Here is a 144,179-nt window from a genome sequence, read left to right on the forward strand (position 1 = left end):
ACATCCCATGAATGAATAAAAAAAATAAAATAAAATCGTGGCTGATCTGATTGTAGCCTTAACTCCACTTTCCTGCCTGCCCCCCCATAACCCTTGACTCCCTTGTAGATCAGAAATCCATCTAACTCAGCCTTGAATATATTCAATGACTCAGCCACCACTGCTCTCTGGGGAAAAGAATTCCAAAGATTAACGACCCTCTGAGAGAAGAAGTTCCTCCTCATCTCCATCTTAAATGGGAGACCCCTTTTTCTGAAACTGTGTCCCCAGTACTAGATTCCCTCACAAAGGGAATCATCCTCTCATCATCTACCCTGTCAAGCTCCCTCAAAATATTATATGTTTCAATAAGATCACCTCATTCTTCGAAACTCCAATGGGTATAGGTCCAACCTGCTCAACCTTTCCTCATAAGACAAACCCTTTATCCCAGGAATCAACCTAGGGAACCTTCGCTGAACTGCCTCCAATGCACTGTTGATCTTCTTGAACGAAGGCCTCAAGATAAGGACTGAAATGAGGAGAAATTTCTTCACACAAAGGGTTGTGAATCTTTGGAATTCTCTCAGAGAGCTGTGGATGCTCAGTCATTGAATATATTCAAGACTGAAATTGAAAGATTTTGGGGAACTAAAGGAAGGAAGAGATATGGAGATAGAGTGGGAGTTGATGTAAAGGATCAGCCATGATCTTATTGAGTGGTGGAGGAGGCTCGAGGGACCGAATGGCCTACTCCTTCTCCTATTGCTTATGTTCTTATCTTCAGAACACCCTCGTGGAATTGAAATTAAGATTCATTGCACTGTTACCACCCCTTATTGTGTTCCAGGGCTTAGAAATTGGGGAATTCCTTCCTCTCCTAAATCTGCCAATTTTAAAACCCAACCATAGCACCAACCTAAATGTTAAAGAAGATAACCCTCATATTCTGTAGTACAGAGTTCCCCTGATTGGTTTCCAGTGGGCATCTTGTGTTTGCATGTAGGATGAAGAAGGAATGGAGCTTTTCTCTGATTCTCTCCACTCATTAAATGTAGAATTAAACAGAAACAGGCCATTCGGCCCAGCAGGTCTGTGCTGGTGTTTATGCATCACACAAATCCCCTCCTGCCCTACTTCATCTAACCCTATCTGCATATCCTTCTAGGATAATTATCATTCTAAGCTCAGAGTTGGTTGTAGTTTTGTGGGTAGCATTCTCGCCTTTGCTTCTAGTAGTTCTGGGTTCACGCTCTCACTTCAGGGCGTCAGCACAAAAATCAAGGCTGACAACTCCAGTGCAGTATGGAGGGAGTGCTGCACTGCCGGAGGTGTTGTCTTTTGGACAAGAACTCCTCTGTCCCCCTCAGGTGGGTGTAAAAGTTCCCATGGGCTATTTTGAAGAGCAGCAGGGGAGTTAACCCCCTAATATTCCTATTTTCGAGTTGGGACCACTCCTTGAAAGTACTTTATTGGCTGTAAAGCACTTTGAGATGTTCAGTGGTCATGAAAGGAGCTATATAAATGCAAATCTTTCTTTTTCTTTTCAGGGATGTCTTTGAGACTTTCAGACTCAAGTATTCCAACACTTTCCCGAACTCATGGCACTCTGACACAGAGGCAGGAGTTCTACCCAATAAGCCACAGCTCCCATTGTCTTTTCTACACTCCCGAGTTTGTCTCAGTGAACGTTGAGGTCACTTCATGGTCTTGACTGTGAGAAATTTCAGCTCAGGACTCGGTTGCTTGTAATGGTTGTGCAAGAGGCACCGTATTTCCCCTTCAGCTGATTATTTCCACTTTGTCTCCCTGGCTGTTTTATCTGCAAGGCGTAGCTTCAGAGGGCAACTCCGAGTGAGCAAAAACAGAGCCTGCTGCCATCTACAGAGATTGCACCTATCTCGCTCATTGTTAAATTGTTTATGTCATCAAAACTCCACTGATAGCAGTTAAAGGGGAAATGCTGTCTTTGGCCCAAAAGTCTCATGTACACGTACTAACTTTTCGCAATCTCTGTGTCCTATTTGAATCTGAGCTGAGTCTCCAACTTTATATTCCCTCCGTCACCAAGACTGCTGACTTCCACCTGTCTAATAATGCCGGGCTCCACCACTGCCTCACCCCATTTGTTGAAACCTCAACCATGCTTTTGTCACTTGTAGACTTGACTATTCCAAAGCTCTCCTGGCCAGCCTCCCTCCAAAACTATTGAACTCACACCAAGACCTGTTCACCCATCACCCCTGTGCTCGCTGGCCTATATTGACCCCGTTCCAGTAACATCTCAAATTTAAAATTGTCATCCTTGTTTTCAAATCCCTTTATGGCCTCACCCATCCCCAAACCTGCAACTTCCTCTCACCCTACTAACTCCAAGACCTCCACATTCCTCCAAATCCGACCTCTTGAGCATCCCCTGATCTCCATCGCTCCAGCATTGGCGGCCATGCTTCCAGCTGCCTAGGTCCTAAGCTCTGGAATTCCCTCCCTAAACATCTCCACCTTTTCTTCTTTCAGACGCAAATTAAACCTAGCTCTTTGATCAAGCTTTTGGTCACCTGTCCTAATATTCCCTTTGACTCGGTGTCAGGTTCTGCCTGGAAATGCTCCTGTGAAGCACCTTGAGATGTCTTAATACTTAAAAATTCTATATAAATGCAGGTTGTTGTTACTGTAATGCACATTCGGCAAAAAGGTGCAGCTCATATGTACTTCAGTGTCAGCTCCAGTACATGCAATTAACTCAGGTTGGATGGGAACCATTTGCACATATCCGGTACTGTCCAGCTTATGTGTGTCTCAGAGTCACCCGCAGTATGTGCTGAGTACACAATCCCTCCAATCCTCTCCCACTTCCATCCCATCGCTAATCTCTCACAGGTCTTTCAAGCCCATTATCATCATCCAGGTTTATTCTCTCCTCTCCCGCAGTTTCCTGCTCAGATTTATTCAGTGTGGATTCCACTCTCCATCCATCCTCCTGATGGGACAGAACCCCTGATCAAAGTCACCAACAACAGACCCTGTGATTGTGGCCAGGCTGCTTTAACCCTCGACCAGAGAGGATGAGAGAAATCAAGTGGCATTTGAAGAGAAAACAGAAAACAGCATTTCACAGCCAACAAGTTAATTATGATTTGTCTTCATTATTCTGTAGTCAAATACTGACATCAATTCACACAGAGGAAGATCCCACACACAAGAGTGATTAGTTAATTGGATTTTGGTGGCACTGGTTAAGTGAGGAATGTTGGCCAAGACACCAGGCAAATTCTTCTGCTCCCTTTTGAATAGCACCATGGGATCTTTTACTCATATGTGAACAGGCAAACTTGGCTCAGTGTCTCATGTGAAAGACAGCTCCTGCAACAGTGCAGCACTCTCTTGCTACTGCCCCAATGACAGTGCAGCACTCCCTCAGTATTGCCCCTCCGCCAGGGCAGTGCTCTTTCACTACTGACCCTCTAACAGTGCAGCCCTCCCTCTGTACTGCCCCAAAGACAGTGCAGCACTCCCTCAGTACTGACCCTGTGACAGTGCAGCACCCCCTCAGTACTGACCCTCTGACAATGCAGCGCTCCCTCAATACTGACCCTTTTGACAGTGCAGCATACCCTCAGTACTGACCCTCCAACAGTGCAGCACTCCCTCACTACTGACCCTCCAACAGTGCAGCACTCCCTCAGTACTGACCCTCCAACAGTGCAGCACTCCCTCAGTACTGACCCTCCAACAGTGCAGCGCTCCCTCACTACTGACCCTTTGACAGTGCAGCATTCCCTCAGTACTGACCCACCGACAGTGCAGAGCTCCCTCAGTACTAATCCAGAACTGCCAGCCTAGTATATGTTCTGAAGCCCCTGGAGTGGAACTTGAATCCATGCCCTGCAGTCTCAGAGGTGAGAGTTATACAGACGGAGCCACACTGACAAACAATGACCAAAGCTGCAAACATATCGTAGCCCCAACACTGGCATTGCTCTTACAGACGTCAGGTTCTGTTTAGCAATAAGTATTTTTTGGCCGGGTAGGGGTCCTTTAAGAAGTAGTCAATGGTGTTTTGAGTCTCTGAACAACCTATCACGTTGCAGTGTGATAGGGGAAAAGGATCGCTGATGTCAAACCCCTGCTTTGGTTTCTTAAAGGCACACAGGCAACAGGAAGAGAGATAATGGAGCAGACTCATTGCTGACCTCGGCTCAGCTCTTTTGTAAAATTAAAGAACGATTCTGCTTTTTGTGTACTTTTGCGGAAAATTTTTTGTCATTCTCTTCTGCAGCAAGTTCCTCCTTCCATCATCTGTCTCTCCTCTCCCGAAGACGTTGAAACCTCATTGGGTGTGGGTTCCTCAAGCGCAGCTCATCCTCCTGTATCTTGGCCCTATCGGCTGTATTTCATGTGTGTGCATGGGTACTATTCTACCCGTGTGACATCACATACCTACGCTGGTCCAACACCCTGGAATATGTGTTTCCCAGTGGGAGTTACTGGGTAGGACTCGGGAGACTGAACTCCGGCTGATATTTTGATCAAAAGGCTAATGAAACAAAGGGTGAAATTTCTGCTTCAGTTACACAAAGCTTTAATCAGACCTCACTGTGAGTTCTGGGCACCACACCTCAGGAGGGAGATATTGGCCTTGGAGGGGGTGCAGTGCAGAGTCACCAGGGCTGAAAGGGTTAAATTATGAAGGCTAGCTCTTCCTAGCTTTTGACCAATTTCAGATTGGGGTCCGCAGCAGTCAGTACGCCCCTGGTTTAGTGCCTGCAAGGAGCCCAATGCTGGTTTCAGGTGGGCATACCAGATGCCTTAATGCCGATCCAATTTTGCATTTGGCACATTTCTGGGGAAAATACAACACGGAACATTGCACCTGAAATTGGTAGGTTTTGTTCATGTTTCACATGCGGAAAACCGGAGCAATGTAGACCAAATCCCACCACTTGGAGCCGTATAGAGATTTAAAGGCAGAAATTGAGACCATTCAGCTCCTCGAGCTTGTTCCCCCATTCAGTCAGATTGTGGTTGATCTGTACCTGAGCCTTTTAGACTCAGAACACAGAAACTGGGCTGCATCATGTAGCCCAATCTCTGACCTGCATTCACACCTACTGGGCACCATCAATGGAGCCTTGCAATTTGTTTGGGTTTGTTAATGCTGGTTTGCAGCAGTTCTGTGCTGTGAACTGAAAGAATGAAAAGTTTTGCATTGCGTTCTTACAATCAATAAAGTACTTTTGAAGTATAGTCACTGTTGTATTGTAGGAATGGTGTGAGTTGTGGAATCGATATTGGCCAGGACATCAGGGAAAATTCCTCTGCTCTTCTTCAAAATAGTGCGTGGGATCTTTTACGTCGACCTGAGAGGACATATTGGGCCTCGGTGTAAAGTCTCATCTGAAAGACAATACCTCCAACAGTGCAGAACTTCCTCAGTACTGCACGGGGTTGTCAACCTGGATTATGTGGTCAAGTCTCCAGAGTGGTACATGCAACCACAATTAGCTGAGTCAACAACAACTTGCATTTATATAGCACTTTTAATGCAGTAAAACATCCCAAGGTGCTTTACTGGTGCATCACCAGACAAACTTTGACCCTGAGCCACATAAGGAGATATTAGGGCAGGTGACCAAAAGCTTGGTCAAAGAGGTAGGTATAAAGGAGTGTCTTAAAGAAGGAGAGAGATGGAGATGCAGAGAGATTTAGGGAGGGATGTCTTAGCAGGTTGTCTTATGAGGAAAGGTTGGACAGTCTGGGCTTGTTTTCACTGGAGTTTAGAAGAGTGAGGGGAGACTTGATTGATGTTTATAAGATCCTGTACAGTCTTGACAAGGTGGATGTGGAAAGGATGTTTCCTCTTGTGGATGAGTCCAGAACTAGGGGGCACTGTTTTAAAATTAGGGATCGCCCTTTTAGGACAGAGACGAGGAAAACATTTTTCTCTCAGAGGGTTGTGCGACTTTGGAACTTTCTGCCTCAGAAGGTGGTGGAGGCGGGGTCATTGAATATTCTTAAGGCAGGAGTAGATAGACTCTTGTTAGGCAAAGGAATCAAAGGTTATCGGGGAGTCGATGGGAGTGTGGAATTCGAGAGTCAACAGATCAGCCATGATCTTATTGAATGGCGGAGCAGGCTCGAGGGGCCAAATGGCCTACTTCTGCTCCTAATTCGTACGTACACATGAGCTTAGTGTCTCAGCAACTGAAGGTACGGCCACAAATGGTGGAGCGATTAAAATCGGGAATGCGCAAAAGGCCAGAATTGGAGGAGCTCAGATATATTAGAGATGGAAGAGGTTACACAGATAGGGAAGGGTGAGACCATGGAGAAATTTGAAAACAAAAGATGAGAATTTTTAAATCAAGGCACTGCTTAATGAGCGAGCACAGGGGTGACCGGGACTTGGTGTGAGTTAGGACATGGACAGCAGAAATTTGGATGAGCTGAAGATTATGGAGTGTTCCTAGGCAAGAGTATTACCCACTGAGACACAGCTGAAACAACTGAGTATATATTATATATTCTTTGGAGATTAATGCCTGTAATGGAATATGAGAGAAAAATAACCTTTCTTTTTGATAGATAACAAATCTACCTAGCTCGTTGGAAACATGTTCAACAGACCCCAGTCTAATCTGGGAATGGGTGTGACATAATGGGACAAAAGAGTGGCGAGTCGAAGAGACATGGCTGTTGGCAGGAAAAAAGACAGAAGTGCCAGGAGAGAGCCAACTGTGTAACAGCCCCGACAACCAATTTTATCTGCAGTGCCTGTGGAAGAGTCTGTCACTCTAGAATTGGCCTTTATAGCCACTCCAGGCGCTGCTCCACAAACCACTGAACACCTCTAGGCGCTTACCCATTGTCTCTCGAGACAAGGAGGCCAAAGAAAAAAAAAGAAAATGGGACTCAAGACAGGGAAATGGAATCAGCTGTGCAATGGGGAGAAATGCTGCCATCTGTTGGTGACCTCTCAAGCTGTATCACTGCATAGTTCCAACTTTTCTTGAAAGGCATTTTAGTAATGGCACCTTCTCATTGCAGCTGCACCTGAGAATTGAAGAAACAAAAAGGCAAGTTGCGGCAAAGGGAGGGAATCATCAATACTTTAGATGGGGACTGTGATTTATTCCAATTGTTAAACCATCTGCTCGATAAACCTCACAGGTTAGAAGGTCCCAATTCAACAAATATGATACCTTACATTTCTATTGTATTTGTAACATAGTTAAACATTCCCAGGTGCTATATAGAAGATGTTATCAGATTAAAATTTGACAACAAGACACATAAGGAGTTACTTAGGCAGATGATCACCAGTTTGGTTAAAGAGGCAGGTTTTAAGGAGTGTCTGACAGAAGAAGAGAGAGTTAGAGAGGGAGAAGTTTACAAAGGAAATTCTAGAGCTTAGGGTGCAGGCAGCTAAAGGCATGGCTACCAATCGTGGAGCGATTAAAATCAGGGATGTGCTAGAGATCAGAATTAGAGGGGCGCAGAGATGTCGGAGGGATGTAGGTCTGGAGGAGGTTACAGAGATACAGAGGGCCTAAGTTATGGAGTCTTTTGAAAATAAGGATGAGAAGTTTAAAATCCAGGCGTTGCCAGACTGGGAGACAACTTAGGTCAGCAAGCACGGTGGTGATGGGTGAACTGGTCTTTGATGATGTTACAGAGGTAGAAATAGGCAGTGATGATGATGCTACCTTGCAGCCAATGGAGTAAGCTTTTGGAATTACAGTCACTATTGTAATGTAGGAAATATGGTAGTCAAGCTGCACACAGCAAGATTCCACAAAAGATAATGTGATAATGACCAGATAGTCTGTTTTTAGATTTTATTTGCGAGATAAATATTGGCCTCCAGGACACTATTAAGAACAAACTGCTCTTCTTCACAATAGTGTCATCGAATCTCTTTCACCCACCTAAGAGAGGAGCCAGGTTCTTGGTTCAATATTTCATGTGTTATGACAGACCTGTACCCAACAGTACTATACCAAAGCATTATAGAGTGACAGATTGCACTGTACTCCAGTGTTATACAGTGACAGATGCCACCTCAGACAGTGCAGCACTCCTCCCGCATGCAGGAATGTGTCACGAATTTCAGGAGATCCCCAGGAGTGTGTCAGTATTTTTAGGGGATCATTGGAAGTGTGCCAGTATCTATAGGAGATCATTGGGAGCGTGCCAGTACAGTCCCCCATGTTATACAGTGACAGACATGTACTCACCTGTACTGTATCCCTGTGTTATCCAGGAACAGTCCTATTCTCACCTGTACTGTATTGATTGCCACTATGTCTTCACTTAATAGACTGAGGGGAAAATTGAACAATTAAGCAATCAGGAACAGGCTAAAACAACGAATCACATTTATTAATATACATAAAAAGAAGTGCCTGGTATACATTATTAGAACAGTACAAATACAGTCAGATTGGGAATTTCATGTGAAATACACACAGAGTTGTTTAGTTTGAACATCCTATCAGAAATCCAGCAAAAGCTGATGAAAATAAGCATTTTTCTCATGCCCTCAAATCTTTTTAAGCAATAAAATGTTGATGCAGATAAGATAAGGATGTAGAGCGGCCAAGGAAAAGTGGTATGAAGACCATTGCAAGGAAATAGCAGAACTGGAGAAAAGGTACAATATGAGAGCATTGCATGAGACAGTTAAAGCACTGGCAGACAAGAAGAAGGATGAGAGGTGACTTGATAGAGGGGTACAAGATGATGAGAGGCATAGATAGAGTGGATAGTCAGAGACTTTTTCCCAGGGTGGAAAGGGCTATCACCAGGGGGCATAATTTTAAGGTGATTGGAGGAAGGTTTTGGGGAGATGTCAGAGGTAGGTTCTTTACACAGAGAGTGGTGGGTGCGTGGAATGCACTGCCAGCGGTGGTAGTAGAAGCAGATACATTAGGGGCATTTAAGCGACTCTTGGATAGGTACATGGATGATAGTAGAATGAAGGGTAGGTAGGTAGTTTGATCTTAGAGTAGGTTAAAGGTTCGGCACAACATCGTGGGCTGAAGGGCCTGTACTGTGCTGTACTGTTCTATGTTATATGTTCTATGTTCTAAGAAAAGAATAACCACAAATAATGACTGTATAAGGAGCAAGGAAGGTGAATGTCTCCTCGAAAAAGAAAGAGTAGAGAAATGATGGGTGGAGTACATCAGTGAGCTGTATGGCAATGAAGACAGAGGTGAATTGGTCCCAGAGAGAAGGACCAGAGATAATAGAGGCAGAGTGAGTGCAGCGATCAAACAGATGAAAGCAAAGAAAGGACCTGGAATCGATGAGATACCAACAGAATGCCTGAAAGCCCTGATTGATGTTAGCATTGGGAAACTGACTGACCTCTGCAACAAAATTTACAGAACAGAATTCATCCTGTGGATCTTATGCAGTCAGTGTTCATTAAGCTCCCAAAGAAACCAAACGCCTGAGAGTGTTCAGAGCACAGGACACTAAGCCTCATGAGACATGTGGTGAAAATGACTGTAAGAACCATTTTGGAAAGAAATGACCAATCTATAGAAGCAGAGATAGATGATAATGAATCAGGATTCAGGCCAAAGAAAGGAACAAGAGCAAGCATCTTTAACTTGAGAGTAATCATTGAAAGATACGGAGAAGTGCAAAAACCTGTGTCTGTATGCTTTGTAGAGTATGAGAAGGCATTTCATAGAGTCTATAGTCTACCATCAAAAAATAATGGAGTGCTTAAACAAACTAGAAATTGACAGAAATGATAAAAGAATAATTCAGATTCTATATTGAAAACAATCAGCGGTGATAGCGGCTTGTCAGACAGATTCCCAATCAAAAGGGGAATGCGCCAGGGATGTGTTATGTTCCCAAAACTGTTCAACCTGTACACTGAAGCTATCTTCAGAGACAATGAACATCTACCGGGTTGCAGTATTGGTGGGTTGAACATTAACAACTTGAGATACACTGGTGACACTGCACTGATTGCAGAGTCAGAAGAGGCACTACAGGAAATTATAAACAAAGTGAATGTAAGAAATGTGAACCATGGATTAAGAATGAATGTGAAGAAAACAAGGACAATGGTGATGAGCAGGGACTTAACCCCAGAAGTGAAAATTGAAGTAAATGGACAAGTCCTAGAACATGTGAAAAGGATTTCATACTTTGGGCAGCTTGTCACAGACGATGGGAGATGTGATTCTGAGATCTGAAGGAGAATTGGGATAGCCAAGATCAGCTTTGTCAGAATGAAGGACTTGTTAACATCAAAGAAACTGAACCTGTATCTTCGGAAATGAATGCTGAGGTATTACATTTTGCCATCTATGTTATATGCCTCAGAACGAATGGACAAACGTGTTAACAGCACAAATTCTCATATCATTTCCCTGAGCGTAGATTACAAAATTGGGAATTCCCCATGGAATTCCCATGAACATCTTCACTGGTTTAGTACCTCAGCAGATACAGCTGGCAAACAACAGTTCAGAAATATTCCCCCCCCCCCGCAAACTCAAAATGATCTAAAATGCACAAAATAATTCAAAATGCAAAAAGGTGTCTAAGCAGCTATTTTAGACTAAACCGAATCCATCCCTCTCCCTGGTAACAGTCTGAGATTAAGCCAGTCTGTTTACAACCTCAGTGTCACATTTGACTCAGAGTTGAGCTTCGTACCTCATATTCGTGCCATCACCAAGACCACCTATTTCCACCTCCGTAACATTGCCCAACTTCACCCATCTCAGCTCATCTGCTGCTGAAACCCTCATTCATGCCTTTGTTACCTCTAGACTTGACTATTCCAATGCACTCCTGGCTGGTCTTCCACATTCTACTCTCCATAAACTTGAAGTCGCCCAAACCCCTGCTGCACTTGTCTTAACTTGCACCAAGTCCTGTTCCCCTATCATCCCTGTGCTCGCTGACCTACATTGGCTCCCAGTCAAGCAATATCTTGATGTTAAAATTCAAACGCTTCCATGCATGGCCTCACCTCTCTTTATCTTTGTAATCTCCTCCAGCCCCACAACCCCCCAAGATATCTGCGCTCCTCAAATTCTGGCCTCTTGTGGATCCCCAATTTTAATCGCTCCACCATTGGTGGCTGCACCATCAGTTGCCTGGACCCTAAGCTCTGGAATTCCCTCGCTAAACCTCTCCACCTCTCTTTCCTCCTTTAAGACACTCCTTAAAACCTACCTCTTTGACCAAGCTTTTGGTCATCTGGCTTAATATCTCCTTTTGTGGCTCTCTGTCATACTTTATTTTATAATGCTCCTGTGAAGCACCTTGTGACATTTCATTATATTAAGGGCACTATATAAATATAAGTTATTCTGTTTGTTGTTGAGGCAGCAGCATTCATCTTAGATTTGAGTTATGACATTTCCACAACAGGGGAAAATTAATAACTGGGATATTAATGGCGACACTACCCTGTAAGCTAGCCTCGGAGTATTGGATTTCTCAAGGATGTGAAGTTGCATGTGTCCCATTTCTCTTATCTTTGCCTTCCTCCAGGTGGAGAAGGTAAAGGCTATGCTTTTGGTCTCCAGTGTTCCTGTTATTCTTGAGCCAGTGATTATGACCTTCTCTGAAAGGTCAGCTATGGCTCAGTTGGTAGCACTCAGAGATCATGGGTTCAAGTCCCAACCCAGAGTCTTGAGCCAAAATATTCAGGTGGACACTGCTGGTGCAGAGCTGAGAGAGTGCTGCACTGTTGGAGGTGCCATCTTTCAGATGCAACGTTAAACTGATGCCCCATCTGCCCTCTTAGGTGGGTGTAAAAGATCCCATGATGCGTGTAAAAAATTGCCCCTAGTGTAGGTAGGTGGTAGGAGAATTGAGGGAAGGTGGGGATGTGAGGGGGAAAATGGGATTAATGTAGGATTAGTATAAATGGGTGGTTGATGGTCGGCACGGACTCGGTGGGCCGAAGGAACTGTTTCGGTGCTGTATCTCTTGATGACTCTATGACTGTTTTGAAGAAGAGCAGGTGAGTTCTCCCCAATGTCCTGACTGATATTTATCCCTCAGCTAACATCACGAAAGCACACATGATCAGGTCATTTACATCATTGCTGTTTATGGGAGCTTGCTGTGCTTAAATTGGCTGCTACGTTTCTTACATGCTAACAGTAACTACACTTGAAAAGTTCTTCATGGGCTGTAAAGTGCTTTGGAACATCCTGAAGTTGTGAAAGGTGCTATATAAATGCAAGGCTTTGTTTCTTTGTATGGCTTATCTGATATTGAGAGCTAATTTTGGGGTTAACTGCAGGTCAGAATGAGAAATCCCCTTCATGGCACAATAGTGCAGAGACCAGTTAATACTGCTCCTCGGGTAGACCTCAATAAGGATATATTGGCCTTGGAGTGGGTGCAACACATTCACCAGAATGATACTGGAACTGAAAGAGTTAAATGATGACAGATTGTATAGACGAGGCTTGTTTTCCCCTGAAGATAGAAAATTAATGGATTTGATTGGGTATATAGAGAGAAACTATTTCCTCCGGTGGGGGACTCCTACAAATTTTTTCTCTTCAGATAATTATCGAATTCTCTTTTGAAGGCCTCGATTGAATCTGCCGTCACCACACTCTCAGACAGTGCATTCCAGATCCTAAACACTCACTGAACCTGCCTCCACCACACTCTCAGACAGTGCATTCCAGATCCTAAACACTCACTGAACCTGCCTCCACCACACTCTCAGACAGTCCATTCCAGATGCTAAACACTCACTGAACCTGCCGTCACCACACTCTCAGGCAGTGCATTCCAGATCCTAAACACTCACTGAACCTGCCTCCACCACACTCTCAGGCAGTGCATTCCAGATCCTAAACACTCACTGAACCTGCCTCCACCGCACTCTCAGACAGTCCATTCCAGATGCTAAACACTCACTGAACCTGCCTCCACCACACTCTCAGACAGTGCATTCCAGATCCTAAACACTCACTGAACCTGCCTCCACCGCACTCTCAGACAGTCCATTCCAGATGCTAAACACTCACTGAACCTGCCTCCACCACACTCTCAGACAGTGCATTCCAGATCCTAAACACTCACTGAACCTGCCTCCACCACACTCTCAGACAGTGCATTCCAGATCCTAAACACTCACTGAACCTGCCTCCACCACACTCTCAGACAGTCCATTCCAGATGCTAACCACTCACTGAACCTGCCTCCACCGCACTCTCAGGCAGTGCATTCCAGATCCTAAACACTCACTGAACCTGCCTCCACCACACTCTCAGACAGTGCATTCCAGATCCTAAACACTCACTGAACCTGCCTCCACCACACTCTCAGACAGTGCATTCCAGATCCTAAACACTCACTGAACCTGCCTCCACCGCACTCTCAGACAGTGCATTCCAGATCCTAAACACTCACTGAACCTGCCTCCACCACACTCTCAGACAGTGCATTCCAGATCCTAAACACTCACTGAACCTGCCTCCACCACACTCTCAGACAGTGCATTCCAGATCCTAAACACTCACTGAACCTGCCTCCACCACACTCTCAGACAGTCCATTCCAGATGCTAACCACTCACTGAACCTGCCTCCACCGCACTCTCAGGCAGTGCATTCCAGATCCTAAACACTCACTGAACCTGCCTCCACCACACTCTCAGACAGTGCATTCCAGATCCTAAACACTCACTGAACCTGCCTCCACCACACTCTCAGACAGTCCATTCCAGATGCTAAACACTCACTGAACCTGCCTCCACCACACTCTCAGGCAGTGCATTCCAGATCCTAAACACTCACTGAACCTGCCTCCACCGCACTCTCAGGCAGTGCATTCCAGATCCTAAACACTCACTGAACCTGCCTCCACCACACTCTCAGACAGTGCATTCCAGATCCTAAACACTCACTGAACCTGCCTCCACCACACTCTCAGACAGTCCATTCCAGATGCTAAACACTCACTGAACCTGCCTCCACCACACTCTCAGGCAGTGCATTCCAGATCCTAAACACTCACTGAACCTGCCTCCACCGCACTCTCAGGCAGTGCATTCCAGATCCTAAACACTCACTGAACCTGCCTCCACCACACTCTCAGGCAGTGCATTCCAGATCCTAAACACTCACTGAACCTGCCTCCACCACACTCTCAGACAGTGCGTTCCAGATCCTAAACACTCACTGAACCTGCCTCCACCACACTCTCAGACAGTGCATTCCAGATCCTAAACACTCACTGAACCTGCCTCCACCACACTCTCAGGCAGTGCATTCCAGATCCTAAACACTCACTGAACCTGCCTCCACCACACTCTCAGACAGTGCATTCCAGATCCTAAACACTCACTGAACCTGCCTCCACCGCACTCTCAGGCAGTGCATTCCAGATCCTAAACACTCACTGAACCTGCCTCCACCACACTCTCAGGCAGTGCATTCCAGATCCTAAACACTCACTGAACCTGCCTCCACCACACTCTCAGGCAGTGCATTCCAGATCCTAAACACTCACTGAACCTGCCTCCACCACACTCTCAGGCAGTGCATTCCAGATCCTAAACACTCACTGAACCTGCCTCCACCACACTCTCAGGCAGTGCATTCCAGATCCTAAACACTCACTGAACCTGCCTCCACCACACTCTCAGACAGTGCGTTCCAGATCCTAAACACTCACTGAACCTGCCTCCACCACACTCTCAGGCAGCGCATTCCAGATCCCAACCACTTGCAGCATGAAAAAAGCTTGTCGTCGTGTCGCTGTTGCTTCTTTTGGTGTCTTCTGGTTCTCAATCCTTCCGCCAACAGGAACAGATTCTCCCTCTCTACTCTGTCCAGGCCCCTCATGACTTGCATCGTAGGTGTCAGAGATGGTTCATTGCAAGACCCGACCAGTCTAAACTAAATTTAGGGGTCTGAAATGAGAGGAGGAGCCTCATTACAGTATTGGAAAAAAGACAAATTGATTCAGCAGTGGCCTCAGCAGATGGGTCTCTGCCCTACTAGATTAGTTATTATGACACCCATTTTATCTCATAAAGTAGGTGCAACATTCTCGAATTTGGACCACAGTATTTTCACAAACATAGGAATAAGGTTGCCAACGGTTGAGGATAGGTCTAGAGTCTTAAGGAATTAAAGATTAATCTCCAGCACACTGCTACAGGCAAAACCCCAGGAGAAAAATCATAGAGAGCAATAAAAAAGATGTAATTTGCACATTCTTTGAACACTTTCATTTTTTTAGTTATAAAAATATTGGCGGTAAGGCAATAAAGGCTGTTTAGCTGACAATCCAGAATCATCCAATCGGGTAATGAGGAGTTTGTTCGCCTTCCAATTGGATGTGGGAAGGCGGGGTGCTGCGAGAATGGACGTGTTGGCCAACCAATGGCGTGAGTGCAGGGGCGGGTCATGAGATGAAACCTCCAGAACTACATCCAATCAGAGTTGGCAACCCTATCGTCGGAAAGACACAAATCTTTTTTGCCCTAGCTCAGAGTCACTGATTAAATTTGATTTGCTTTAGGAACGATGCTGGCATATTCGACTGCCAGTGCTGGTGGCTGGATAGAAGTACGTCCATTCATGGCCTTGAACTCCACTGTGCTGTAAACCACATCGGTAGGTTTTTCTTCATTTGTAATGGGACTTTCCAGACTGGAGCATGTGGGCACCAGTCCAGAAGGTTTTGCGATGTTAGCGTAGACAAAACTATTGTCTGATTTTGCAGAGTCCTGTAGCAGGATCAGAGAGGAGTAGTTTTATCAAACTGGAAGGGTAAAGAACAAAAGTAGCAACATCTATGTGGAGATAAATCTCGAGCAATTACCACCCTCATCTGGAGTTTCAGCCACGGGCATTTCTACATTACCGTTAACATGATAAAACATTCCAAGGAGGGACAGGAAGATAGAAATGGGCACTGAGCTGAAGGAGGAGATATGAGGAGGAATCAGCAAAAGCTTGGTCAAAGATCTGGACTTTAAGGAGAGCCTTAAGGAAGAGATACATTAGGAAACAAATAACAGGGGATTTCTCCCCGGTGTCCTGGCCAATCATTATCCCTCAACCAACATCACTAAAAACAGATTACCCGGTCAGTATCACATTGCTATTTGTGGGAGCTTGTGTGCTAATTGGCTGCTGCATTTCCTACATTACAACAGTAACTACACTTCAATAGCACTTTAGGATGACCTGTGGTCGCAAAAGGTGCTATATAAATGAAAGTTCTTCAAGTATGAACAACATTTTGCTTAAATGGAGGGTGTCCAACCTGCAAATCAAATGCCTCCCATTTCTCAATTTTCTCTGGCTTCAGGATGCTTGGCTTCTAACCGATACCACACCCCTACGATGCCAGCAATGCTGCTCTCCCTCTTCGAGAGAGGAGCAGCCTTAAGAACCCCCACTACTCCCTTGCAGCTTGACTCTGCTAAGGGAGAGGGGAGGTACTGGGAGTGAGAGGGATAACTCTGGGCGAAAGTTGAATACTTCTGGTTAATAACACTTCAAATCACCTCTGCTCAGTTAACTCGTCGGACTGAAAGACAAATAGGGTAACGAAGGTGACAGTCTCGGTAAGAACATAAGAAATAGGAGCAGGAGTAGGCCATTCGGCCCCTCAAGCCTGCTCCACCATTTAATAAGATCATGACTGCTCTGTTTGGGCCCGCAATTCCACTTTCCTGCCTGCCACCATAACTCTTGACTCAAAAATCTGTCCAACACAGCCTTGAATATATTCAATGCTCCAGTCTCCACTGCTGTCTGGGGTACAGAATTCCAAAGATTAACAACCCTCTGAGAAAACAAATTCCTCCGTCTTAAATGGGAGACCCGGTATTCTCAAACTGTGCCCCTAGTTCGATTCCCCCACGAGGGGAAACTTCCTCTCAGCATCTACCCTGTCAAGCCCCTTCAGAATCTTATATGTTTCAATAAGATCACCTCTCATTCTTCTAAAATCCAATGAGTAAAGGCCCAACCTGCTGAACCTTTCCTCATAAGACAAACCCCTCAACCCAGGGATAAACCAGGTAATTACAAGCCAGTGAGTCTAACAGCAGTCGTAGGTAAAATATTGGAAAAGGTTCTGAGGGACAGGATTAATCTCCACTTGGAGAGGCAGGGATTAATCAGGGATAGTCAGCATGGCTTTGTCAGGGGGCGATCATGTCTAACAAATTTGATTGAATTTTGAGGAGGTGACTAGGTGCGCAGATAAGGGTAAAGCAGTTGATGTAGTCTAGATGGACTTCAGTAAGGCTTTTGATAAGGTCCCGCATGGGAGATTGGTCAAGAAGGTAAGAGCCCGTGGGATACAGGGCAATTTGGCAAATTGGATCCAAAATTGGCTTAGTGCCAGGAGGCAGAGGGGGATGGTCAAGGGTTGTTTTTGCGATTGGAAGCCTGTGACCAGTGGTGTACTGCGGGGATCGGTGCTGGGACCCTTGCTGATTGTAGTATACATTAATGATTTAGATGTGAATATAGGAGGTATGATCAGTATGTTCGCAGATGACAAAAAAATTGGTGGTATTGTAAATAGTGAGGAGGAAAGCCTTAGATTACAGGACAATATAGATGGGCTGGTAAGATGGGCAGAGCAGTGGCAAATGGAATTTAATCCTGAGAAGTGTGAGGTGATGCATTTTGGGAGGACTAACAAGGCAAGGGAATATACAATGGGTGGTAGGACTCTAGGAAGTACAGATGGTCAGAGGGATCTTGGTGTACTTGTCCATAGATCACTGAAGGCAGCAGCACAGGTAGATAAGGTGATTAGGAAGGCATATGGGATACTTGCCTTTATCAGCCAAGGCATAGAATATAAGAGCAGGGAGGTTATGATGGAGCTGTATAAAATGCTAGTTAGGCCACAGCTGGAGTACTATGTACAGTTCTGGTCGCCACACTATAGGAAGGATGTGATTGTACTGGAGAGGGTGCAGAGGAGATTCACCAGGATGTTGCCTGGGCTGGAGCATTTCAGCTATGAAGAGAGACTTTATAGGCTAGGGTTGTTTTCCTTAGAGCAGAGAAGGCTGAAGGGGGACCTGATTGAGGTATACAAAATTATGAGGGGCAGAGATAGGGTAGATAGGAAAAAACTTTTTCCCTTAGTGGAGATATCAGGGGGCATAGATTTAAGGAAAGGGGCAGGAGGTGTAGAGGGGATTTGAGGAAACATTTTTTCACCCAAAGGGTAGTTGGAATCTGGAACACACTGCTTGAAAGGGTGGTAGAGGCAGGAACCCTCACAACATTTGAGAAGTATTTAGATGAGCACTTGAAATACCATAGCATACAACGCTACGGGCAAAGTGCTGGAAAATGGGATTAGAATAGATAGGTGCCTGATGGCCGGCACGGACACGATGGGCCGAAGGGCTTGCTTCTGTGCTGTATAACTCTATGACTCTACGAATGAGCCTAGTGAACCTTCTCTGAACTGCTTCGAATGCAAGTATATCCCTCCTTAAAAAAGTAGACCAAAACTATACACAGCATTCTAGATGTGGTCTCACCAATGCCCTGTAGAGTTGTAACAAGACTTCCCAACTTTTATACTCCATTCCCCCTTGCAATAAAGGCCAACATTCCATTTGCTTTCCTAATTACCTGCTGTACCTGCATGCTAACATTTAGTGATTCATGTACAAGGACAAGGACACCCAGATCCCTCTGTACCGCAGCATTCTGCAGTCTCTCTCCATGTAAATAATATTCTGAGTAAGTGCAAACCTGGAGAGCAAAACTGCAAAATATTCGCTATCTTCGCATCTCCTACCCTCCGCAGGCCATTTCCCACCCCTACAATAATCATCATTTCTGATGGGTTTTAATCATTGCAGTCTATACCTATCCTTTCGTCTCCAATTGTGGGCATCGCTGGCAAGGCCAGGATTTGTTGCCCATCTCTATTTTGGAAGGATAGGCAGGAAGGAAAAGGAGGAGATGTAGCTTTGTTAGTAAAGGAAGAGATCAGTGCTGTAGTGAGAAATGATACAGGCACTGGAGATCAAGACGTAGAATCAGTCTGGGTAGAAATAAGAAACAGCAAGGGAAAGAAGTCCCTGTGGGAGCAATCTATAGGTCCGCAAACAGTAATTCCACAGTGGAGCACAGTATAAACCAGGAAATACTGGGGGCTTGTAAGAAAGGTACGGCAATAATCATGGGTGCTTTTAATATGCATATAGACTGGATTAATCAAATTGGCAAAGGTAGCCTCGAGGGAGAGTTCATTGAATGTATTAGAGATTGTTTTTTGGAGCAATATATTATGGAACCAACAAGGGAGCAGGCTATTCTAGATTTGGTATTGTAATGAGGTGGGATTAATTAATGATCTCATAGTTAAGGATCCTCTAGGGAAGAGTGATCATAGCATGCTAGAATTTCAAATTCAGTTTGAGGGCAAGAAACTAGAGTCCCACACTGGCATTCTCGAGTTAAACAAAGGTAATTACATAGGCATGAGGACAGATTTGGCCTTAGTGGACTGGGCAGGAAGACTAAAAGGTAGGACAGTTGATGAGCAGTGGCAGATGTTTAAGGAGATATTCAGTTCCTCCCAACTAAAATATATTCCAGAGAGGAAGAAAGATTCTAAGAGGGTGAAAAACATCCATGGCTAAGCAAGGAAGTTAAGGATAACATAAAGCCAAAAACTAAGGCATACCATATTGTAAAGACCAGTGGCAGGCTGGAAGATTGAGAAACTTTTAAAGATCAACAAAGGGTTACTAAAAAAGTAATAAAAAGAGCAAGGGTAAATTATGAAAGAAAACTAGTGCAAAATATAAAAACCGATAGCAAAAGCTTCTATAAGTATATAAAAGGTAATAGTGTAGCTAAAGTGAATGTTAGTCCCTTGGAGAATGAGACTGGTGAGTTAATAGAGGGCAACACAGAAATGGTGGAGACACTAAATCAGTATTTTACCTCAGTTTTCATGGTGGAGGACACTTGTACCATCCCAATAGTAACAGGTAATGCAGAGGTTATAGAAAGAGAGGAACTTAGAAAAATCATCATCACTAGGGAAAAAGTACTGAGCAAACTATTGGGATTGAAGGCAGACAAGTCCCCAGGGCCTGATGGCCTACATCCTAGGGTCTTAAAGGAAGTGGCAGCGGGGATAGTGGATCCATTGGTTATAATATTCCAAAATTCCCTGGATATGGGAAAGGTGCCAGTGGATTGGAAAAATGCTAATATAACGCCCTTATTCAAAAAGGGAGGGAGGCAGAAAGTAGGAAACTCTAGACTAGTTAGTTTAACATCTGTCGTTGGGAAATTGTTAGAATCCATTATAAAGGAAGTAATAACAGGACATTTAGAAAGTCAAAACGCAATCCATCAGAGTCAGCATGGTTTTATGAAGGGTAAATTGTGTTTGACTAATTTGCTAGAGTTCTTCGAAGATGTAACAAGCAAAGTGGATAATGGGAATCCTGTAGATGTAGTATATCTGGACTTCCAGAAGGCATTTGATAAGGTGCCGCACAAAAGGTAAGATCACATGGGGTTAGGGGCAGTTTATTAGCTTGGATGGAGGATTGGCTAACCAACAGAAAACAGAGAATCGGGATAAATGAGTCTTTTTCTGGTTGGCAAGATGTAACTAGTGGGGTGCCACAGGGTTCGGTCCTCGGGCCCCAACTATTTACAATATATATTAATGATTTGGATGCAGGGATAGAAGTTACTATAGCCAAATTTGTAGATGACACTAAAATAGGTGGGATAGTCAGTTGCAATAAAGAAATAAGAAATTTACAAATGGATATAGATAGGTTAGGTGAATGGGCCAAAATTTGGCAGATGGAGTTTAATGTGGATAAGTGTGAGGTTATCCATTTTATTTGAAGAATAGAAAGGCAAATTATTATCTAAATGGAGAGTGCTTCAGTGCAGAGGGATCTGGGTATCCTCGTGCATGAATCGCAGAAAACTAGTGTGCAGGTACAGCAGGTAATAAGGAAGGCAAATGGAATCATGGCATTTCTTGCTAAAGGAATAGAATATAAAAGTAGGGAAGTGTTGCAGCAACTGTACAAGGCATTAGTGAGACCACACCTGGAGTATTGCGTACAGTTTTGGTCCCCTTACTTGAAGGGAGATGTAGTTGCATTGGAGGTAGTTCAGAGGAGGTTCACTAGATTGATTCCAGGGATGAGGGGTTTGTCTTATGAAGAGAGATTGAGCAGTTTAGGCCTTTACTCTCTAGAGTTTGGAAGAATGAGGGGAGATCTAATTGAGGTAGATAAGATGATTAAGGGGATTGACAAAGTAGACGTAGAGAGGATGTTTCCTCTTGTGGGGCAATCTTATGTTCTCTAGTTGCCCTGAGAAGGTGATGATATTGGGCTGTTTGACACACTGAGTGGCTCGCTAGGCCTCTTCAGAGGACAATTATGAGTCAACCATGTTGGTACAGGACTGGAGTCACATAAAGGCCCAGACTGGGTAAGGACAGCAGGTTTCCTTTCCTAAAGGACATTGGTGAACCAGGTGGGATTTTTTGACAATCCAACGGCTTCATGTCACTTTTACTGATACCAGTAATATTTTTGCTGAGTTCAAATTCTCAAACAGCCAATGATGGGATTCAAACTCTTGTTTTCTGAATTATTAGTCCAGTAACATAACCACTACCCATGCTGAGGTGGGCAATTATTTACCCAGTTTCTCTTTTGAAGGAGTTAATCCTTTCCTTCTCAACTTTTTAATTGCTGGTCTCACGTTAGATTTGTCCATTTTAACCTCAAGTTCTCCAAATCTGTGCTCACAGAACAACTCAAACAACTTATTTACATTAACCAGGTCTCTCAGCGGGTTAAGTTCCTGGATCAGGTTTTGGATTTGGAGGGGAGAATACAATTAAGGGGAAATCTTTTAACCTTTTCATTACTTGATGCCGTCTCCTTTAAACAATCAAACAGAAAGAAATTATATAATAGGTCATTCTCGTTTACCTCTTCCCCCTCCATTGTTCTCACTCCCTGGGAACCAGACGTGACCTTACCTGTGAAAGAAGCAAGCAGAGTTTGACACTGTTGCTGCAGCATTGAGGAAGGGACCAGCATTACATCCCTTAATGTATGGGGATGTTTTCCCATCACTTACGTATCACAGCTTGCACTGCTGGTCATATCCTGTAGCTAAGCAGTCTCAGATTATTAATACAGTTTTAATGTTAAAGTCTGGGATAATTCTGCCTTCCTGATAGGGACTATGCTCCAAGGGAGATCAGGTTGCAGATAGAGATCCAAGGACTGAAATTCCCAGGAGAGAGACTCCTGTACACTGCTTTGGCCACTCACTGCTGCAGCCCACACCCATTTCCCTGGGTGAGAAAAATTGAATGGGATAGAAAACGAGCTTCCTATTCAAATCTGCCCCATTCCCGAGCAAGTTAGGTTAAAAGTAACCGTGTTAACATTCCACATTGCGTCAGCCGTGGCTCAGTGGGTAGCAATCTCGCCTCTGGGACAGAGCATCATGGGGATTCAAGTCCCCACTTCACAGAGGATTAAGCACAACATTTGGACCGACTCTTCAGTGCAGTACTGAGGGAGTGCTACACTGTCAGAGGTGCTGTCTTTCAGAAGAGATGCTAAAGTGAGGCCCTGTCTGCCCTCTCAGGTGGATGCAAAAGATCCCACAGGACTATTTCAAAGAAGAGCAGGGGAGTTCTCCTCTGTGGCCTGGCCAATATTTATCCCTCAACCAACATCACTAAAAACAATCAGATTATCTGGTCATTATCACAGTGCTGTTTGTGGGAGCTTGCTGTGTGCAAATTGGCTCCAACTTTTCCTACATCACAACAGACTTCTATGGCAGTAAGATGCTTTGGGACACCCCGACATGGTGAATGTGCTATCAAGGTGAAAGTATTCCTTGAATCTCAGCCGACAGTCAGTGCAGTGCTGAGGGAGTGCTGCATTATCAGGGGTGTTATATTTTCATGAGATGTTAGGCTGAGGACCTGGTCTGCCTGCTGGGGTGGATCCCAAAGCTCTCGTGGCACTATCCCGGGAAAAGTAAGGATCTTATTTGGTATCCTAGCAAATGCCGCCCCCCCACCCAGTCAAAAACAGATGAACTGGTCAGTTGTTCATTTGCTGTTTGTGGGATTTTGCTGTGTGCAAAACACCTTATGCAATTCCCAGATAATCAGCGGTGACTTCAGTGGCTGCAATACATTTTCAGATGTCCTGAGAATGTGAAGAGCATTTTATAAATACAAGTCATTTCTTTTGTTAACTCTTCAAAGGATAATGTTACACTTACCCAGAACCTTTTGCTTCTTTTTGATAAAATATATTGCAATAGCAATCAGCAGCAAACCCAACACCGCAAATATCACCACTCCCACCAACACATGGCTCATATTGGCTGATGACAGAAAGAAAACATTTCATCAAACACTTTGTTTAAGAACGTAAGAAATAGGAACAGGAATGGGCCAAGCCTTCTCGAGCTTGCTCCATCATTCACTAAGACCATGCCTGGTCTTTGGCCTCAACTCCACTTTCCCGCCTGATCCCCATATCCCTTGATTCCCTTAGTGTCCAAAAAGCTATCGATCTCAGTCTTGAATATACTCAATGACTGAGCATTCACAGCTCTCTCGGGTAGTGAATTTCAAAGATTCACAACCCTCTAAGTGAAGAAATTTCTCTTCATCTCAGTCCAAAATGGCCGATCCCTTATTCTGAGACTATGATTCCCTTGTTCTAGACTCTCCAGTCAGGGGTTAACAGCCTCTCATCATCTACCCTGTCAGTCTTCTAAGAATTTTATTTGTTTCAGAGACGACCTCACATTCTTCTAAACTCCAGGAATATAGGCCCATTCTACCCAATCTCTTCTCAACAAACAACCCTCCCATCCCAGGACTGAATGTGTCCTGAACTTATTTAGAGACCCAGTTAGCTTCCTGTCACAGGGTGCAATCTTACACCACTCTGCTCTGATTCTAAAGTTGAGTGGGAACATAAGTGATTTCACTCCTGATTGCATTTGGAGATGGAAAGTGGGAATTACACTATAAACTTAGTTTCCAGTCTGCTGTTACATATTGCAGGCACGTGGCATCGGGTGTCACAGGACTGGAGAATTGGATTAGGAAAGAGAACACGAGGACATGTTTGATGGCTGTCTGTGTTAACCAGCTATCGAGTTCAAGAGCAAGTCATTCCCAGTCGCTTTACACAATGTAAGCAGACCCGCAGATGAACTCCTAAAGCAAATATGGTGTATCCATTTACTCCACCACACAAATACTTTCACTTCCTTTAAAAGAAACAGGGCAGTTAGAATATCGTGATCCAATTTAGCGGGACCTACTTAAGGAAGTTTGTTTAAGGCACGGGAGAGTTTCACTTCGATGTTATGTAGTTTGATGAGAGAGAGGAGACACTGAAGAGAGGAGGTTAAGAGATGTGATAGAGGTGTTCCAAATTTTGATGAGGTAAATTTGGTAAAACTGTTTCCACTGGTCAGCAGGTCAGTAATTAGCGGGGTATACACTTAAGATTGTGACCAAAAGAATAAGGGAGATCTTAGGAGAAACTTTTCTTACGCAGATGTTAGGACATGGAATGTACAAGCAGTAACACTGTTGGGAGCGTAATCTAGAATAGCTTTTAAAAGGGGATATTTTATGATAGGAGAAAGTGTGATTTGTGAGGTAAAGAAGAGGGGAGTGGGGCTAAGTGGATAGCTCTTTCAGAGAGGGGGTACAGGTGCAATGGGTAGAATGGTCTCCTTCTGCACTGTACAATTGCATTTTTGTAACAACAGACCATCTACATACAATGAACCAATTCATTGAGAAGGCAAACGAATATTGGTTGAACCTGTGCATTGGATATATTGGCTAGGAGAAGGCATTCAGTTCAGTGGAACACCGAGATTCATTTATAGCTTTAAGGAAAACAGGAATAAATGAGGGATATGTGAAGATCATAGAACACATTTACACATTTGCAATGGCCAGAATAAACATCGACAAAGATGTAACACAGCTGATAAATATTGAAAGAGGAATGAGACAAGGGAATACAATCTCATCAAAGATATTCACCACACAGCATATTCAAGAAGATACCCCGAGAGGAGAGAGGATTAAATATTGATAGAAAAAACTAACAGGTTTACACTTTGCAGATGATGTTGCATTAATTACTTCATCTATTAACGACTTGTAAGTACAATTAAATAACTTAAGTATTGCTGAAAATAGAGACATTTTGTCGAAGCTTTTCGTCTTGCACTCATTTTGGGAGACATTACCCTTGCAGGGTAATTTGAGGTAGACTGGGCACTTTTCAAGGCCAAAAATGACGGTCTTAAGCCCGTTCATAAGTTTGCGTAATATACAGCGAGAAATGATCTGATCAGGGTAGGCATTGTCACGCAGGATGCTTTTAATTTACCCTATTTCAGCCTCAAGCTTGCATGGTGAGAAAATGGCTCGGGCCCTATTTACGAGGTTGCCAATAAGGTCAATCTTATAGCACATGGAACTGTAACAATCCCAACGTGGGTATTGACCAAGGTTTGGGTAGACCGTGGTAGAGAACCCCTTAATAGATTTCTCAACCAGTACATCAAGGAAAGAGAGCTCATTTGTCTGCCCCATTTCAAAGGTGAATTTGAGCGCAGGATGGAGCCCATTAAGACGTATAAGGAAATTATTGCCTACAGCTGCGGATTCAAATATAGCAAACGTATCATCTACATATTGGAAATATGTAAGAGGTAGGAGGTTAGGTGTCACTCCCTCGAAGACACATTTCTCATGGAACCCAAAAAAGATGTTTACAAGACCTGGGCCTAGAGGAGATCTCATAGCAACACCATCTATTTGGGCATACATGGTGTTAAAACTGAACTCAGCTGCGCAAGTTGCCGAGTTCATAAGGTCAATGAATACCGATTCACGCAATGGTGGCGAGTCTAGATTGCCATGATATAGTGCTGTTGCGCAAACTTATGACCGGGCCTAAGACCGTAATTTTCAGCCCTGAAATGAGCCCAGTCTATTTCAGATTACCCTGGAAGGGTAATGCATCCTAAACATTTAAGCAACAGGAGAAGCTAGCTGTTTCTCGCTGCTACTATGCAGTAGCAACATGTGTGGTGTTCGCCACTAACAGGATGCTGCCGTCGAGCCAAAAAAAACGTCCTGCCTATCACACAAATGAGTAATGTGATATATGAATTTCAATGCCAGTGTGATGCTAGGTATATAGGCCTTACGTCCCGAAGTCTGGTGGACCGTATCAAACAACATGACCCTTCTGCTGTTCGCCGTATCCAACCAGCCCGTGCTTGCAAAACTCAAAACACACAGTGTCCAACATTAGATATGATTCTGCGATTGGACAACATTTGCTAAATAATCCTCAGTGTGCTAATAATTACGCTGAAAACCAATTAAAAATTGTCAGTAGGGCTCACAGTGTGGCGCATTTGCGCGTACTGGAAACTACATATATTAATACACAGGGCCCTGTGCTTTGCAGACAGAAAGAACATGTACACACATTGTGCCTGTTGCAGCGAAACAAAATAAGTGACAGCCATTCGCTGGTTTATTCCTCAGGGCAATGCCTTGACCAATCAGAATCAAGCTGTCTGGTTTAGATTTCAAACAAAGCTTGGCAGTTAACTGTCAGTCACCATAAATTGATGCATTCTCCAAGGCAATGCCTCTACCAATCAGAGTCCACTTGCCAACCAATCAGCACTCTCTTCTCATACAGTATAAATTTGCTGTTTCCCTGACATTGGTATTCTTGCGAGTTGTCCTGATGAGTGCAAGATGATAAGCTTTGACAAAATGTCTCTCTTTTCAGCAATACTCAAGTTCTGTACTACCAAATGAATACTTAACTAACTTAAATAAAGTGTTACGACCAGGTTAGAAAGGTGTCTCGGGGTCCCTTTCAGCCATCACCTGGTTTTACCGTAACAGGGTTTAAATTTTAAACAGATTGTGTTTTTAGCTCCCCCTTGGTGAATCCTTGTTCACCGCTTTCCAATTATAAGGCAAAGAAACCAGCACAAACAGGCTTTCTTAGGTTTAAAGCAGAAATGTTGAAATTTCTTAAACTTAAACTCTAATTCAGTTAACACCTACGGATACACGACGCGCCCACGCTAGCATGCATACGCGATACACACATGCAAATAGAGACAGAAAAGAGCAAAAGAAAAATAAAGTGGAAAGGTTTGAGATAATATCTGAAGAGCTGTTGTTACGGTTTTTCGAACTCACTGCAGAGTCCTTGATTGTAAGTAGATCTTGCTTTTTGTTGGGGCCCAGTATTCTTCTTAAACCTTGTTTGCTGTAGAAGACTTTTTCCTCTTGGGGTTCTTGTGTCTTCAGTGGATTCAGAGGCTTGTGAGAAAGAGATGGGAGCAGACAGGAGAGAGATCTTCTCAATCCAGGAGGAAACAGGCATTCTGCCCAAACTGTTTGTACAAATTGAAAAAACTCAGGATGCCCAGCAGGTTAGTCATGTGACTAGCTGGTTTGACCATGTCCATTTGTGTATTCGGTCATCTTAGCAGTCAACCTGGAATGCGAACTCCCCCACCTTCAACGTCTGGTGATCAAAAGTCCATTGTAGGTTGAATGTGTCAGGGAATGGCTGCTTTGTCCTTCCAAACACTGTCTGTTAATATGCAAATATATTTCCAGCCACAGCTGATCTGTTTAACAATTCCTTTCTTCACTCCAGTAACAGTTTAAAATCAATATTCATGAAAAATTAATGTGCCTCATTCTTGGCAGGTGGGGGAGAGTAAAAATATTGGACTGAAAATGCACAAAGGAAAAACAAAGTATATGATAAACTTTAAGACATAAGATACCGCAAAAATTGAAGACCAAGAAATTGAAAAAGTGACTGAATACAAATATCTGGGCCCAGCATTAAAGATGGAGAATTGTACAAATGAAGAGATACTGAGTAGGACTAGGGCAGGATGGAGTTGTTTCAGGAATGATGGGAATTTTATGGGGCCTGCAAGAGTGACTTTTGTGACAGGCGGGGTGATTTAATTAGGTGTGAGCTGATGTTTCAATTTCCCGACGGCGGGTTTTTTGGTCTGTATTTAAGTGAGTATTTACAGTAGTCACCTTGTACTGTGGTGGGTCGTAACTGCGGGTCACAGCTTTCCATACATTGGCTTAGCATGAATACTTATTACCCTACAAGCTTTTCACTTTAAGTCCTCCCTGCCAGATTAAGTCAGCAGTGAACGGGAATCTCAGAGCAGCCGGTTCATGTTTGCTTAAAGGTGGCGTGCACCAGTCGGCTTTGTGCAGCTGTGTCTGAGGTCAGTGGTTTTCCGTCTTGAACTCTTTGGCACAAGGAAGGGTAAGATTGGAATGGATGTTTGGCTCCAGTCTCGGGCCCAGCAAGGTTGGGGCTGGTTGGGAAGGCACTGGGGGGGGGGAGGAGACAGGGTGGGCTCTCGGGTACCTGGAGGTGCAGAGGAGGGAAAGTTGTTGTATCTCTGGTGTGTACTAGGTGTTGTTGATACTGTAGTTGGCTGGGGATGGGGTTGTTGTTTTTCAGAGAACAGTACAGTGACAGCCATGACTGGCCTAAAGGGAGGAGTTAGTGCTGTCCACGTCAGGGTACTTGGAATGAACTCAGGTACTGACTGATGGAGGATACGGTCACAGTCACAGGAGGCAATTGGACTCTGTTGTGGGGAAGGGCAAGACTAAGGGTTGAGTATTTGATATCATCATAGAGAGCGGAACGGGACTCGGCAATGATTTCTAGTTCGATTTTTGGAGGATCAAGGGTTAGAGTCGGCTTTTCGATGGTCATGGTGTAGGAACAGGAGGGAGGGATGGCATGTATAAGTTTATAGTTATGCGGTCCAAGGTAGTGGGGGGAGGTTGAAGGGTCACAGAGAGAAGGTGTAAGGTAACGTTGGGTGGGTCAAGGACGCAGGCTGGAAGGTGGCAGGAGGAGGTTGGAAGGTGTGGAAACTCACCTCAATTATCACATTATCACATTTTTCCAAATGATACCGGAAACTATGTGGCCATTCAAGGATTTCAAATCGATCGGGAGGAGATCAATGCTGGTTGGGTGGATTTCAGGTTGGGTAACCTGCAAATAATCTGCTCATTATTTCAATGTTAGGGCTCTTTGGAAAAACGCGGGTGAATTTTAACGCTGGTCTCTTTTCAACAGTTGCAAAGACATTGGTCACATACACCAAATTTGTCTCCTACCACGGGAGGAAGAGCAGAGGATGTGACTGAGGGGGGCTCTTGCAACTCAGCGGCTAATGCCGCAATGCCAGCAGCAGGCAGCACTAAAGGGAAGGCTGCTCAGAATGATGCCATCCAGGGAAGACAGGCGCTGGTGCGTCAGTACATCCTCAGGACAAGGACAAACTACCTTCAGGTGTCCAAGAGTCATTGCCAGAGATGCCTGAGGAGTTGGTCATTGAAATTTGTGCAATCCTTCAGCATTACCTGCAACTGCGTGGTTCTGGTGGGAATCCATAGCAGTTGCCCTCAAGATTACTGCTGCACTCAATTTCTTTGCTAGCGCTGCTTTCCAGGGCTCAACGGCTGACATATGTAGCATCTCACAGGCTGCTACTCACAGGTGCATCAAAGAGGTTACCAATGCCCTATTCTGTCGTGCCAATGATTTAATCTATTTCCCAGTAGACAAGGACAGCCAGACTGACCAAGGCAGCGGCCCGTTTCCCTAGAGTGCAAGCCATGTGGCACCTATGTGGCTATTATAGCTCCCTGGTACCAGTCAGCTGCATTTGTGCATCGCAAAGGCTTTCACTCTTTGAGCGTACAACTGGTTTGCAACCACGTGCAAAAAACCATGCAGGTCTGTGCTCGCTTCCCAGGGAGTTGTCATGACTTATACATTTTGAGCAACTCACAGCTACCATGAATTTTTAAAGCACCAGCCCAAGATGACATCTGGATCCTGGGTGACAAGGGCTACCACCTTTGGACACGGTCGATGACACCAGCGCGTCATCCGCAAAGCGCAGCTGAAGAGAGATACAACACTGCCCACTCAACTCACACACCATTGGCATGCTGAAAATGTGCTTCCGCTGCCTTGACCAGTCTGGAGAGGCTCCTCAATACACGCCACAGAGGGTGTCATGAATAATTGGTGTCTGCTGTGCCTTGCACAAATTGGCAAGGCAACGTGGACATATTTTGCATGCAGAGTAACAGGAGGAGCAGCGCTCCTCCTCCGATGAGGATGAATATGAAGAGCCTGATGAGGACAATAATGTGATGGAGTGTTTTATGGACGTTAGGGCCACGGAGAGACATGCGAGGGACATCACACAGAATCTCATCTTTGGATGGTTCCACAAAGAGTGATGCACTTACCTAATTAAAGTTCAAATACATGAAAACTCAACCTTGCAGAATGTTCACATCGTCCCGTGACCTGCTTCATTGCTGTAATGTAGAAACATACCTCGAGTAACATCAACAGTTGCACCTGAAGTGGAGATGAGCTTAACGCCCGTTCTGTTATGAACTTCATTGTAAACTACCTGCGTCTCCATGGTAATAGTGTCTGGCATCCAGGCATTTCCCCTGTAACATAAGATGCTGCACTGTTACAGCGCTTTGACTGGATTGGCACATCAAGACCAGTCCAAGTTGTAATGGAGCTGCAGCAACTACTATACAGGGATTGTAAGAGAGGGGCTACAGAACTTGCAGTGGAAGGCATGTCACTAAGGAATACTGCAAAAAATCTTCATGAAGCAAGCAGCTGTCGTTGAAGACTGAAGACACAAACATCAACTAGAGCAACACAATAGTGATTCTCTAAAATCCTTTCAAAGCATAAATGTGTGCCAGCCATAAGGCGACAATAATCATTATCCTCTTCAGATCACTAACTTTAAATGATCAACGAGAATGTACAAAAAAGTAAATCAAATAAATGTATTTCATATTATACTTTGTTTTTACTCTATCATAACCACCTGTAGCACTTTCGTGCTCATAGTTCCTTTATTTTCCTTTTTCTGCCACTATGTCCAGGTTCTACTCCGAGATTAGCAGCTGAGGGGAGGCAGTCCGCTCATTGCCCTGCCCCGTTGCCCTGGATGACAATGGCGGGTGTCCTCTGGAGGTATGGGGCCTTGAGCACTCCATCCTACTGGGGGTCTCCAGCACCGGTGCTTGAGTACCCCCCTTGGGCTCGCCTGCTGAAGATGAGACATCGCTTACCCTGAGGTTGTCCTGACAGGAAGGCCCCGGGGCAGCTGGCACGTGCTCTTCCTCCATCTGGGTGCATGATGATACCTGCCTGTCTCCCTGAGAGGAAGGGGCACCCAGTGGAAGGTTGAGGTTCCTCGTCCCCCTCTCGCTGAGCCACGGCTCCATTGAGCCCATGGCCACAGCGACGGAGTGCAGGTCAGAGAGAGTATAGGTCACGTGCTCAACCAGGCACCGGGAGCTTACCAAACTTTCCACTGAGGAAGCCATATGCTTCTATGCCTGGGACACGGCAGTCATCACGGCTTGCATGGACTCCTCCATGGCACACGCAAAGCCACATATTTTCCTTCTGATTTCTCTGCACTTCCAGCAGACTTCCTGTAGCCTCAAACAGCGGATTATCATCAGCGTGGGGCTGAGCAGGGGCCTGGTCACCAGCAGTCCTCTGATTGTCAGGGGGCCTGGCTGGTACATGCTCCTTCAGCTGCTGCGATGTGTCTGTGTTATGCCCACCAGAGTGTGACCCTGATTCTAATCTGAAACCCCTCCCATGGACTGTGTGGATGTATCTACACTGGTGGAGGTGGGCGAAGAGGCAGGTGACGGTGCACCCTCTGGGGCATTGGTGGTATCTTCCCCAGAGGCAGTGGCTTGTTCCTCGTGGTACTCAGCTGGTCGGGTGCAAAACAACCAGAGACACATTAAGCATCATTACATCATGAGGTCAACACGTTAACACACATTTCTCCTGTGTTCACATATGGCTGCAACAATAAATTTAACACTTCATCCTTACACCTTAATGATCCTGCCTCACCATCTGAATTGCTTGGCCTCCTTGCTATCCAGGCAACCCTGCAGCCTCCTCTGCTGGTATCATTATTGTTTCGACCGACTGCTCAGGTCAAAGCCCCCAATCAAAATATACAATTCTGATTGTGGTGGGAGAAACGCACTGTTGATTCAGTCCCATCTCTCCACAGATTGCCTAACATATCATTTTAAACTTTCCAAATTAAAGAAAGACCCAAACAAATTGTACCATCTATTAATTCCTGAATGAGGCTAACCAAACCAGGTGTCTTTAGATCAACAAATTAACTATTTAATTAGAAAAACTAAATTCTTAAACACTACTAAGATATAAACAACATTTAAAATAGAAAAAATTAGCGTCCTTGCATATTTATCCTCCTGCTGAAATGAAATCTTCCAATGTGGAATAGTCCAAGGTTGCTTGAAGTCCTCACAGCTGTCCGATGGGGGGAAAAAGGTTCTTCAACAGTAGAGCAGTCTGCAGTCTAATTCAGCAGTTGAATTAATGCTGTTCTTTTCCAGCGATGAGTTTCAACAATTACAGTTCAGTCGTTAAAGGAATTTAGTTACTTTCTTTTAAGAAATTAATCTGGCTTGCCATCCGAATTCTGAGAGTATAATAAATAAGGTTAAATAAACCGAGAGAGAGCTCTCATTTCCTTTAGTATATGCTGGTCCAGCTGTCTGTCTGTCTGTGTCGCTCGAAAGCCAGTTTTTCAGCTAGTTTCAAACATCAATCAGCAACAACGTATCTTGTGTCCTTGTTCTCTGAATGGCTGTATTCTGGCAAAGAGAATGCATTCTTTGGCTCAGTCTATGAAGCTTGTTGCCTTAAAGCAGTACTGCTCCCTTTCCAGCCTTAAAGGGACACTGCATTCTTCCTGGAAAAAAAACTACAGGATCATAACAGTATTCTTATGTCAGATACTCCTCCACTTGGTTTGGTCCACTCACACTGATTATGGGACTGTTTATCCTGCAGGAGAAGGTGCTGATTTAATGAGATATCAAATGATGACTCAGAAGTATTGTCCACTTGCATTGACATCACTCATTCGGGACTGTCATTCACACGCTGCATCCAAGCACAAACATTTACACATTTACACATTCTGCACAACCATGTGGTATTCGGCACCAGGCTGGTCACGCATTCAAATGTATGCCATGACTGCCCACTGCCATAAACACACTCTTGCAAGCCAAGGTGCAAAACACTTGTACAGCTTCGACAACATCACTTACCCTCAGGACCTGAGCAAGTCATTGATACATTTCTGACACTGTATCCAGTACCTATGTATAAGCCCCACAGTTTGAGACCTCCTCCGCCACCTCCATCCATGCTGCCTTGATCAGGTGGGAGTCTTTTGAGTCCATCGCTTGGGAAGAGGACCTCCTGCCTTTCCCTGCTGAAGAGCCTGCAGGGAGGCTTCACTGAACTGTGGGTCCGGACGCTGCCTGCAGGCTGCCATGACGGTGCTGGTGTGGGTGATGATGGTGAGAAGAGTGAAATATAAAGGGCAGTAGGTGCTGGGGTGGGAGAGATTGTAAGAGAATGAAGGAGCGAAAATAAAACTTGATGTAACCAAGTTAAAAAAAAGATATCCTAGCTGAGATGAAAGACCGGGCAGGCTGCTCAACCTCCAGGCTTGCAGATGTGATTACAGATGTGGCATTTAACTGTGCTTTGCAGATTGACAGCGGGTTCCATCAATGAAAATCCGTACCTGCCACATGTCTCCTGTGCCCACTGCTGGTACTTAAATTTAAATACGTGATTGCGTGGGAATCGGCAAAAAGGGCAGAAGCGAAACTGTCGCCAACTTCTGGTTCCACTGTCGGAGACACCATGGGACACATAAAATACCACCCATTTGTGTTGGATAAGAAAATACCACTGGCATTAAGGAGAAGGGTGTACGATCAGTGTGTGTTACTGACCATGACGTACGGGATGGAATCATGAACAACTACAAAATCTAAAGAACTAAAACCGTGTCCAGCTCAGAGAACAATGGAAAGGCAAATGTCACACAGCTTGATTTATGATAAAATCAGGTGGAATGAAAAGCACCAGAAAACCAGAGTTACGGACATCATTCAGACGATAAAAGAGCCAAATGGAGATAGGCTGGACATGTTGCTCGAAGAAATGATAACAGGTGGGCAAAAAGGCTAATGGAGTGACAGCCAAGAACAGGAAAAAGAAGGGGGAGACCAAGAAGATGGAGAAATGACATACTATCATACCTAGGAACCAACATGGGCAAGAGATAAATGGAAAAGGCAGGAGGAAGGCTACATGCTGAACACAGCTTAATTGATGATGATTCTAACTGCGGCCTAACTGATGATTTGTATAGGTTACATATTCTGTTTTTAATTCATTGGTTTATTTTAAAAGGGCTTAACGACTCCATTAGATATTGAACAGTTTTTTGCCACCGTCCCTCTCTGCCCCTCATTACTAACTTACAATTAGTTAGTAACACATGTGAGTGTTAGCTGACACATCCTCTTAATGAAACATATCTGCACCAATGCTAATAGGAGTGTGAAAACAGCCTGAACTATCTCCCGTCTAATTTTCCCCACCTCCGTCCAACAGATTAGAAGCTCAGAGGTACGGGGCAGGAGTCATGACTGAACTTGTGAGTCCCTACTTTCATGAACCTAAGTGTAGGAACAAGTGTCTAAATCACCAATTTCAGTCAGATAATCTATTTTTGTAAATTTAAATATCTGAGTCCTTTCCTTGTGTTCCTCCAAGCACCTGGGCCCACTGCAACACCTGGTTCCCTCCCCGCCCATGATTGGAACTCCCCACTATCCAGAGGCTGGCTAGGACTGCTCTGATATTGCTATGGGCAGGGGTCAGAGGCCTGCAGTCAGATGCCTGGTGTTGGAAGCCTACAGTCACAGGCCTACAGTCGGAGGCCTGGAATCAGAAGCCTGGAGTCAGAGGCCTGGAATCCGAGGTCTGCATGCAGTCAGAAGCCTACAGCCAGAGGCCGGAGTCAGAAGTCTAGAGTTGGAAAGTCTGGAGTCGGAGGCCTAGAAACAGAGGCCTGGAGTCAGAGGCCTGGAGTCAGAGGCCTGCAGTCAGAGGCCTGCAGTTGGAGGCCTGGAGTTGGAGGCCTAGCACTGGAGGCCTGGAATCAGAGGCCTGGATTAAGAGGCCTGGAGATGGAGACTACCTTGCTGCACTGGTGTTCTGCCAGGCAGCCAGTTAATGAAGCACAGCCTTTGAGTTGAACCAGGGAAAATCTACTCCCAATTCTCAATTGAATTTAACCATGGAGGGAAATCTACCTTTTTGAACTGCTGTTGTAGCTTGGATTGTTGTTGTTGTTGTTGTTGTTGTTGCTAGGGTTGTTGTAACTTGGGTTGTTGTAGCTTGGGTTGTTGTAGCTTGGGTTGTTGTTGTTGGCTTTGGCTCTTTTTTTGATGTCCTACTACCTGCAACAGAAAAAGAATTGGTGAGAATGTTAATCACTTGCTAACTACCATCTTTCATTTGTAACAAAATGTGTAGGGAATTTTTGGGCATAAAGTTAATCGAATCATAGAAGTTTACAGCACAGAAGGAGGTCATTCGGCCCATCATTTCTATGCTGTCTCTTTACTAGAGCAATCCAAAACTCTCCTGCTCTCTCCCCATCATGTCCTCTGCTTCAAATAATGGTCTAACTTTCCCTAAGGGGATGCAAAAGTTTCTTCCTTAAGGATTCTCTATAGTAAAGCAATTCAAGCTTCAACAACCTTCTCCATGTAAAGAAGTGTTTCCTAACTTCTCTATTCAATTTCTGGGTGACAAGTTTAAATTAATAACCTTTTTCCACATCTCTTCAACAAGAGCAAATCATCTTTCCTTATTCAGTCTGTCAAAACTCTTCATAATTAAAAAAAATTCTATGAAATCTTCTTGTCTTCTCTGCTCCACTGAATATAGGAACCTAGGAACAGGAGGAGGCTATTCAGCCCCTCGAGTCTGTTCCCCCATTCAATGAGATCATGACTGATCTGTAACCTAACTCCATATACCCGCTTTTGTCCAAGATTCTTTAATGCCATTGGATAACAGGAATCTATAAATCTCAGATTTAAAATTAATAATTGATCTAGCATCAATTGCCATTTGCACAAGAGAGTTCCAGATTTCTATCACCCTTTGTGTGTAGAAGTGTTTCCTAATTTCACTCCCGAAAGTTCTGGCTCTAATTTTTAGACTATGCTGCCTAGTCCTCAACTCCCCAAACAGCGGAATAGTTTCTTGCTACCTACCTGATTTGTTCTCTTTAACATCTTGAAAACCTCAATCAAATCACCGCTTTCTTTTGGGCCTCCTTATCTCGAGAGACAATGGATACGCGCCTGGAGGTGGTCAGTGGTTTGTGAAGCAGCGCCTGGAGTGGCTATAAAGGCCAATTCTGGAGTAACAGGCTCTTCCACAGGTGCTGCAGAGAAATTTGTTTGTTGGGGCTGTTGCACAGTTGGCTCTCCCCTTGCGCCTCTGTCTTTTTTCCTGCCAACTACTAAGTCTCTTCGACTCGCCACAATTTAGCCCTGTCTTTATGGCTGCCCGCCAGCTCTGGCGAATGCTGGCAACTGACTCCCACGACTTGTGATCAATGTCACACGATTTCATGTCGCGTTTGCAGACGTCTTTATAACGGAGACATGGACGGCCGGTGGGTCTGATACCAGTGGCGAGCTCGCTGTACAATGTGTCTTTGGGGATCCTGCCATCTTCCATGCGGCTCACATGGCCAAGCCATCTCAAGCGCCGCTGACTCAGTAGTGTGTATAAGCTGGGGATGTTGGCCGCTTCAAGGACTTCTGTGTTGGAGATATAGTCCTGCCACCTGATGCCAAGTATTCTCCGAAGGCAGCGAAGATGGAATGAATTGAGACGTCGCTCTTGGCTGGCATACGTTGTCCAGGCCTCGCTGCCGTAGAGCAAGGTACTGAGGACACAGGCCTGATACACTCGGACTTTTGTGTTCCGTGTCAGTGCGCCATTTTCCCACACTCTCTTGGCCAGTCTGAACATAGCAGTGGAAGCCTTACCCATGCGCTTGTTGATTTCTGCATCTAGAGACAGGTTACTGGTGATAGTTGAGCCTAGGTAGGTGAACTCTTGAACCACTTCCAGAGCGTGGTCGCCAATATTGATGGATGGAGCATTTCTGACATCCTGCCCCATGATGTTCGTTTTCTTGAGGCTGATGGTTAGGCCAAATTCATTGCAGGCAGACGCAAACCTGTCGATGAGACTCTGCAGGCATTCTTCAGTGTGAGATGTTAAAGCAGCATCGTCAGCAAAGAGGAGTTCTCTGATGAGGACTTTCCGTACTTTGGACTTCGCTCTTAGACGGGCAAGGTTGAACAACCTGCCCCCTGATCTTGTGTGGAGGAAAATTCCTTCTTCAGAGGATTTGAACGCATGTGAAAGCAGCAGGGAGAAGAAAATCCCAAAAAGTGTGGGTGCGAGAACACAGCCCTGTTTCACACCACTCAGGATAGGAAAGGGCTCTGATGAGGAGCCACCATGTTGAATTGTGCCTTTCATATTGTCATGGAATGAGGTGATGATACTTAGTAGCTTTGGTGGACATCCGATCTTTTCTAGTAGTCTGAAGAGACCACGTCTGCTGACGAGGTCAAAGGCTTTGGTGAGATCAATGAAAGCAATGTAGAGGGGCAATGTATGCTGCCTAGTCCTCAACTCCCCAAACAGCGGAATAGTTTCTTGCTACCTACCTGATTTGTTCTCTTTAACATCTTGAAAACCTCAATCAAATCACCGCTTAACCTTCTAAATTCCAGGGAATACATCCCTTCACATCCAGGTATCATTTGGCAAATCTACGCTGCACTCTCTCCAAGGCGGGTATATCCTTCCTAAGGTGTGTTGTCCAGAACTGAATGCAGTACTCCAGCTTGTGATCTAACTATGGCTTTGTACAGCTACAGCTTAATTCAGGAGTTCTTAATTTAGGAAGGAGAAAGAACTTGCATTTATATAGCAGCTTTCACCACCTCAGACCATTCCAAAGCATTTCACAGCTAACAATTTCAGAAAGATCATCAACGGTAACATCACAATTAGAGCCAGCGAGGGACAGAACTATAATCATCAAAAGAGCAAGCTACACAACTGCATGAGGGAGAAAGGAATAGAAGGATATGCTGATATGGTGAGATGAAAAGAGGTGAGAGAGGCTCCTGTGCAGGATAAACACCAGCACAGACCAGTTGGGCCAAATGGTCTGTGACTGTGCTGTAAACTTTATGCAGTTTGATGTAAAAGTTCTCACTCCTGATCGCTGACTTGTGATCCTGATTGAAAGCGTATGTGTGTGAATACTGGGTGAGGTCAGGACCGAGTGCCAATTGGTTGCTGTAGCAACCTACAAAACAAGGGCAGCAACAATCAGAAGTGGTTCTGTTCTGCACAAAGTCAATAACACAATAAGGCACAATTTTTTGTTTAAATTATCAAGAGTGAAGGCAAGATCACATTTCTTGTCCTTCCCTAGTTGCCCTGAGCTCATCCCATACTGATGTCAAATGCACGTCCTGTCTTCCTTAATACAATGCAGAGGCTCAGAATATATTGGTTAACAACAAATACCCATTGAAACGCCTTCCTTTTTTCTGGTTGTTTAGCCTGTTGTGGGCTGTTGCCAGCTGTTCTGCTTCCTGTAAATACAAAACACACCAGGAGGAGGATTAGCTGAATGAAATCCAGGTTTCCGAAATCGTCATACAAGAATTCCTCACCCCCAGGCTCTCCTGCTTTCTTTGCCAGCCTACCGAGCTGTACCCACTGCTAGCTTCAGCTTCAAAACTCCGCCACCTCTACCCCATCCCATTGTAGGACATTTATCACTTTAAGCACCTCCATTCGATCAACTGTCTAAACCTAAGGAAATACAAACAATCATGGACTCTACCAAATGTTTTAAACTCCTGAGGAAAACTATTGTTAATTTTCCCCAGCATAGCTGGCGGGCAGCCATAAAGGCGGGGCTAAATTGTGACGAGTCGAAGAGACTTAGTAGTTGGCAGGAAAAAAGACAGAGGCGCAAGGGGAGAGCCAACTGTGCAACAGCCCCGACAAACAAATTTCTCTGCAGCACCTGTGGAAGAGCCTGTCACTCCAGAACTGGCCTTTATCGCCACTCCAGGCGCTGCTTCACAAACCACTGACCACCTCCAGGCGCGTATCCATTGTCTCTCGAGATAAGGAGGCCCAAAGAAAGAAATCAAGTAGTGTCCTAGAATATCTTTCAATGTGTCTTCATGTCATATGGAGTATCTGATATTGTCTCTCATACATATTCCTATAGCCGTCAATCTTCTCTTCTTCTTCTTTGACCTCCTTGTCTCGAGAGACAATGTGTAAGTGCCTGGAGTTGGTCAGTGGTTTGTGGAGCAGCGCCTGGAGTGGCTATAAAGGCCAATACTAGAGTGACAGACTCTTCCACAGGCGCTGCAGATAAAATTGGTTGTCGGGGCTGTTACACAGTTGGCTCTCCCCTTGCGCTTCTGTCTTTTTTCCTGCCAACTGCTAAGTCTCTTCGACGCGCCACACTTTAGCCCCGCCTTTATGGCTGCCCGCCAGCTCTGGCGATCGCTGGCAACTGACTCCCACGACTTGTGATCAATGTCACAGGACTTCATGTCGCGTTTGCAGACGTCTTTAAAGCGGAGACATGGACGGCCGGTGGGTCTGATACCTGTGGCGAGTTCACTGTACAATGTGTCTTTGGGGATCCTGCCATCTTCCATGCGGTTCACATGGCCAAGACATCTCAAGCGCCGCTGACTCAGTAGTGTGTATAAGCTGGGGATGTTGGCCGCCTCGAGGACTTCTGTGTTGGAGATACGATCCTGCCACCTGATGCCAAGGATTCTCCGGAGGCAGCGAAGATGGAATGAATTGAGACATCGCTCTTGGCTGAAATACGTTGTCCAGGCCTCGCTGCCGTAGAGCAAGGTACTGAGGACACAGGCTTGATACACTCGGTCTTTTGTGTTCCGTGTTAGTGCGCCATTTTCCCACACTCTCTTGGCCAATATCAGTATGATTATCCAGTGCTTTTTCTGAAGGAGTTAATTGACATTGGGGTGGATGTTACCTTCTTTGTAATAATGTAAAATGGATGATGTTGAGTCAGCAGATAGTTATATATCTATCACATCTATCAAATCTCCCTTTAACCTTCTCTGGCCAAAAGAGAACAAGCCCAATTTCTCTATATTACTGAAGTATTTCATCCCTGGGCCTATTCTAGTAAATCTCCTCTGCACCCTCTCCACGGCCTTGACATACTTCCTAATATGCGGTGCCCAGAACTGAACACAGTACTCCAACTAGGCCTACCTAATGTTTTACGAAGGTTTAGCGTAACTTCCTCGCTCTGTACTCTACGCCTCTGTTTATAAAATCAAGGTTCCCATATGCCTAACAACCTTCTCAACTTGTCCCGCCACCTTCAAAGACTTGTATACATATGCCTCTATGTTCCTGCAGCCCTTTATAATTGTACCATTTAGTTTTTATTGCCTCTCCTCATTCTCCTTACCAAAATGTATCACTTCACACTTCTGTGTGTTAACCTTCATCCGTCGTATGTCTGCCCTTTTCATCCATCTGTCTATGACCTCCTGAAGTCTGTTAGAGTTATAGAGTTATGCAGCACAGAAACAGGCCCTTCAGCCCATCATGTCCGTGCCAGCCATCAAGCACCTATCTATTCTAATCCAATTTTCCAGCACTTGGCCCATAGCCTTGTATTCTATGGCATTTCAAGTGCTCATCTAAATACTTCATAAATGTTGTGAGGGTTCCTGCCTCTAACACCCCTTCAGGCAGTGCATTCCAGATTCCAACCACCCTCCGGGTGAAATTTTTTTCCCTCAAATCCCCTCTGAACCTCCTGCCTCTTCCCTTAAATCTATGCCCCTGATTATTGACAGCTCTGCTAAGGGAAAAAGTTTCTTCCTATCTATCCTATCAATAGAGTCATAGAGAGCCATAGAGTCATAGAGAGATACAGCACTGAAACAGGCCCTTCGGCCCATTGAGTCTGTGCCGACCAACAACCACTCATTTATACTAATCCTACATTAATCCCATATTCCCTATCACATCCCCTCCATTCTCCTACCACCATCCTCCACTAGGGGCAATTTACAATGACCAATTTACCTATCAACCTGCAAGTCTTTGGCTGTGGGAGAAAACCGGAGCACCCGGCAAAAACCCACGCGATCACAGGGAGAACTTGCAAACTCCACTCCGATGCCGCTCATAATTTTGTATACTTCAATCAGGTCCTCGCTCAGCCTTCTCTGCCCGAAGGAAAACAACCCCAGCCTATCCAGTCTCTCTTCATAGCTGAAATGCTCAAGCCCGGGCAACATCCTGGTGAATCTCCTCTGCACCCTCTCCAGTGCAATCACATCCTTCCTATAGTCGGGTGACCAGAACTGTACACAGTACTCCAGCTGTGGCCTAACTAGCGTTTTATACAGCTCCATCATAACCTCCCTGCTCTTATATTCTATGCCTCGGCTAATAAAGGCAACTATCCCATATGACTTCCTAACCACCTGTGCTGCTGCCTTCAGTGATCTATGGACAAGTACACCAAGGTCTCTCTGACCCTCTGTACTTCCGAGGGTCCTACCATCCATTGTATATTCCCTTGCCTTGTTAGTCCTCCCAAAATGCATCACTTCACACTTCTCAGGATTAAATTCCATTTGCCACTGCTCTGCCCATCTTACCAGCCCATCTATATCATCTTGTAATCTAAGGCTTTCCTCCTCACTATTTACGTCACCACCAATTTTCGTGTCATCTGCGAACTTACTGATCATACCTCCTATATTCATGTCTAAATTATTAATGTACACTACAAACAGCAAGGGTCCCAGCACCGATCGCTGCAGGTACACCACTGATCACAGGCTTCCAATCGCAAAATCATTATCATCATCCTCACTGTTTAATAGATTTCTGGGTTTTATGTCATCTGCAAACTATGAATTTGTACCCTGTATACCCAAATCGAGATTATTAATACATATCAAAAACAGCAGTGATTTCAACACAGACCTCTGGTGGACAGCACTGCACATTTCCCTCCAGTCTGAAAAACAACTTTCTGCTATTTATCCGTGAGCCAATTTCATGTTCACACAGCCACTGTCCTTTTAATACTACGGCCTTAATCTTGCTAACAAATCTATTATTTGGTACCTCATCAAATGCCTTTTGAAAGCCCACATACACAACATCAACCACACTACCCTCATCAACCCTCTCTGTTACTTCATCAAAGAACTCAGTCAAGTTAGTGAAACATGATTTGCCTTTAACTTATCCATGCTGGCCTTCATTTATTAACCCATACTTTTCTAAGTGAGAATTAATTTTGTCCTGGATTAATGTCTCCAGCGGTTTTCCCACCAACCACATTAGGCTAACTGGCCTGTAGTTACTGGGTTTATCCCTCCCCACTTTTTTGAACAGGGCTGTAACATTTGCACCCTCCAGCCTCTGGCACCACTCCCATATTTACATAGGACTGGAACATTGTAGCCAGAGCCTCCCCAATTTTCACTCTTACTTCCCTCAGCAACCCAGGATACATCCCATCCTGACCTGGTGACGTTTCGACTTTGAGTGCTGCCAACATTTTAAGTACCTCCTCTTTGTTTTTTTCCTATCCAATGTTTCTACTACCTCCTCCTTTACTGTGATTGGTAGCATCTATAGTATAAAGGACTGAAAGGGTTAATGTTGAGAAAGTTGTAAAGAATACCTCCTACCATGATGATGTAAGGGATCACATGTGAGAGAGACTTGAAGAGAGATGCAGCATGGCCTCAGAGGAGTCACACAAATGAGTATGAGGTTGTACATAGTTATAATGCAATAAAGGTTAATATCCTAAGCACCCAAGACTCAGGAATCTCTGTGAGCTAGACTAACCAGGTATATTAAGGTGGCAGCATACCAAACAGTGGACTCAGGTGCAAAGTACTCATTCAGTAGCTCAGCCATGCCCTCTGGTTCCGCAAGATCTCCTTTCCTGATCTTTAGCGGGCCCCACCCTTCCTTTTCCACTTTATGTATTGATAAAAGACTTTTGGATTCCCTTTTATGTTACCCACTAATCTATTCTCTTACAATCTCTCTGCCCCTCTTGTTTCCTTCTTCAGTTTTCAGCTTTCTTTTTCTGTTTCTCTTTCGAAGAATGAAAGACTTGCATTTACATAGCACCTTCCACGACCTCAGGACAGTAACAGACAATGAAGTACTTTTCAAGTGTAGTCACTGTTGTAATGTAGCAAACAATGCAGCTCCCACAAACAACAATATAATACTGAGCAGGTAATCTGTTTTTAGTGATGTTGATTGAGGGATAAATATTGGCCAGCAGAACTCCCCTGCTCTTCTTCAAATAGCACAATAGGGGGCAGGATTTTCCTTCTGGGGGTAGGAAACAGACATCTGGGGGGAAGCAGTCACAGGCCCTGATTTTCACGGGGTGAGCTGCTAATTGGTTGAAGGGTGTCCAATTAGCAGTCGCGGGTGCAGGAATTGAGTGGTGGTCTGAAAGAAAGTGGGGCTGATTTAAAGCTGCCAATGTAATGGTTGCTGCCTCACAGATCTATTTGCTGAAATAGAACAGGACAGGCAGCCACCTGGAACCTGGGGCAGGTTTGCCCCTCGTTTTGCCGATACTGCCCTGGAGGTCCTCCTTGAGGCTGTGAGGGAGAAGAGGGAGGCTCGCTTTCTGGAGAGTGGCAGGAGGAGGCCACCCACACAAACCAAGCAGGGGTGGATCGAAGTCACCGAGGCAGTTAGCAGACAGAGCGTAGTCTGTAGGACTGTGCCCACTGCAGGAAAAGGTTCAATCACCTTATTTGGTCTGGCAAGATATGTGCAATGTCGAACCCTCAGGATAGGCCTCTGGGTTTTCACCCTTCAGCAAACACACCAGCTGAGGAGCCTGAGGGTACATGTTGGTCCTGAACATGGGAGGAGTGTGTTTCCAGGGTACTTACTGACCCCTCAGCAAGGCTCAGTCACAGTGCTGCTGAGAATCTGCCAGCACTGATATATGCACGTCCAATGTATATGATCTGTTAGCATTGGCCACAGAGGGAAGCAGTGCCTTATCTCTCTGTTTTTTGTTCATGCAGGAGAAATAGGCACATAATGTTCGTGAGAGAGCCCAGGCGGGAGGAGGGATTCCCTTCCTGCACATCATCACCACAATGGAATAGAGAGCCCTGGAGATCGCCAGGGTCATTGAGCAAGTTGGGGAAGGCAAGATGGGCATCCCTGGTGGAGATGGTGAATAGAGATGGCAATGCTTACATTAAGGGGGTGTATTGAATTCCAGCCTGTCTGACAGTGTCCCAAAGCTGCACTGGGAAGGCTCAGCACTGCAGAGGCTGCTGCTCTCCAAAGCTGGTTCTCACGATCTTTTCTTGTGTCTCCCACAGGTGCAGAGGTCAAGGCAATCAGACCAACTCCCTCACCATCACTGGGCCAAGAGCAGCAAAAGCAGAGCTCAGACCAAACACCATCACAACTTCCAACCGCACCTTCCATCAGTGCAGGTACAGTCACCTCGGTGGGGCCTCACATGCAGTTCGATAGGGTGGCACTGCGTGAAATGCAAGTCACAAGTGAGCAGGAGGAGGTGACAGATACAGAGGCAGCTGTGGGCAGTCCCTCTCGGAGGAGGGAGGACAGACAAAACTCTGCTCAGCTGGGCATAGATTCTGGGCCTCGGGAGTCACAGGAAAGGAAGTTCTGCGTAGAACAGCAGCAACAGATGTACTCCCACATGTTAGAGTTCCCTGAGGCAGTGCACGGTCATGGGTTGAGAATGGAGGAAGCTTGTATGTGCCACCATCACTCAGGGCTTTGAGCACATGAGCTCCTCCATTGAGAGAGTGGTCAACCACATGCAGAGTCGTCTGTGGCAGTACTTGGAGTGCATGCAGGAACTGCACACTGACGTACACAGGATGCATGTCACACTACATAGCCTGGAGCGGTCTGTGGTGCTGATGGTGGAGAGATTAGATTAAATTAGGGATACAGCACTGAAACAGGCCCTTCGGCCCACCGAGTCTGTGCCGAACATCAACCACCCATTTATACTAATCCTACACTAATCCCATATTCCTACCAAACATCCCCACCCGTCCCTATATTTCCCTACCACCTACCTATACTAGTGACAATTTATAATGGCCAATTTACCTATCAACCTGCAAGTCTTTTGGCTTGTGGGAGGAAACCGGAGCACCCGGAGAAAACCCACGCAGACACAGGGAGAACTTGCAAACTCCACACAGGCAGTACCCGGAATCGAACCCGGGTCCCTGGAGCTGTGAGGCTGCGGTGCTAACCACTGCACCGAGGGGATGCTACTTATGCCCCAGCTAGTGGTCCCCTCCAGAAACATCCAGCCAAGGGTTCAGACTGTCACCAAGGAGGATGAGGGTGTCACCCCTCATGGGGCTCTATCATCATCAGCAGCCTCCTTGGCCCCTCTGACAGAGGGACTGAGTGCAGCAGGGCCCAGTGATGGAGGCTGCGCCTGCAATGATGGCAATGGAGCAGTCTCTGGGAGTGGCCCCCACTGACGCCTCTACGACGACCACCACGTGCATCTCAGCCGCAAGTCAAGGCTGCCTCCACCTCATCCGATGCAACAAGGGGAGCATCCCATTGCAGTGGCTGAGAGCAGAGTCCATCACATTGGGCAGAACACTGACTGGGTCACTGGGGTGTCTATCACGTGTAACTGTGCACTTTTTGTCTTTTTGAGCACTATGTAAATATTGACACATGAAGCCAGACATGTGAACTTCCTTTAATTAATGGCAGGACAAGAAAACAGGGATGGTGTGGTGCAGGTGAGCAAGGATCTATGAATGGTGTCAGTGAGACCCCTGGGCAGATGTGCATCCTGCATTGATAGTAAGAGTTGAGCAATTCCAGGCTGCGTCTCTAATGGAAATGTTCTCACAGGCAGTTCAGGGTGACTTTCATACCATGCCATTCCTCCTGGGTTGGAAGGGATTAGCTGAAATGGATCTGATTCCGATGATCCCTGACGTTGATGGCATCCTGACGAGAACCTCGAGTCCCACTTCAGACTCATCCACCTTCCTGTGCAGCCGGGGCACCTCGGTGTTCTGCATCTTCCCCCTCATCCTCCTCCTCTTGCTCCGATGAGTTGTGTCCATTCAGCACTAAACCCTCTTCAAGGTCCACACCTCTCTGGAGGGCCATGTTATGAAGAGTGCAGCAGACCACCACAATGAGCGAGACCCTTGCAGGAGAGCACTGCAGGGCGCAACCCGACCAGTGCAGGCACTAAGGCCGCATCATGAGAAGCTCAATGGCCTGCTCAATGGTTGTTCTAGTGAGCAGATGGCTTCGCTTGTATCACCTCTATGCTTCTGTCTCAGGCTCATGCAAAGGGGTCAGTAGCCATCTCTTCAAGGAATATCCCTTGTCCCCTAGAATCCATCCCTGTAGTTTGGGTATTCGAGTGAAGAGCTGCAGCAGCTTGGACTGGCAGAGGATGAAGGAGTCATGGCAGCTGTCAGGAAAGCGAACATACACATGCAGGAAGCTCTTGTTGTGGTCATAGACCAGGTGAACATCGAGGGAGTGAAAGCCCGTCCTGTTGATGAATCTCACTGGCTGCTCAGTCGGTGCTTCGTTAGCCACATCTGTGTAAACGATGATGTCCTGCACCTGGGAGAATCCAGTGATGGAGGACAAACCTATTGCCCTCTATGCCTTCTCAAGGGCAATTAGGAATGGGCAATAAATGCTGGCCTTGCCAGTGATAGGCATATCCAGCTTGTGGTCATCTGCTACTTGCTGATTTATTTTCTCTCCTATCCCAGTCCTGCACTATGCTCTTAGTTTAGGTTTGCAATTTTTCTTTAAATTTGGAAAAGATGAATGTGAAAGCAGGGACTACATTGTCAGGTTAAAAAAATGAAAGTCAATAATCTGGGTTCTCAAGTGGCACAGTAAATACTGTGCCAAAGATAAATTAATTCCACATTTTAGATCTTGTGGGCAATCTTGCAGCATGCTGGCATGAACTTGTTGGGCTGAATGGGCCTCCTGTAATGACTCTATGTCCTGTTAGATTTTTCCCCTCATCGTTCAGCCCTGCAGATTGCTGGAAATGCAACCTGCCAACAGAGTGGTGAGGCTAATGATGGGACCAACAGCCTATCTCCTTAACCAGTGAGATTTGAGGATGGAGAAAGAAACACAGGAATGAAGGAGAAGGAGAACACAAGAATTAGGAGCAGAAGTAGGCCATTCGGCCCCTCGAGCCTGCTTCGCCATTGAATAAGATCATGGCTGATTTGATTGTGGCCTCAATTCCACTTTCCTGCCTGCCCTCCCATAACCCTTGACTCTCTTGTCGATCAAAAATCTATCAAACAGCCTTGAATATATTCAATGATCCAGTCTCCACTGGTCTCTGGGGAAGTGAATTCCACAGACTAATGACCATCAGAGAAAAAATTTCTTCTCATTTCAGTCTTAAATGGAAGATCCCTAATTTTTACACTGTGTCTCCTAGTTCTAGACCCCCCCCCCACAAGGGAAACATCCTCCCAGCATTCACCCTGTCAAGTCCCGTCAGGATCTTGTATCTTTCAATAAGATCACCTCTCATTCTTCTATACACCAATGGGTATAGGACAAACCTGCTCAACCTTTCTTCATAAGACAACCCCTTTAACCCAGGAATCGAGTGAACCTTCTTTGAACTGCTTCTAATGCTATTATATCCTTTCTTCAGTAAGGAGACTAAAACTGTACACAGTGCTCCACGTGCAGTCTAACTAAGGTCCTGTACAGTTGGAGCAACACTTCCCTACTCTTATACTTGATTCCCCTTGCAATAAACAACCAACATTCCATTTGCCTTCCTAATCACTTGCTGTACCTGCATACTAATTTTTTGTGATTCGTGTACCAGGACACTCAGACCCCTCTGTACCGTAGAGGTCTGCAGTCTCTCTCCATTCAAATAATAAACTGCTTTTCTATTCTTCCTGCCAAAGTGGATAAGTACATATTTTCCCACATTATACTCCACCTGCCAAATTTTTGCCCATTCACTTAACCTGTCTAAATCCCTTTGTAGACTCTTTATGTCCTCTTGACAGCTTACTTTCCCACCTATCTTTGCGTCATCTACTATACATTCAGTGCTTCATCCAAGTCATTGATATAGATTGTACATAGTGAAGGCCCCAGCACTGATGGCTTGCATTCTAGGGTCTTAAAAGTGGCTGTAGAGATTGTAGATGCATTGGTGTGATCTTCCAAAAATCCCTAGATTCTGGAAAGGTCCCCAGCACTGATCCCTGTGGCACTCCACTAGTTACAGCTTGCCAACCGAAAAATGATCCATTTATCCCTACTCTCTGCTTCCTGTTAGCTAACCAATCCTCTATCCATGCTAATATGTTACCCCCTACACCATGAGCTCTTATTTTGTATAGTAACCTTTGATGTTGAACCTTATTAAATGTTTTTTGGAAATCCAGGTACACCACATTTACAGGTTCCCCTTTGTCCACCTTGCTTGTTACGTTTTTTTTAAGAGATACAGCACTGAAACAGGCCCTTCAGCCCACCAAGTCTGTGCCAACCAACAACCATCCATTTATACTAATCCTACATTAATCCCATATTCCCTACCACATCCACTTCATTCTCCTACCTACACTAGGGGCAATTTACAATGGTCAATTTACCTATCAACTTGCAAGCCTTTGGCTGTGGGAGGAAACCAGAGCACCTGGCAGAAACCCACGCGGTCACAGGGAGAACTTGCAAACTCCGCACAGGCAGTACCCAGAACTGAACCTGGGTCACTGGAGCTGTGAGGCTGCAGTGCTAACCATTGTGCCACTGTGCTACTGCTTCCTCAAAGAACTCAAATAAATTGCTTAATCATGACTTCCCTTTCACAAAACCATGTTGACTCTGTCTGATTGCATTATGATTTTCTAAATGTCCTGCTATTACCTCCTTAATAATGAATTCTAGCATTTTCCCTATGTTAGATGTTAGGCTAACTGTAATATAGTTTCTTGCTTTCTGTCTATCTCCTTTCTTGAATAGATGTGTTACATTTGCGATTTTCCAATCCACTGGAACCTTTCCAGAATCTAGGGAATTTTGGAAGATCACACCAATGCATCTACAATCTCTGCAGCCACGTTTAAGACCCTAGGATGCAGGCCATCAGGTCCAGAGGACTTGCCAGCCTTTAGTTCTAATAATTTTCCCAGCACCTTTTCCCTAGTGATCATGATTATTTTAAGTTCCTCCCTCCCTTTTATCTCTTGATTTTCAAGTATTCTTGGGATGTTTTTTGTGTCTTCTGCTGTGAAGACACAAAATACCTGTTTGATGCTTTCGTCATTTCCTTATTTCCCATTATTAATTCCCCAGTCTCACCCTCTAAGGGACCAATGGTCACTTTAGTTACTCTCTTCCTTTTTAAATACTTTTAGAAATTCTTACTATCTGTTTTTATATTTCTAGCTAGCTTTCTCTCATACTATAATTTCTCCCTCCTTTTTTTTTAGACATTCTTTACTGGTTTGTAAAATCTTTCCAATCTTCTGACCTACCACTAATCTTTGCAGAATTGTATACTTTTTCTTTCGATTTGATACTATCCTTAACTTCCTTAGCCATCCTTCTTATAGTCTTTCTCTCTCACTGGAATGTATCTTTGCTGAGAGTTATGGAATCTCCTTGAAAGTCTACCACTGCTTCTCTACTGTCCTATCATATTTTCCCAGCTCACTTTAGCCAACTTTGTCCTCATACCCTTGTGACTAAAGGGGTGAATTAGTCAAATCAGGTACAGAAAGAGAAATATAGAGAGGAAAAGAAAGATTAGACTGAGCGAGGAAAAAAAGAGACAGAAGGAAAAATAGAAAAAAAAAACTTACAAATTTGACATTTAAAAAATCTGTGACAATAATTTGCTAGCTGTAGAAATAAGACTCGATTCAACCATTCCCTTTCTGGGTCAGAGAGGAACATGAGCTCCTCATTAAAAAAATTCTTATGTCATAAAGTACAGCCCTAACTTCCTGCAGTGAGTTTAATCAACAATTATCGTGCAAAAGCTGCACCTCCATGAACCTCACAGGGAAGTTGGGGGCTGAATTCTCATTTTTCTTGAGTTAACAGTGGAGCAGCACAAATTGTCCAGCAACTTGTGCTAATTTGCAGCTCACAGCATTTCTCTTCCTCTTTACATATTGCTGAACAATTTACACATTCATAACAATGAGTGCCATTAAACTCACTTATTTTTCCAGCAAAATCTGAGCCACTTTAGAGAAATACCTCAATTTTGATTTAAGGCAGCAATTTGATCTTGTATTCTTCTTTGTATTAACTATAGAAAATGCATCAAGCAACTCAGTCAGAGGCTCTAATGTTACATTAACATCACATTAAGTCTACAGCACATAAATAAGCCCAAATGGTCTATGCTCCACATGAGCCTCCTCCCAATCCTCTTTATTTAACGTTGCTATAATATGATATAGCTTAAAATTCCAGTACCTGTGCAGTCAGGGAACGTGCTTAAATGTTTAACCTTCTTTCTCCGCGCGTGAAATGCTGCCTCTGTTATAAAATAGGAAGCAGAGAGAACACATACGGTTATTTCACAATATCTCAGTGTTGCTGCTTGATATTTCTGCCACAGGAAGAAATTTCATCGCAGCCTTTTTCACAAAAAGGAAATAGCCTGAAAGTTGTCTGAGACCTGCCCTGGTGCAGGTTGGACTTGTCCTGCATTACGGCAGATTGTGGTGATAATAATTAATGAATTAATTTTCTAGTCTTTCATACTTCAAATGGCAGACTGGACCAAACTATAAGATAGTCATGAATAAATTCAATAAGGAATTCAGGAGAAACTTCTTTACCCAGAGAGTGGTGAGAATGTGAAACTCACTACTTCAGGGTGTGGCTGAGGCAAATAGCAGATATATATCTAAGGGGAAACTGGATAAACACATGGGGGAGAATGAAATAGAAGGATATGCTGATAGGGTGAGATGAAGTAGGGTGGGAGAAGGCTCGTGTGAAGCATAAACACTAGCATGGACCAGTTATGCAGAATAGCCTGTTTCTGTGCTGTACAATCAATGTTAATTCTGTGTAATTCTACGTAATATGCTGGATCAGATTCTAGCTCTGAGCCTCTGGTTTTGGACTTACCCCAGTGGAAACATATACTCTGCATCTACCCCACAATTTTAAAGACCTTCATCAGATCATTTCTCAGTCATCTCGTTACTAGAAAAAATAGCCCCAGGTTATTCAATCTTTCATAGAAACACAGAAAATTTTGGGACACCTCGCCAAACCAAAAGACCTCCTTCTAATTCTTTTCAGTAAAAGATTTTTTTTTTACCTATGAGACCAAAATCCTGTTTTGTTTTCCAGTTAACCGTTTTTTCTTTGGATGTTATGTGTGTGTGCATGAGGGCTAGGGAAATAAGGAACTTTAATATCTCAATTCGTATATAGATTTACTTCAATATTGGTTAAGATTTGGTTTTACAATAAACGGATAATTTTGTTGTTGATTAAAGAAACCTGGTTGGTGTGCTTTATTCTGGGGACAAATAGAGTATGTAATTGGCTGTTTTTCGGTAGGTGGGAAAATTTATTAGTGTGCTGTGACCCGTGGAGAAGCGGGACTGAATTAACAGTGCACTCTTCCCGCCTTGATTGTAACACTATCCACTCGATCTAGGCCCATCATAATTTATACACTAAAATAAAAAATAAATATTGCGGATGCTGGAAATCTGCAAGAAAAACCGAAAGTGCTGGAAATACTCAGCAGTCTGACAGCATCTGTGGAGAGAGAAGCAGAGTTAATGTTTCAGGTCTGTGACCTTTCTTCAGAACTGAGTATTTCCAGCATTTTCGGTTTTTATTTATAATTTTATACACCTCAATCTCCCCTCAGTCACCTTTGTTCCAAAGAAAACCACCCTAGCCTATCCAATCTTTCCTCATAAGTAAAATTCTCTATTTCTGACAACCTCTGATATTTGTAACCTTTCTATTGTCAATGCATTCTGCTCCATTTTTCACTAATGTCCTTTAGAGAAGGAAATCTGCCGTCCTTACCTGGTCTGGCCTACATGTGATTCCAGACACACTGCAATGTGGTTAACTCTTAACTGCCCTCTGAAATGGCCTAGCAAACCATTCAGTTCAAGAGCAGTTAGGGACGGGCAACAAATGCTGGCCTTGCCAGCGACGCCCACATCCCAAGAAAGAATATAAAAAATGTATTTACTTATTTATTTAATATTTATATTTTGTGTTGTTTGGGAGAATTTGCACCTTTGTGGCTGGTCATGGTCCAATTCCAGAGACTTGAGCACACAATTTAGACTGACATTTTCAGTGCAGCGCTGAGGGAGTGCTGTACTGTCAGAAATGCTATCTTTTGAATCAGTTCTCCTGGGTTATTATTTAATCCTTCAATCCACACCACCAAAAAATACTAGATTAACTACTCGCCTTTCAGCCAGGACGTTGTGGGTTCAAGTCCCACTGCAGAGACTTGACATAAATTAAGGCCGATACTCCAGTGCCGCACTGAGGGAGTGCTGCACTGTCAGAGGTGCAATCTTTCAGACAAGAAATTAAACTGAGGCCCCGTCTGCCCCCTCAGGTGGATGTAAAAGATCCCATGGTACTATTTTGAAGAAGAGCAGGGGAGTTCCCCCTGGTGTCCTGGGCAATATTTATCGCTCAATCAACATCACAAAAATATCATCACATTGTCGTTCGCTGTGTGCAATTAGCTGCTGCATTTCCTACAACAGTGACTGAACTTCAGAAGTATTTAATTGGCTATAAAGTGATTTAGGACATGGTGTGGTGGTGAAAGGCGCCATACAAATGCAAGTTTTTTTTTTCCATTTTAGACCCAGTGCTATTTGTGGGAGCTTGCTGTGCGCGATTTGGTTGCTGCCTGAACAACAGTGAGCATGCTCACCATCGCTTGTGAAGCTGCCTTTGGGGGCCACAAGAGCATCTCCTAAGCTGCAAGTGTGAACTTTCAAAGTAGAATTACCCAGGAAGATCCATTTTAAGAGACGATAGAGGAAGGGATTTACCCATAGCCCATAGCTGCAGAAAGGATTGAGAAGCCAGTGTACATGCGCATGAAACATCCATCATCTCTTTGTACTACAACTGCATCATTCTGCATTTCCAGCGGAGTCGGTAGCGGGGGCAAGTCACATTACAGCAGTGAAACTGACCAGGAGACGAGGCTTTCTGTCTTCCTGTATCCCCAGCCCCCTGAACATGCATTGACCGTAAGTAAGGATTTAACAGGGGGAAATCAGAAATTAGAAGCGCCGCGTTAAATTTGCAAAATCCCTTGGCAGCAGGCAGACAGATCTGTCTAATGGAGACTACAGATCCACCCCCCCCACCCCCCCATTTTCAAAGGGGAGAGAGGCGGGGGTGGGGTTGACATTGTTTAGGAAGATAGGGGATGAGTCAAGCTCAGGGCTGAATCCGAGGACTTTGGGGAGTTATCCCCACCTTAATCAAATAACCCTCCCCCGCCTTCCCAGTCAGCATGGGTCGTGTTCACTTTTAACCCGTTATCTTCCATGGCCCAAACGTTTTGTCAGATTGCTGTTCCTGAATTAACTGCAATTGTGAAAGGCTCCCAACTCAGAAGTGAAAAAACAAGAAATGCTGGAAATACTCAGCAGGTCTGGCAGCATCTGTGGAGAGAGAAGCAGAGTTAACGTTTCAGGTCAGTGACCCTTCATCAGAAGGTCGTGTGTTTAAGCCCCACTCTAGATCTTGGCCACATTATCTAGACACTGCCAGTGCAATGACTGCACTTTCCATTCCCACTCCAGGTGTCCCCCAAGGATCTATCCTTTGCCCCCATCTATTTCTCATCTACATGCTGCCCCTTGGGGACATCATCGGAAAGCACAGCATCAGGTTCCACTGCTAACACCCAGGTCTACCTCCCCACCACCTCTCTTGACCTCCCCAGTCTCTAAGTTGACAGATTGCTAGTCTGACAGACAGTACTAGACGAGCAGTCATTTCCTCCAACTACATATTGGAAAGACCAAAACTATTGTCTTCAGTCCCTGCCACAAACTCTGTTCCCGAGTCACTGACTCCATCCCTCTCTCTGGCAGCTGTCTGAGTCTGAACCAGATCGGTTGCAACCTTGGTGTCGTATTTGACCCTGAGCTGAGCTTCTGACCACATATCCACACCATCACTAAAAGACCACTTGTTTTCACCTCTGTAACATCACCCAACTCTGTCTCTGCCTCAGCTTATCTGCTGCTGAAATCGTCATACATGCCACTGTTACCTCTAAATGGTGAACCTGTCTTTAGTAACACCAGAGTTGGAGGACTGTCTATCCTGGGATGAAGGGATTGTCGTATGGGGAGAGATTGAATAGACTGGGCCTATATTCGCTTGAGTTTTGAAAAATGAGAGGAGATTGAATGAAACATAAAATTCTTATGGGGTTTGACAGGGTAGATGCTGAGAAAATGTTTCCCCTGGCTGGGGAATCCAGAACACGGGGGGGTCACAGTCTCAGGATAAGGGGACGATCATTTAGGACTGAGATGCGGTGAAATTTCTTCACTCAGAGGGTTGTGAAACTTTGGAATTCTCTACCTCAGAGACTTGTGGATGTTCATTCATTCAGTATAATTAAGAGAGAGGTTGATAGATTTATAGACAATAAGGGAATTAAGGGATATGGGGAAATTGCGGGAAGGTGGAGTTGAGGTAGAAGATCGGCCATGGTTTTGTTGGATAGCGGAGCAGGTTCAAAGGGTCAAAACGCCTCCGTCAGCTTCTATTTCTTATGTTGTGTTATTTTTGCAGTTTTGGGCTGCACGTTAAAAGATGTTGACATTACGGTAGAGATATCCTGCTGGCTGGTATGAGGAAATACAAATGTGGTGAAAGACTTGAAAAATTAGGTAATAAAAACAGAAAGTGCTGAAAACACTCTGCAGCGAGTAACTCACTTCCTGACTCCCCAAAGCCTGTCCACCATCTACAAGGCACAAGCCAGGAGTGTGATGGAATACTCTCCACTTGCCTGGATGGGTGCAGCTCCAACAACACTCAAGAAGCTTGACACCATCCAGGACAAAGCAGCCCACTTGATTGGCACCCCATCCACAAACATTCACTCCCTCCACCACCAACGCACAGTGGCAGCAGTGTGTACCATCTACAAGATGCACTGCAGCAATGCACCAAGGCTCCTTCGACAGCTCTCTCCACACCCACAACCTCTACCATCTAGAAGGACAAGAGCAGCAGATGCATGAGAACACCACCGTCTGCAAGTTCCCCTCCAAGTCACACACCATCCTGACTTGGAACTATATCGCCGTTCCTTCACTGTCACTGCGTCAAAATCCTGGAACTCCCTTCCTAACAGCACTGTGGGTGTACCTACACCCCAAGGGCTGCAGCAACTCACCACCACCTTCTCAAGGGCACTTAGTGATGAGCAATAAATGCTGGTGTAGCCAGCGACGCCCACATTCCATGAACGAATAAAAAAAAAGTCTGGCAGCATCCGTGGCGAGAGAAACGGAGTTAACATTTCAGGTCGCTGATCTTTCATCAGAACTGGCAAAAGTTAGAAGCGAAAGAGGGAGAGGGGAAGAAGAACAAAAGGGGAGGTCTGTGATAGGGCAGAGGGGGGAGAGACCATCCGCAGTACTTTGCCTTTATTCTTGAAAAATTGGGGCTAATTGCATAGTGATGTGATAGAAGTTTTCTAAATTTATGACGGGATGGGACAGAGCAGATAGAAACAGTCAATTTCCAGTGACTGAGGGGGTCTAGAATAAGGGGACATTGATAGAAGATTAAATGTAAGACATTTAAGACAGAGAGGCAAGATAAATTTTATTTACACATGTTTAGGAGGCTGTTGAATGCATTACTACAGTTAATGATTGAAGCAGAGACAGTGCCAACATTTAATAGATTATATACATGAAGGAAAATGGGATAAAGGTATATGGGAAAAGGGCAGGCACCTGTCAACGTGGACAGAATGGGCTTTTTCTTGTTTAATTTCTATGTATTTGGAATATTGGTTTGTGAATAACCAACAGATTAATTCGAGTGAACTTTGGTGCACAGCTGGTGTTGTTGATGTGTAGTAATGAAGTTGTAATTTCTAATATTTTTCTTGTATTTTTGGTGAATTCATACTCAACAGTATGAGTGATGTTATTGTTGGGAAGCAATGATAATATTTATGGGATCTCATATCCCTTTCAGGAAGTTCAGCAGGAATCAGATGCAGAGTCCATTTCACTTTTTACATCAGCCACCCACAAGACAAGTATAGCACAAGATGGTTTACAACTCCTCTTCACTGTCCACATCAAACACTCCAGGGCAAGTACGGCAGAGGGTTGACTGCTGATTGCAGCAATGAGCCTCAGCTGAGAGTGCTGGTGGCAGTTGGAGGTTGCTGAGATGGAGAGAGGAGCTACACTGAGCAAAGCAAAGCTTCAACAGCAATCACCATTATAGTGAAGGAAGAGACTTTTTGTTGGAAACAAGGCTTTGTCTGGAGGTGGGTGCTGAACACTAGTAGTTTGCTTTGCATTGGACTGTTGGGGGAGGAAATTGTGGCCGGAACAACAAGGGGTGGAGCTGTCAATTCAGCAGGAATCTGTGCTGCTGCAACAAGCACACATGGAAGCTCCCTCCCCACCCCAATTGCCCAGCCTGGGTCAGCTGAAGCTGCCCGGCTAAAGAGACGGAAGGGGATAAATAGTGCCTGGGCAACTTCAGTTGACCCAGGTGAAGACACCTTCCCCGACCAGAAGACCAAGTGTGCTGGCAAAGGCTGTTTTAAGTGTGCTGTGTACACCACCTCCTGAGAGCAAGTCATCCATTACAGCCTGTCTTTCCCTCTCCTCTATACCCTCAGCCTCTCCCCTAACCTGTTTGTTTTTTTTATATACTGTATCTCATGTGAATCTTTCAAGTTATTCGCTTTGCAAGCCTACAATTCAGGGTGGATTTAGCTCTTAGACCCGTGGCAAGCCCTTCATCACTGGTGGCGGGACCCTCTACTACATATGCAGCTGTAGCCTCTGTAGCTGCCCATGTGGCCCTGTCACCCTTTAAATTGATAACATCCAGCCATGGGGTGAGGAGCTATCCCCACCCCAACATGTCCATTGAGGCCTGCGTAAAGGCAATGGCCAAGGTTGTCGGCGCCTCGGCCATTGTTGCAGCTTCAAAGATGTATGGGAAAAGGCTGTGTTCTTTCTGAAGACCAAGCAGGTGGTGTCCCTGGCCCTGAGTAAGGGGCTCACTGTGGGGGTGGGGGGGGGGGACCTTCCTGCCGGTGGACCCTCTGGGGGCCACTGCGCAGCAGATCATGCTATCAAACGTCCTGCTGTATACTCCCAGTGAGCTCCTCCTCCCCCATCTGCACCATCTGGGGAAGGTGAGGTTGGGGATCACCCCAATCTCGCTCGGTCTTCGGGAGCACTACCTCTGACATGTCTACTCCTTCTGTCGCCAGCTATTTGTGCAGCTGGCACGGGAGGAGATCTTGGAGGGCCACTTCAGTGTGGAATTCCAGGGGGCGGCCTACCCTGTCTTCTGGACCTCGGAGGGGGTGCGGTGCCATGTCTGGAAGGGGGTGGGACATGTTCGTAAGAATTGCCCCAACCTCCCGGCCGCAAACTCCACCTTGGCGACCCAGGGTGGCGCTGCTGCACCTCCTCCCATTCTCCCTACACCTCCAACAGACACCGCTCAGTTTGTTCCGGAGGCTGTGGTTTTCATGGACTCCGGTAGGGAGGTGGTTGCCCGTCTGGGTGGAAGGAAGACGTGGAGGAGAAATAAACACCAAGGGGAACTTCCCCTGGACACTGGCATAACCCGAGCCTGAGTTCAGCCCAGGGCCCGCTCCCGGGGAATCCGCCTGCCCCAGGGCTGGGTTCAGGCCTAGAGTGATCAGGCAAAAGGAGGGCGCGGAGGCAGAGGCCTCTGATTACATGGAGGTCTCTGAGCCTCCGCACCCTAGAGGGAAAAAGAGAAGAAGGCACCCCTCCACGGAGGTAACTCGGGGCCCTGAGGTGTGGGGCCCATCTGTTGGAGGGGAGCTGTCTCCTGGTTCGGGTCCCCAGGTTCCCCCTGCCACCACCACCATCAAGGCTGTAAGGTCTGGGCAGGAGCTCCCTACCCCTCAGGATGGATGGGAAGGGGAAGACCCCTGCACATGTAGCCCCTCCTGAAGGAGCAAGTGGAGCCCTGCTTGTGGTGAGGGAGCCTGGGGACACTCCTGGAGAAGTCTCCCATTCTGCCACTGGGTCGGCCGTCCCAGCCAAAATCCACTCCCAACCAGGATGTACCCGACCCAGTTATAATTAAAAATGCTGCCCCGTCTGCTGGGTCTGTGGGAGCTCTCCGCCTCCAGTCACAGCTCCGGCTGGATTTCCGGAGTTGGGAACTTGCGTCACCCCTGGACCGCTCAATGGCCTGGGGACGGGGGGGTGGAGGGGGGTCCTGAACCGCTGGCACCCATAGGCTCCAGTTCCATGGTAGAACCCAGAGAGGACATCACCTCCATCGATCCAGGGGGTGGGATCGTGACGGAGGTGGGACCAGCTGGTGCGGCCAGGACGTCCGTCCTACAGTGTGTGGTGGGTGCGTCGGCCGCTGGTGGTGACGACCCGGAGGAGAATGGGGACTCGGTGTGGGGCACAGAGGACGACCTTGATTCCATCGCCAGTGACTCAGTAGAGTCCCTCTTGCCTCCCACCGAGTCTCCTCTCATCCCCACACCTTGCGACATACAGGGGTTGCTGCAATAAAGTTCAGCTGGCCCTCGGCCGTTGGTCGAATCTGGCGCTGATCATCCAGTCCGTCTGTGCCGCCCTCAAGAAAGCAGGGAAGGGCGCGGGTGTGAAACTGGTTGAGGCGCCGAATTAAAGCGTTCCTCAATGGGTTGCTGGGGGAGTGGAAGGCCAGGTGCACTTCCACTCCCTCCTCACTGTGAGGTGTTGGTGATGGTTTTTAAGTACCTTTGACATGAAGATAACCATAGCCAGCCTCAACATCATCGGTAGCAGGGGGTCTCACCGCAGATTTCACAATCTCTCAGTCCTCAGGGAAGGGAGATACGCGGTGAGCTTTCTGCAGGAAACCCACACTGTTCTGGGAGACAAAGCCACCTGGCTCCTGGAGTGGCAGAGTGGGGTCTACATGAGTCACCTCACACCTATTTTTAGTGGGGCTACCTTGTTGGCCCCGACTTTTCAGCTGGAGATCTTGGGGTTCAAGGAGCTAGTGCCGGGCCGCTTTCCCCACCTCGCCGTTCGCCTGGGTAGCGTGCCGCTGCACTTTGTGAATGTGTACGCGCCCAGGCCCGGTGCATTGCAAGCGCGCTTCTTTGAAGAAGTGTCCGCTCTCTTGAGCTCTATCGATAGCAGCGAGTGCATCATCCTCGGGGGGGATTTTAACTGTACCCTCGAGGTGGGGGATCGCTCCGGTCCCCAGCGTGTCCAAGCATCAATGGAGAAGTTGAGGGAACTGATCAACTCCCTCAACTTGGTGGACGTTTGGCGGAATCTCCATCCCGACTCCAGCACCTTCACATAGAGGTATGGAGGAGGAGGGTCCTGAATCGACCGCCTCTACATTTCGCAGGTGTACGTCTCCCGCATCTAGGCGGCCTCCATGCGGCTGGTGCCGTGCTCGGACCACCGTCTGGCGTGGGCGGAGTTCACTCCGCTCAGAACACAGGCGGGGTCCGCGTACTGGCTCTTTAACAACCGGCTGCTGGAGGATGAGCGATTCCGGGACTCGTTCCGTCGATTCTGGGCCGACTGGAGAAGAAAGCAGGGGGGCTTCCCCTCCTTGAGGCTGTGGTGGGATGTGGGCAAGACTCAAGTCTGTTTCTTCTGTCAGGAGTACGGGAAGGGGTCGACCAAGAGGCGGGAAGCCGAGATCGGGTGCCTAGAGAGGCAGGTGCTTGACTTGGAGTCCCGCCTTGGTCATGCTGTCGTGGACCCGGCTCTGTGGCAGGCGTACAAAGAGAAGAAGGGCGCGCTGAGGGACCTGCAGCTCATAGGGTCCCGAGGCGCGTACCTGAGGTCGTGGATCCAGATCCTGGAAGATTTGGACCGCGCCTCACCCTTCTTCTACTCGCTGGAAAAATGGCGGGAGGTCCGTAAGCAGCTCATCGAGCTGCTGGCCAACGACGGATCCTCCATCACGGATCCGGAGGGAATGGGCCTCCTGGTCCGTACTTATTACAGTGCATTGTTCTCTCCGGAATTGTCCAGCGAGGATGTGCGCAGAGTTTTGTGGGAGGACCTGCCGCAGGTCAGCTCGGAGGGCGCTGAAGGATTGGAGGCTCCGCTCACTTTGGCGGAGCTGACCGTCGCCCTCCACCAGCTCTCGAGGGGCAAATCCCCGGGGCTTGATGGGTTGACCGTGCAGTTCCTCAGGGCGTTCTGGGATGTCCTGGGGGACGATTGCGCGTGGGTCCTGGGGGAAAGCCTGGCGACCGGGGAGATGCCCCTCTCGTGGCGCAGTGCGATCCTCGTCCTGCTAAAGAGGGGTTATCTCCGCCTGCTTAAAAACTGGCGTCCGGTCTCCCTCCTCAGCACGGATTATAAGATCTTTGCCAGGGCTATGTCTACCCGCCTGGGCTCCGTGCTGGCCCACATGATCCACCCCGACCAGTCCTACACGGTCCCGGGCCGGTCCATCCAGGACAACATCCACCTGGTCTGGGACCTGATCCATCTTTCCCGGAGGACTGGTCAGTCGGTCGCCTTTCTCTCCCCTTGATCAGGAGAAGGCGTTCGACAGGGTGGATCACGAATACCTTTTCGGGACTCTGCGCGTTTTCGGACTCGGGCCGCATTTCGTGGCCCGGGTCCGACTTTCATATGCCGCCGCAGAGTGTCTAGTCAAGGTTAACGGGTCCTTGACGGCGCCCCTTCGCTTTGGGAGAGGAGTGCGTCAGGGATGCCCCATGTCCGGCCAATTGTACACCATCTGCGTGGAGCCATTCCTGTGCCTGCTTCGCAGGAGGTTGACGGGATTGGCTCTGCGCGAGCCGGCCATGCGGGTCGTCCTCTCAGCTTACGCCAACGACGTGTTTCTTGCAATCACAGATCCCGTTGACTTGCGGAGGATGCGCGACTGCCAGCAGACCTTTTCTGCCGCGTCCTCCGCGAGGATCAATTGGGAGAAATGTTCCCGTCTCCTGGTGGGTCAGTGGCAGGTGGACTCCCTGCCGGGGGAGTTGACACCTTTTGCGTGGAGCACCACGCACCTCCTCTATCTGGGAGTCCACCTTAGCCCCGCTGAGGAAGCCTGGCCGGCAAACTGGCAGGAGTTGGAGGCGAAAGTCACCGCTCGGCTGGGGCGCTGGACAGGACTGCTCCGAGTGCTTTCCTACAGGGGCCGAGCGTTGGTCATAAACCAACTGGTGGCCTCCATGCTGTGGTACCGGTTGGTCACTTTGGCCCCGCCCCCTGCATTTGCCACCGAGATCCAGAAGAAACTTGTTGATTTCTTCTGGGGCAGGAGGAAACACTGGGTCTCTGCCGCGATCCTGAGTCTCCCGATTGAGGAGGGCAGCCAGTTGCTGGAGGGTGCTGCACAGAGCAGTCCCATGCAATAGACTTTCAAGTAGGTTCACGGACTCCCAGGCCGCCTGTACTTTCTGCAGCCTGGACGAGTCTGTGTTTCACATATATACGGAGTGTGCAAGGTTGCAGCCCCTCTTTGAGTATTTGAAGGGGCTGCTCCTCAAGTTCTGGCTGCACTTCATTCCCACGCTCCTGATCTTTGGGCACCCGGTGCGGTGGGGCGTGGGCCGGGAGGAGGATCTCCTCGTCGGTCTGCTCCTGGGCCTGGCCAAGGTGGCAATTCACAGGTCCAGGCTGCTGGCCGTCGGGGGGTCTGTCCTCCCTGATTGCCTGCCCCTCTTCCGCGTTTACGTTTGCACCCGGGTGTCCCTGGAGAAGGAGCATGCGGTGTCCGCCGGTACGCTTGAGGCCTTCCGCGACCGGTGGGCACCGCAGGGACTGGAGTGTATTGTCGACGCTGAGAATGTCATTTTAATTTGAGTTTTTGGTTTAATTATCTGTTTTTAATAAAGTTATTTTAAAAGTGTAAGCATGTATATAAAGGGGACCTGAGGAATAAAGGCCCCCTCGACATCAAATATATAAAAGGGGCCTGGGGTATAAAGGCTACCTTATTAAATAAAAAGAAAAAGAAAAAAAAATGGGGAAAAAAAAACGGGAGTTAGATACAGAGTAAAGCTCCCTCTACACTGTCCCATCAAACACTCCCAGGACAGATACAGCACGGTTTAACTGAAGAATAAAGGTTCTTGTATGTTGCCCTACAATTTTACTTAACTTTAGAGTTGGATAAACAATGGCTGGTGTGAGACCTTTTGACTTCACAAACCAGCTATTCTGTAGCATCTCAGTGAGCGTGCCAACTTGGTATTAATTTGCACTGGTTTTGGTGCCCACTAGGGACTCAGTTGAGACTATCCTTATACTAGCCAAGGCTCAGTTGGTAGTGCTCTCGCATGTAAGTCAGAAGACTGTGGGTTCAAGACCCACTCCAGAGACTTGAGCACAAAAGTCTCGGCTGACTACTGAGGGAGTGCTGCTCTGTCAGAGGTGCTGGTGTTCAGATGAGGCGTTAAACCAAGGCCCTGCCTGCCCTCTCAAATGGATGTAAAAGATTCCATGGCATTATTTCAAAGAACAGGAGAATTCTCCCCTGTGTCCTCGGCTAATATTTGTCTTTCAACCGAAATAACTGATATCTGGCCATTGTCACATTGCTATTTGTGGGATCTTGCTGTGTTCAAATTGGGTGCTGTGATTCCTACATCACATTTCCTGCAAAACATTCTTTTTTATTTCATATTTCCAGCATCTGCAGTATTTTGCTTTTGTGTCATTGGTTGTAAAGTTTGTGATATCTTGAGGTCATGAAAGGCACTATAGAAATGTAGGTCTTTGTGTCAAACCAAAGGAATGATCAGCCTATTTCCTGAAAATCCTAAATCCTTTTGTCTCTGTCCTTTTCACTCTCTGTTTCCAGCTAGGAGGAAGGCTGTAGAACTGACTTCCTACTCAGTCATTGATTTGCCAGTAGACCTGCCATAAAGCTGGCCACTTCTCCCTCATTGGCTTGTGGATTTTGGAAAGAATAGGGACCATCCAGGCTAATGTTCCTGGGATGAGACAAATAACCCTCATTGTATCAGTTGTGACACTACACAAACTGGCCTATCTGGTTTAAATCCACATCTTGGGATGTGACCATCACTGGCAAGACAGACATTTTGTGCCTCGGGGCCCAAAGGATGTCGCAAGACAACCTTCCAAGACCAGTTCAGAGGGACAGTTAAGGGTTAACCACGTTGATGTGGGTCTGTATTTACATATACGCCCAGAACGGGAAAGGGTGGCGGGTTTCTTCCCTGGAGGACATTACTGAACCTGTTGGGTTTTTATAATAATCCGACAGCTTTTCATGATACGAGATTCATATTCTCAAACATTTGTGCGGGGATTTGAGCTCAAATTCTCTGGATTGTTAGTCCAGTAATATAACTAAGTCACTACTGGATCTTGGAAATGTGACAAGGAAATTGTGTGAGGGAATTAATGGGCAAACGACATCCTGTCAGAGGCAGCTATCGCAACGGAATAGAAGCAACAATTCAAAGAAAATATCTACCATCGAACCTGTGAAATTAAAGTTTGTACTTTCTTTTCCTTCCAGTAGAGCCTGCTGCAGGGATTACTTTGATGATCATGGAAGCACAGAAAGAGATGGGTGATTTAATGAGTGACTCACAGTCCCCGCCTGCTCCCCAGGACTGGCATCACTATTACTGCCCTGAGTGTGGCAAAGGCTTCAGGTCACCCTCCGGTTTGGAGAGGCACCTGCGGGTTCACACCGGAGAGAGGCCGTTTGAGTGCCCAGTCTGCCGGAAGAGTTTTTACAGTTGCAGTAACCTGACCAGACATCAGCGGATCCACAGCGGGGAGAAGGCCTTCACATGCACCGTGTGCAAGAAGCGGTTTTGCACCTCTGGCGAGCTGGCCAAGCACACGTGGGGCCACACCGGTGACCAGCCGTTCCGCTGCTCCGTGTGCGGGAAGGGGTTTTGCACGTCTGGGGAAGCGGTGCGGCACCAGGTTTCGCACACCCGAGAGAGACGGTTCGAGTGCAGCGTGTGTCGGAAGCGGTTCTGGACGGCCAGTTACCTGGCAAAGCACGGGCGCCTTCACAGCCGCGAGAAACCGTTCGAGTGCGGCGTGTGCAAGAAGGCGTTCCACGCCGCCGGCTACCTGGCAAAGCACGAGCGGATTCACACCGGGGAGAAGCCGTTCGAGTGCACGGCCTGTGGCAAGCGCTTCTGCGCCTCGAACAAGCTGACAGAGCACCGGCAGATACACCGCGCCGAGAAAGCGTTTGAGTGCGCAGCCTGTGGCAAACGCTTCCGCGCATCCAGGAACCTGGCTCAGCACCGGCGGGTCCACGGTGAGAGGCGGCCCTGCGTGTGTCCCGTGTGTGGAAAGGCGTTAGCCTACTCCACCACACTGCGAATCCACCAGCGCATTCACTCAGCCGAGCGACCCTTCAAATGCTCAGCCTGCGGGAAGGGATTCACACAGGCCTTCAGTCTGAAGCTGCACCAGTATCACCACAGTGGCGAGAGGCCATTTCGATGCCCACTGTGTGGTAAGGGTTTTGTCCTGGCCAGTTACCTGGCAAAGCACCGGTGTGCAACCTCCCAACCTGAGGGGATGAAAAATTAAAATTGTGCCTGCGTTTCTTGGCCGGCTTCCCATCTTCCACCCTCCATAAACTTGAGGTCATCCAATACTCTCCATGTCCTAACACACACCAAGTCCTGTTTCCCTATCAGCCCCCATGCTCCCTGACCTACACTGGCTCTCAGTCAAGCGATACCTCAATTTTAAAATTCTCATCCTTGTTTTCAAATCCCTGCTTGGCCTCACCCTCCCTATCTCTGTAATCTCCTCCAGCCCCACAACCTTCTGAGATCTCTGCACTCCTCTAATTCTGAACCTCCTGTTCATCCCTGATTTTTATTCGCTTCACCCTTGGCGACCATGCCTTCAGCTGCCTGGGCCCTAAACTCTGGAACGCCCTCCCTAAACCTCTCTGGCTCTCTACCTCTCTCACCTCCTTTAAGCTGCTCCTTAAAACCTACCTCTTTGGCCAAGCTTTTGATCATCTGTCCTAGTGTTTCTTATGTGGCTCGGTGTCAAATTTTGTTTGATAACATTCCTGTGAAGCACCTTGGGACGTTTTATTACATTAAATGTGCTATATAAATCTAAGTAGTATTTGTTGTTGTTGAAAGATATTCAGAGACCCAGCACAGTATTCAAAGTTGCTGCATTAGAAAACGACCCATTGTCTTTGAAGGAAAGGTTTATCTGAATATACTGTGCTCCCTCTCTTAGTACTATTGATCATCTGATGAGACCATTAAAGGAATAACTGACCACAACCTGACTTACTTCAATTTATTTGTGTTTTTTTTTGTAATTTATTCTTGGGATATGGCAAGGTCAGCAGTTATTGCCCTTGAGAAGGTGGTGGTGAGCCGCCACCTTGAACCGCTGCAGTCCGTGTGTTGAAGGTGCTCCACAGTTCTGTTAGGGAGCAAGTTTCAGGATATTGACCCAGCAACAATGAAAGAACAACAATCTGAGTTCCAAGTCAGAATGTTGTGTGATTCTGAGGGGAACTTGCAGGTGGTGGTGTTCCCATGCATCTGCTGCCCTTGCCCTTCTAGGTGGTAGAGGTCACAGGTTTAGGACGTGCTGCCGAAGAAGCCTTGGTAAGTTGCGTGCTGCACATTGGTGCGAAGGTGTAGTGTCACTGTGGTTTGCCCACATGCCTCTCAAATTAATGTGATGCAACCTGCTTCAGAAATTGGATGGCATAGATAAGATAGCTTGGCTTTGAAGTTTGAAGCTTGGCTTGACTTAAATGTGGGAGGCATGTTGCTGATGACACAAAAATTGTCCGTGTAGTTGATAGTGAAGAGGATAGCTGTAGACTCCAGAATGATATCAATGGTTTGGTTGAGTGGGCGGAAAAGTGGCAAATGGAATTCAATCCAGAAAAGTGTGAGGTAATGCATTTGGGGAGGGCAAATAAGGCAAGGGAATACACAATAAACGTGGGGATATTGAGAGGGGTAGAAGAAGTGAGAGACCTTGGAGTGCATGTCCACACGTCCCTGAAGGTAGCAGGACAGGTAGAGTGGTGAAGAAGGCACCATTTTTGGCCAAGGTGTAGAATACAAAAGCAGGGATGTAATGCTGGAACTGTATAGGATAGGCCAGTTCTGGCCACATTACAGGAAGGGTATAATTGCTCTGGAGAGAGTACAGAGGAGATTTACAGGAATGTTGCCAGGGCTTGAAAGTTGCAGCTATGAGGAAAGATTGGATAGGCTAGAGTTGTTTTCCTTAGAACAGAGGAAGCTGAGGGGTGACTTAATTGAGATGTCCAAAATTATGAGGGGCCTAGATAGAGTAGACAGGAAGGGCCTGTTTTCGAGTGGAGAGGTCAATTACCAGGGGGCACAGATTTAAGGTGTTTGGTGGAAGGATTAGAGGGTACATGAGGAAAAGCTTTTTCATCCAGAGGGTGGGGGGTGTCTGGAATTCACTGCCAGGATCGGTGGTGGAGGCAGAAACTCTCAATTCTTTTAAAAGGTATTCACCTGAAGTGCTGTAACCTGCAAAGCTATGGACCAGGTGCTGGAAGGTGGGATTAGATTGGGCGGCTAGTTTTTTCAGCTGGCATGGACACAACAGGCTGAATGGCCTCCTTCTGTGCCGTAATTTTTCTATGGTTCTAAGTCTGAGGATAAGGTTTCGGCCATTTAGGATTGAGATGTGGAAAAGTTTTTTTCACTCAGAGGGTTGTGAACCTTTAGAATTCTCTGTTCTGCTGGCTGTGGATGCTCAGTCGTTGGGTATATTCAAGACAGAGATTGATAGATTTTTGGTGACTAAGGGAATCAAGGGGCATTGGGGGGGGGGGTCGGGGGAGTGCGAGAAAGTGGAGTTGAGGTCAAAGATCAGGCACAATCTTATTGAATGGTGGAGCAGGCATGAGGGGCTGAATGGCCTCTTCCTGCTCTTATCTCTTATGTTCTTCTGTTTAAAGAAGTTCTTTTGGATTCTGAAGGCTTATAAATTCTACATGCTCATGAATGAGAGGCAGCTGCTCAATACTTGCTGTGGGGAAGGAATTGTCTTATTTCAGTTCTTCAATGACACATAACTGGCACTAATCTAACAGACAAATCTCTATCCCTGTGCTACTGCACGTATACCATCTGTGCAGGCCAAATCTTCAGATAGGTTCAACATCTTCTTTCTTTGGCCTCCTTATCTCGAGGGACAATGGGTAAGCGCCTGGAGGTGGTCAGTGGTTTGTGCAGCAGCGCCTGGAGTGGCTATAAAGGCCAATTCTAGAGTGACAGACTCTTCCACAGGTGCTGCAGAAAAATTTGTTTGTCGGAGCTGTTACACAGTTGGCTCTCCCCTTGCGCTTCTGTCTTTTTTTCCTGCCAACTGCTAAGTCTCTTCGACTCGCCACTCTTTCGTCCCGCCTTTATGGCTGCCCGCCAGCTCTGGCAGTCACTGGCAACTGACTCCCACGACTTGTGGTCAATATCACAGGACATTGTGTCGCGTTTGCAGACGTCTTTAAAGCGGAGACATGGACGGCCGGTGGATCTGATACCGGCGACGAGCTCGCTGTACAATGCGTCCTTGGGGATCCTGCCATCTTCCATGCGGCTCACATGGCCAAGCATAGACCATTGTATTTCCTCAAGGTTCTTTGTCAGTTGTTGCCCCTTCTCGGATTTTGCCCTCAATTCCCCAACAGAATTAGTTGGAGCATTTATTGGGGATCTCACTGTTGCTTACTGCCCTCCTGTGATACTGATAGAATTCGAAAGGACATAGACAGGTAGCTGGAATGGGCCGACACGTAATAGATGAAATTACCCATACATACCCCAGTTATGTAGTGCATCATCCATTCAGCTGTGCTGCACGTCTCAGATCCAGCTCACCAAACACATACACTGTAGCATGTTCTTCGCAGAGGCTTTATAATGTGATTATAGACCATTGAATGATACAGCACAGAAGGAGACCATTCAGCCCGTTGTGCCTGTGTCGGCTCTTTGGGAGAGTTATCCAATCAGTGGTACTGAATCCATTTGTATTTCCCTCCTCACTTCCCTCTCTCCCTCCTCAGTTTTGTGAGGGCTCTTTAATCAAGTTGCTGCCTTAATATCGAGAGTGGTTACTCTCACCTCTCCTCTGGCGTTCAGCTCTTGTCTTGAGATTGGGAGTCAAGTCTCTGCCAGCACTCGGTCACTGCAGTTTGTACAATCGACATGTTGCATTGCAGTAGCTCCCCAAAGTTGCATCGACACAACCTCCATTCCCAATGACTCCTATCACCAACAAGACCAGCACGATCACGGGAGCGCCATCATTTCCAAATTCCCCTCCAAGTCACACGCCTACCTGACTGGGATGTAAGGTAGTTCAATCCTTTACCGTCACGGCAACTAACTCCTGAAATCCCTTAACCCTATTCTGAGCGAATCAACAGCACCAAGACAGGAGATGACCCACCATCACTGTCTGAGGGTAATGAGGAATGGGCAACAAATGTGACCTTGTCAATCAATCCCATGCTGAAAAAAACCCAGAAAATTACCATAAGCAGATTGTAAAAAGATGGAGAGAGAAAGAGATGGAGAGAGAGTGGTAGAGAGATAGAGAAAGAGAGACTGGGAGAGATGAAGCAAAATATACAGAGATAGAGACAGAAAAACTTGGAGAAATGGCGAGATGAAAAGTGACAGAGAGTGAGACTGAGATATTGATAGAAAAAAGAGAGGCAGAGAAATAGAGGGGATTGAGATAGAGACTCGGGAGCAATTTTAACTCTTGGTAATTGAGGACTTGAGTTAAAATCACAATCTCAGTTTCTGACTACCCGTTTGTAATGGAAAACTTTTCCTTGATACTAGTGCATACTCAGATCATTACCCCTCAAAGAGAGAAAGACAGGATGAGAAGGGAGGGGAGAGAGCAAGGGAATGAGAAAGGACAGAGAAAATGAGAATGAGGAGGGAGAGAGGGAAATACAAATGGATTCAGTACCACTGTGTTCCTATTGATGGTGCTGTTGAACTGTAGACGGTTACTGCACTCAGGAGCGCAACCTACTGCCACACAGTGGTACTGCAGCCCAATAGCCCCCATTCATTTAGGTGATTGAGAGAGGGAGTCTTGTAGTGTCCAGGTATGAATATGGAAACCTTAATGTGCTACTTAACTGTTCATAAAAGTGCCATGTAGCTCACAGGAACAAGTTCAGCATAACACTGACTTCAAGGAGTTCAGGAAATTAAACGTTCAGCTGTTAGGCAACTGAATTTTAAAAAGAAAACCCCGATCAGCATTTCCTTAATGGATCTTGGAGACAGTTTTTGCTCCTGATTTTGGGGGTTAGGAATGGTACAGGGCACACCCACCTACCATCCTGTGTGCCACTCCACCTGCTGCTGTTGTGGTGGGTGTTTGAGATGGGCAGTCCAGGAACCCATGCAGTCTCTTACAACAAGATCTGTAGTCCACACTCGCAGTACAGTGTCAATTGCATTGCCTCTGGCAGGGATAGTCACTACAGCCCTCAATAGCTTTGCCTCAGGACCTTTCCAGGCTACAGCAGGTGAGATCAGTCAATAAAAGCCCACACTTGCATCAAGCAGGTGACATTTTATATTCAGTCTTGGGATGTGGGCATCACTGGCTAGGCCTGCATTAATTGCCCATCCCTAATTGCCCCTTGAGCTGGTGGTGGTGAGCCACCTACAACAGAATGGCTTGCTAGGCCATTTCAGAGGGCAGTTAACAGTCAATCTGGAGTACATATAGGCCAGGAGGGCAGATTTCCTTCCTTAAAGGGCATTAAGGAAACAATTTCTTTTTTTTTTACAACAATCTTAATTAATGCGATTAGTATTTTAATTCCAGATTTATTTAATTAATTAAACTTAAATTCCCCCAGCTGCTATGGTGAGATGTGAACTCATGTCTCCAGAGTATTTGTCTAGGCTTTTGCATCACTAGTCTAGCAACATTATCACAATGCTACTGTCCCCACAGGAAGCAAGTAACTGTAGGTTTTGCAAATATAGCAGGCTCCTCCCTTTCCCCCACCTCAGTTCGGTGTGTGTTCAACTCCAACAAGATAACCATCAGGACCCTTACCAACGAGCATAATGCAGAATCAAGCTGCAATTCTCCCTGTACATGAATAAAGTTGAGGAAAGAGGAAAGGTAATGGAAATAAATATCCAAACACTCCACTGTGCTTGGCCTCCAATGTCACCATCTTGAATGATCTACATCAGGGTTGTCCAACTTTTTTGCTTGGGGGGCCACATTACAATTTTTGTCCTACATAGGGGGCCAGTGAGCAAATTTCATAAAGATAAAGGCATTACAAATTTATTTTAGCGTTAATCAAAACAACAAAAAAATGTGCATTTTTGTGAACAAGCTTAAAATGAGAAGACTAATTTATTAACTTACTTTCTCATCACTATGTTGAACACTGATTTAGTGAGATACTTGGCATTGCTTTTGCTTGCACAAGTAGTCAATGTCTGTGAACAATTTCAGTTCACCACAGTTCAAGATAGATATCAGTATATATCAATACTTGAAATTAAGAATGTTGAAGTCAATAGAATGAAAAACTCAGCAATTGGGGACACCATTATTGAGTGTGATATGTATGTTCACTTTTCTAATACTAATTCTCTCTCTAATGATACATATGAAGTGTAATACTGTTATTCAGTGTGATATGGACACACTGTTAGAAATACTATGACTGATTCTCTCCCTCTCTCTCTTTCTCTCTTCTCTCCCATTCCCTCTTTCGCCCTCTCTCTTTCGCCCTCTCTCTTTCACCCTCTCTCTCTCTCTCTTTCTCTCTCTCTTTCCCTTTTTCTCTCTCTTTCCCTCTTTCTATCTCTCTCTCTTTCCCTCTTTCTATCTCTCTCTTTCACTCTCTTTTGTTCTCTCTCTCTTTTGCTCTTTCTGTCTTTCCTTTTCTCTCTATCTCTCTCTCTCTCTCTCTTTTGCTCTCTTTCTCTCTCTCTTTCTCTCCCTCTCTCCCTTTCTCTCTATCTCTTTCCTTCTCTTTCTTTCTATCTCTCTCTTTCTCCCTTGCTCTCTCTCTTTCTCCCTTGCTCTCTCTCTCTTTCTCTTTCTCCTTTTCTCTCTCTAGCTTTCTCTTTCTCGTTATCTCTTTCTCTCTTTCTCTCCCTTTTTCTCACTCTCTCTCTGGTGTTGTATATAAAACAGGGATAATGTTATTGGCACCGTGAACACTCCTCCAGTGTGGCGGGTGATAAAGCCTGGCTATCTGACCTGAACCCAACTAGATCCGACTACATGTGTCAGGTTTGGGTCGAGTCTACATTCCGAGTACAGCATTCGGGCTCTGGTCGGATCGGGCTGTACAGTGCTGCTTCCGGGAAGTCACAGGGTCAGGCTTACCCATGATTCCCCACAACTCCATCTGCAGGAATAGCCTGCTGCCGGAACGGATGAACGATATTCGTGTCGGGTCGGGCGAGAAAAAAAATTAAAGGACTCTGGCTTGGGTCAGGTTCGAGTAGGCTGTGGTCGGGTTGGGCCCGGGTTGGGTTTTAATTTTATATGCGAGCCAGGCTTTAGCGGGTGAGACGGTCACTGTCCTTTCCCCTCTCGGTAAGTTCAGATCTGACGGTGCATTTATCTGTCTTCAGTCCTGAATTGAAGGACGGACAGAAACAGCCACTCACTGACTGAAAATCCATTGCCTGCGAATGTGGGATTATTCTGTAACTGACGTTTCTGGTTGTTGAGAATGGGAAGGACTGAACACCGGTTACTGTTCCTTGATCTGACAGTGCAGGAGGAGACAGAAAAACAAAGAGTCTGGAGGGTCCGAGAGCAGATAATTTGTATTTTCACCATAATGAAACATATTTCTGTGTGCGCTCAATATAATAACTTAAAACCAGCTACTGGTTTAACAGTTGCAACTATGATGGACTCTTTGCCACGGAATCTGCTTAACAGAAATGTTTTGGAACACCGGACTCAGAGTGTTTAACAGTTATTAAGCTGCGAAACTACAAATACCTGCTGAGAACCTGCAGCACAGGCCAAGCGGAGGGGAAAACCAGTCCTGGGAGATCTACATTTGGCAAAGTTTGTCGCGTGAAAGTGCAGATGTGAATATTGTGTAAGGGAGAGTGTATGACAGGACTGGCCTGCGGGCAGTATGTTGGACAACCCTGATCTAGATCCTCCCCTTGCCAGTAATCTCCATGGCAACTTCCCCCAGTGGACTAGACTTGACTAGTCCATTGCTCTCCCTGCTGGCCTCCCATCTTCTACCCTCCAAAACGTGACCTCATCCAAACTCCTCTTCTCAGTACCCCACGTGCTCACACACCCATATTGTCTCCTGGTCCATCAATGCATCAATTTAAAAAATTCTCTTTCTTGTGTTCAAATCCCTCCATGGCCTCGACCCGCTCTATTTCTGTAATCCGCTCCAGCCCCACAACACTCCAAGATTGGTGCATTCCTCCAATTCTGGTCTCTTGTGCATCCCAGATTTTAATTGTTTCACCAATGGCAGCCCTGTCTTCAGCTGCCTGGTACCTAAGCCCTCCCTAAACCTCTCCACATCTTTCTCCTCTTTTAAGATGCACCTTAAAACATTATTTTTGCTCATGTTTTCATCACCTGTCCTAATATCACCTTATGTGATTTGGCATCAAATTTTGTTTGATAACGCTCCTATGAAGTGCCTTGGGATGTTTTGCTATGTTTAAGATGCTATATATATCCAAGTTGTTGTTGAGAGCTCGGGTGGTCCTTCAATCTTCCTTCATTCTGGTCCATTCACAAAATGAGTCCAGAACAGAGGGGCATAACCTTAAAATGAGAGCTAGGCCATTCAGGGGTGATGTCAGGAAGCACATAGACTGGGTAAACCGAATGAGCACTAATGCTGTGGAGGATGAGTTTCTGTAATGTGTTAGGGATGGTTTTCTAGAGCAGTATGTTGAGGAACTGACTAGAGAACAGGCTATTTTAGATCTAGTATTATGTAATGAGAAAGGGCTAATTAATATTCTTGTTGTCAAAGAATGTTTAGGGATGAGTGACCATAATATGTTAGAATTTTACATTGTGTTTGAAAATGAGGCAGTTCAATCTGAATCCAGGGTGTTAATTTTGAACAAAGGAAATTATGAAGGTATGAGGGGCAAATTGGCTGAGGTGGATTATGAAAACACAATGAAGGATATGACAGTACATAGATAATGGATAGCCTTTAAAGAATTATTACATAGTTCACAGCAACTATACATTCCTTCAAGGCACAAAAACCCCAAAAGTAAAGGCAGTCAACCGTGGATAACAAAGGAAGTTAAGGATTGTATAAGATTAAAAGGAAAGGCTTCTAAAGTTGCCAGAAATAGTAGTAAACCTGAGGATTGGGAGGATTTTAGAATACAGCAAAGGAGGACCAAGAAACTGATAAAGAAAGGGAGAATAGAATATGAATGTAAGTAGCAAAAAATATTAAAGTGGACTGTAAAATCTTCTATAGGTATGTAAAAAGGAAATGTTTGGCTAAGACAAATGTGGGTTTACTACAGGCAGAGTCAGGAGAATTTATAATGGGGAATAGAGAAATGGCAGAGAAGCTGAATGACTACTTTGTATCTGTCTTCACTGAGGAAGATACACGAAATCACCCAGAATTAGAGATCAAAGGGATGAGGGAGAATGAGGAATTGAAGGAAATTAGTATTAGTAAGAAGGTTGTATTGGAGAAATTAATGGGACTGAAGGTTGATAAGTCCCCAGGACCTGATATTCTACATCCCAGAATGTTGAAAGAGGTAGCTATGGAGATAGTGGATGCATTGGTGATCATCTTCCAAAATTCTATAGATTCTGGAATGGTTCCTGCAGATTGGACTTTGCAGGATCGACAGGGCTGGGTTTGCTATTGTCGTTTCTGGTGCCTAAGTCGATGCCGAGTGGTCCGTCCGGTTTCATTCCTTTTTATTGACCGTAGTGGTTAGATATTAGGCCATTTCAGAGGGCATGTAAGAGTCAACCACATTGCTGTGGGTCTGGAGTTACATGTAGGCCAGACCAGGTAAGGACAGCAGATTTCCTTCCTTGAAGGACATTAGTGAACCAGATGGGTTTTTACAACAATCGACAATGGTTTCAAGGTCATCATTAGACTAGCTTTTTAATTCCAGATTTATTAATTGAATTCAAATTCCACCTTCTGTTGTGGTGGGATTTGAACCCATGTCCCCAGAACAATACCCTGGGTCTCTGGGTTACTAGTCCAGTGACAATACCACTAAGCCACCGCCTCCCCCTATGTTATGCTCTGTTAGCCTTTATCACAAGAGGATTTGAGTACAGGTGTAGTGAAGTCTTGCTTCAATTGTACAGAACCTTGATTAGACTGCACCTGGAGTACCGTGAGCAGTTTTGGTCCCCTAACCTTAGGAAGGATATCATTGCCATAGAGGGAGTGCAACGAAGATTCACCAGACCTGTTCCCGGGATGGCGGGACTGTCCTATGAAGAGAGATTGGGGAAACTGGGCCTGTATTCTCTAGAGTTTCAAAGAATGAGAGGTGATTGCATTGAAACCTACAAAATACTTAAAGGGATAGACAGGGTAGATGCAGGTAAGATGTTTCCCCTGGTTGGGGAGTCTAGAACCAGGGGACACAATTTCAAAATAAGGGGGAAGCCACTTAGGACAGAGATGAGGAGAAATGTCTTTACTCAGAGGGCTGTGAATCTTTGGAATTCTCTAACTCAGAGAGCTATGGAAGCTCAGTCATTGAGTATGTTTTTTTTAGTTCATTTCTGAGAGGTGGGCATCACTGATTAGGCCAGCATTTATTGCCCATCCTTAATTGCCCTTGAACTGAGAGGCCATCTCAGAGGGCAGTTAAGAGACAACCACATTGCTGTGGTTTGGAGTCACTTGTAAGCAGCAGATTTCCTTTCCTAAAGGATATTCGTGAACCAGATGGGTTTTTAACAACAATCAGCAATGGTTTCATGATCACCATTAGACTAGCTTTTTAAGTTCCAGATTTACTAATTGAATTCAAATTTCACTATCTGCTGTGGTGCGATTCAAACACATGTCCCAGAGTACTAGCTTAGGCCTCTGGCTTACTAGTCCAGTGACATTACCACTACACCAACACCTTCCCCTCGTTTGAAATAGAGATTGACAGATTTCTAAATACCAGTGACATAAAGGGATATGGTTATAATGTGGGAAAAAGGCATTGAAGTGGATGATCAGCCATAGTTGTATTGAATGGCGGAGCAAGCTTGATGGGCTGAATGGCCTACTCCTGCTCCTATGTTCTTTACACAAAGGGTAATGGAAATCTGGAACACTCCTCCCCAAAATGCTGCTGAGGCTGAGGGTCAATTAAAAATATAAAAACTGAGATTGATAGATGTTTCTTAGTTCAGGCTATTAGGGGTTATGGAACCAAGCGGGCAAATGCAGTTAAGATATAGACCAGCCGTGATCTGATTGAATAGTTGAATAGGCTCGAGGGGCTGAATGGCCTCCTTCTGTTCTTTTGCTCGTTCTGCATCCCACCAGCTTGCTCTGTGCAGAGTGGGAGCGGGTTGTTGAAGGGGTCGTGCGGAGGTGTGCTGCACACTTTACACAGTGTTGCACCCTGAACAGGAGAAGCAGCAAATTGTGAGTTGGGAGGCCGAGCTGTGCAAGTGGCTCCAGTGTTGAAGTGCGATGGCAGTTTCAGAACAGAAAAAGTAATTGCAGTTGTAACAGGAGAGCAGCAGAAATGCTGTTGTGTGTGTGTGTGTGTATGTGTGTGTACATCTTTAAGAGGTGTGGCTATGTTCTCAGGACAGCAGTGTGAGAGCTGTGATGTAACACACCACATGATCTCTGGGTTGGAGCAGTCTTAAGTATCTGTACAGTGAAGACCCATCTGTAAATACAGAACCATCCTTAAATAAAGAGTCCATGTTGGCTGAGATCTTGACTGATCAAGACTGAGATCAATGAAGTTTTGTTGGGACAGGGGATCAGTGGAGCAAAGGCAGGTTAATGGACTTGATCAGCCATGAACCAGTAGAAGGAAAGAACATGTTATTGCGTTACTGATCCCATCTTGTGTGCTCAGTGTCTTGTGTACAGTAGCAGCTAACACAGCAGTTAAGACAACACACAACAGCTGTTTGTCCCAGTTCTGAGGGCAGTTGAAGGTTTGAAGTATATGTTTGTGAGTAGGAGGGAGGTGTTGGTGCAGTTTTGCATTGCAATTGGAGGACAAGAAGGTGCAGAAGGGAAGGGATTGGTTGTGGGACTAATGAGAGGGGAGAATAATGCTGCAAAGCTTTGCTCAGAGAAAAACACAAACTAAGATCGAATTCTCACTTTCTCCAGGCCAAATGTCAAACATAAGAAAAATAATAATCAGGAAAAGAGCTACAGGTGAATGCAGCCTGTGCCACACACTGGTGCTCTCTTGTAAACCACCATACACACTGTCCCTCACCCCGCCCAGGACTATGTGATCTCCTGGGAGAGGTAAGAAACCAGATAAAATCCCAGGACAATTTGGTGAAAGACTTCAGGAAAATTCCTTTCCAACCCCCTTAAGTGATCAAAACTTGTCCACGATATCATTTGCACTCTGATAATTCTCTCCAGTACCTATTTTGTGTACAAGATGATCTCCATCCCAGCGAGAAACAGGTCCAGCTCTCGCTCAAAGGAACTCAGTGAGTCGGTGTCCACCACATGAGCTGGAAACCTGTTCACTACTCTCTGGGAAAAGAACAACCTCCTGAACATCTAACCTGGGCCTGCATAACTTGAGAGTGTGATCCCTATTTAGTTGAAACAAGTTAGCTACTCAAAGTAACCTCGATGAGATAGTCCCCAAGTCCATGCTTCTCTGGATAACCAAGATGCTTTGAACTGGGAATTAATCTTGTGGCTCTTTTTCTGCACCCTTTCCCAAACCTTGATATCACCCACTGAAGTAGGATTCCAATGGCGGCCTAACCAAGGTCTTGTACAAGAATCTCTTACTAAACTGAAGCCAGGTCCTGGGTGTGATGCTGCAGCATTGACATGTATTGTAGCCTATCTCCAAACTCACTGACTAGATTGTCTGAATTCCCATCTGTCACCAGTATCAGCCCCTCCCCACATCATCCACCCTCCCCCAAAGCACCATGAGAAAGATAGCCTGGGAGGTGGGGCAGGGGCTGCTGGTAACCCACTTGCAAACAACAAGCCACCCCGTCAGCACTGGAAATGTGCGTCAGCTCATCGACATAACGTAAATATGGTCCCACCAACCAAATGGCTCAGGTCTTTTACTGACAATGTTGCCTCTGTCTCCTGATCATTCCACGCAAAAATTAGTTCAAATCCCATCGAAGCAGGTTGTGAAAGTGAATTCAATAAATCTGAAAACCTGTGGGCAGGCACCAGAGCAAAAATAACCATGAGAGATTTTGGGTTGGCCCGAGCCCAAAACCCAAATGGTTCGTTAATGTCCTTCAGGGCGGGGAACCTGCCACCTCTTCCTGGTCTGGCCTACGTGACTCCAGTCTTGCACTATGTGGTTGACTCTTAATGACCTCAAGGTAGATAGGGATCGGCGATAAATATTGCCTTGTCAGTGATGCCCACATTCTAGGAACAAGAACAAGAGGGCATAATCTTAACATTATGAGGCACTTTTTCACACAAACAATGGTGGAAATCTGGAACTCACTCTTCTGAAAATGCTGTAAATGCTGGAGGTTAATTGAAATTTTCAAGACTGAGATCAATGAAGTTTTGTTGGGACAGGGGATCAATGGAGCAAAGGCAGGTTAATGGAGTTGATCAGCCATGATCCAGTAGAAGGAAACAACAGGCTCAAAGGGCTGAATGGCCAATTCCTGTTGCCAGGTCTGTATTTAAAAAAAACCTGGAGAAAAAGCAGCAATTTGTGCCATTTCTCTGAAATTATGGCAGGAGATCGGGTGAACGAGGGATTCAGACAGGTTTCTGATATCTCACTCCAGCTGACATATCTGGCCTGCTCTCCGACTTTGCATTCAGAGATTTAAAACTGATAAGGGATTAAAAGGAAAATAAAGTTTTCATTGAATAATGAACAGTTGTGGAACTCGATCCGCAAAATAGCAGGAAAAATCCTAGAATAGCAATTATGAAACTGGTAGTCTCTGACTTTGTACCAACAATGCCACAGGAGCTCTGCCAGTTATGGCTGAATTATTTTTTGGCAGAGAGGTGTTTCTAAACTTTTAGCCACTTTCCTAATTCATGCTTTTAAAATATATTTTTTGCCGATTTATCAATCTGCTTTGAAACATGTTTAGTTTTGTTATTTAGTGTAACTTGCCTTGTGTTACATTCAGTTGAAGAGCATTGTAATTACTAATATTAGGCAGTAAAATCTGAGCCAGTATTCTGTCTTAGAAATAATGAAACTTTCAGATAGATCAGCGTAGAGACATCACATGTAGTATATGGGTCTGAAAGGGTTAATGTTAAGAGAGTATAAAGAGTACCTCCTACTTTAATGATGTAAGAGATCACCTGTGAGAGAGACTTGAAGATAGATGCAGCGAGAGGGCAGCACGGAGGGTGCAGTGGTTAGCACCACAGCCTCACAGCTCCAGCGACCCGGGTTCAGTTCTGGGTACTGCCTGTGCGGAGTTTGCAAGTTCTCCTTGTGACTGCGTAGGTTTCTGCCGGGTGCTCCGGTTTCCTCCCACAGCCAAAGACTTGCAGGTTGATAGGTAAATTGGCCATTGTAAATTGCCCCTAGTGTAGGGTAGGTGGTAGGAGAATGGTGGGGATGCGGTAGGGAATATGGGATTAATGTAGGATGAGTATAACTGGGTGGTTGTTGGTTGGCACAGACTCGGTGGGCCGAAGGGCCTGTTTCGGTGCTGTATCTCTCTCTATGAGACTTCACAGACTGGTGTAAATGTAATAAAGGTTAATGTTCTAATTACTCCAGCCTAAGGAATCTCTGTAAGCTAGACTAACTAAGCATATTAAGATGGCAGTGTACCAAACACACATACAACATAATAGTGTCTGATTAGTTTATCAATTTTGAAATTTATTTAGAAATAAAGACAATGGGTTGAATTTTTAAATGGCCGCAGAGACAAGAGTGAAGGTGGGCAGGCCTGCAATTCCTTGGCGCAGGCTGGCATGTCAGTTTTCTGGAATGTTCCTGCCTCCTAGTGTCAGCTGTGGCTTAATTGGTAGCAGCCTCACCTGAGTCACAAGGTTCTGGATTAATGTCCCATCTGTTTGCTTGGGTGGATGTAAAAGATTCCATGGTAGTATTTGAAGAGCAGGTGAGTTATTCCTGATCACTTTCTATCTCTCAATCAACATCACAAAAAAAGCTGAATCTGTGGTTGTTATCACATTGCTGTCTGTAGTCTGTGGAATTCTCTTCCCCAGGGAGCAGTGGAAACGGGATCATTGAATATTTTTAAGGCTGAGCTAGGTAGGTTTTTGATTGACAAACGAGTCAAAGTGTGTATGGGGCAGACAGGAAAATAGAGTTGAGGCCACAATCAGATCAGCCATGATCTTATCAAATGGCGGAGCAGACTCGAGGGGCCGAATGGCCTACTCCTAATTCGTATGTCCGTATGTTTGCTGTCCTGAAAGTGCTTTATAAATGCAAATTGTTGATTAGAGGGAATGTTTTCATATAAAGGTTCTTTGTGAAGTGTGAGAAAGCAAATGGATTCTGAGTCAAACGAGGTGATCTGAGGAGAAGTGAGTGAAGTCATGGACAAAGAGTTGGGGATTAAGAAGATCTTAGAGGAGGAGAGAGACAGAGGATTTCAGGGAAGGAATTCCAGAGCATGGGACGAAGGGATAGGGAGTAAACAAAGGCACAGAGTCAGAGGAATGGACGATGTGGTTTGGGGACTGGGGTCAGAGCTGCAGGATGTTGCAGAGATCAGGAGAGGTGATTTAAAGACAAGGATGAAAAAGTTAAATTTGAGATATCGGGAGACCTGGGGCCAGTGAGGACAGGGTGATGGACAGATGGGCACGCAAGAATTAATGTAGGATCGGATTTGAGCAGTAAAGTTTTGGATGAGCTCAAGTTTATGGAAGGTGGGAGACAGACCAGGAGAGCTTTGGCAGAATGAAGTCTGCAAGTGGTAAAAGTTTAATGGGCAGATAGACTGAGGTCAGTATGAAGCAATTTATCTCACTGTTGTTTGTGGGACCATGCTGTACGCCAATTGGCTGGAACATTTCATATTTCAGTGACTGCAATTCAAAAGTACGTGATTGGCTGTGAAACATTTAGGAACATCCAGAAGTCGTGAGAGGTTCTGAACAAATACAAATCCTTTCTCTCTTCCTTTCCCAGATATCGGCTGTGGCTCAGTTGGTAGTACTCTTGCCTTTGTCAGAAGGATCCAGAATCGAGGGTTTGAGCACAAACGTCAAGGTTGACACTTCCCGTTCAGTACCGAGGGAGTGCTGCACTGTTAGAGGTGCTGTCTTTCGGATAGGATGTTAAACCAAGGTCCCATTGCCACTACTTTGAAGAAAAGCAGAGAGTTCTCCAAAGTGTCCTGTCCAATCTTTATCCCTCAATCAACATCACTAAAAACAGATTATCTGGTCAATATCACATTGCTGTTTGTGGGAGCTTGTTGTGTGCAAATTGGCCTACATTACAACAGCGACTACACTTGAAAAGTACTTAATTGGCTGTAAAGTGATTTGAGATGTCCAGTGGTCATGAAAGGTGTTCTATAAATACAAGTCTTCCTTTTTTTCTTTGAAAAAAGAATACTTCAAGAAAGTGACTTTGCCTCTTTAAGTGGAACTGTTTACTGTTTTGAAGTTGGCTGCAGTTGCGATATTGGCTGTGCTGTTGTTTTCTTATGAATTTCCATGGGTAAGCAAGTTAAGAAACTTTGGGTTGTTGACCTTAAGGCACTTACAAGAGAATTGAGGGCCTTCCAGTATCTTCTACAACACTCGCAATGAATTCCCATTCGGGTCACATTCTTACCCAATGATGGAACAAACTATCCAAAAAAGCTATTGCTTCAGGGACGATTCCTACTTTGATAAAGGAACTGAATCAATACCTGTCAAAAATAGAGTCTTAGAGCATAATAGGGATATTAATAGATCTCTTTGATTCATATGTGAGTTAAGAAATACAGAGTTCTTCAAAGAGATTTTATAATTGATTATCTCTTGCTCTTTTTTGTTTCTTTCCTATTTCCACATAGTTGGTGTTGAGGGTTCATGACAAGTTTTCTGGGACTGCCTTATTTTGGTTTGTCCATGACATTAGGACAATAGGCTCCCCAATGGGAATCCCATTTTACTTACGTTCTGTATTTACAGTAGGTCACTCATGTAGTAGAAAACAATGACTAGTTTGAAACTGTTACAAAGTATTTGCAGCACAGAAACAGGCCATTCGGCCCAACTAGGCTATGCTGGTGTTTATTCTCCACGAGCCTCTTCCCAACCCCAAATCATCTCAACCTACTAGCATAGTCTTCCATTCTTTTCTCTCATGTGTTTATCTAGCTTCCCCTTAAATCCGTCTGTGCTATTCACCTCAAACACTCCTTGTGGTAGTGAGTTCCACATTCTCACCACTCTCTGGATAATGATGTACCTCATGAATTCACTATTCCCCATATCATGGAGTATCTTCCCAACACAGATTGCTTTTTAATCATTTCTTGCTTGCTCAAGTCACAGTATTAGAAAAATTGACATGTATTTTCAATAACCTTTGTTCAGTTGTCAGTTGGTTTTCATTACAGCCGTGTTTGAAATATGTAGTTAGCCGAGGGGCCTGGTCATAACAACTAACTGCGGCTTTTTGTAACCTTGTTTTGTCATAACAGTGTTTTGTAGTGTGTGTGGACTCAGCGGATCCTAGAAACACAGATTATTTTAGCACATTTGGGGGTCAGCTAGGCCCATCTAACCCTTGATGAATTTAGACCCCTGCCAGGGAGATAGGTTTCACATGGTCCCATCTTCCTGCTGTCTTCACTGAACCCTATTCTTTTGTAAATACTTATCCAGTTCAATCTTGTAATCAGCCAGGCATGAAAAATGTCTTCTAATCTGTCCCATTTCTGTATCTAGTGCTTATCTTGTGATCATGACCTCTTTGTGTTTGATTTCCCTAATCTAGAGATGACCTGACAGTCATTTGTACAAGTCATCATGACTCCAATCTCTCGATATAAACTACAAAATCCCATTTCCTCCTTCATTGGAGTTTTTTTATTACCTGTCCACCAACTTTTAAGATCTCACAGCCAGGATTCTCCTTTGTGATTCTACCCTCAATAGATAGTGCCCCCTCAGCACCTGACATCCCTCTCCCTCCCTGCTCCCCTGCCAACGTGACCTCACCTTCCCAATCCAGCACATGTAAATGGCGGTGGGAGGCAGCTCAGGGAAAAGGTTGGGACATCCAGCAAATTTACTTCCTATCAACTCAATTTAGTGCGACTCTGGGGTGCTGATGTGTTGCCCCCAATGTCCTGTCCAAGATTTATCCATCGATCACATTGGTCATTATCACATTGCTGTTGTGGGATCTTGCTGTGTCCAAATTGGCTGCCACGTTTCCTACATTACAACAGTGACTAAACTTCAGAAAATATACTTCATTGGTTGTAAAGCACTTTGGGACATCCTAACATCCTAATTGCCCTTGAGAAGGTGGTGGTGAGCTGCCTTCTTGAACCGCTGCTGTCCATGTGGTGTAGGTACACCTTTGGTGCTGTTAGGAAGGGAATTCCAGGATTTTGACCCAGTGACAGTGAAGGAACGGCAATATAGTTCCAAGTCAGGGTGGTGTGTGGCTTGGAGGGGAACTTGCAGGTAGTGGTGTTCCCATGCATCTGCTGCCCTTGTCCTTCTAGGTGATAGAGGTCATGGGTTTGGAAGGTGCTGTCGAAGGAGGCTTAGCAAGTTGCTGCAATGAATCTTGCATATGGTAAACACTGCTGCCACTGGGCACCAGTTTTAAGGTGGTGGATGGGGTGCCAATCAAGGGGCTGCTTTGTCCTGGATGGTGCTGAGCTTCTTGAGTATTGTTGGAGCTGCACCCATCCAGGCAAGTGGAGAGTTTTCCATCACACTCCTGACTTGTGCCTCATGGATGGTAGACAGGCATTGGGGAGACAGGAGGTGAGTTACTCACCGCAGAATTCCCAGCCTCTGACCTGCTGTTGTAACCACTGTATTTATATGGCTGATCTAGTTCAGTTTCTGGTCAATGGTAACCCCCAGGATGTTGATAGTGGGGGAGTCAGTGACGGTAATGCCATTGAATGTCAAGGGGAGATGGTTAGATTCTCTCTTGTTGGAAATGGTCATTGCCTGGCACTTGTGTGGCATGGATATTATTTGCCACTTATCAACCCAAGCCTGAATGTTGCCCAGATCTTGCTGTATGGTAACATGGACTGCTTCAGTATCTGAGGAGTCGCGAATGGTGCTGAACATTGCGCAATCATCAGCAAATATCCCCAGTTCTGACCTTATGATGGAAGGAAAGTCATTGTTGAAACAGCTGAAAATGGTTGGGCCTAGGACACTACCCTGAGGAACTCCTGCAGTGATGTCCTGAGACTGAGATGATTGGCCTCCAACAACCACAACCATCTTCCTTCGTGCTAGGTATGACTCCAACCAGCGGAGAGTTTTCCCTGATTCCCATCTTCAATTTTGATAGGGCTCTTTGATGCCACATTCAGTCAAATACTTCTTTGATGTCAAGGGCAGTCACTCTCACCTCAACTCTTGAATTCAACTCTTTTGTACATGTTTGGACCAAGACTGTAATGAGGTCTGAAGCCAAGTGGTCCTGGCAGAATCCAAACTGAGCATCGGTGGGCAGGTTATTGCTAGGTAAGTGCTGCTTAATAGGACTGTTGATGACACCTTACATCACTTTACTGATGGTTGAGAGCAGACTGATGGGGCGGTAATTGGCCGGGTTGGACTTGTCCTGTTTTTTGTACACAAGACATACCTGGGCAATTTTCCACATTGCTGGGTAGGTGCCAGTGCTATAGCTGTACTGAAACAGCTTGGCTAGAGGCGCAGCTAGTTCTGCAGCACAGGTCTTCAGTACTACAGCTGGGCTGTTTTCAGGGCCCATAGCCTTTGCATTATTCAGTGCCTTCAGCCGTTTCTTGATATCACGTGGAGTGAATGAAATTGACTGAAGTCTGTCATCTGTGATGCTGGGGACCTCAGGAGGAGGTGAGATGGATCATCCACTCAGCACTTCTGGGCTGAAGATGGTTGTAAATGCTTCATCTTTGTCTTTTGCATGACATGCTGGGCTCCCACATCATTGAGGATGGGACTGTTTGTGGAGCCTCCTCCTCCTGTTGTTTAATTGTCCACCACCATTTGTGATGGTTGTGGCAGAACTGCAGAGCTTTGATCTGATCTGTTGGTTGTAGGATCACTTTGTTCCATCTATCACATGCTTCCTCTGCTGTTTGGAATGCATTTTGTCCTGTGTTGTAGCTTCGCCAGGTTGGCAGCTCATTTTAGGTATGCCTGGTGCTGCTCTTGGCATGCCCTCTTGCACTCTTCATTGAATCAGGGTTGATCCCCTGGCCTGATGGTAATGGTAGAGTGGGCGATATGCCAGGCTATGAGGTTACAGATTGTGGTTGAGTACAATTCTGCTGCTGATGACAGTCCACAGTACCTCATGGAGGCCCAATTTTGAGCTGCTAGATCTGTTCTGAATCTATCCATTTAGCACAGTGGTAGTGCCAAACAACATGACTGCTGAACTAGAGGTAATTTTGTGCTGAGTCTCAGACTCACTGGCTGAGATTGTCAAAACTCATTTCATATAGAGCCCTGATAATTAGTAGAGAGAGGAACCATCTATCTGAATGGTTATGTATGTATGTGTGTGCATCCATGCGCGGCTACCTGTATGAGATTGTATACTTGTGTATCTATGTTCATGTGTGTGCACCTATGCATGTGGACATAAATGCTGATGTGCATGTGGGAATGTGTATGTTTACACATGTGTGAGAACGTGCCTATGTGTGTGTATATGTGTTTAAGTCCGGAAATTTCCTCAAAGCTACTCCTGTTTGGCCACGTAACTTCACCGTAAGCATGACGGGAACCCTGTCTACCTGTGTAGGTCCACATTCTGGCAAAGTGTATGTGTATTTGTCCATGTATATTTAGGTGTTTTGCATGTGTTTGCGTGAGTATAAATATGTGTGTGCATGTCTGTAAGGGTTTTGTGTGGGTGTGCTGTGGATGTGGGTGTCTACCCTGACCCTGACTAATATGATTGCTTTTATGAGGAGGTAACAAGGAGGGTCGATGAAGGTAGTGCATTTGATGTCGTCTATATGGATTTTAGCAACTCTTTTGATGAAGTCCCACATGGTAGACTGGTCACACAAGTAAAAGCTCATGGGATCCAAGGCAAAGTGGTAAGTTGGATCCAAGGCAAAGTGGTAAGTTGGATCCAAAATTGGCTTAGAGGCAGGTGGCAAAGAGTAATGGGTCGATGTTTTTGTGACTGGAAGGCTGTTTCCAGTGGGGTTCCGCAGGCCGCAGTACTAAGTATCTTGCTTGTAGTGGTATATATCAATGAACCATAAAAGAACCAGAGAAAAGTTACAGCACAGAAAGAGGCCATTCAGCCCATCCTGTCTGTGCCAGCTGAAAAAACTAGCCGCCCAATCTAATCCTACCTTCCAGCACCTGGTCCATAGCCTTTCTGGTTACAGCACTTCAGGTGCAGGTCCAGGTACCTTTTGAATGAGTTGAGGGTTTCTGCCTCCACCACCATTCCTGGCAGTGAATTCCAGACACCCACCACCCTTTGGGTGAAAAAGCTTTTCCTCATGTCCCCTCTAACCCTTCTATCAATTCGCTTAAATCTGTGCCCCCGGTAATTGACCTTTCTGCTAGGGGAAACAGGTCCTTCCTGTCTACTCTATCTAGGCCCCTCATAATTTTGTGCACCTCAATTAAGTCACTCCTCAGCCTCCTCTGTTCTAAGGAAAACAACCCTAGCCGATCCAATCTTTCCTCATAGCTGCAATTTTCAAGCCCTGGCAACATTCTTATAAATCTCTTCTGTACTCTCTCCAGAGCAGTTATACCCTTCCTGTATTGTGGTGACCAGAACTGTACACAATACTCCAGCTGTGGCCTAACCAGCGTTTTATACAGTTCCAACATTACATCCCTGCTTTTGTATTCTATACCTCGACCAATAAAGGAAAGCATTCCATATGCCTTCTTCACTTTATCTACCTGTCCTGCCACCTTCAGGGACCTGTGGACATGCACTCCAAGGTCTCTCAATATCCTCCTGTTTATTATGTATTCACTCGCTTTATTTGCCCTCCCCAAATGCATTACCTCACACTTCTCCGAATTGAATTCCATTTGCCACTTTTCCGCCCACTCAACCAAATCATTGATATCATTCTGGACTCTACGGCTATCCTCTTCACTATCAACTACACAGCCAATTTTTGTGTCATCTGCAAATTTCCCAATAATGCCTCCCACATTTAAGTCCAAGTCATTAATATATACCACAAACAGCAAGGGACCCAACACTGAGCCCTGTGGAAACGCCACTGGAAACAGCTTTCCATTCACAAAAACATACATCGAGCATTATCCTTTGTTTCCTGTCACTGAACCGATTTTGGATCCAACTCACCACATTCCCATGTATCCATGGGCTTTTAATTTTCTGGCCAGTCTACCATGTGGGAACTTGTCAAATGCCTTACTAAAATCCATGTAGACCACATCCACTGCACTACCGTCATCAATCTTCCTTGTTACTTCCTCAAACAATTCAATCAAGTTAGTAAGACACGACCTTCCCTTAACAAATCCATGCTGACTATCCCTGATTAATCGGTGTCTTTCTAAGTGGCAATTTATTCTATCTTTCAGAATTGATTCTAGTAATTTGCCCCTCACTGAGGTCAGACTGACCGGCCTATAATTATTTGGCCTATCCCTCGCACCCTTTTTAAACGATGGTACAACGTTCGCAGACCTCCAATCCTCTGGGACCTCGCCTATATCTAGTGAGGATTTGAAGATGATCCTCAGAGCATCTGCTATTTCTTCCCTAGCTTCCTTTAACAGCCTGGGATATAATCCATCCGGCCCTGGCGATTTATCCACTTTCAAGGATGTCAGATCCTCTACTCTTACTCTCTCATAATGTTTATCATATCTAATATTTTACACTCCTCTTTAAGTACAATGTCTGCATCATCCCTCTCTTTTGTGAAGACAGAGAATCCTTCCCACATCTTCTGCATCCACACATAAGTTATCTTGTACATCTCTAAAATGGACTTGAATGTAGGGGGTATGATTAAGAAGTTTGCAGATTATACAAAAAATTGGCTGTGTGGTTGATAATGAAGAAGAAATCTGTAGACAGCAGGAAAGTATCAATGGATTAGTTAGGTGGGCAGAACAGTGGCAAATTGAGTTCAATCCAGAGAAGTGTGAGGTAATGCATTTGGGAAAGGCTAACAAGGCAAAGGAATGCACAATAGATAGCAGGGACTGAGAAGTGTAGAGAAACAGAGGAACCTTGGAGTGCATGTGCACAGATCACTGAAGGTGGGTGGGCAGATAGATAAGGTGGTCAACGTGGCATAAGGGATACTTGCCTTTATTAGCCGAGGCATAGAATGTAACAACTGAGAGGTTATGCTGAAATTGTATAAAATACTAGTTAGGCCACAGCTGGAGTACTGCGTACAGTTCTGGTCACCGCAACATCGGAAAGATGTGATTGCACTAGAGAGTGTACAGCCAATACTGCCTGGACTGGAGAATTTTAGTTACGAGGAAAGATTGGATAGGCTGGGGTTGATTTCTTTGGAACAGAGGAGGCTGAGGGGAGACCTAATTGAAATGTATAAAATTATGAGTGGTCAGGATAGAGTGGATAGGAAGGTAGTTGAGAAGTCAATAACCAGGGGGCATAGATTTAGGGTAAAATGTAGGAGGTTTAGAGGGGATTCAAGGGGAAACTCTTCACCCAGAGGGTGATGGGGATCTGCAACTCACTGCCTGAAAGGGTGGTAGAAACGGAAACCCTCATAATATTGAAAAAGTACTTGGACATGCACTTGAAGTGCCGTAACCTACAAGGCTACGGACCAAGAGCTGGAGAGTGGGATTATGCTGGATGGCTCCTTGTCGGCCAGTGCAGACACGATGGGGCCGAATGGTTTCCTTCTGTGCTGTTAATTTCTATAATGTCTCTGACTCTATGACCACTGGGCACAAAGGCTTCCTCTGTACCAGGTCTGCTTCACTGAAAACAGGTTTGATTAGTTTTCAGCCTTCGAATCAGTGCAGTTATTTAGGGTCACATTGCTCAAAGTCTCTAAGCTAATGCATGGAGAAAAAAGCTCGTCAGGTCTCTCTGGAACCTCCACTATGACCTTATTTGTTGGTTTAATCACTCTCAGACAAGGTAATCAGCATACTGAATTGTCACGAACTCCCAGTAAACTGTTCTCTCTCCAGCAGAGAATGAATAATTGCTGAATTCAAAAAATCCATCCATTCTTCCAGCTGCACTGCATTAGTCTCTGAATTATTTCAGTGCTCTTCAAGTATAAATTTGGTTTAATGGCATCCAGCAGCCAAGCACACTGACTTTGGAAAACATATGAGTTGTTTTCCAGGAAGGAATGCCATTCGCATGTTGGGATCTTTCCATTCAATTTAAATTGGACTGCTGACTGATATTATTTTTAAACAGTGACCCCTACTTCTAGATTCTCCCACAAGGGGAAACATCCTTTCCACATTCACCTTGTCAAGACCCCTCAGAATCTTATTATGGTTCAATCGAGTCGCCTCTTACTCTTCTAAACTCCAGCCTGTCCAACCTTTCTTCATAAGACAACCCGTACATTCCAGGTATTAGTCTAGTAAATCTCCTCTGTACTGCCTCCAATGCATTTACAGCCTTCCTTAAATAAGGAGACCAGTACTGTACACAGTACTCCAGATGTTGTCTCATCAATGCCCCATATAGCTGAAGCATAACCTCCCTACTTTTGGATTCAATTCCCTTCGCAATAAATGATAACATTCTATTAGCTTTCCTAATTACATGCTGCACCTGCATACTAACCTTTTGGGATTCATAAACTAGGACACCCAGATCCCTCTGCATCTCAGAGCTCTGCAATCTCTCACCATTTAGATAATATGCTTTTTATTCTTCCTGCCAAAGTGGGCAATTTCCCACTTTCCCACATTATACTCCATTTGCCAGCTCTTTGCCCACTCACAACCTATTTATATCCCTTTGTAGTCCCCTTATATCCTCTTCACAAGTTACTTTCATATCTATCTTTGTGTCATCAGCAAATTTAGTAACCATACCTTCGGTCCCTTCATCTAAGTCATTTATATAAATTGTAAAAAGTTGAGGCCCCAGCACTGATCCCTGTGGCACACCACTCGTTACATCTTTCCAACCAGAAAATGACCCATTTATGCCTACTCTGTTTCCTGTTAGCTAGCCAATCTTCTATCCATGCCAATATGTTACCCCCTACACCATGAGCTTTTATTTTCCGCAATAACCTTTGATGTGGCACCTTATCAAATGCCTTATGGAAATTTAAGGACAGTACATCCACTGGTTCCCCTTTATCCACAGCACATGTTACTTCTTCAAAGAACTGCAATAAATTGGTTAAACATGATTTCCCTTTCACAAAACCATGTTGACTCTGTCTGATTACCTTGAATTTTTCTAAATGCCCTGCAATAACATCTTTAATAATAGCTTCTAACATTTTCCCTCAGACAGATGTTAAGCTGTAGTTTCTTGCTTTCTGTCTCCCTCCCTTTTTGAATAAAAGAGTTACATTCGCTATTTTCCGATCTAATGGAACCTTCCCCGAATCTAGGGAATTTTGGAAAATTAAAACTAACTATCTCACTAGCCGCTTCTTTTAAGACCTTAGGATAAAATCCATCAGGACTCGGCGGCTTGTCAGCCCGCAGCTCCAACAATTTGTTCAGTACCACTTCCCTGGTGATTGTAATTTTCTTGCATTCCTCCCTCCCTTCCATTTCCTGACTCACAGCTAATTCTGGGATGCTACTTGTATCCTCAACAGTGAAGACCAATGCATAATATCTGTTTAGTTCATCTGCCATCTCCTTATTATCCATTATTAATTCCCCAGACTCACTTTCTATAGGACCAACGCTCGCTTTGTTAACTCTTTTCTTTTTTAAGTATCTACATTGGCTATTTTCCAATCTAATGGAACCTTTCCCGAACCTAGGGAATTTTGGAAAATCAAGACCAATGCATCAACTATCTCTTGAGCCACTTCTTTTAAGACCCTAGGATGAAGTCCATCAGGACGCGGGGACTTGTCAGCCCACAATTCCAACAATTTGCTCAGATTTTAAGGTTATGTCCCCTTGTCCTAGACTCCCCCCACCTGGCAAAACTGTGGAATTAGCTTTGGGGAGGGAATCCACAAATGGATCCAACTGCTCTACAGAAACATCAGTAGCACAGTTTCAATCAATGGGTGGGAATTAGAAAGCTTTCCTATTAAATCTGGAGTCAGGCAAGGCTGTCCTCTCTCCTCTGTCTTGTTCATGTGCTGTATCGAACCTTTTTCCAAGTCCATCAGAAAGGATGTAGGCATAGGAAGGGTGACAATCCCAGGCGCTCAGGTCAAAGTCCCCATTGCCGTCTTCTTTTCAAAGCCACAGATGGGCATCTGTGACCAGTTCAAACTGGTATGGGGAGCCATAGTAAATTGAGGCTAAAGCAAGACCATGTTCTTTGGGAACTGGGCCGTCTGATCCTTTGTCCCCTTCACCATCAGGTCAGGCCACCTGAAAGTGCTTGGGATATGGTGTGGAGGGGCTGCAGCATGTGCCAAAAAATGGGAGAAACTGGGCTCCCTTTCCATTGCATCTAAGAACCTGTCATCAGGTGCGCAGTGCTCTCAGTGTCACTGTTGTTATGACCAGGTGCGAAAGAGGTCTAGGGGTCCCTTTCAGTCTTCACCTGGTCTTACTGTAACATGGTTTTAATTTTAAACACGCTGTGTTTTTAGCTCCCCCTTGGTGAATCCTTGTTCACCACTTTCTAATTATAAGGCAAATAAACCAGCACCAACAGGCTTTCTTAGGTGTAAAGAAGAAAGATTGAAATTTTATTAAACTCAAACTCTAATTTGGTTGACGCCTACGATTCACGACATGCCCACGCTAGCATGAATATGCGATGCACACATGCAAATAGAGACAGAAAAGAGCAGCAGGAAAATAAAATGGAAAGGTTTGAGGCGATATCTGAAGAGTTGTTGTTACGGTTCTTCAAGCTCATTGAAGAGTCCTTGATTGTAGGTAGATCTTGCTTTTCGTTGGGGCCCAGTATTCTTCTTAAACCTTGTTCGCTGTAGGAGACTTTTCTCTCTTGGGGTTCATGTGTCTTCAGTGGGCTTTGGAGTTCCATGAGAAAGAGATGTGAGCAGACAGAAGAGGTCTTTTCAATCCAGGAGCAAACAGCTTTCTGTCGGCTCTCAGTTCAAACTGTACAATTCAGAAACCTCCAGGTTGCCATGCAGGTTAGTCATGTATCTAACTGGTTTGACCACGTCTTGATTCCGTGTATTGCATCATCTTAGCAGGGAATGGAATGCACTTCCCTGCCTTCAATGTCTGTTAGTATGTAAATGTATTTTTTCCCCAGCCAAGGTCTGGCAGTCCTTATAACAGGTCTTTTCTTCTTCCCAGCAACAATTTGAAATTTAATGACCATGTGGTGAAATGAATATGCCTCATTCTTGGTAGGTGGAGGCCTGTATGACACCTCCAGACCCAGGGGAATGAAATGTGATTTGAGAAAAACGTATTTCATTAAAAGGGTTGAGAGAAAATTTAAGATACAGAAAAAACATGCATTTCTCTCATTCATTTCCATTCATTCATAAATCCTAAAGCTTATTAAAATTGCCTGTCTTTTCTTGGTGCCAGTGCTGTTTTAATTGCCCCCTTTTTGGCATCCCAGTAAACATGTACTTTGGGGATGTTTTTCTTCAGTTCGCCCATTTTCATGACTGCCTAGGGTCTTTGTTCCTGCTGAGGTCTGCCAATGGGTGGGGGTAGGGGTTGGGGTAGATTTAATTAGCCCTAAGTTGGAGGTTTTTTTCCTCCGAGAGAGTCAGTAGTGGGTGGGTCTATCCTGAACTCTCTCTCAGCGCTTTGCTGAGTCATGCAATGACTTTTAACTTTAGGGGGAATGGTGGTTTTCATTTTTCTGACTGTGGGGGAGGATTCTTTGCTAATCTCCCCTTGGTCCCAGAGGACACTCCTGCCTGCAGGTATTTGTGCAGACTCTACTGTATGCCCCTGAGGCACTTTGACTAGATGAGGCATCATCCTCTGCCCCCTAGAGGTCTTTCTTTGTCTCTGCACATTCCTGTAAATGCTAGTAGCAACTCTGGTGGAGTGCTTCTAGTTTCTGCATTGATATAGGAGAATGTGGGGTCTAACTTTTCATATTTTTTGGGGTTGGCTGACCGGACAATAGGGGTTTTCATCCGGGATTCCTCCCAGAGTTCCTTTTACCTGCCCTCTTGATCACTTTTTCCCCTTCTCTTTCTAAACTTTTGCCAGCCTTGTGCCTGCCTTTCCCCTTTTGTTCTCGACGTGGGTCTCTTACAGTTCACCAGCCCTCTGCTAGAGGGTCCTCCTAACACCAGTACAGGACTTAAGGGTGCAGGTTTCACTGTAGGTTGGAGTTTCCCCTCAACCTGGCACCTGTGGCAACTCCTTCAGTACTGCACCACATCTTTGTGGAGTTTTGGCCAGTCAAACTGCTGTCTTATGTGGGCTTTGGTCTTTCGTATACCGGCATGTACAGTCACTGTAGTCTCGTGGGCCCTTCTTAATATTTCTCTCTGGTACCTCTGCAGCACCACTAACTGGTGAACTACTGTCCACTCCTTGCTCTCAGGTGTGTGAGGAGAACTCCATTTCCTCATCAGTACCTCATTCTTTAAATAGTAGCAATTAGGGACTCCCTCTGCTTCACTTTCAGACTGGGCAGCCTTTGTTAACTTTTGCAATACTGGGTTGCCTCAGCTAGGGAAAATCCATTTAACTCATTCCCTGGATCTCCTAACTTTCCAACGAAAGTCTCGGACAGGCAGACCTCATGGTCATCTGCCTGCAATGCCAATGCAGTCTCCTCTGGGGGAGCTGGTTTGATCATGGCCTGATCCACTACACATTCAGGGAAACTGTAGGGGTCTGTCTCCTGCCACTGCACTGTCTCTCTGACCTCCTGAGGTCTTTCTTTCACTACTGGGGGGGCTACCACCTTCACCCCCGCCAGATCATTACCTAGGAGCAGGTCAACCCTGTCCACAGGCAAACTAGGGACAATCACTACGGTCACCGGTCCCAAAACTAGGTCACACTCCAGGTGCACCCGGTGTACAGGTACAGGCATATACTGCCCTCCAATACCATTCACCATCATTCTGGTGTTCACTGCACTCTCTGGGGGAAAGGTCAGGCCTTTTCCCAGTAAAAGGGATCTGGTGGCCCCTGTGTGCCTAAGAATTACTATGGGCTTGCTTGCCCCACTCGAGGGGTATGGGGTTACTTTCCCTTCAAACACAAAACCCTGATAACCTTCAGGAATCCTATTAAATTTTCCTGCACTTGCAGTAGTAAGCTTCCTGGGTCTCACTCTTACTGCAGTTAAAGCCACAGCTTGTTCTGCTGTGCTTTCCATTAGGGTCCCTTCCTCACTGAGCGGGTGGGCCCTGATTAACCCTACCGGATTTCCCTTTAGTTTCCAGCAGTCAGCTTTTAAATGCCCTGCTTTATTACAATGGAAGCACACAGGTCTCCAGGTCTCACACTTGCTCACAGCACCTTCCTTTTTGGCTGGAGGAGGGCCCCCTGTGTCTCCTGCTTTCATTTCTCTCCCAGGACTGCTTTCGCTGCTATCACCTTCCCACACTTTGTCCTTTGTGGATTTGTGAGGGTGATTAGGAAAGGTTCTGCCCTGGGAGACCAACTTATAAATTAAAGCAAACTCATCAGCTAGAACGGCTGCTTGCCAGGCTCTCTGAGCCCGCTGCTCCTCTACATGGGTTTTTATGGAGAGTGGGAGAGAGTTTTTAAATTCCTCTAACAGAACTACTTCCCTGAGATCCTCATAGCTGAGCTGTATTTTAAGAGCTCTCAGCCACTGGTCAAAAGCCAGCTGCTTACTTCTTTCAAACTCCAGATAAGTTTGATTAGCTTGCTTCTAGAGGGTTCTAAACTTTTGGCAATAGGCTTCGGGTACTAATTCATATACGTTTTTGGTCAGTTCACTGAACACGGCGCAGTTTGGCCCATACACCTGGTTTCTGCACCACAATAGTCACCTGAGTCATCTTCCGCTTTATGTGGAGATGTACAAATCTCTATATAAAGAAGGGAAAAGACATGCCCAATGTTGCCTTCATCCTGATGTCTACCTTTGTGTGCCACTGCATCAAGCTGTGTGTAGACCCTCAGTACGCAGTCACTATGTGCTGAGGCTCTATCTGTCCCCAGTGTTGTGAAGGATGGGTCTGGACTCGTTGCCATAGAACACTCCATTCAATTGGAGATTGCTGAACCACCTGCCCCTCATGGAAAAGTTTGTGCAGTGTCAAGAAATAACCCAATGCCAATTGAGAAATATTAATCTCATTGGTTGGAAACTTATATTAGACTGTTAGTGGGGAAAAATCCAACTGTAACTTTAAAAAAAAACTAGCAAAGATCCACTCTGAGCCAGAGGTTTGAGCAGCATGGACCCAGGACAATGGCTTGCTCTAAGTGAATTGAATTACCTAAAATGGCTTCATTAGCACAACAGTCAAGGCAATCTGAACATATTGACTTTGAAAGGGCAAACCCCCCTCCGAGTGTAAATTGGCATCCTGGGGCATTTGGAGTCAATTCCTACCTTGAATTTCATTAGAAGGTTCCAGAAAACCTGAAGCAGCCATGTGACTGTCTGTCCATCTTGGGGGAAAGCTGGTTTTGTTTTCTTTGGACAAAGAAACAAGCAGAAACTGAACCTGCAGCAGCAGAGAAAGCTGTGTGCTTCCCTTTCGCTCTCTCTCACTCTCTCCCCAGAAAACATCAAGTTTGAAAACTGTCTGCAACTGTGGACCCTCCAAGCCTACAGACTGCTACAGCCAGAGACCAGGGGAAGAGAGCCAACTACAAATTCTGCCTTCAAGAAAACCCTGACCAAAGCAGGCCAACCACAAAGTGCACTTCAAGAATACAGCTTCAGCCGGAGGACTACCGGATCATCCACTTCACAGACTCTGTATTTAAGTTCCATTTATTCTGGACTTTAATCAAATCACCAAATCTGCTTTTCCCTCTGTAATCTCTGTGTGTCTGTGTCTGTGTGTGTCTGTGTGTGTGTGTGCTGTGTGTCTGTGTGTGTGTGTGTGTGTGAGTGAGTGAGTGAGTGATCGTGTGTGTGTGTCGGTGTGTGTGTGTCTGTGTGTGTGTGTGTGAGTGCGTCTGGGTGTGTCTGTGTGTGTGTGTGTTTGTCTGTGTTTGTCTGTGTGTGTGAGTGAGTGAGCGTGTGTGTCTGTGTGTGTCTGTGTGTGTGTGTCTGTGTGTGCTGTGTGTGTGTGAGTGAGCGTGTGTGTGTCTGTGTGTGCTGTGTGTGTCTGTGTGTGTGTGTGTGTGTGTGTGTGTTTGTCTGTGTGTGTGAGTGAGTGAGCGTGTGTGTCTGTGTCTGTGTGTGTGTGTGTGAGTGAGTGTGTGTGTGTGTCTGTGTGTGTGTGTGTGTGCTGTGTGTCTGTGTGTGTGTGTGTGCTGTGTGTCTGTGTGTGTGTGTGTGTGTGTGAGTGAGTGAGTGAGCGTGTGTGTGTCGGTGTGTGTGTGTCTGTGTGTCTGTGTGTGTGTGTGTGTGTGAGTGAGTGTGTCTGTGTGTGTGTGTCTGTGTGTGTTTGTCTGTGTGCGTGAGTGAGTGAGCGTGTGTGTGTGTGTCTGTGTGTGTCTGTGTGTGTGTGTCTGTGTGTGTCTGTGTGTGTGTGTCTGTGTGTGCTGTGTGTGTCTGTGTCTGTGTGTGTGTGTGTGTGTGTGAGTGAGTGAGCGTGTGTGTGTGCTGTGTGTGTCTGTGTCTGTGTGTCTGTGTGTTTGTGTGTGTGAGAGAGATTCTGGTGTGTATGTGTACGTGAATGTGCAGCATTTTTTTTAGTATTTTTAAAATAGGGGTTAGAGTGTTAAGTATAATAAACTTACTTCTTTCTGTTCAAACTCAGGAAAACATGTCCGATTGGTTCTTTCACAATCACAGTTAAGGAAAAAGGTAAAACACTCACGGAGGTGGTAAGCACAACCACTGTGTAAAAAGGAATAAACTCTGTTGCGGTCAAACAAGAGGAAGGGGCAAGAGGGGACCCCCTTGTCACCTGGCCGTAAGAGCAGAAAAACACCATTGACCACCAGTTCATCAGGCAGTGATCTGCTCATACCGTCCTCTAGGCTCTGCAGGAAAAGGAGATGGTAGATCCTATCAGATGGTTCCCGAAGCAGACTGTCAAAGTCATTTGGCAGAATACGTCATCTCCAGAACTTTCAAACAAGCACCAACATGTAGCTTGGCTGGTGGTGAGAAAAGGCCCTCCCTGTCAGATCCTTCATGCACCCCTGGAGTCTCAGTGCCACCGCATGCTGCCCTCGAGGCGGCTGCAGTGGGGAAAAGATCATCGCACTCTTCCTTCTGGAATGTGCCTTTGCAAAGAAGGTCTGGAAAGAGATGCAATGGTTTTTGTCGAGGTTTATCCCGAGCAGCTTTGTAACGCAGTACTCTGTGCTCTACAGGCTGTTCCCAGGGGCGCACACTGAGATAAACATCAATTGCTGCTGGTGGACCATCAACTCAATGAAAGACACTCTATGCTCTGCCTGAAACATGCTGGTCTTCCAGTGCAAAGAGCTGTCCAAGACCAAGTGTTTCAGATTGGCACATAGTTTCAGAATAAGGGGTAGGCCATTTAAGACGGAGATGAGGAGAAATTTCTTCGTTCAGAGGGTGATGAATCTTTGGAATTCTCTACGCCAGAGGGCTGTGGAAGCTCAATCATTGAGCATGTCCAAGACAAAAATCAATAGATATCTGGATACTGATGACATCAAGGGATATGGGATTAGCAGAGGAAAGTGGCATTGAGGTAGATGATCAGCCATGATCTAATTGAATGGAGGAGCAGGTTCGATGGGTTGAATGGCCTACCTCTGCTCCTATGTTCCAAGGTCCAGGACTAGATGCCGAAGGATGCACCAAAGCTCGGAGAAGCCACCACAAAGGCTCAATGGGGAACGGCCCTCCCGCCAAGGAGCCCGTGTAAAACCCCTTGGGCTGTATGCACCAGAGAGTGTTTAACAATGAAATGTTAATGTATATTCTAAAAGAATAATCTGTAATTGTAAGGCGCCTCAGTGCCAAATACTATATTGAAAGAAATTGAACTGTATTGCACTTTATGTAATGTCAAATTTGAACTGTTATGTAGTCTACCTTTACAAATTTTATGAATAAAGTATATTTTTACAAAAAACTGTGGAATTGAATCTTGAAAAAAGAGCCTTTAGGAGTGGGGGGAAAAGTTGAGTAGACCAAACCACATTCAGTCCTTCAGCATTTGATTGTTTTTTTTCCAGAGCCTCACAGAAGGGAAATTTTTCATTTGTTTTTTAAAACAGGAAAGTAAGTTTATAGCCGTTCGACAGATCAGTTTGAGAGATGTTAAACAGAGGTCCCATCTGCCCTCTCAGGTGGGTGTAAAAGATCCCATGGCCACTATTTTCAAAGAGTTAGTTAGAGGAGTTATCCACCGGGTCCTTGGCTAATATTGATCCCTCAACCAATGTCACAAAAAACACAGATTATTTGGTCAGTATCAAGTTGCTGTTTGTGGGATCTTGCTGTGTGCAAATTGGCTGCCGTGTTTCCTACATTACAACAGTGACTACACTTCAGAAGTACTTCATTGGCTGTAAAGCAATTTGGGACGTCCTGAGATTGTGAAAGGTGCTAGTTCTTTTTTTTACTGATCAATGATCATCCCTCTCCCTGGCAACTGTCTGAGGCTGAACCAGACTATTTTCAGCCTTGGTGCCTGAGATTTGTTTTTGACCAGACATCAGCTCCGTCAGCACAACCATTGACTCCCATTCCATAACATTACTCAACTCCAACCCTGCCTCAGCTCATCTGCTACTGAAACCCTCATCCATGCCTTTGTTGCCTCTAGTCTTGACTATCCCAAGGGCCGGTCTCCCAATTTTCACCCTCCATAATGTTCAATTCATCCAAAACTCTGCTGCCTATAGCCTAACTTGCACCAAGTCTCATTCACTCATTACCCCTGTACTCGCTGACTTCAATTAGCTCTGAGCTGGCAATGTTTCAATTCTAAAATTCACATCCTTGTATTCAAATCCCTCCATAACCTCACCCCTCGCTATCTCTGGAACATCCTCCAGCCCCACAATCCTCTAAGATCTCTGCGTTCCTCCAATTCTGACCTCTTGCGCATCCTGATTTTAACTTCTCCACCGTTGGCAGCTGTGCTTTCAGCTGCCTGCTTCCTAAACTCTGGAATTCCCTCCCTAAACCTCACTGCCTCTTCACCTATCTCTCTTTTAAGACACTCCATAAAACCTGTCACTTTGATCTTGTTTTTGGTCACTTGTCCTAATATCTCTTTATGTGGCACAATGTTGAATTGTGTTTGATAATGTGCCTGTGAAGAGCCTCGGATGCTTTACTATATTAAAGGCGCTATATAAATGCAAGTTGTTGTGTATATACTTCATTGCTGCTGATGTTTACTGCTGAGTAGGGTTGGCTGAAGATATTTGAAAGTGTGACTTTTGTATTATGGAGACAAGGTACAGAAGCCTCTAGAAATCTTTGTGAGGCAGTTGAGAGGGGCGGGGGGGGGGGGAGCAGGAGAGGGATTTTATTTGGTTTCACTGAAAGCGTTCAGCTACAAGTTGCTTCATCCTTTCTCTGGCCCCAGATAGATAGCCCTCAGCTTCCATCTTTTGTCCTTCCTGTGGACTCCTGATGTAGAAATAGATCACCATCTTTGTCTTTGTCATCATCATCGGCCCCTTCAGCTTCAGGAATTACTGATCCTTCCCGCATGGATATATACTTGAAAAGGGAAAGAAAACTGTAGGGCTATGAGGGAAGAGCAGTCAGTGCAAATGGGATAAATTGGCCAGCTCTTTCAAAGAGCTGACAGGGATGATGGGCAGAATGGCCTCCTTCTGTGATATACGATTCTATAATTATGTGGAATGCAGCAAGGAACAATGATTGTTGGGAAGTACTGCTAGGCCTCACCAGGCATTTAAAATCAGACATCAAAGTACCTATGGCCTGGTCTATTAAAATTCTTGTCGTCCCACAGGCCTCATTATATTTGTTCTGTATTACTGGAGACATAATTCCATGACTGCAGGGTCTGCCCCTTATTACCAATCAGTGACATGGTTTTGAATCTTCACACTGATATTCGGGTTTGGTGCATCGTAATAATGTCATGACAACGTCTTGGGGTGTGCGCAATAACAGGCATGATAAATAACTGACGTGGTGCATTAGCTGGATGTTTACTAAATAAAAATATTTCCTACAAATGCAACCGTGAGGTTTTCAATGCCAATTCCTCTTGTCACTTGAGCTAATCCTGCCAATCTGTAGCATTGAACTGCTCGGTCTTTTGGTTTCGCATTCTATGGATAAAGTAATATCCAACAACCTGATACCCCCACTTCCCGGATAGAGCATCAGCCTTATCACCGACTCCATCCCTCTCCCTGGCAACTGTCTGAGGCTGAATCTGACTGTTTGCAACCTCAGTGTCATAGTTGACCCCGAGATGAGCCTCCCGCCATGTATCTGCACCATCACCAAGACCGCCTAATTCCACCTCCGTAACATTGCCCATTTCTATGATTTTAATAGCCTTCTTCCCTCATCAAGGCTTCTTCAGCAGTACCTCCCAAACCCCCGACCTCCACCACCCAGAAGGACAAGGGCAGGAAGCGCACAGGAGCACTATGGCCTCCAAGTTCCCTCCAAGTCACATGAACCATCTAGACTTAAAGAAAAACTTGCATTTATATAATGCTTTTCACAACTCAACATCTCAAAGTATCTTGCAGCCAATGAAGTAGTTTTGAAGTGTAGTCACTGTTATAATGAGGGAAATGCAGCAGCCAATTTGCGCACAGCAAGCTCCCACAAAGAGCAACGTGTTATGCCAACTTGCTTTGTAGAATGATAATTTTCTTTAATCCACTGACTGAAAATCTGAATACCCCAGAGTGGGGTATTCAATTACTAGGGGTCACGAGTTCAAAGTGAGAGGGGAAAAGTTTAGGGGGGATATGTGTGGAAAGTTCTTTACGCAGAGGGTGGTGGGTGCCTGGAATGCGTTGCCAGCGGAGGTGGTAGACGCGGGCACGATAGCGTCTTTTAAGATGTATCTAGACAGATACATGAATGGGCAGGAAGCAAAGAGATACAGACCCTCAGAAAATAGGCGACATGTTTAGATAGAGGATCTAGATCGGCGCAGGCTTGGAGGGCCGAAGGGCCTGTTCCTGTGCTGTAATTTTCTTTGTTCTTTGTTCTTTGTATATTTTTAATGACATTTTAAAAAGAACAGAAAGAATAGGATGACTTTGCTGGGAGCTTAGGAAGACCACCTACATTGTATCCTACATTGCAAGGCTTGTGAAGTGGAGACAAAATGTCTGCTCATTTTCCAACAAGAACCAAGATCCAAGAAGTTTAAGGGAATTACCTGTTCTTTTACCAAGAAGAAACACTGCTAACTGCTATGTTTGAATCACTGAGTGACTGTCATGTGACAAGCCCCTCCCCTTCTGTGGCTTTAAGCTTGTGTTTCTGTGCAGCAGAGGAGAAGCTTCTGGACTCTGACACGTGCAGACCCAAGTGGGGGTCTCTCTTCCTCTCTCTCTCTCTCTCTCTCCATTCCAGCTTGAAAGATTTCAAATCCTGCCTGTTGACTGACCACCTTTGCATACTCGGCTACAATCAGAAACCCCGTTGGAGGAAATCATCCACATCACTGTCTCCAAGAGACTCACCGATCCTGTCATCTACCTCGTCAAACTAAAATCATCAGGACCACCGAATTCAGCTCCAAGCCAGCCGAATCACCAAACTCCACAGATTGTATACCCCTTTTTTCCTATGGACTCTACCTCAACCAATCTACCTTTCCCCACTCTGTAACCTTTCTGTGTATGTGTAAACCTCTAGTGGGTGTGTGTCTGTGTGTGAGTGAAAGTTGGCGTGTAGTTTATTATTTTCATTAGTTCGGTTTAGTTACAATAAAGTTAACGTCTTTCTTTGTTAAACTCAAGAAAACCTGTCCGATTGGTTCTTGTTATGATCATAGCAAGTAAGTAATCAAACACCGACTGAACTGGCCAGTACATCCACTTTAAGAAAGAATTAAGCTTATTGTGGTCAAACAAGGAGTGGGAAAAGAGGGAAGTCCTTCAACCCTCCTCTCTTGACCGTAACAATTGTGAAAGTGACCAGATATTCTGTTTTGTTAGTGATGTTGGTTGTGGAATAAATATTGGCCAGTGCACTGGGGAGAACTCCCATGTACTTCTTTGAAGTAGAACCATGGGATCTTTTGCATTCACTAGAGAGGGCAAACAGGGCCTCAATTTAACATCTGGTTCAAAAGACAGCACTTCTGACACTGCAGCACTCCCTCAGTTCTGCAGTGGAGTGTCAGCCCATATTTTGTGCTCTCACGTCTCAGTGAAGTGGGTCTGGAATCCATAATCATTTGACTCAAAGGTGCGAAAGGTACAATCTGAGCCATGGCTGGCCCATAGTTTGTTATTTAAGAACAACAATCAAAAGAAGGAATTGTGGGAGCGTCTTTAAGAATACCAAATGGGTAGTAAATTTGTGGAACAGATACAGGTGGTGTAACAAGAAACCTTAATGGATTTCAAGGGGAAACGAGACATGTTCTTGTTAACAAATGGGATTCAGAGTTATTGAAATGAACCAAGGGATAGATGGGTTAGATGGGCTGAAGGTCTTCTCTTTTCTTTTGTTCCCACTAATGGATTTTATACAAGTTTGCTAAATCATTCCCATCTGTCAATTTTAGTTTGCATTTGTTAAATTCTGAAATACGTTATATTTACACTGGGTTGGATTTTCCTCTGCAAATCCACTTATTTTCAGGCAGTTGGGAGGAAAATGGGGACAGGAGGCCTATCACTGAAACCCTCCCACTCCAAAGAACTGTTGCATGGACTTTTCACATCTTCTTAGGAACACATGCTAATGAGGGTAGGTGAATGTAGACTAGCAAAAGGCCCTATTTTCCTCTCCCTTCCCCCACCCCTTCCCATAGTCCATTGGCCCCAGTGAGGAATACACCTTCACCAGAACAAACAATGGGAGCGGAGGAGGGGGTGGGGGTGTTGCTCAACAAGTGCCAGACCAGAGGAACTGAAGAGTTCAAAGTTGCAAGGGACCTAGCGTAACCTTCAGAGGTGCTGTTAAACATTTTCATTTTAATATATTTAATAACAAGGGCCAGAATTTTATGTTGGGTGGTAGGCCCTGCCCTCTGGCCAAAAGGTTGGGGGCGAGCTCGACTCTGCCGGGCCTGGCAGGCACGCCAGGATTTTGCGTGGCCTAGGCCCTTAATTGGCGGGACTTCCGCCCCTCTGAGGCAGGGGGTCCCACCTCCAAGATCTGCCGGTCAAGCAGCGGGCCGGCAGCTCTCAGTCCCAGCAGCTCCCAACAGGAGCAAGAGGGATCCCGGCCCAGGAACAAGGTAAGTGTCTGGGGCCTCATGGGGGACAATTGGCCAGGCCCCGACGAGGCAAGGGGGATTGATTGAGTGGGGGGTGGGGGGAGTGTGGTATAGTGGGGGCGGTTGGGCCATTGTGGGGGGGGGGGAATTCTCCGAGGGGACTCTGGGTGCCCAATCAGGAGGGCTCCCCCCAGTCCGCCAGGATGCCAGTAAGTTTTACTGGGCGGCCTCCAGGGGGACCTCAGCTACCGCTGACCGCTGGTAAAATACCAGCAGCGCCAGGAGTAGGCCCTTAAGTGGCAGTTAATTGGCCTCTTAAGGGCCTTAATGGGTCATTTATCACCGCTGCCACCCTGTGTAAAATTGCAGTGGGGGCTGGAAGGCAACAGCAACGGCACCACCTGCCTCCCCCTCAATTTTACGAGCCCCCCACCTCTAGCCCGCTCCTGCGGTGGCGGTGGAGGGAGGGGGATAAAATTCCGGCCCATTATTTAAGTTTTACTGAACTTTTTTTGGAAGTGTTTTTTGCAAGTTTTGTTTCAAAGATTCTCTAATTTTTTTCCATGTCACATTTTTAAGAATACTTTAAATAAATATTTTTAAGGTTACTGACTGGGTCTCAGGAACCAGTGGGGTCTCCCTTAGACTTTGTCCTGGTCACCTAGGTATTCTCGCTAGGGTTTTTTAGTCAATTAGCTTCATGATTTGAAACATTCGAAGCTCATTTCTCCTCCCCATTTCCTCTTGCACTTTTTTTCATTTTTTGCAATGGTTGTGTGATTAGTTCGTGAATTACTGATAAGATCGAAACGCCAGGAATGTAAGTTGGCAGCATCCTATGGAATGTAGTCCTTTACAGGTGCTTAACCAACGAGGGTGATTGATTCTGACACAAGCAGAGCTAAATGTTCTGTTAAACACTGGGTAAATTCTGCTAAGCAATGATTTATGAAGGCTTGACAGGGCCCTTTCCTGATACTGAAACTCCCTCTGGCTGTGACTAGATTCATCACGTTTTACTCTTTCTTTTCTCTCTTTAATTAATGACATTAAAAGATGAGTTGAAACATGGTGAGATAGAAGAATGAATTGCATAGAGGGTACAGAATAGGAACAGGCCATTTAGCTCAGCTAGTCCATGCTGCTGTTTATGCTCCACATGAGCTCCCTCCCACTCCACTTCATCTAAACCTATTAGCATATCCTTCTGTTTCATTCCCCCTTATTTATTTATCTAACTTTCCCTTAACACATCGGTGCTATTCGCCTCAGCTACTCCTTGTGATAGTGAGTTCAGCATTCAGCCATGGCTCAGTGTGTGGCACCCTTGCCTCTGAGTCAGAAGGCTTTTGTTTCAAATCCCACTCCACAAACTGTGCACAAAAATCAAGTCTGACTCCAGTGCAGTACTGAGAGAGTGCTGCACTGCCAGATATGCCATCTTTCGAATGAGACGTTAAACCGAGGTCCCATCTGTCCCCCAGGTGGATGTAAAAGATCCCATGGCGACTGTTTCAAAGAAGAGCAGGGGAGTTCTCCCCGGTGTCCTGGCCAATAATTATCCCCCAATCAACATCACAAAAAACACATTATCTGATCATTATCACATTGTTGTCTGTGGGAGCTTGCTGTGCACAAATTACTTGCTGCATTTCCTATACTGCAACAGTGACTACACTTAAAAGTACTTAGTTGGCTGTAAAGTGCTTTAGGATGTCCTGTGGATGTGAAAGTTGCTATATAAATGCAAGTCTTTTTTCACACTGGATAAAGAAGTTTCTCCTGAATTCCCTATTGGATCTATTGGTGACTGGCTTATATTTATGGCCCCAGTTTTGGTCTCGCCTATCATACGCTTTTATAATCTCTATCAGGGGGTCACCCCTCAGTGGGGAATAAGGAACTTGAGAGGTTTGAAAGGCCTTTTAGAGTCAATTAAGGGCAGATCTGGTGATTTGAACAGTTGAGTGTTGGACCTTCACTCTGATTTGAACTAATTGTTGGGTATTACTCTTGCTGTCACTCCAGAAGGTCCCACTGCAGAAACCTGAGCCCATAATCTAGGCTAACATTCCAATCCAGTACTGAGGGAGTGCTATACTGTCAGAGGTGCCGTCTTTCAGAAGAAAGATTGAACTGATATTTATAAATGAAACTTACCAGTGAAGAAAAAACATGCAGTGAAGAACATATGATTACTTACAGAATGAAAATTGTTCTTCATTAATGAAGTTCACAATTACAGTCTAACAATATTACCATTGTCTTCAAAACCTTTAATTCCTTTAGTAAACATTATTCTGAATTCAGTGAACATACATATAGTAGCTTCAGAGTTGTAACTTATAACTTCTTAAGCAAGAAAGCTCAGAAAAATATATAAAATATTTTTTTTAATTCCTGTTTGGAAAAGGTTATTTAAGCTACCATGTGATTACACATATAAATAGTGATGTAAGACAACAAGAACATGCATTTGAATAGCACTTTAACGTAATAAAAAGTCCCAAGGCATTATAAGAAAAATGTTTGACAGCGAACCACATAAGGAGCTAGTAGGACAGATGACCAAAACCTTAGTCAAAGAGATAGGTTTTAAGGGAGTGTTTCAAAGGAGGAGAGAGAGAGATAGAGAAGAGGAGAGGTTTAGGAAGGGAATTCCAGAGTTTAACAAAGATTTTTACTCTTCCCTACCCCTGCCCTTTCCAGCTGTGGAAGGTCAGGTAGGTGCACAGATAGGAAGCTTGAGATTCCATTGGATGTTATATCACCCAATCCATTGTAAGTCCTCTTCCAAGTGACTCTACTAGTAAAATATTACAAATGACACTAGTAAATTCAGCACAGATTTTCACTGAGGAAAAACATTTTGTAGAAAATTGAAAAGAAAAAGTTGAAAGAGACTTGGTGACCTTGCAATGATCTGTCTTCTATTTCCCGATTCAGAAGAGACTATTATGTTTAAATTGTGGGATCTCTTTGGTCATTGCACCTAAACTAGCTACAGCCATGAAACCTTTGGGGATTATTTGGTTCTCATTGAGACTGAGCCCGGCTGCTCAGTGTGAGGCCTGAAGCAAAGAGCTGTTATGACCATTTGTGAATGGCTAATTACAGCTTTTATCTGCTGACTGAGATCATGATTCGGTGTCTGTTTCTCTAACTGGGTCTAACAGGTGTTGGGTTCGACAGCAGGCTGGAAATGAGAAGAAATGACTTAATTAATTATAAGATCAGAACCTTCCAGCAAACCGCCTTGTGCTCTGAATCCTGTTCTGTCCCCAGGATTGCCTTACTGCAGTGCTGCTTAATCAGAATGTTTTGATGTTAAGAAGCAAATGGGCTTTCAGAAGTGAATTGGCTGCAATGTTTTGATGAGCTTATTATGTTTGAAAAGAAGTTAAAAATCATAGAAATATAGATTCTGCAGCACAGAATGAAGCTCGGTGTGGCTAAGTTCTTTGGCTTTGTATTGGTTCTTGTTTCCTGCTGCAGTCCTTCTCAATGCTATGTAGACTTGGTGAAGGGGCTTTTGTGTCTCCATAACCCGAATAGTTATACCAGCTCTACCCTAGTTAGCCTGTGCCAGGTGAGTGAAAGAGTCGAAGACAAATAGTAGACATGCTGGAAAGTAGCTCATCACCAACCAAGTACAATATGGCCATCCCACAAAGGGGGCACCAATATACAGCGGCAGGGAGGGCAAACAGCAGACCCATAGTCCAGTGTCTAGTGCTGTAGTGGCCCACAGGCCCAATTACACCAGTGTCCAGTACTGTTCTGGACCCCAACCCTACATAAAGCAGTGTCGAGTAAAGGCCTGCTACCCGACCTGAATCCGACGGGACCCGACGACATGTGTCGAGTTTGGGTCGGACCAGGTTAGTCATAGAGTCATGGATTCATAGAGTTTTACAGCACAGAAACAGGCCCTTCGGCCCATCGTGTCTGTGCCGGCCATCAAGCACCTGACAATTCTAATCCCATTTTCCAGCTCTTGGTCCATAGCCTTGTATGCTATGGCGTTTCAAGTGCTCATCTAAATACTTCTTAAATGTTTTGAGGGTTCCTGCCTCTACCACCTCTTCAGGCAGTGTGTTCCAGATTCCAACCACCCTCTAGGTGAAAACATTTTTCCTCAAATCCCCTCTAAACCTCCTGCCCCTTACCTTAAATCTATGCCCCCTGGTTATTGACCCCTCCGCGAAGGGAAGAAGTTTCTTCCTATCTAACCTATCAATACCCCTCATAATTTTGTATACCTCAAATCATATCTCCCGGGTCCGGCATTCAAGCTCGGGTCGGGCCGGGTCAGACACGCTCTATCACAGGTAAGTGGTTCCAATGTTAATTTAATTTTTGGACCAGAAAGGTGGTTTTGTCACCGGTATTTTAAGCTTGTGCAGATCAGCAACAAAGTGAAAAATGGAAGGTAAGTTAATTGATGGTCGGGTCGGGAGCAGGAAAAAATGGAAGGACTCGGGCCGGGTCAGGCTCGGGGTCGGATGTGGTTCTGTCGGGCTTGGTTTGGGTTTTTTTTGCTGACCCGAGCAGGCCTTTCGTGTCTCGGGGTCAGTGTGTGATGTTAACTATTCCAATGCACTCCTGGCTGGCTGCCCACTTTGCAGCCTCCATTAACTTGAGCTCATCGAAAACTCTGCTTCCCATATTCTAACTCATGCCAAGTCCTGTTCAGCCAACATCCTCTGTGTTCCCTCACCTATACTGACACCTGGTCCAACAACATCTTGATTTTGAAATTTTCTTTCTTGTCTTCAAATCCCTCCATAGCCTCACTCCCTCCCTATCTCGATAACCTCCTCCAGACCTCTGCGATCTCTGTGCTCCTCCAATTCTGACCTCTAATGAATCCATAATTTCTAATGCTCCACCATCGGCTGGCATGCAGTTCTGAAGAAGGGTCACTGACCTGAAACGTTAACTCTGCTTCTCTCTCCACTGGATGCTGCCAGACCTGCTGAGTATTTCCAGCATTTCTTGTTTTTACTCCACGACCATTTACCTGTCCTAATATCTCCTTCTGTGGTTCAGTGTCAAGTTTTGTTTGATAACGCTCCAGCAAAGCACCTTGGGACATTATATATGCTGCTAAAGGTGCTATATAAATGCAAGATGTTGTTGTAGGGGTCAGTGTGTGCATGCTAAAGGAGACATTGATCTTCGAGAGTGCAAATGAATGTGGGATCAGGCCTTGAGTTCCAAACTTTGCTTTACTGAATGCAAAAGTCATCAAAGTCTTAATAAACCCAGACTATTAAAGCTTTTCCACATCATGGGGCAAAGGCAAAGAGAGTGTGCGAATAGTGTGGTGAAACACAAAGCATTAGTGCAGAGGGAGTGTTAATGACAGAATAATGAGCAGCTCTAGCCAAAAGCAAAAGTTTGTCCCATGACCTCCTTGTCAGTTAATCTCTCCGACCCTCTGTCCTATCACACACCTTCCCTTTTGTTCACTTTTCCCCCACCCCCGCTTTATTTGCTTGAAACCTATCATATTTCTAACTTTTGCCAGTTCTGTTGAAAGGTCCACTGACCTGAAACGTTAACTCTGCTTCTCTCTCCACAGATGCCGCCAGACCTGCTGAGTATTTCCAGCACTTTCTGTTTTTATTTTGTATGTTGGACAACCCAGATTGAATCACTCCTGCCTTCCACCCTATCACAGACCTTCCTTTTTGTTCTTTTCTCGCAACCTCACCCTTGCACGGTCTCTGTACTCGCTTAAAAACTGTTACATAGAAACATTGGAGCAGGAGGAGGCCATTCAGCCCATCGAGCCTGCCCCGCCATTCAATATGATCATGGCTGATCATCCATTTCAATGTCTTTTTCCCAGACTATCCTCATATCCCCTTTACGTCATTTGTATTTAGAAATCTGTCAATCTCTGCTTTAAACATACGCAATGACTGAGCTTCCACAGCCCTCTGGGGTAGAGAATTCCAAAGATTCACAACCCTCTGAGTAAAGACATTTCTCCTCATCTCTGTCCGAAGTGGCTTCCCCCTTATTTTGAAATTGTGTCTCCTGGTTCTAGACTCCCCAACCAGGGGAAACATCTTAACTGCATCTACCCTGTCTATCCTTTTAAGTATTTTGTAGTTTTCAATGAGATCACCTCTCATTCTTCGAAACTCTCGAGAATACAGGCCCAGTTTCCCCAATCTCTCTCCATAGGATAGTCCCACCATCCCAGGAACAAGTCTGGTGAACCTTCATTGCACTCCCTCTATGACAATAATATCCCTCCTAAGGTAAGTGGACCAAAACTGCTCACAGTACCCCAGTTCTTATGAAACATCATTGACCTGAAACATTGGGCAGGATTTTCTGGCCCCACCGAGGTCAGGAAAACAGGCGGATGGGGCTGGAAAATACCGGGACCAGCTGGCGTGCTGGATTCCCAACCCTGTTCCCGATGTCAGCCAATTTGGTCAAGGTGGGTTGGGGGCTAGCAGGTCTTCCTGCCTCCTTGAAGTTGGCAGCCAATTAGGTACTAAAGAGCCTTGTTAAAGGAAGGTTAAGAAGGTCAACTGGGATTTTCCAGTTTGCCTCCAGTTTCCCGACATGACTGTGGGGGGGGCGGTGGGGGGGTGGCAGAACAATTGCATGGAGGTGGACACCCAGCTTCAGACCGAGCTGGCAGCATTGCAGGCAGATCTACACGCCCTCCTTGCCTGCCTTGGTGAGGGTGCAGGCAAAGGGATTTCACCCCTACCAGCATACTACCCCCCACCCCCCCGTGCCCCCCCATAACAGTGGTGGCTTGACTGCTTTCTCTGTATTTTAGATAAACGTTTTAAAAAGTAGCTGAGAAGGCACCTTCCTATTGAAGCGCCCTCTCACTTACTTACCCTTTACTGCAGCTGGCTGACCCACTGCAGCTGGAAGGCCTCTGATTGGCCCCCCAGCTTTACGAGCATGCCCATTTCCCTAATTGGACAGGGAACCTCTATCCATGCCAATTAATGCCTTGTCAAAATCCCAATGAGTGACAGGGGCGGGTTTGGGATCCAGAAGGCTGAACTTTATGCCTCCCCAAAGAGCGGAAAGGTAGTGGGGGGGGGTGTAAAATGGAGCAGGAGGCTCGTTGGTCCCTTCCTGACCAGCTCCTGCCTCCACCACCACTTTACGCAGGGCGCAAGTGGCAAAAAACAGCCCGCCCATCCCAGGCCAATCAAGGCCCTTAATGGCCAGTTAAGGACCTCCGCCCGCCACCATGGGGATTTTACCAATGGCTAGTCAGGTGGCCGAGGTCCAAGAAAAGCCACCTGACAAAAGCAGGCGGCTCTCTGACAGCCTGGTGGGGGGGCCTCATGATCGGGCGCCCTGTGCCCGACGGAGGGCTGCCCCCACTGCCCCAACCACCCCCAATACCCAATGCACCCCCCATCCTCCCAATCGACCACCCTTGCCTCTCTGGGGCCTGACCGATCACCCCTGGCAAGGCAAACAATACTTAACTTGGTTTTGGGCTCTTGGACATCTTCTTCGGGTAGCTGGGCTGCAGTCCCAGCAGTGGCCACCGCTCCCGGAGGTGCTGCTGGGACTAACAGCTGATTGGCTGGCAGCTCTGCCTCAGGCGGGTGGAAGTTCCGCCTCAGTGCAATTAAAAGCCAGGTCGGGTAGCAGGCCTCCAGCCCAGCCTACAGAAGATGATGTTGGGGAGCCTGGAACCAAGGTAAGTTTTTGTTGCCACGCTGGCAGCGATCAGTTGGGCCCCGGTAAGGAAATGGGGACGGCGTGGGGGGAGGGGGGGTGCGTGTTGGGTGTTGGGGGTGGCTGGGGCAGCGGGGGCGGCCCTCCATAGGGCACAGAGTGCCTGATCCCCAGGCTGTCAGAGAGCCACCTGCTTTTGTCAGGCGGCTTTTCCTGGGCCTGGGATGCCCACTTGACCCGGGTAAAATCCCTGTGGCAGCGGGCAGAGGCCCTTAAGTGGCCAGTAAGTGGTCACTTAAGGGCCTTGATTGGCCTGGGGTGGACGGGCCATTTTTCGCCGTCGCTGCCCTGCGTAAAGTGGCGGCGGAGACAGGGTGAGTCTGGAAGGGCCCCCCAAGCCTCCTGCTCCATTTTACACCTCCCCCCCCAAACCGCCACCTTCCTGCTCTTTGGGGTGGTGGGGGCATAAAATTCAGCCCATTAACTCTGTTTCTCTCTCTCCACGGATTCTGCCTGGACCTGATGGGTATTTCTGGAATTCCTTGTTTTTATAACAGATCAGTGGGAATGTGTCAGAGGGGTGTAATGTTGAGGAGGTTATAGAGTTATACAGCACAGAAACAGGTCCTTCGGCCCATCGGGTCGTGTGGGCCATCAAGCACCTAACTATTCTAGTCCCATTTTCCAGCACTTGGCCCGTAGTCTTGTATGCTATGGCGTTTCAAGTGCTCTTCTAAATACTTCTGAAATGTTGTGAGGGTTCCTGCCTCTACCACCCCTTCAGGCAGTGTGTTCCAGATTTAAACCACCCTCTGGGTGAAAAAAGTTTTCCTCAATTCCCCCTAAACCTCCTGCCCCTTACCTTGAATCTTTGCCCTCTGGTTATTGACCCCTCCGCTAAGGGTAAAAGTAGCTTCCTATCTAACCTATCAATGCCCTTCATAATTTTGTATACCTCAATCATGTCCTCCATCATCCTTCTCTGCTCTAAGGAAAACAACCCTAGCCTTTTCAGTCTCTCTTCATAGCTGAAATGCTCCAGCCCAGGCAACATCCTGGTGAATCTCCTCTGCACCCTCTCCAGTGCAGTCACATCCTTCCCATAGTGCGGTGCCCAGAACTGTACACAGTACTCCAGCTGTGGCCTAACTAGCGTTTTATACAGCTCCATCATAATCTCCCTTGTCATATATTCTATGCCTCGGCTAATAAAGGCAAGTATCCCATATGCCTTCCTAACCACCTTATCTATCTGTGTTGCTGCCTTCAGTGATCTATGGACAAGTACACCAAGGTCCCTCTGACCTTCTGTATTTTCTAGGGTCCTATCATCCATTGTATATTCCCTTGCCTTGTCAGTCCTCCCAAAATGCATCATCCTCACACTTCTCAGGATTAAATTCCATTTGCCACAGCTCCGCCCATCTTACCAGCCCATCTATATCATCCTGTAATCTCAGGCTTTCCTCCTCACTATTTACGACACCACCAATTTTTGTGTCATCTGCAAACTTACTTATCATAGCTCCTATATTCACGTCTAAATCATTAATGTACACTACAAACAGCAAGGGCCCCAACACCGATCCCTGTGGTACACCACTGGTCACAGGCTTCCACTCACAAAAACAACCCTCGACCATTACCCTCTATTTCCTGCCATGAAGCCAATTTTGGATCCAATTTGCCAAATTGCCCGGGCTCTTACCTTCTTAACTAATCTCCCATGTGGGACCTTATCAAAAGCCTTACTGAAGTCCATATAGACTACATCAACTGCTTTACCCTCATCTAGTCACCTCCTCGAAAAATTCAATCAAGTTAGTTAGACACGATCTCCCCCTGACAAAACCATGCTGACTAACCCTGACTAATCCCTGCCTCTCCAAGTGGAGATTAATCCTGTCCCTCAGAATTTTCTCCAATAGTTTCCCTACCACTGATGTTAGACTCACCGGCCTGTAATTACCTGGTTTATCCCTGCAACCTTCTTGAATAATGGTACCACATTCGCTTTCCTCCAGTCCTCTGGCACCTCTCCTGTGGCCAGAGAGGATCTGAAAATTTGTATTAGAGCCCTTGCTATCACCTCCCTTGCCTCACATAACAGCCTGGGATAGATCTCATCTGGACCTGGGGATTTATCCACTTTTAAACCCACTAAAACATCTAATACTTCCTCCCTTTCAATGTTAATATGTTCAAGTATATCACAATTCCCCTCCCTGATCTCTACACCTACATCGTCGTTCTCCACAGTGAAAACAGATGAAAAGTAATCATTTAAAACCTCACCTATGTCCTCCGGCTCCACACACAGATTGCCACGTCAGTCCCTAATGGGCCCTACTATTTCCCTGGTTATCCTCCTGCCCTTAATATACTTATAAAACGGCTTTGGATTTTCCTTTATCTTGCCCGCCAATGTTTTTTCATGCCCCCTCTTCGCTCTCTTAATTACTTTTTTAAGTACCCCCCTACACTTTCTATACTCCTCTAATGCCTCCGCTGTTTTCAGCTCTCCGAATCTGCCGTAAACCTTCTTTTTTTTCCTGATCCAATACTCTATATCCCTTGACATCCAGGGTTCCCTGGACTTGTTGGTCCTCCCCTTCACCTTAACGGGTACATGTTGGCCGTGAACTCTCACTATTTCCTCTTTGAATGACCCCCACTGGTCTGATGTAGACTTTCCTACAAGTAGCTGCTCCCAGTCCACTTTGGCCAGATCCTATTTTATCAGATTGATATTGGCGTTCCCCCAATTCAGTAACTTTATTTCTGGCCCTTCTTTGTCCTTTTCCAAAACTACCTTAAATCTTACAGAGTTATGGCCACTATCCCCAAAATGCTCCCCCACTGATACTTCTACCACTTGTCCGGCTTCATTCCCTAGGATTAGGTCCAGTACTGCCCCTTCTCTTGTAGGACTTTCTACGTACTGGCTCAAAAAGCTCTCCTGTATGGATTTTAAGAATTCCTCCCCCTTTAAGCCTTTTGCACTAAGACTATCCCAGTTGATATTGGGGAAGTTGAAATCCCCTACTATCATTACCCTATTATTTTTACACCTCTCTGAGATTTGCCTACATATCTGTTCCTCTATCTCTCCCTGACTGTTTGGAGGTCTGTAGTACACTCCCACCCAAGTGATTGCCCCCCTTTTGTTCTTACGTTCTACCCATATGTCCTCATTTGAGCAACCTTCTAAGATATCATCCCTCCCCACTGCAGTAATTGACTCCTTGATCAACAGTGCAATACCACCTCCTCTTTTATTCCCTCCCCTATCACGCCTGAAGATTCTATACCCTGGAATATTGAGGTGCCAGTCCTGCGCCTCCCTCAGCCATGTCTCTGTCACAGCAATAATATTATAATCCCATGTGCTAATCAATGCCCTCAATTCATCTGCCTTATTAGTAAGACTCCTTGCATTAAAGTAAATGCAATCCAGCCTTGCATTTTTCACTTGTGCCTTAACAGGTCTATATTTGCTCTGCCTTCCAAACTGACTCAGTTTCGCTTCTATATTTGGTTGTGCCTCACCCCCTACTGTACCTCCACTCTGTATCCCATCCCCCTGCCAAATTAGTTTAAAGCCCCCTCAACAGCACTAGCAAACCTCCTAGCAAGGATGTTGGTCCCATTCCGGTTCGAGTGCAACCCGTCCAACTTGTATAGGCCCCACCTTTGCCAGAAACAGACCCAGTGATCCAGGAACCTAAAGCCCTCCCTCCTGCACCATCTCCTCAGCCGCGCATTCATCTGCTCTATCTTCCTATTCCTATACTCGCTAGCACATGGTACCAGGATTAATCCAGAGATTACAAGCTTTGAGGTCCTGCTTTTTAATCTGCTACCTAGCTCCTTAAATTCTTGTTGCAGGACCTCATCCATCTTTCTACCTATGTTATTGGTACCAATGTGTATCACAACCTCTGACTGCTCCCCCTCCCCCTTCAGAATGTCCTCCAGCCGCTCAGTGACATCCTTGACCCTAGCACCAGGGAGGCAACGTACCAACCTGGAGTCTCGTTTGCGGCCACAGAACCACCTATCTTCACCCTTACGATAGAATCCCCTATCACTATAGCTCTTCCACCCCTTTTCCTTCCCTGCTGTGCAGCAGAGCCCTCCATGGTGCCACGAACTTGGCAGTTGCTGCTTTCCCTTGGGAGGTCATCCCCCCCAACAGTATCCAAAGTGGTATCTCTGTTTGAGAGGGGGATGACCACTGGGGATTCCTGCACGACCTACCTGGGCCTACTACTCCGCCTGGTGATCACCCATCCCTTTTCTGCCTGTGCAGCCATTACCTGCGGTGTGACCACCTCACTAAACGTGCTATCCACGACGTCCTCAGCATCACGGATGCTCCACAGTGAATCCACCCCCAGCTCCAGCTCCGTAATGCGGGTAGCCAGTAGGTGCAGATGGATACACTTCCTGCACACATGGTCATCAGGGACACTGGAAGCGTCCCTGATTTCCCGCATTGCGCAGGAGGAGCATATCACGGGGCTGAGCTCTCCTGCCATGATTAATTAGTTACTCCCTTAATTAAAAAATACTAATTACACTAGGGGCCTTGTTCTACCCACTACAATCTAAAGTCCTTAATAAGTTACACTGAATTAAAAAAAACTTGTTCCAGTTCTTTAGTACAAATTGTCAAAGTTTTTTGGTGTTGTGAAAAGTGTATTTCCTGCTAGTTGCTTCTTTACACAGCGTCACTGTGATGGGTTTAACTTCACAAGAAATAATTCATTTTTAATAAAATTACATAGATTGACTGTTTATATCAGCTACCATTTTAATGATAGATAATATCCTGTTTTATCATTTCATAGAATCATAAAATCATACAGCACAGAGGAGGCCATTCAGCCCATTGTGTCTGTGTTGCCTCTCTGAAAGTGCTAACCAATAAGTCCCACTTTCCCCAAAGTCTTGCAAATTTTTCCTTTTTATGTATATATCCAATTTCCTTTTGGAAATTACTATTCAGTCTGCTTCCACCACCCTTTCAAGCAGTGCATTCCTGATCATAACAACTCACTGCATTAAAAGAATTCTTTTCCTCTCCCCCAGTTCATTTGCCAATTATCTTAAATCTGTGTCCTCTGCTTACTGACCCTCCTGCCACTGGAAATAGTTTCTATCAGGTATTATCACATATACCAACTTAACCCCAACACTAGTTAGTCAATTCTAGCTGGAACCTATTAGTATACCAACTTAACCCAGTGGTAGTTGGTAAATCATTCATTTATGTACCTGTGGAAGTAAGTATAAAATATAACTGACCACATTCTGGGCTGATTGAGATTGATGGATTTTTGTTAGCCAAAGGTATTAAGGGATATGGAGTTAGGTCACAGATCAGCCATGATCCCATTGCATGTTGGAACAGGTTTGAGGGACTAAATACCTACTGCTGTTTCTGTGTTCCTCTGATATAAATTACCCTTTTAGCTGAAGGATCCTTTTCCTGTGACATTTTGTAAATGTTGCACCAGTGCCATAATATGAGTGGAGTCTTCTTGGCGAACCCTGTCACTCCTGGGTGGCATTGTACTCTCAGATACCACTGCATCAGGTAGGAGTCACGAGCAAAATTAATCACAGCTGGCCGCCAGTTCTAAAATATGTCTGCGATCATTCCATCTTTGTAATTATTCTGTCCAGGCAGGAGGGCACATAAGGTTGTTTCAACCTTGTTCCAGAGGGAATTAAAGACTATTTAATATTTTTGACATATTTCTCGTGACTGTTTTATTCAGGACCAACAAGATTTTTATAGACTATTGTTCAACTCAGAAAAATAACATTTAGAATTCAGCAGATCAAAAACTTGCTGGAAAACAATTCTGGAATATTCTGCCAACAATTTTGACACAAGTATTTCTCAATCTCCCCAGTGCTCCTCGCTATTCTTATTAAAGAGTATTAGGGTAATTCAGATGAGTGACTGAAATTCTTTTTAAAAAAAAACAAAGTGGATCCCAATCTGCTCATTTTGAAAGACTGATGCTACCCGTCTCGCGAGTCGATGTGCTTCATAATGGATGCCTTGTCGCCTTTAAGTGTCAACTTGGCTTATCTGTGAGTTAGAAAGTTGTGGGTTTAACCTCATTCCAAGAATTGAGGATATAATCTAGGCTGAGCCAGGGTTGCATTGTCAGCAGTGTTGTCTTTTGAGACATTAAACTGATCAGGTGGATGTAAAAGATCCCACGGCACTATTCAAAAAGGAGCAAGAGAGTTCTCCCTAGTGCACTGCCTAACATTTGTCTCCCAACCAAAATCATGAAAACAGATTAACTGGTCATTATCTCATCATTGTTTGTCAGGACTTGTGCTCAAATTGGCTCCCACAGCTACCTACACTACAGCAGTGCGTACACTTCAAAAAGGAATTAATTGATTGCAAAGCACTTTGGGATGTTCTTAGGACATGATCATGCCATATGAAAGCAAATTCTTACTTCCTCTCTTTCTATGTCCACATTGAAAATGCTGGGTTAAAATGTGAGGCTCCTGAGTCATACAGGGATAATTATAGTATGATTGGTTGTGTGTTAAAGTCCCACTCCACTGACTTGAGCACATATTCCAGGCTGACATTCCAGTGCAGTATTGAGGGAGAAACAGATTATTTGGCTATTATTACATTGCTGTTTGTGGGATCTTGCTGTGCACAAATCAGCTGCCGCCTGCCCTACATTACAAAAGTGACTGAACTTCAGAAGTACTTCATTGGCTGTAAAGCATTTTGGGATGTCCTGAGGTCATGAAAGAGATGATAGAAATGAATGTCTTTCTTACATTTGTTTTTTCATTCTCCACCACCCCCCCCCCCCCCTCCACCACAGCTGGTCACAACAGTAATGGGTGTGCCTACCCAGGAGGGCACCAGGATTCCAAATCAGTATTGGCTCTCCTTTTTGGGGGTGACTGAGGGCACAGGTCAGCCTGACCCAAATGATCCGAGAGGAAAATCTGGCTGCTGGCCGCTCCTGTACCTGCTTCTTGAACAGTAATGCAACTCTCTGAAATTGATTGCCGTTGGGATACAGCACTGTGAGGCTTACCAAGGCAAGAACACCTGCCTCATGTTGGTGTACCTACTGTTGGCTGTACACTGGCTCAAATTGGAGGGTCTGGCTTCTCATCAGTCTAATGTGACATTAGACAACTAGCCCAAAAGAGGCAGAAAGCCAGCAAAAAAGTGTTTGACCCCAGATTCCTCTACCCCCACAGCCCAGATAATGTACATCCCACACCCAAACATGTTAAAGGCTATAATATGTAGATTTTATATCGCATTATATACTAAATTCAGTGCGCATATCATTGAAAACTTCTAAGTACCTGCAAATCGCAAAATTTTAATCATCCACCATTTTTCTTCAGTAACTGAAAATTCTAATGTTCAAAATAAGAGTTGAACCAAAATTAAAAAATCAGAAAAATGCATATATCACAATGACTAAACGCATCCATTGAATTGTCTTTGCTGGAGTCATAGAGTCATTTATGGCATAGGAGGAGGTCATTTGACCCATTGAGTCCATGAAGCTCTCCACAGAGCTATGGCAGTCAGTGCCCCTCCCCGGCTTGAGCCTCGTAGCCCTGCAAGTCTATTTCTCTCAGATGGCCATCCAACTTCCCTTCGGAATATCTTTAAATACCTTCATTAAAGATTTTAGTTGAAGGTCTCAGCCTCTCACTACAGCCTAGGCTTGGAGTCGATACTTTTGTCTAGAGTGCTGTGTGTTGTTCATGCAGTCTGAGTATGCTGAGTGTATTTCATTTCCCAAGATATATTTATATTATTCAGTCAGCTGTACTGAGAAATCCTTTTTTGAGCTTTGAGCCATTTCTGTTAAAAGCTTTTCAAAATTATTTGAAGGAAATCCAGAGGGAAAATTTCAACAGACTAATTAGGTACGATTAGCGCTGAGATTTAAAAAAAAAACAAACGAGTGCGTGAGAGGGAGAAAAAATGATAGCATTCCAATTACATACCTATTGTAGACTTTGTTTTGTGTTCTATGAACTTTAAAAGAAAGAGGGAAAGGTGAGAGTGAGAAATGAGTGTCATTTATGATACTTTAATTTTACCCAAAAAAATTCTCCTGAAAAGGAAGGCCTAGATGGTTAAATTTATATTTCTCAATCTCTCTCTCAACCTCAACCTCACACACTGGGCTGCATTTTACCAGCCCCTCGACACCGCAGCTTACGGTGCGAAGGCCATTAACATTCTGCAGGGAGAGGCACACCTCGACCCGTGACGTCGAGAAGGGCCCGCCACATATTACCGGCGCCGGGGGGACCTCGGTGCGGGCCCTCCCACCGTTGCCTGGCGGTGGGCGCTTCATCTAAATATGCAGATTAATATTAAGTAGATGCAAATACACTTACCTGTGGGCGGCAGCCATCCCACGCCGATTTTACGGCCACCATTCGTGCTTCACGCGCCTTCGGAACTCCATACGGAGTTCTGAGGCGAGAAACTGGTGGGGAGGGGGGGAGAAATAAAATTTTCAGGGCGGGACGGTGAAGGAAAGGGGAAATCAATTTTTATTGGTTGTGTGAATGGTGGGAAGGGGTTGTAGGTCAAAGTTTGGGGTTTAAAGGTCGGGATTGTCAAGAATGGTTTCTCGGGGACGAGAGAGTTATAAATTTATTGTGTGATGATTGGATGGGTGGAAGTCGCACTTTTATGGTAAATGTAATGTTTTCATTAAAAGTTAAAGTCTTGGTCCCTTTAAAAACTAAAATCTCTGCTAAGGGCTTAAAGCCCTTTAAAAATGGCACCGGCGCATGCACATTGGCGCCGGACACCATTGCTGGGGATGTGGCGGTGGCAGCTCCCTCTACATCATCAGGGCAGCCGCTCCACCCCTCTATTTAAATGAGCCCCTGCGCGTAATATTGCGGGGGCTCCTCGATGGCATTTCTGTGTCGGAAGGCCGCCGGGTTGAGGCGCGTGATTGAAATTCAGCCCACGATTCTCTCGCTTTCTCACTCTCTCAATATTTTCATAGAATCAGAGAAACATTCTATACAGAAAGAGGCCATTCAGCCCTTCATTCGGTCAGTGGCCGCGGCAGCAGCCGCTGTCCCTCAATTCGAGGATGACGTCTACTCAAGGTCGTGAGTTTCTGCCATGGCTCTTCAGGTGACTGAGCTGGCTGATTCTCGGCCGGCAGATCTTTGGGCACGTGGGGCAGGATGTCCCTCGAGTTAGTGGGATCCAGTGTGCAGGACTCGCTTCCTTTTCTTTGCTTCTTTGCTGCTGCTCTGCCTCATCATTAAGGCATTTGGACTCAAAGCATGAAGCAGCTTGATGGACAAGTTGTCGCCATTTTGAATGATTGGGAGCGAACAACTCTCAGTCATCAATGTCAATGCTGCCGCACTTTACAGAGAGTTTCAGAGTGTTTCTGAAGCGTTTTCTTTGTCCTCCCCGGAATGCTGGCCATTTGAGAGTTGAGAAACAGGACCTGGTGGGGAAGATGGTTTTCGGCCATCCGGACACAGTGTCCAGTCCATCGAAATTTGTTTTGCAGGAGTTTTGCCTGAATGCTTGTGGAGCTGACCTCAAGGACAATCGCCAGTGCTGGTTCTTTGAAAGAATAGTCCTGTTTAGTTGCAAACCTCCGCTTTCTGTCTGTAATCCTGTAAGTTCCTCATCCTCAAATACCTGACCAACTTCCTTTTTAAACTTTTTTTGGAATCAGCTTCCACCACCTTTTCAGGTCGAGTGTTCCAGATCCGACAGTTCTCCTCCATGCCCCTCATTTTCTTCTCAAATTCTCTTGATCATTATCACTCTCTCTCTCACTGTCTGACTCATTCTCCCACATTCTCTCCATCATTCCACAAACACAGTCCTCACTTTCACATTTCTCAGTCGCTCCCTTTCTTTCCCCCAGGCTTCACCGTCCCCTGCAACTTGGAGTCATATCAGTAACAATTACAGTGAGGAGCCTGGCTGGAAAAGTGTAACGGTTTGCCAGAACCCAACAGCAGGGATACAGATGTCAGAGAAACTCCTGATTGGGGCAAGTATGGTGGTTATTACAATGCAGGTTACTTTCAAACGAGGCACAGCTGAAAATAATGGGAGCTATTTGAAAATGATTTTATCTGCAGTTCCAATCTCCATCTCAAAAGAATGTAACTTAGTTATAAAAGCAAAGTTCCAGCCAATTTTGGATCGAGTGAACACATTTTTAGTCCAGAATAATTTGTCATTCATGGCAGGGTAGTCAGTAGTTTGGGCACAAACAGTAGCTCAGCTTCTGCTTCAGAAACTGATTCATATTTTATTTCTGAAATTGTATCTACAACTAAATTAGCAATGGATTTAGCAAATTAATTCCGATTATTGACATTGCAAAGAAGGTGAAAATTAAGGCCGAAAAGTGTGAAGTGATGTATTTTAGAAGGAAAAATGAGAGAGGCAACATAAAGTAAATGATATAATTTACAGAAAGAAAGACGGGACTTTCATTTCCATAGTGTAGTTCACAACCTCAAGACATCCAAAAGCACTTTACAGCCAATGAATTACTTCTGAGGTATAGTCACAGTTGTAATGTACAGAACGCGACAACAAAGTGTACACAGCAGGATCCCACAAAGAGCAATGTGATCATGACCAGGTAATCCCTTTTAGTGATGTTGATTTTTTTTTTAGGGATACATATTAGCCAAAACATCACGGAGAACTCCCCTGCTCTTCTTCGAAATAGTGCCATATGATCTTTTACATCCACCTGAGAGACCAGGGGCCTGGCTTTAATGCCTCACCTGAAAGATGGCACTTTCAACAGTGCAGCACTCCCTCAGTACTGCATTGGAGAGTCATACTAGATTACGCGCTCAAGTCTCTGTGGTAGTGATTGAACCCATTAGGCTACTGATTTAGAGACGAGAGTGCTACACACTGAGGGGGCACAGGAGCAGAGACACTGTGGGGGGTTCACATGCACAAATCATTGCAGGTGCCAGGGCAAATTGAGAAGGCTATTAAAAAATCATATGGATTCCTTGTCCTAATAGAGAAATAGAGTATGTTACGGCCAAGTGAGGAGAGGGTCACAGTCGCCCCTCTTGCCCTTCCTCTTATTTGACCACAACAGATTTTATTCCTTTTGTAAACAGTGGTTGTGTTTACCACCTCAGTGAGTGTTTCACCTTTTTCCTTTAATGTGATCATGAAAGAACCAATCGGACAGGCTTTCTTGAGTTTAACAAGAAAGAGGTACGTTTATTCCACTCTACAAGCTAAATCCGATCTAAAAATAATAATAAAAAAATGTTACATGTTCACTCACAAATTCACACAAGAGTCACACACACACAAATAGATTACAAAGTGGAAAGTAGTTTTCTTTGGTTGGATTAAAGTCCAGGATAAATAAAAGTTAAATGCACTGTCGGTGGGGTTTGATGATTCGATCGTCTTCCGACTGAAGTTGTATTCTTGAAGTCCTTGGCTGATCAAAGTGCACTTTGTAACTGTCCCACTTTGCTCAGGGTTTTCTTGAAGGCAGACTGGTAGTTGGCTCTCTTCCCCAGGTTTCTGGCTGTAGCAGTCTGTAGGCTTGGAGGGTCCACAGTTGCAGACGTTTTTCAAACGTGATGTTTTCTGGAGAGAGAGGGGGGAGAAAGAAAGGGAGGCACACAGCCTTTTCTGCTGCTGCACACTCAGTTACTGCTTGTCTCTTGTCTAAGGGGGGAGAAACTTTTTCTCCCCAGATGGTCACATGGCTGCTTTAGATTTTATGCAACATTCTATTGAAATTCAAGGTTAGGAACAGTCTCCACAGGCCCCAGGATGCCAATTTACACTTGGAGCGGTGGGGTGGGGGGTGGGGGGAGAGGGTTTGCTCTTTCAAAGTCAAGGTGTTAGGATTGCCTTGACTGTTCTGCTAATGAAGCCATTTTAGGTAATTCAGTAACTTAGAGAAAGCCATTGCCCTGGGTGCATGCTGCTCAAACCTCTTTTGAATATGAAAAGGTGTTTCAGATGCAAATTGCAGTGGCAATCCTGGCTGCCAGTTTTTTAAAAAAGTTAGCTGCAGGGTTTAAAGTAAATTTTCCACCGATGAATTAAAATTTCTCATTTGGCATGGGGGATTTTCTTGACAAGTACAAAAGCAAAGGAGTTATGGTAAACCTTTATAAAACACTGCTTAGGCTCCAGCTCGAGTACTGCCCTCAATTCTGGACACCATGCTTTGGATAGATGGTCAAGGCCTTGCAGAGTAAGAAGAGGAGATGGTACCAGGGAAGAAGCACGTCAGTTAGCTGGAGGGTCTAGAGATGTTTGGATTGTTGTCCTTAGAGCAGAGAAGGATGTGGAGGATTGAATAGAAGTGTTGAAAACTATGAGGAGTTTTGATGAGTAAATAGTGAGGAACTGTTTCCAATGGTCACAGATTTAAAATAATTGGCAAAATAATGGGGGAAAGATGAGGGAATTTTTTTAATAAACTGAGAGTTCTTACGATCTGGAATTAGCTATCTGAAATGATGGTGGAAGCAGATTCAACAGGAAATTGGAACCCTACTTAAAAAAAAAATTGGAGGATTATGGCAGTGAAAGTAATTGGATAACTCTTTCAAAAAACCAGAGCAGGTATGATGGGCTGAAAGGCCTCATCCTGTGCTGGCTGACCAGCCACAATTTGCTTAGAAACGAAGGAACAGGAATAGGCCATTCAGCCCCTCAATCATGTACCGCCTTACTATTAGATCATGGCTGATCTGTACCTCAACTCCTTTTACCTGTCTTTGCTCCATATCTCTTGATACCCTTACCCAATAAAAATCCATCAATCTCAGTCTTCAAAATGTCAATTGGCCCCCAGCATCTTTTGAAGGAGCGAGTTCCAGACTTCCACTGAAATTAACATCGCTTGTACCATTTGATATGCATCTATTTCAGTTGCGGCATAGAACTGCAACAATAATCCAGCAGAACATGTTTTTTCCAAATGTGATTCTTTAAGAGCTGCATGTGTGAGCTTCTCAGCAAGTGCAATGTCCAATTTGTGCTGAATTACCTGATTCCAAATAGAGAACCAGCTCCTTACAGTAACTTCACTAGGTGATGCTCTCACGGGAATTCCAACGTCAAATGTGGCCACAGATCTGTAACGATTATCTGTCACATTTCGAAATGGTTCTGTAATAGCTTTCCACCGCAAATCGTTCACATTCCTTTCTGAAAGAAATACATTTTTCCACCCTTTTCTCAATTCAATGCTGTTTGGTGTTTTGAATTCTAAGAAAATCCTTTAAAAAGTAAATTTAGCAAAGAGGTGTATTCAAAATGATTTCATTTTGGATAGGACATCAATGTGAAACTTTTAATCTGTCAAATTCTTCAAGTTTTTTTACTCTGTGTTACAACGTTTGGGAATGATTATTTCCATGTGCAGTGAGGTCAGAGGACATGAATTTTTCCATCAAATGTTAAACCGGAATTTCTTTCTTTTCCTTTTCAACCTTCTGAGGGATGTACAATGTGAAATGTTAGATTTCAGAAACCTAAACCTGCCTCAGATTTTTGCTCATTTTGTTTCTTTGAACTCGTCCCAATTTTGAAGATGGAAAGTGCGTGGGACGGAGCACCAGGTGAGGGAAGGGAAGCAAAGGAAAGTTGTAATTTCAGTTGCATCTGGGATAATTGTCTCCCATTCCAAAACAACGGGCCAGAATTTAATGGCAAAATACCGGTGAGTTAAAGGCACACTTTTTTATTAGTACATTTTAAAAAAAACCTGTAATTTGTGGTGACAAAGAGAATTTCCCAGCCAAAGGGTGAGGAAAAATATACAACTCATGGCCCATTATAGTAATTTATAACTAAGATTATTGTGTCTCACCTTAATTCTCTCCTCAATTTTATCCCCATTCCTCTAAAGCTGGTAGCACCAAAGCTCCTCATACTGGGAAGGGTGGTTTTGCGACAGACTGACAGTGCAGAGAGGCTCGGATTTGGGCGTCTAACCTGGGTCCATCAGGGCAGTTTCAGAGGTAGACACTTAAGTGGATGAGTGTATTGTCTTCAATCCCAGTTACCTGGCCACCGACTCCATCCCCCTCCCCGGCCTCTGTCTGAGGCTGAACCAGACCATTTGCAACTTTGCCATCCTATTCGACTGAGATGAGCTTCTGACCGCATATCCAATCCATCACCATGAAAGCCTATTTCCATAACGTCTCCCAACACCAGCCCATCTCAGCTCATCTGCTACTGAAACCCTCATCCAAACTTTTGTTACCTTTAGACTCAACTATTCCAATACTTTCCTGCTCAGCTTCCTATCCTTCACCCTCTGTAAACTTGAGTTCATCCTAGCGCGCACCACGTTCCATTCACCCATCACCCTTGTGCTCGCTGCCCTACTGGTTCTGGCAATGCCTCAGTTTGAAAATTGTTTTCAAATTCCTCCATGGCCTTGCCCCTCACTATCTCTGTAACCTCTTCCAGCCCTACAACCCTCCAAGATCCCAGCAGTTCTCCAATTCTGCCCTCTTGTACATTCCTGATTTTAATCGCTGCACCATTGACAGAGGTGACTTCTCCAGCTCAAGCCCTAAGCTCTGGAATTCCCTCCTTAAACCTCATCACCTCTCTACATCTCTCTCCTCCATTAAGACTCTCTTAAAATAGAATCACAGATTTGTTACATTGCAGAAGGAGGCCATTCGGCCCATCATGTCCACACTGGCTCTCTGAAAGAGCAAATCCCTCAGTTCCATTCCCCCGCCTTCTCCCCATAACCCTGCACATTCTTCCTTTTCATATAACTGTCCAATTCCCTTTTGAATGCTTCAATTAAACCTGTCTCCACCACGTGCTCAGGCAGCGCATTCCCGACCTTAACCACTCGCTGTGTGAAAAAGTTTTTCCTCATGTTACTTTTGCTTCTCTTACCAACTAATTTAACTCTGTGCCCTCTTGTTCTTGATCCTTTCACAAGTGGGAACAGTTTCTCTCTATCTACTCTGTCCAGACCCCTCGTGATTTTGAATACCTCCATCAAATCACCTCTCAGCCTTCTCTTCTCCAAGGAAAACAGTCCTAACTTCTCCAATCTATCTTCATAACTGAAATTCCTCATCCCTGGAACCATTCTCGTACTCTCTGTACTTTTCTGTACTCTCTCCAATGCCCTCACGTCTTTCCTCAAGTGCGGTGCCCAGACTGGACCCAATACTCCAGCTGAGGCTGAACTAGTGTCTTATACAAGTTCAACATAACTTCCTTGCTTTTGTGCTCTCTGCCCCTATTAATAAAACCCAGGATACTGTACGCTTTATTAACTAATCTCTCAACCTGTCCTGCCACCTTCAACGACTTATGCACATATACACCCAGGTCCCTCTGCTCCTGCACCCCCTTTAGAATTGTGCCCTATATTCTATGTTGTCTGTCTATGTTCTTCCAACCAAAATTAATCACCTCACATTTCTCTGCATTGAACTTCATCTGCCACCCGTCTGCCCATTCCACCAACTTGTCTCTGTCCTTTTGAAGTTCTACACTATCCTCCTCACAGTTCACAATGCTTCCAAGTTTCATGTCATCTGCAAACTTTGAAATTGCGCCCACTACACCAAGGTTTAGATCATTAATATATGTCAGGAAAAGCAAGGTTCCCAACACTGATCCCTGGGGAACTCCACTACAAACCTTCCTCCAGTCCGAGAAACATCCATTGACCACTACTCTTTGTTTCCTGTCACTCAGCAAATTTCGGATCCATGTTGCTACCGTCCCTTTTATTCTATGAACTACAAATCAAATGCCTTTTGAAAGTCCCTGTACACCAAATCAACAGCATTGCCCACATCAACCCTCTCTGTTACCTCCTCAAAATACTCAGCAAGTTAGTTAAACATGATTTTCCCCAAAGAAATCCATGCTGGCTTTCCTTAATTAACTTGCATTTGTCCATGTGACTATTGATTTTGTCACAAATTATTTTTTCTAGAAGTTTTCCCACCACCGAATTTCAACTGACTGGCCTGTAGCTGCTGGGCTTACCTTTTGCAATTCTTCAGTCCTCTGGCACCACCCCCGAGTCTAAGGAAGACTGAAAAATTATGGCCAGTGCCTCTGCAATTTCTACTGTCACTTCCCTCAGTATCCTTGGATGCATCTCATCCGGTCCTGGTGCCTTATCCACTTTAAGTTCAGACAACCTATCTAATACTTCCTGTTTAACAATTTCAAACCACGCTAGTGTCTGACTTACCTCATCTTTCAACATTGCCTGGGTTGCATCTTCTTCCTTGGTAAAGACAGATCCAAAATATTCATTTAATACCTCAGCTATGCCCTCTGCCTCCATGTGTAAATCCCCTTTCTGGTCCCTAATCGGCCCCACTCCTCCTTTTACCACCCTTTTACTATTTATATGCCTATAGAAAACTTAGAGATTTCCTTTAATGCTAGCTGCTAGTCTCTTTTCATGCTCTCTCTTTGTTTCTCTCATTTGCTTTTTCACTTCCCCTCTGGACCTTCTATATTCAGCCTGGTTCTCAATAGTATTTTCTACCTGGCATCTGTATTCACACTTTTTCTTCTTTATCTTAATCTCCACCTCTCTTGTCATCCAGGGAGCTCTGGATTTGTTTGCTCAGCTTTTCTCCTTTGAGAGAACATACCTTGACTGTGCCCGAACTATCTCTTCTTTTAAGGTGATCCATTGTTCATCTATCGGTTTTCCTGCCAGCTTTTGACTCCAATTTATTCGCCCCAGCTCCATTCTTGCCCCATTGAAGTTGGCCTTCCCCCAGTTAATTATTCTTATCCTGGATTGTTCTTTGTCCTTTTCCATAGTCAGCCTAAACCTTATGATACAATGATCACTATCTCCCCAATGCTCTCCTACTGATACTTGATCCACTTGGCCCACCTCATTCCCAAGAACCAGGTCTAGCAGTGCCTCCTTTCTCATTGGACTAGCAACATACTGTTGTAAAAAAATTTCCTGAACACACTCTCGGAACTCCTGCCCCTCACTGCCCTTTACACTATTATCCCAGTCTATGTTTGGATAATTAAAGTCCCCCATTAAAACTACCCTATAATTTTTGCACCTTTCTGCAATTATCTTGCAAATTTGTTCCTCCACATACTTCCCACTAGCTGGTGGTCTATAGACAACACCGAGCAATGTAACTGTACTTTTTTTGTTCCTTAGCTCTAGCCAAATTGATTCTGTCCTCGACCCCTCTGGGACATTCTTTTTCTCCAGCACTGCAATGCTCTCCTTAATCAATACTGCCACCACTCCCCCATTTTTCCCTTTTCTATCTTTCCTGAACACCTTGTATCCAGGAATATTTAACACCCAGTCCTGCCCTTCTTTGAGCCAGGTCTCTGATATAGGCACAACATCATATTTCCACATGGCAATCTGCACCTGTACCTCACCAGTCTTATTAGCCACACTCCGTGCATTCACATACATGCACATTAACCCTGATTCAGACTTTATTACTTTCTCCCTCACTCTGACCCCACCTAATAACTTACTGTTCCCTACTCTCATGCTATCTATCTCCTCCAGTATTCTGTTCACCTTGGTATTCCTCTCTAATACTTGCTGACCCTGACCAGTTTTGCTTCCCTCCAATCTGAGCTCCCTCTCAGTTTCCCATCCCCCTGACAATTTAGTTTAAGCTCTCCCCAACAGCACTAGCAAATCTTCCTGTGAGGATATTCATCCCATTCCTGCTAAGATGCAACCCGTCCGTCTAGTACAGGTCCCACCTGCCCCAGAACTGGTCCCAATGTCTCAGAATTCTGATGCCCTTCCTCCGACACCAGTTCTCCAGCCACATTATCAATCACTCAATTCTCCTATTCCTATGCTCACTTGCATGTGGGACTGGGAGTAATCCTGAGATTACTGCTTTTGAGGTCCTGCTTTTTAATCTCCTTCCTAGCTGCCTAAAATCTGCTTTCAGGACCTCATCCCCCTTCCTACCTATGTCATTGGCACCAATCTGGACCACGACCTCTGGCTGTTCACCCTCCCCCAGAAGAATGTCCTGCAGCCTCTCCGTGACGTCCTTGATCCTGGCACCAGGGAGGCAGCATACCATCCTGGAGTCACATTTACTGCCACAGAAACGCCTGCCTGTTCCCCTAACTAACGAATCTCCTAGCACCACTGCTCTTCTACTCCACTACCTCCGCTCGTGTGCAGCTGAGCCACCTGTGGTGCCACAAACTTGGCTCTGACTGCACTCCTTGGAGGAACCATCACTCTCACCAGTATCCAAAATGGAAAACCAATTAGTGAGTGAGATCATATCAGGCGACTCCCGCACTATCCGCTTGGTTCTCTTAGACTGCCTGGCAGTCACCCATTCCCTATCTGCTCGCATGCTCCTAATCTGTTGTGACCACCTCCCTAAACGTGCTATCCACTTAGCCCTCTGCCTCGCGGATGCACAACAGTGATTCCAGCCCCCGCTCAAGTTCCGAAACCTGGACCTCAAGCTTCTGCAGCCGGTGACCCTTCCTGCAGATGTGTTTGTCTAGGACAAATGGTGCTTCCACGACTTCCCACATACCACAGGCTGTACATTCCACTCGGCAGAGATGCCCCCCCATTCCTTAACTTTACAGACTATTTATTATAAGTAGAAAAGCTTACTAGGTACTCACCAAACAACTCCTTCCACTGCACCGAAGCAAGAGCCAAATAGTGGAGGATGAAAAAAGTAGAAAAAAAGAAAAATAGAGCACCTCCTCCCCCTTCATCGAACTCGCCACTCACCGAACTCGAATCTCCACACTCAGTTTGTAATCTGCACTCCATGAGTCTGATAGACCTTACCAATGATACTAAAGCTTTGCCAAAATTAATAAACCTTACTATTAGTAAAACTTTCAAATACTGATAAACCTTAATAATACTTAATACAGCTTATGTATTAAGTTGTCCCAATTTGAACTAATACACTCCCTATTGGTCTCTCTGTCTCACTATTATAAATTATAAAATCCGCTTTAGATTTTAGTTTATATATTAATAAATCGATCAAGTCTTATTCTATATTTGATTTAAATTAAATTAGAATTAAAAGCTTACTTGTATACTCGCCCCGGCTGCTTTCTGTGTCCCTGCTCTCACTGTTGATTGTGATATCACTCTGATGTCACTTTACGATTTTCCGCCCGCTCTCTCCCTCGGTCTGTCTGTCTCCGGCCTCCGACTCTGTCCCTTCTGGCGCGCTTTTCAAACCTCCGTTCCAGCTGCGCTCTCTCGCTCTCTCTGTCTCCGGCCTCCGACCTCGTTGACCAAGCTTTTGGTCACCAGTCCTAATAGCTCCTTCCATGGCTCGGTGTCACATTTTGTTTGATAATTCTCTTGTAAAGCATCTTGAGATGTTTTACTATGTTATAGGTGCTATATAAATGCAAATTATTGTTGTTATTGAATTACATTGGCATGTGATGGTGAAGGATACCTGGAAAATTCTACTTTTTCTCAGTTTTACACCCACTATCAGCATCAGGTACAGAAATAAAAGCAAAATACTGCAGATGCTGGAAATCTGAAACACAAACAAGAAATGCTGGAAATACTCAGCAGGTCTGGCAGCATCTGTGGAGAGAGAAGCAGAGATGAATGAAAGATGAAGGGTCACTGACCTGAAACCTTAACTCTGCTTCTCTCTCCACAGATGCTGCCAGACCTGCTGAGTATTTCCAGCATTTCTTGTTTGAGCATCAGGTACAGTATGGGTCAGCTTCAAAGAAAATCTCACTCTACACTGCCCATCACGCACTGATTGTTTACTTGCATCAAGAGTTATACACAAATAAGTTTCCTTACACACTGCCCCATCAAACACTCCCAGGGCAGGTACAGCATGGGGTGTACAGAGTGTTATGACCAAGGCAGGAGTAATGCACTGTTAATTCAGTCCCACTACTCCACAGGTCACAACATATCAAAAATGTTTTTCACCCACCAAAGCATAGCCAAATTAAACACTCTATTTGTCCCCCAGAATAAAACACACCAAAACTAGGATTCTTTAAACAACAACAATATTAGCTATTTACTAGAAAAGAAATAATAAGTCTTAACGACTAACAAGATAAATCTATATATATATGAAAAACTCCTATTTCCTTAACTCGCATGCACATATATATACATTCAAAAAAAAAACCTGGTTAACTGGGGAAAAGGATTTTGTTTTACAGCTGTTTCTTAGGAATAGAAGTAATAATAAAAATAATTGAGTTATCACGTTCTGGTAGGATGTTTTCGGTACAGTGAGGTGTCCCAGAGTCGAATAGTCGGATGTGACTCGCAGTCTCTCCAGGTAAGGTTGATGAACAATCTGTGATGGGTAGATGTTTACAGCAATTTAACTGTAGCAGGCGTCATATAGGTCTTCAATCAGGGGTGTAGCAACAGCTCAGCAGCAGTCTAACAGTAGACCAATTCTTCAGATTTCAGGATTTCTTAGCACACAGGAGGCAAAAGGAATCTCACTGAATGCAGGAATTCTTCAGAGACAGGATGCAACAGGAATCTGCCACCTTTCAAATGCAGAATTCCTTTTCAAGAGATGCAAGTCTCCTTTATAGAGAAATGTAACACTTTTCTGGGTCTTGCTCCAGGCAGGTCAAAACAAAGATTTCAAACATCAGCCCTTTGTCCAATGCACTGGCTTTAAAAGTGTCCAAAGTGAAAAAAAAACCTTCCAGAACATGATCATATGTCCAGACACAGTGTCTCTTGTCATACAAAAATAACTGCTCTGAGGAAGGCCAAACCCCTGTGGTTTCCTTGAAATTGCCTGCTTTCCTGTCCTTGTACAAATTCAACTTCCTTTCAAAGCACCCATAAATTAACATTTGTTCTGAACTTCCTTTCAAAACATTGCAGAAATTCCAACTATTTGCAGGTGTCCACTGAGCAAAAAATCCTTTTCTCAGTTTTTTTAAAACACACAGTTTTTAATACAAAAACAGAACCTTGTAACAAGAGTAAAGCTCCCTCTACACTATCCTATCAAACACTCCCAGGGCAGGTACATCACCGGGTTAGATACAGAGTAAAGCTCTCTCTGTACTGTCCCCATTAAACACTCCCAGGACAGGCACAGCACAGGGTTTGCTGCTGCCTAATTGGAGTGATGACTGCTGATTGCAGCAACGAGCCTCAGCTGAGAGCACTGGTGGCAGTTGGAGGTTGCAGAAGTGGACAGAGGAGCTACACTGAGCAAAGGAAAGCTTCAACAACAATCACCATTACAGTGAAGAAAGAGACTTTTTGTTGGAAACAAGGCTTTGTCTGGAGGTGGGTGCTGAACACCAGTAGTTTGCTTTACTTTGGATTGTTGGGGGAGGAACAAGTAGTTGAAACAAGGGGTGGGGCTGCCAATTCAGAAGGAATCTGTGCTGCTGCAACAAGCACACAGGGAAGCTCCCTCCCCACCCCAATTGCCCAGCCTGGGCAGCTTCAGTTGACCCGGGTGAAGATACCTCCCCCAACCAGAAGACCAGAGTAAAAATGAAAGAATAGTCAGGATGAATGCGTGGCTTGAGAGATGGTGCAGGAAGGAGGGTTCAGATTTTTGGGACATTGGGACCGGTTCTGGGGGAGGTGGGACTATTACAAATTGGACGGTCTACACCTGGGCCGGACTGGAACCAATGTCCTTGGGGGTGCTTTTGCTAACGCTGTTGGGGAGGGTTTAAACTAATGTGGCAGGGGGATGGGAACCTAATGAGGTCAGTGGAGAGTAAGGATGTAGTAACTAAAGCCTGTAAGGAACCAGATAATGAAGTCAGTGTGACTAAGGGGAAGAGCAGGCAGGGAGCAGATGATGAATGTAAAGGGACTGGTGGTCTGAGGTGCATTTGTTTTAATGCAAGAAGTGTAGTAGGTAAGGCAGATGAACTTAGGGCTTGGATTAGTACCTGGGAGTATGATGTTATTGCTATTACTGAGACTTGGTTGAGGGAAGGGCATGATTGGCAACTAAATATCCCAGGATATCGATGCTTCAGGCGGGATAGAGAGGGAGGTAAAAGGGGTGGAGGAGTTGCATTACTGGTCAAAGAGGATATCACAGCTGTGCTGAAGGAGGGCTCTATGGAGGACTCGAGCAGTGAGGCAATATGGACAGAACTCAGAAATAGGAAGGGTGCGGTAACAATGTTGGGGCTGTACTACAGGCCTCCCAACAGCGAGCGTGAGATAGAGGTACAAATATGTAAACAGATTATGGAAAGATGTAGGAGCAACAGGGTGGTGGTGATAGGAGATTTTAATTTTCCCAACATTGACTGGGATTCACTTAGTGTTGGAGGTCTAGACGGAGCAGAATTTGTAAGGAGCATCCAGGAGGGTTTTCTAGAGCAGTATGTAAATAGTCCAACTCGGGAAGGGGCCATACTGGACCTGGTGTTGGGGAATGAGCCCGGCCAGGTGTTTGAAGTTTCAGTAGGGGACTACTTTGGGAATAGTGATCACAATTTCGTAAGCTTTAAAATACTCATGGACAAAGACGAGAGTGGTCCTAAAGGAAGAGTGCTAAATTGGGGGAAGGCCAACCATACCAAAATTCGGCAGGAGCTGGGGAATGTAGATTGGGAGCAGCTGTTTGAAGGTAAATCCACATGTGATATGTGGGAGGCTTTTAAAGAGAGGTTGATTAGCGTGCAGGAGAGACATGTTCCTGTGAAAATGAGGGATAGAAATGGCAAGATTAGGGAACCATGGATGACAGGTGAAATTGTGAGACTAGCTAAGAGGAAAAAGGAAGCATACATAAGGTCTAGGCGGCTGATGAAAGACGAAGCTTTGAAAGAATATCGGGAATGTAGGACCAATCTGAAACGAGGAATTAAGAGGGCTAAAAGGGGTCATGAGATATCTTTAGCAAACAGGGTTAAAGAAAATCCCAAAGCCTTTTATTCATATATAAGGAGAAAGAGGGTAACTAGAGAAAGGATTGGCCCACTAAAGGACAACGGAGGAATGTTATGCTTGGAGTCAGAGAAAATGGGTGAGATTCTAAACTGGCCATTATAAATTGTCACTAGTATAGGTAGGTGGTAGGGAAATATAGGGACAGGTGGGGATGTTTGGTAGGAATATGGGATTAGTGTAGGATTAGTATAATTGGGTGGTTGATGTTCGGCACAGACTCGGTGGGCCGAAGGGCCTGTTTCAGTGCTGTATCTCTAATCTAAACGAGTACTTTGCATCGGTATTCACCGAGGAGAGGGACATGACGGATGTTGAGGTTAGGGACAGATGTTTGATTACTCTAGGTCAAGTCGGCATAAGGAGGGAGGAAGTGTTGGGTATTCTAAAGGGCATTAAGGTGGACAAGTCCCCAGGTCCGGATGGGATCTATCCCAGGTTACTGAGGGAAGCGAGAGAGGAAATAGCTGGGGCCTTAACAGATATCTTTGCAGCATCCTTAAACACGGGTGAGGTCCCGGAGGACTGGAGAATTGCTAATGTTGTCCCCTTGTTTAAGAAGGGTAGCAGGGATAATCCAGGTAATTATAGACCGGTGAGCCTGACGTCAGTGGTAGGGAAGCTGCTGGAGAAGATACTGAGGGATAGGATCTATTCCCATTTGGAAGAAAATGGGCTTATCAGTGATCGGCAACATGGTTTTGTGCAGGGAAGGTCATGTCTTACCAACTGAATAGAATTCTTTGAGGAAGTGACAAAGTTGATTGATGAGGGAAGGGCTGTCGATGTCATATACATGGACTTCAGTAAGGCGTTTGATAAGGTTCCCCATGGCAGGCTGATGGAGAAAGTGAAGGCGCATGGGGTCCAAGGTGTACTAGCTAGATGGATAAAGAACTGGCTGGGCAACAGGAGACAGAGAGTAGCAGTGGAAGGGAGTTTCTCAAAATGGAGACGTGTGACCAGTGGTGTTCCACAGGGATCCGTGCTGGGACCACTGTTGTTTGTGATATACATTAATGATTTGGAGGAAAGTATAGGTGGACTGATTAGCAAGTTTGCAGACGACACTAAGATTGGTGGAGTAGCAGATAGTGAAGGGGGCTGTCAGAGAATACAGCAGAATATAGATAGATTGGAGAGTTGGGCAGAGAAATGGCAGATGGAGTTCAATCAGGGCAAATGCGAGGTGATGCATTTTGGAAGATCCAATTCAAGAGTGAACTATACAGTAAATGGAAAAGTCCTGGGGAAAATTGATGTCCAGAGAGATTTGGGTGTTCAGGTCCACTGTTCCCTGAAGGTGGTAACGCAGGTCAATAGAGTGGTCAAGAAGGCATACGGCATGCTTTCCTTCATCGGACGGGGTATTGAGTACAAGAGTTGGCAGGTCATGTTACAGTTGTATAGGACTTTGGTTCGGCCACATTTGGAATACTGCGTGCAGTTCTGGTCGCCACATTACAAAAAGGATGTGGATGCTTTGGAGAGGGTGCAAAGGAGGTTCACCAGGATGTTGCCTGGTATGGAGGGCGCTAGCTATGAAGAGAGGTTGAGTAGATTAGGATTATTTTCATTGGAAAGACGGAGGTTGAGGTGGGACCTGATTGAGGTGTACAAAATCATGAGAGGTATAGACAGGGTGGATAGCAAGAGGCTTTTTCCCAGAGTGGGGGATTCAATTACTAGAGGACACGAGTTCAAAGTGAAAGGGGAAAAGTTTAGGCGGGATATGCGTGGAAAGTTCTTTACGCAGAGGGTGGTGGGTGCCTGGAACGCGTTGCCAGCGGAGGTGGTAGATGCGGGCACGATGGCGTCTTTTAAGATGTATCTAGACAGATACATGAATGGGCAGGAAGAAAAGAGATACAGACCCTTAGAAAATAGGCGACATGTTTAGATAGAGGATCTGGATCGGCGCAGGCTTGGAGGGCCGAAGGGCCTGTTCCTGTGCTGTAATTTTCTTTGTTCTTTGTTCTTTGTTTGACCGGAAGACAGAGTGCTGGCAAAGACTGTTTTAAGTGTGATGTGTGCACGACCCCTCCGGATAGCAAGTCGTCCATTACAGCCTATTTTTCCCTCTCTTCTGGACCTTCAGGCTCTCCCCTAACCTGTTGTTTTTTTTTCATATATACATTCAGCATCTCTTGTGAATCTTTCAATTTATTCGATTTGCAAACCTACAATTTGGGGTGGGTTTAGCTCTTAGATCCATGGCTAGCCCCTTCATCACCAGTGGTGGTGCCCTCTACTACATATGCAGCTACAGCCTCTGTGGCTGCCCGTGTGACCCCATCACCCTTTAAATTGATAACATCCAGCCATGGAGGTGAAGAGCTATCCCCACCCCAACATATCCATTGAGGCCTGCGTAAAGGCAATGGCCGAGGTTGTCAGCCCCTCGGCCATTGTTGCAGCCTCAAAGATGTACGGGAAGGCTGTATTCTTCCTGAACATTGAGTGGGCGGTGTCTCTGGTCCTGAGTAAGAGGCTCAATATGGGGGGGACCTTCCTGTCGGTGGACCCTTTCGGGGCCCTGCTTGTGGTGTGGGAGCCTGGGGACGCTCCTGGAGAAGCCTCCCACTCTGCCACTGGGTCGGGTGTCCTGGGTGGAGGGGAGGGCGAGGCCCCAAAGGGTCGGCCCTCCCAGTCAAAATCCACTCCCAACCAGGATATACCCGACCCAGTTATAATTGAAAATGCTGCCCCGTCTGCTGGGTCTATGAGCGCTGGTGGGGCGGGAGATGGTCTCCTCTCTCTGCCTCCTGTCAAGGCTCCGGCTGGATTTCCAGAGTCGGGAATTTCCATCTCCCCTGGACCACCCATTGGTCTGGGACAGAGGTGGAGGGAGGTCCTGAACCGCTAGTGCCTCTAGGCTCCAGTTTCACAGGAGAATCCAGAGAGGACTCCTCCGCCATCGATCCAGGGGGTGGGATCATGACGGAGGCGAGACCAGTTGGCGCAGCCGGGACGTCCGCCCCACAGTGTGTGGTGGGTGTGTCAGCCGCTGGCGGTAACAACCCGGAGGAGGATGGGGACTCTGTGGGGCATGGAGGACGATCTTAATCCATCGCCAGTGAGGCAGTGGCCTTCAACAGAGTTTCCTCTCATTCCCATTGTGGAACTCCGGGAATTCCTTGCATCATGCAGGGGTTGCTGCAATAAAGTTCAGCTGGCCCTTGGCCGTTTGTCGAATCTGGCGCAGTTCATCCAGTCCATCCGTGCCGCCCTCAAGAAAGCGGGGAAGGGCGCGGGCGTGAAACTGGTTGAGAGGTGCCTGTTTAAAGCGTTCCTTAATGGGTTGCTGGAGGAGTGGAAGGCCAGGTGCACTTCCACTCCCTCCTCACAGTGAGGTGTTGGTGACTGGTTTCAAAGTATTTTTGACATGAAGATAACCATAGCCAGCCTCAACATCAACAGCAGCAGGGGGTCTCACCGCAGATTTCACAATCTCTCAGTCCTCAGGGGAGGGATATACGCGGTGAGCTTTCTGCAGGAAACCCACACCGTTTTGGGAGATGAAGCCACCAGACTCCTGGAGTGGCACACTGGGGTCTACATGAGTCACCCCATCCCTACTTCTAGTGGGGTGGCTATCTTGTTGGCCCTGACTTTTCAACCGGAGATCTTGGGGGTCAAGGAGATTGTGCCGGGCCGCTTGCTCCACCTTGCCGTTCACCTGGGTAGCGTGCCGCTCCACTTTGTGAACATGTACGCGCCCAGGCCCGGCGCGTTGCAAGCGCGCTTCTTTGAAGAAGTGTCCGCTCTCTTGAGCTCTATAGATAGCGGCGAGTGCATCATCCTCGGGGGAGATTTTGACTGCACCCTCGAGGTGGGGGATCGCTCCAGTCTCCAGCGCGGCCCAGCGTCAGTAGAGAGGTTGAGGGAACTGATCAGCTCCCTCAACTTGGTGGACGTCTGCTGGAATCTCCATCCCGACTCCAGCGCCTTCACGTGGAGATCTGGAGGAGGATGGTCCCGAATCGACCGCCACTACATTTCGCAGACGTACATCTCCCGCATCTCGGCGTCCTCCATGTGGCTGGTGCCGTGCTCGGACTACCACCTGGTGTGGGCGGAGTTCACTCCGCTCCGCACGGGGGCGGGGTCCGTGTACTGGCACTTTAACAACTGGCTGCTGGAGGACGAGCAATTCCAGGACTCATTCTGTCGATTCTGGGCTGACTGGAGAAGGAAGCGGGGGGGCTTCCCTTCCTTGAGGCTATGGTGGGATGTGGGCAAGACTCACATCTGTGTATTCTGTCAGGAGTACGCGAGGGGGTCGACCAAGAGACAGGAAGCCGAGATCGGACACCTAGAGAGGGAGGTGCTCGACTTGGAGTCCCGCCTCAGTCATCCCATCGCGGACCCGGCCCTGTGGCAGGGGTGCAAAGAGAAGGGCGCGCTGAGGGACCTGCAGCTCGTAGGGTTCCCAGGCACATACGTGAGGTTGCAGATCCAGATTCTGGAAGATTTGGACCGCGCCTCACCCTTCTTCTACTCGCTGGAAAAACGGCGGGGGGTACGTGAGCAGCTCGCGAGTTGCTGGCCGACGATGGATCCTCCATCACGGATCTGGAGGGATTGGGCCTCCTGGTCCGTCCTTATTACAGTGCGTTCTCTCCGGATCTGTCCAACGAGGACGTGTGCAGAGTTTTGTGGGAGGACTTGCTGAAGGTCAGCCCGGAGGGCGCTGAAGGATCTGACTGAAGGGCGCTGATTGGAGGATCCGTTCACGTTGGCTGAGCTGACCGGCGCCCTCCACCAGCTCTCGAGGGGCAAATCTCTGGGGCTAGATGGGCTGACCGTGGAGTTCCTCAGGGCGTTCTGGGACGTCCTGGGGGACGATTACGCGCGGGTCCTGGGGGAAAGCCTGGCGACTGGAGAGATGCCCCTCTCGTGGCGCAGGGCAGTCATTGTCCTGCTGCCGAAGAAGGGCGATCTCCGCTTGCTTAAAAACTAGCATCCGGTCTCCCTCCTCAGAATGGATTATAAGATCTTTGCCAGGGCTATGTCTACCCGCCTGGGCTCCGTGCTGGCCCACATGATCCATCCTGACCAGTCCTACACAGTCCTGGGCCGGTCCATCCAGGACAACATCCACCTTGTCCGGGACCTGATCCATCTTTCCCAGAGGACTGGTCTGTCGGTCGCCTTTCTCTCCCTCTAACAGGAGAAGGCGTTCGACAGGGTGGATCAGGAATACCTTTTCAGGAATCTGCGCACATTCAGACTCTGGCCGCATTTTGTGGCCCAGGACCGACTTTTATACGCCGCAGCAGAGTGTCTAGTCAAAGTTAACGGGTCCTTGACAGCGTCCCTTCACTTTGGGAGAGGAGTGCGTCAGGGATGCCCCATGTCCGGCCAATTGTATACCATCTGCGTGGAGCCATTTTGGCCCCGCCCACTGCGACACTCTACCTTCGGACCCTGCAGAGATAACTGTATGTTGCGCATCCTTCCAGATGGTGTGCACTGGCGACGTATTTTTTCTGCCAGTGTCACTGCCTTCAAGATGACACGCAGCTCCCGGCGGAGACCATTCGCCGCGCCTCTCTGAGGGAGTTGCCTGTCTTTTACCGGGATCTATTCCGAGTCTGGAACATGGTCGCCTCCAGTCAGGGCGCTCCCCCGCCGGCGGAGGAGAGTGCCTCAGCTGTCCGGGCGGCCGACTCCAGGGATGGATCGCCGGGCGGAGGAGTAGCCGAAGCCCCCAGGACGCCCCTCACTGCGGGTGACGAGGGGTCACGGGAGTGCGGAGCGCTCCTAGTCAAGCTGACCTCAGCTCGGCCGGAACTGCTCATTGGACCCAAGCCCCGAAACCCTCCTCGGGAGCTGGTCCCACACAACCTGAACCACCTCTCGGAAATGCCTTCTGTGCCATTCCAAATGGCACGGAGGAGTTTCCTGTACAGGCTGCTCCTGCACACTCTCCACTTCCTCGCCCTCGTCAGCCGGCTGGACATACCCTGGCAATCCGCGTTGCCATCTGGCGGTGAGGGGAAACTCCGGTGGAGGTCTCTCTAACCGGGAGTCCTGCCCCTTTACATCGGGACCTGGGGTGGAGGGTGCTGCACAGGGCAATCCTGTGCAATAGACTTTTAAGCAGGTTCGCGGACTCCCATGTCGCCTGTAATTTCTGCGGCCTGGACGAGTCTGTGTTCCACGTCTATATTGACTGTGTGAGATCGCAGCCCCTGTTTTCATATTTAAAGGGGCTGCTCCTCAAGTTTTGGCTGCACTTCAGCACCACACTCCTGATCTTTGGGCACCCGGTGCGGCGGAGCGTGGGCTGTGCTGAGGATCTGCTCATCGGTCTGCTCCTGGGCCTGGCCAAGGTGGCAATTCACAGGTCCAGGCTGCGGGCCGTCGGGGGGGTCTGTCCTCCCTGATTGCCTGCCTCTCTTCTGCGGATACATTTGCGCCCGGGTGTCCCTGGAGAAGGAGGCATGCGGTGTGCGCTGGCATGCTTGAGGCCTTCCGCGGCCGGTGGGCACCGCAGGGGCTGGAGTGCATCATTGATGCCAAAAATGGTATTTTAATTTGAGATTTTGGTTTATTTATCTGTTTTTAATAAAGTTATTTTAAAATGTATATAAAAGGGGCCTGGGGCATAAAGGCTCCCTTATTAAAAAAAAAGGGGTTAGATACAGGGTAAAGCTGTCTCTACACTGTCCCATCAAACACTTCCCATCAAAGCAATCTCCTTGACCTACATACTATCCACTGGAAGAGGTTTGACCCAGATACAACTCGGGCATGCCAAAACCAATCAGGGACCTCCTGAGTTTGTGAAAGGTGCTAAATAAATGTAAGTCTTTCTCAACAATCCCAAGTTAAATATTTTTTACACTGTCCCTTCAAGTATTTGCATGTCAGATGCAATATGTGTTACATACAGATTAAACTTGCTCTACACTCCCCCATCAAATAGAAAAATTTTGCACAAATAAGTGTTGTGTTTACGATGGGTTTAATTTCGATAACTGATTTAATTCTGAGCAATGCAGAAATCACACTGTGTTAAATCACCAACTGGTTTTAAAAATCACAATAAGTTACAATAATGTGAGCCGCATGGAAGATGGCAGGATCCCCAAAGACACATTGTACAGCGAGCTCGCCACTGGTATCAGACCAGGCTGTCCATGTCTCCGCTTTAAAGACGTCTGCAAATGCGACATGAAGTCCTGTGACATTGATCACAAGTCGTGGGAGTCAGTTGCCAGTGATCGCCAGAGTTGGCGGGCAGCCATAAAGGCGGGGCTAAAGTGTGGCGAGTCGAAGAGACTTAGCAGTTGGCAGGAAAAAAGACAGAAGTGCTAGGAGAGAGCCAACTGTGTAACAACCCCGACAACCAATTTTTTCTGCAGCACCTGTGGAAGAGCCTGTCACTCTAGAATTGGCCTTTATAGCCACTCCAGGCGCTGCTCGACAAACCACTGACCACCTCCAGGTGCTTACCCATTGTCTCTCGAGACAAGGAGGCCAAAGAAGTAACAATAAAAGGTCGAACAGATTGTGGCGCGTGTCTTTGCAGCAGCCTGTGTTCTGTGAGACCACTTCAAAATGTCTCCCGGAAGCTTCCAGAAATCTCCCACAAGTCCACTTTGCTCTCTAGCTCCACCCAGAGTTTTAACTAATCAAACTGATCAATCAAACACTACACTAAGCAAATTGTTATTAATATCATATAGTGTCATTCTAAGACAAATATTTTGACATTTTGCTATTTGTGAGGCCTTGATTTGTGCAAATAGGCTTCTGTGTTTTTTGACATTTACATAGCGACTACACTTCAAAAGTACTCCATTGGCTGAAAAGTGCTTCAGGACATCCTCAGATTGGGTGAAAGGTGCTATATAAATGCAAGTTCTTTCTTTCTTTGATCCCTCAGCATTTTTCAGAGATGGGCCATAAGTTTTGGGCCAAAATATAGCTGACTTCATTCACAAGGCCATGATATCTGCATTTCATTGAGCACCTCACTCTCTTTGCACCTTGTAACATGGATGAGTGTTTTGCAAACTTTTCCCTGCAATAGAGATCAGGCATAACCTAGGAAAGAAAGACTTGCCTTTATGTAGCACTGTTCATAACTCCAAGATGTCCCAAAGCTCTTTACAACCAATGAAGTACTTGTGGAAATGCAATCACTGTTGTAATGTAGGAACCACGAGAGCCAATTTGCACAAAGCAAGCTCCCACAAACAGCAATGACCAGTTTTCAGTTCAGTCGATCGAGGGATAAATATGGGCAAGGACACCAGGGAGAATTCCTCTGCACTTGTGCAAATAGTTGACGTGTGATCGTTTACATCCTGAGATAGCAGACAGGGCCTTGGTTTAACATAGAGTCATCAAGAGATACAGCACTGAAACGGGCCCTTCAGCCCACCAAGTCTATGCCGACCTTCAACCACCCATTTATACTAATCCTACATTAATCCCATATTCCCTACCACATCTCCACCTTCCCTCAGTTCTCCTACCACCTACCTACACTAGGGGCAATTTATAATAGACAATTTACTTATCAACCGGCAAGTCTTTGGCTGTGGGAGGAAACCGGAGCACCCAGAGGAAACCCACGTGGTCACAGGGAGAACTTGCTAATTCTGCACAGGCAGTACCCAGAACCCAACCTGGGTCGCTGGAGCTGTGAGGCTGCGGTGCTAACCACTGCGCCACTGTGCTGCCCAACATCTCAACCAAGAGACAGCATCTCTGACAGTGCAGCACTCTCTCAGTGCTGCAGTGGGAGAGTTGGCCTGGAGTTTGTGCTTAAGTCCCTAGCTTGGGTCTTGAACCCACCACCTTACAACACAGAGACAAGACTGTTATCCACTGAGCTACAGTTAATGCCATTGCAGTGATTAAGTTGTATTAAGCTTGGATTTTAAAAGCCTCTATGGTAGGAGGAAGGGATTGTTAAAGGAGGCGATTATTAAATTCCTGAAAATGAGTTAGAGTAGGAGCGATTTTCAGAGTAAAGACCAGGGTGCCAGTGCAGCTACTGGACTGTCTGTGGAGTTCACTAATGTAATATTTATCCCATTAATGCATCTTGTAATTTAAGATGAATTTTTCATGGCCTTTATAACCTTTGTCACATATATCCTGTGGATACTTTGCTTATTTCAAAGAACTATGAAATTTACAGGAAGATGATCCTGTCAGTGGGGTAGTTCACAGCAACTGTGTTGGAATGTTTTAAAAAGCATGTGTGTTTAAAATGGCAGGGATCAGAATTTATAAACAGTTTGAAAGGAGATCCATATGGATGTCATTATCCTGCTCAACTGAATTCTAGATGTGTTTATGTAAAAGTTGAGGAATCATCGCAGGAATGATCCAGAGAGACAAGGGGAGCTCAGAGATCTGGAGGGAGAGCACACAGTGACTGGTGTTTATAAAACACCCTGTTGCAATGTGTGCTCACACTGTAAATGTGTCTGCTCGCTACCAGCTAATATCATAGAGTCATAGAGTCATTTATGGCACAGAAGGAAGCCATTTGGCCCATCGAGTCCATGCCAGCTCTCCGTGGAGCAATCCCGTCAGTCTCACTGTCCCATTCGATCCCGGGAAGAAGGCCACTGTGCGGGGTAACAGTGTGAAAGAATGAGGAAAGCAGGACTCTGAGATGCAGAGGGTGTCCTAACACAAAGTTAGTATGCAGGTACAGCAAGTGATTAAGAAGGCAAATGCAATGTTGTCATTTATTGCAAGGGGAATGGAATATAAAAGTAGAGATGTTTTGTTCCAGTTGTACAGGGCATTGGTGAGACCACATCTAGAGTATTGTGGACAGTTTTGGTCTCCTCACCTTACTGGAAGCAGTTCAGAGAAGGTTCATCCGACTGATTCCTGGGATGAGAGGGTTATCTTATGAGGAAAGGTTGGACAGGTTGGGTTTGTAATCATTGGAGTTTAGAAGAATGAG

General features: G+C 45.7%; 2 protein-coding genes across 2 annotated transcripts; one reads left to right on the forward strand and one right to left on the reverse strand.

The window, feature by feature from the left end:
- Window positions 1-14,498: 14,498 nt before the first annotated feature.
- LOC137384041 (uncharacterized) lies at window positions 14,499-53,284 on the reverse strand. Its single transcript, XM_068057604.1, has 6 exons — window positions 53,246-53,284; window positions 50,779-50,914; window positions 35,403-35,549; window positions 23,297-23,401; window positions 21,976-22,025; window positions 14,499-15,723 (listed from the first exon to the last, which is right to left on the reverse strand). The coding sequence occupies exons 1-6, from the start codon at window positions 53,282-53,284 to the stop codon at window positions 15,496-15,498; spliced, it is 705 nt and encodes a 234-aa protein (XP_067913705.1). The 3' UTR covers window positions 14,499-15,495.
- A 106-nt stretch (window positions 53,285-53,390) lies between these two features.
- On the forward strand, window positions 53,391-82,767 carry LOC137384043 (zinc finger protein ZFP2-like). Its single transcript, XM_068057605.1, has 6 exons — window positions 53,391-53,574; window positions 64,084-65,049; window positions 80,948-81,028; window positions 81,408-81,484; window positions 81,828-81,944; window positions 82,708-82,767. The coding sequence occupies exons 1-6, from the start codon at window positions 53,409-53,411 to the stop codon at window positions 82,765-82,767; spliced, it is 1,467 nt and encodes a 488-aa protein (XP_067913706.1). The 5' UTR covers window positions 53,391-53,408.
- The last annotated feature ends 61,412 nt before the right edge of the window (window positions 82,768-144,179 follow it).

Source organism: Heterodontus francisci, chromosome 25 (assembly GCF_036365525.1).
Source record: "Heterodontus francisci isolate sHetFra1 chromosome 25, sHetFra1.hap1, whole genome shotgun sequence".
In the NCBI taxonomy this organism is placed as follows: domain Eukaryota; kingdom Metazoa; phylum Chordata; class Chondrichthyes; order Heterodontiformes; family Heterodontidae; genus Heterodontus; species Heterodontus francisci.

What these genes read in the sequence shown, in the direction of transcription:
- LOC137384041 (XM_068057604.1), bottom strand. Translation starts at nt 53,284, where the DNA reads ATGCTCTTGTGGCCCCCAAAGGCAGCTTCACAAGCGATG. An exon ending in CACGTTCCCTGACTGCACAG is followed by an intron (nt 35,550 to 50,778) that starts GTACTGGAATTT and finishes TTTCTGTTGCAG; the next exon opens with GTAGTAGGACATCAAAAAAA. An exon ending in AAAGAAGCAAAAGGTTCTGG is followed by an intron (nt 22,026 to 23,296) that starts GTAAGTGTAACA and finishes CTTCTTTCACAG; the next exon opens with GTAAGGTCACGTCTGGTTCC.
- LOC137384043 (XM_068057605.1), top strand. Translation starts at nt 53,409, where the DNA reads ATGCGCATGAAACATCCATCATCTCTTTGTACTACAACTGCATCATTC. An exon ending in TTTCTTATGAATTTCCATGG is followed by an intron (nt 81,485 to 81,827) that starts GTAAGCAAGTTA and finishes ATTTCCACATAG; the next exon opens with TTGGTGTTGAGGGTTCATGA. An exon ending in ACTTACGTTCTGTATTTACA is followed by an intron (nt 81,945 to 82,707) that starts GTAGGTCACTCA and finishes TTCTGTATCTAG; the next exon opens with TGCTTATCTTGTGATCATGA.